We start from the raw sequence: 118,960 nt of genomic DNA, 5'->3' as shown, positions 1-118,960 counted from the left end.
CCAAGGTAATAGCATGAAAAAACCATATTAGCAATAATATTTTACAAAATGAAATTAAGCATAAATGAATGAATAAGATAAAACACAATACAATATAAGGATAACCCTTTGTATATTGTGAGTGCACAGAAACCGAGCAATGGGATCGAAAGTATCGCAAACCCTATTGATTTTTAATGATTTTTATTTTGTATTTTATTTACCACTGGAGACTCTTTATAAACATTTTTATTGTACAAATTTTATACAATTTACAAGCAAGTGCAATTTTGAGACTATACAAAACTTTGTTGAGTTACTTTTTCATTTTGGGTTTCTTTTACAATACGAGTACACTTTAATTTTTGAATCAATTTTGAAATCGTAGTGTTTTTTAAGAATGTCGAAATTTGTGGGACAGTTTAATAAAGTTTAAGGATTAGCTTTTGATAATGAACAAAAACAAACCGAACAACTACAAAATTTGAACTCTTCACAAAATGTTATTAATAAAACTAATGAAAGGTGAAAACATATTCGATTATTTTGCTATAATTTCTTTCCATATTTGATAATCTAATTGTATATATACATATATAATTTTGGTCATTCTATATTTCGATCCTAATACGATAAGGGAAAATTACAATAAACATAATAGAAATGAAAATAGCAAACAAGCTGCCAGCATTGAAAAATAATAACAATAATTAATTTTAATATTTTTTATAAATAAATAATAAATTTTAATTTTTTATACAATTTTTTTGTTCTTTATTTTGCGCTCAGTTATCTGCAAAAAAAAAAAAATAAAAACAAAAACAAAAAACAAAGGATTCAACAACTGATAACAGTTAAATTGAAAATACTTAGTACAGCAACAAAGTAAGGCTTAGCATTCGATAATGGGATTACATTCAGATCTTATCAATTGAAATACCGATTGAACTTATTCATAAGCAATTTTTAAAGAAAAGTCAGCAAGAAACGCAGCAAATAGATTTAAAGTAATAGCAAATAATGTGGATCAGCTCTATGGAAAGATGAAAACCAAATAACTGCACCCGAAGTGATCGATAACTGATCGAAACAGTTAAAGAGATTAATACTACGTATAAGGAGCATAAATAAATACAAAAACCCATTTCTAGAGTATAAAGAAAACAGTTTGGAAAACGTTTCTTTCATTATGCATACAAACACACACACGCAAATGCATACATACAGACACAATCGCATACACACACATATATACATATACATACATATAAATATATATGGTATATATTTCTTTTTACACTGGAAACAAATATATATAATATATATACTATATATATATATATACATATATATTTACTTAGTGTACTGTGTAATAATACAACAAAATATTTAAAAGCAAATGATGAAACTTTTTCCTAAAAACTAGTTGCATTTAAAAGAATTTTAAAAAATATACATAAAAGTATATATTTATTAAATGAAAAACAAAACAAAATTAAAAGAAAAACCATGCTCCTTTCTCTACTAAAAAAAAAAAAAAAAAAAAAAAAAAAAAATGAAAAACATAAAACCAACTTTAATATAATACTTAATTAGACATTAATAATAGTCAAAGAGGGAAACCAAGAAGAGATAAAGAAAAAGAAAACCAAGCAAAAGCGAAATAAGAAATCGTAAACTAGAAAATATTTAAATTAAATTAATTTTTAAAAATGAGAAAACACAAAAAAAAAGAAAGAAAATGCGCTGATTTTTTATGTCGTTATTAGTATTTAAATTAATTGCATAAAAAAAACATAAAAAATTAATGAAAAACCAAACCAAAAATACAACAGAAAAGAAAAAGAAAATATAATAATAATAAATTAGTAAAATTGAAATTGGTCATTTTGACCTAAATAGTAAATTATAGAAAGAAAAAAAAATAACAAACAAAAAACCAATTGAAAGCAAACCCCGAAAAAGAAAACAATTGTAAAATTTTAATTATTATTATTCAATAATAAAAATACAAAAAGAAACGATTTGACAGAAATACCAAACATGACGGCGATCAACCGGTTTTATTGGAGGATTTCATTTATTTGTCTATTAGTGGACTGATATCCGTATAAAGGAATGAAGATCATCGATTCAGCTTTATTCTAAGCCCAAGTTTCAAACCACGATTTGATGTCTCGCATGGAAAGGTAAATCCAGTGTGGTTAGTTCTAGTCCAAATTGATGTAAGACATGTGCAATGTATTATAAACACTTTGCAGGAATTGATAAATGTGTAAATATTATTTAGTTAACTAACATTCATGATCATTGCAAGAACACTGACTCATCGCAATCTCTTATTATGAGGTTCGATAACAAAACAACATTTTTTTATCAACCATGGCAATCACATTACGAAAAAAAAAACAATACTTTGTAAAATAGTATGTAACACACACATAAAACAACGAAATATCACATCTCTAAATCTATTTAAATACTTATATTCAAAGTGGTAAAATTTCAGATCAGGTCGCATTCTGATACTTTCAAAGAAAAAAGTTTTACGTAAAAATTCTGATGTCATGCGCAGTTTGTCAACAAAAACCAGCTGAATGAAAATTAAAAACAAGTCATTTCTTTACAACTCTTTCCTATAACAGCTATCTATAATCATCAAATGTAATATGAACTAATAGCAAACTATAAACAAATACAATATCAAGCAAGCCTGACAACAGAATCGACCTTAGAGTAAAAAATGTATATCGGATGCTGCGTGTATGTATAAAAGTTATTTTTAAAGTATATCTTCAGATAATACTACGTACACTTGTTGACAATCTGTTTAAATCAAAAATTTCCTTTTACATTTTCAATATTTCGGCATGATTTCTCCATTTACTCCTGCTATTTTCTTCTAACTCCACAAAAAATTAGAAATTTCGAGAAATTTTTACCAAACAATAATAATAATAATAAAAAAAAAACATATCCTCTTCATTACTCTGCACTTAGATTTGCATTTGCTTTTGCATGCAGCACTTTTCATTAGCATTTCTATTTAATTATTTTAATAATAAAATACTAATTCAAACAATTTTATTTCTATGCTGTGGTTTGCAATTACACGGATTGGAGAGGTAAGTGTATTAAAATACGAAATTCGCTAAAAATATTAATCAACTTTTCGTTAACAGCGGACTGACTTCAAAGCCCCGAAATTCTAATCTATTTGGAATTTAGCTGATGGAACTCAACTCTATTTTATATTATTATATGACAAGTAAATAAATGTTAAAAAAAACATATCATTAAAATAATATATATTTGTAAAAGCTAACGTAATGAATAAATATTATAACGTGATTTGATGGCGTACTATATTTGTATTTTAAATTCCATTTAACTACTTTTGTGCACATGTCAGTAACTGTCTTCCTCATCTGAAGAAATTAGAGCATTAGCTAAACATTGATCTTTATTAGAAACTTAAACCGAGCAGTCAGACAAAGTTAATGCATAAACCTCATGGATGGCCCGATTTTTAGGAACTGCTTTGCTCTTTTGTCGCTTTTCTGGCGTAGTTTTATTAAAATGAAAATACATTAAAAGTAATAAAGATCTGTAGAATTATGAAAAAGGTTTTCGAACCACCAAAAAAAGGAATACAACCACCAAGTTAATTGCCGTAATTAAAGATCTGTATAATTGTATAGTAAATATTGTGAATTAAAATAAATATTTCTTTCAAATATAAAAATAAAAATTGTAAAAAAAGTATTTAAAAAATTAAACAAATTTATTGTTGCTACTTAGATTAAATTAAAATAATTGCGGACGGTCATATAATGAATTTATTTTATCCCCATGACATGACTGGAATATATTTTTTATACCATTTTTATGAAAAGATTACAAAATGATTCCAAACTACCAAAATATACTGCAAAAATACTAAAAAATATACCGAATGGTATATTTGGTATATCGACATAGTACCGTATAAAATACATCGATAAGTGGCAATTAAGTTCGATAAATTGAATATCGATTTCAATGCAAAAATATCGATTTTAATGCCTTCACAACCAACTTTATTAATTTACTATTCGTATTGATAACATTTCCAGCACAAAACCAGCCAAATATTTTGCGGGGATTTTTCGCGAAGTTCCCAGCACAAACAAATTTTTAAGCGTTTCGATACTCCGATTCTGGAATATGTGTGGATGTCAAAACAGCAGATCCACATGCGAAAAAATAGACAACCTATTAATAGACAACCTATCCGCACTCATATCGGCAATGTGAAAGAAATCATCAATATGGAAAAATTAAAAAGAAAAGGGAATGAATTAATATTGTGGAGTCACAAGAATTTAAAATCAAAAAATATTGCAACCAAGTTGCAATTATTGCAACATATTAATGTGCTTGAGTTATTATCACCATAGAAATAGAAAATGAATGTAATTTTTTGTGTTTTCTTTTTTTTATAATAATTGCATTTATTTAAAAGGCAAATGTTTATATGGTGCCAAAATCTTTGGTTTTATCCATTTCCGTGCCAAATTTAGGGTTATAAAGGTGACCAAAAACGGTCACTCTAAAATTGGCTGCACATTATTTTGCACATAACGTTAATTTGGCCGCCACTTGCGCATTACGTCACGTATAAGAGGGCAGAAGCATGGTTTTGTTATACAATTCGATATTCGAAAATCGAAGTCGAGGCGCACGCTCAAAGGTTCAAATCATTGCTGAGTCATGCCACTAAAGCTGTTGGTGGTGAAATCATTTTAGCTTAGAAACAAACTCTCATCGCATGTATAGTCAGGAAATACACCACTCAGTTTTATAGCAACTGTATGGATAAAATTATAGAACCTTTCTATAAAAACCGTTTTAAAAATTACAAATCAAATTGCTATTCAATTCAGTAAGGAAAGTTCCTATGTTATGAAATATTAATGTGATTGGTGTTGAGAAGATTAAGAAATATTTTAAGAATACTTTGTAAGCTTTATTACTAATAATTATTTTTGATTACCTGTTTCAATAAAAATGTATATGATACATACATCTACATACAAAATTGTTTAAATCTGTATTATTTTAGACAGCCTTAAAAACAAGGAGTTTTTTTTAGCTGTGTGAGGCAAATGTCGCAGGTTTCGCTTGCATATTTTGTATAGCTTATCATAAACACTTCCCCGACTTCTGCAAGGAAATTGTTTACATTTGCACTTTGTTTAAACATGTTGCGATTTTTTCGCACTTGTAATTCAAATAACAAAACAGACATACGTTGCATTCAAATGTGTGAGTACGTAAGCATTCTGCCCACTTGGGGGTCCATAAAGAATGCAATTCAACTGTAATCGACTAACAGCAGTTGCAGCAACAACAACAACGCCTGACCATGCAATGTGATTTTTTTTTTTGCATTTTTATTTTCATTTTGTTTTTTGTATGCTGTGGCATGCTGCGAAAATTTTCAAAGCAAATACTCGAAACAAGGGCTTTCAGCTGAGAAGAGCAAGGAAGGGAAAGGGGTGAGGCGAGGGCGTTAATGATGCCGAAAAGAGGTGTTCGTTGTGGGTATGACGAGCGGTGCCCAATCTATGTATGACCCTATTGCCTATGCATTGAAGAGTTGCCTTTGCTTTTTTCACAGCATACTTTTGTGCGTGTAAAAAAATAATAAATGCACTTTTTTTACAGGCTTACACACAGACAGACTGTGAACAACAAAAGAGGTTTAAGCCTGTTGTATATAAACTATGTGTAGCATATATACTTGTGTTTGTTTGATTGTGTGGGTATATAGTGTTGACCCCCTTCCCCCCGCACGTATTTATTGTAGTTGTTGGTTATGTAAATGGAATTCTATGTACGCAATACCCACGCACAATTGCACCAGCAGCCCACCAACAACAATAATAACAACAATAGCAACAACAACAACAACAACAGCAACAACAACAATAATGGAAAATGTAACGCGCTTTTGTTGTACATTAAAATTGCCGCCTGTCTTACTGTCAGCATGAGTGCGTGTGTGTGTGTGTGTGTCACGTAGGCTAGTGTAAAGTATATAATTAACGGCGGTTCACATATGTGCATTGGAAGCGGGCAACGTATCGCGTATATAAGCCGCATTTCCACCTCCCCCTCTTCCTGCAATGCCACCACTGATTACACGGAATACATAAAGTAAATGTCAAAAGCGACACACACACCACCCACAGTTGTTGTTGTTGTTGTTGTTGTTGTTGGTACTGCTGCTGATTGAGTTTGAGTTGATGATGAGTGCAACTGGCGACCCCAATGAAACCTTGGCCCCGTCCTCCCTCCCTCTATCCTCCTTCACTTAACCCCACTCGAACAAACCCCATCCTCGAAGTTCAGCCCCATACCTTAGCTCTGTTCTCGAGCCTACCTCAATATTAGCACACACACACACACACACACACACACACACACACAACTTCAACTGCCTGTGCGTGTGGGTTGGAGTGAGAGTATGTGTTGTTGTTCTTCTTGTTGTTGTAGTTGTCATTGGCCTGAGAGCACACCCGCTGTCCGCTTCTTTTGTAGCCCGTGTGCATTGCATCTTAGGCACATCCTCTTACCCCACCACCCACCACCCTCCACTATCCCACGACCATCGTCCACAGTCCTCTTTCAACTGCTTGCACCCTCAGCTGCTGGCAAGTCACTGGACTATGGGGTACTTCAATTCATTTAGTTTTAGTACTGAAGTTCTAGGTTTTTGTGAAGCATTTTTCATGAAGCATATTTGTCTTATATAAAGGATATTCTCTTATATTAAATGAATACAAAATACGAACTCAGTCTAATAAAATATAACGTCGACTCCTGCGGAAAATATTATAAAATAGAAATTTTCTATGCATTAATTGTGCTGAATGGAAAGTTTTGTGTTATTTGCAAAATTAGTAAGTGTGGTCAACAGTGGAACTTTAGAATGAACTTGCATCGTTGCAAAAAATTAGAAAATTGACTTTAGGCTTAAATCGAGTTTTGACAATTGTAAATTTAATCTGTTTGACAAATGAACTATTTTAATAAGAATTGTAGTTATTATTCATTTTAATGGAAAGCAAAGTTCTTTAAATAATTAACAAATTAACAATCAACAGTTTGCTTTCAGCAAATAAATCAGAGTATAAAAAGATAACTTAGAATTTGTAATCTTTAGAATACTTATTATTATCTCATAGCTAAGTATGAATGGATTTAAGCTACCAATAAGTCTTATGAATTTATTAATTGTTAATGTAAACTTAATATTAAATTATATATAAAAATAACGAGTTCTTGCTTTAATAAAAGTAAATTTGTTTCGTAGTAATAAGCTATTTTTATTTCATTTTGCACGTTTTAAACAAATATATTAAATACAATAATGTTATCGTTTTTATTACCATTGATTGATGTTAAATATTGAAATTAAAGTGCAGTGTGACAGAATAATTTCGTGACATCTTGCGAAGGCCAGAGAAAAGAACAGAAAATTATGCTTATTCCTTTCATCCCTGCGCTGTTGGAGCAAAATTATATGCTTATGATATTGGAGAATTGATTATAACAATAAATGTAAATTTTCCTAAGTTGAATTTCCCTCTTTGCGCTGAACTATAAATTTGAATAATACATAAAGCTATAAGTTCATCTTTAGATGGAAAATAATCACGATCAACGGGTCTGACGAAAGTTGCAACAATTTTAGCAAATGCGTGACTATTCGTAATACTATTTTAGACCTTTTACTTTTATTTGTAAAAAAAAGTATCTGCACATTCCGAAGATTGAAGATACCTTCACATCCCGACTCCCCGGCTTGTCGCAGTAAAAGCTGTTAGGGTAGAAGATACCGAGTCGACACCGCCCATGAGATCTGTGGCTCAGAAGAAAATATCAAATTTACTTCAAAATTAGTGAAAAAAAATTTGTTGTTTTTCATTGAAAATCAATTGTCTTAAAACTACCAATTGGGAAAAGGATGTGCTGAGAGATTAATCGTGGAATTTAAATTGATCTGCAAAGTAGACAATAAGACCGAATAAATTTGGTGCAATTGAGAAAATTCTGAAAAAGGAAAAATAAATGTTATGTTAGATACAGCAATTAGTGTAATAAAAAAAGAGCTTTCAACGCATTGTGTTTTTCGTAGTTATCAGTAATTATTTATCGAAATATTCCATTTATCCCATGGTTTATAGCGGAGTGCACAATAAGCACAAATTACGAATACGCATTTGACTAGATCTTAGGTTGGGGACTCCACATTCGCACATTCGATTGTCCTCCATGGGGGTCAACGCTGTTGTCCTCTTCCTCGTCTTTGTTCTTATCCCCTTATCCCCATTCTCATGGTCTTCATCGTGATGTGTGTTGTTCCTGGTTGTTGTTGTTGTTTGTCGACGTCTTTGGTTCCACTTCTTATGGCAAAATTTATGTGCACTCTTAATTTATGCATCGGACATCACAACAGCGTAATGTGCTCTGATTTCAAATGCGTTCAGGGCATTTGAATATTACAAATCGCAATGTGGGGCACTTCTTAAAACCTCTCATGGTTAAGATTATTTTTTTTAAGAAATATACAATTCTGTTGGCTCTCTTTTGGATTGGCTATAAACTGCCTTAGCAACTATACAAATATACGATAAATATATTATATGAATATACTCCAATTTTGTTTGATTAGCAACACCAGTTTTGTACTACATAATATTAAATAATCTCTTTTTAAGTTTGTTAAAACATGAAATTATTTTTTATAACAATTTAATTGTTAGTCTGCAGGGAAAAACGCGTGATCGCCTGCCCTAAGTTGTACCCATTAGTTCTTAAGAAAAGTTATAAAAAATAATGTTATTCCCGCTCCCCATAATGATATTATAATCTTTAGTAGTAATGATATTATAAGCTTTTAACTAAACTTATAGAATAGGTCAATGTACTCAGCTCCGAGCCATTTAACTATATCTATGCCAGGGTAGAAGGGCATTATAACTTTATGTCTCCAGGAAATGCATTTAACAGGCAGAAGGATGCATCTCCGACCCCATATATAAAATATTTGCACGCAAATCAAGTTTTTTTTTTCCTCCCCCGCAATTCGAATAGCAAGCATAAATTTAAAACTAGTGTCGCGAAATTTACTATAGTACATACAATAATAACAACAGTATGCGGTCAGATACAAACTGTAGAAGTTATTTAAAAGATACTTTAAAATGACAAAAAAGGCATTAGTTGCTTTAGCGAACAATCTTGTGTGTTTAGTACTAGTTGGTAAATTCTTAATGTTTTTAATGGGTATCTCACAGTCGAGCACTCTCGACTGTAACTTTCTTACTTGTCTTGATTTGCGTGAAGAGTCGAGACAATATAATCGGATTTATTTCTGACCTAGTTAAAGCTAACATTTAAACTTTCAATTAACTATAATAGATGTAATTTATTATATGATTATTGACAGATAAAAACTTGTAATAATATTCTTTAATTGCCAATTCATAATAATGTCAAAATTAGTGCATTGCTATTCAATGGCATTTGTGGCATTTGAAATTAAAAAATTAAAGTTTGAGTATATTAATTAATTAATAAAAATATAATACGTTTATATCTCAAATGCTAATACAACCATTAAATTTAATTAATTCTGAATTGTTTTAAAAACAACGATGATTATTTATACTATAATCGTTTTCTTCTAATGTCTAGATATGACCTGGACAGGAAAAAATGCAATTAGAAAGCAATTGTCATTTGTGCTCGATATTCTAACAATATATTGAAAAAATACAAAAAATATTAAAGTTAACGTTTGGTACATTAATATTGCTCACTACGAGTACATTCAAAATATACCGTAGAGTACAAAATATATCAGATTGTCAGTCAAAGCAACTAAGTATCGTAATAAGTTGGCGTAGAAGGATATCTAGCTATGTCCGTCTGTCTGTCTGTCCGTCTGTCCGTATGAAACACTGGATATCAGAGACTATAAGAGATAGAGCTATAATTTTTTTTCGACAGCATTTGTTATGTTTGCACGCAGATCAAGTTTGTTTCAAATTTTTGCCACGCCCACTTCGGCCCCCGCAAATCAAAAAAATCGAATAACAAGCGTAATTTTAAAGCTAGAGTTAGGAATTTTGGTACATACAATAATTACTATAGTTGTTACGATTCCTGAAAATCTGCGATCAGATAGAAATTGTCGAAGTTATTAAAGAAATACTTTTGTATGGGCAAAAACGCCTACTTACTAGGGGTCTTAGTTGCTTTGGCTGACAATCTGGTATATTGTGCCGTCTATGGTATGTTTTGAATGTGGTACTAAATCGATATACCAAACATACCATTTGTTATATTTTTAGTATTTTTGTAGTATTTTCGGCATATTTTGAAATTAATATCACAATATTTTTATTTTATTCAAAATGGGTAGCGGGTATCTCACAGTCCAGTACACTCGACTGTAGATTTCTTACTTGCTTCGATTTGCAATGTTGACACAAACTTGTCGGAAATTTATAGACGGTCAGACAGACAGACTGGCATCGTCTCAACTGTTCACGCTGATCAAAAATGTATAGACCTTATAGAATTAGTACTCGATGCATAATAGTGTGTCAAGGCTAGCGACATTATAACATTAACATAAGTAGAATTAAGTAAGATATACATATGCAATACGATGCTAAAAGAATTATCGGCCAGCCTATGCTTATGAGTTAAATAAAAAGAACAATACATTTACTGTATTGTTCTCCTATGGGTAGCGGGTAAAAATATTATATTGCAAGTATTTTTAAAAATTTTCTGTTTTTTTAAATTTTGTTAAATTTCTTTTATTATTTTTTTAATTCTGAAAATTAATATTAATTTTGTAGTATTCCAAACTCAAGCTTCATAAAAATACTCTGAAATTATTAGGCAAAACTTATAAGAATTCTAGAAATTGAGTATTACTAATTGTCACTTGAATATCGCCTTCTCATGAGCGAGGATGAAAACATCCTAAACCCGCCTATTCATATAAATTGTTGTGATAAAAGATAAAGTCTTTGATAATAAAATATTCAGGGGACAATTTAAAAATGCATTAAAAATTTGTTTGCAATCCAAAGTGTCATCAAAAAGTATTTTTTCATATTTTATTATTATAAAACGAACTCATTCGCACACTGAATACTAAAAAACTAACCAATTACATAATTTGGCTAATGGCAAATGAACAAATGCCGAGCGCTCGATGCAAATTCGCATAGCAAACAAACAACAACAACAAAATAGACACTTATACACACACACACAGATTGAGACTCACACTCATATTCTTGTTATATACTATTCAAATAGCATATAGTGAGATACATAAGCGGCGCTTGGCCTGCCGGCAGTTTTACAGTACATAGAAAACTGTACTCGGTACTCGGATGCTATGGCATCTAATTATATACACGTTGAGTACAAAGAGACCAGAAGAAACACCCTGAACAGGCAGCTGGTGTACTGAAAAATCACTTGAAAATCGACCCCGTCCCATCCCGTCCCGTTCCATGCGGGGGGGAGAGAGAGAGGGAGATTTCGGCCAGAGTCAAACGATGACCCAAGCAATGCCTAAGCATGTGCAATAGATTTTCCCAAGCTTGGCAAAGACAATGGACCCGAGCTGAGGCGCCTGCGAGTAGGCTTAAGATTTTCTTCGTTGCACAAGTGGCAAGTGGAAGACAAAACCAAATATAATGAAACATTTTTGACAAGATGCAACACGCACAGCTCACACACATCCACATGAATGCAGCTGCAACAATGTGCGTGTGACTTTGAGTGTGTGCGTGTGTGTGTGTGTGAGAGTCTCTATGTGTGTCTTAGTTTACTTTACTCATTTGCAATGTTTTTGGTAAAATGTAAAATTGAATTATTTAAAATTTTAATAGAAAATCTTTGACTTGCACTCAAACGCATACATATTATATCTACAAATGTACACACATTCAAATACCATACATACATACATACATACTTCCAGGTGAAGAAGTTTCTTATACTCTACAAAAGGATACTCTCATGTAACTTCTTAACTGATTTCATTCAGTACTAAAATACTGAAATACTGAAATTTTCAGTCTGACATAAAATGATACTAACTAATTTGTGGTCTTGATTATTTTGCTATTTCCCAAAAGTATTCCAAAAAATAATTCAAGAAATGATTAATTTTATTAAATATTGTTAAATTAATTTTATTTGAACAAAATCTTCAATGCTTAAGTTAATAATAAATTAACCTGAATGTATATTAATTCAGTAATTTGTAAGTTCTGATTTGTATTATTAGTTTATAATTTTATGGGACTTTTTAAATACAATTTACTTTAAGGGTTTTAATGTTTTAATTAGTAGTATCTAATTTTAAAATTACAAATTTAGAATCTACTTTAAATAATGTAAAATAAAACATAAAAAATTACAACTAAATATTGATTAAACGATTTATTTTCTAAACAAAACAAAAAGGTAGTTTATTTCATTTCACTTCATGAGTGAAAAAGTTTATTGAAAACTTGATAGTAATAAATTTATGTATATTGTTAAATTATTAAAATTTAATAAATAATTTATTTTTTTTTTTTTAGAATTATAAGATGAAATTTGATTATAACAGAATTTTTATTGATGCGATTTGCGCAGAACTGGAAAAGAGACTTTAACTTAAAAAAAAGATTATATCGAACTGTCAATACTTATTGACAGTGTTCCCAGATAAAAATTATTAGGGTTGCAAGATGCATATCTAAAAGATTCTTTAAAGTTTTTATTAGTATCCGATTTCAAACCTTAAAAGTATTTATTTTTTCAATGACAACAGCTTAGAGTTGACTTTAAATAAAATAAGATAAAAACATAAAAAAATACAACAAAAGTTAGCTTACGAAATTTATTTTCTAAACGATACTAATTACTAATTACTTTCACGTGCTCTAAGCTAAATTTTATTTATTTTTTTTAAGAGTATTTTTCTTTCGTTGTGCTTTGCGCATTGATATCCATATTGTATATATTAATATATATTTTATGCTTCACTTCAGACACATATCTACACACACACGCAAACACACACATTGATACTCACATGGACACGTACAATCTGCATGACTAGGATATCAACATCTTGAGTTTGGCCAGCAGTTGAAGAAGGAATCGTCTCGAATCCTTTTTGCTTCCATAGGCCATGTTATCATTTCAGTAATTGCATTTTTGTGTTTGTCGTTGTTTTTGTTGTTCTTGCTGTTGTTGTGGCTCTGTTGTTGTTGTTGTTGTTGCACTTTACCGTTTTTGCTTCCTCTGGATTCTCTAAGGGGTTATTTTGATAATTTTCTCAAGAAAACTCAACCCAATACAAATATGGCCCCATAAATACTTGACCTGGCCTCTGTGCATACTTTTGTGCGTCTCTCTATCTAATTTTCAGCAAAATGCAATGCACACCAATACACACACGCACACACACTAGCACACACACACATACATATACATTCGATGCAGCATTGCATTAATAAATATGCACAGCTTGCATTTATATAGCATACATTCAGTTTCTAGCCGGTTGCATGTTGCTATTGTTGGGGGATTTATTTCGATATTCTTTTTTCCAAGCTGCTTCTATTTCTTCTGCAAAGTTTCAGCTCTTTGATGAATCATCTAATGAACAACAGTGCATAAAGGTAGACGAAATTTGTTATTTTCTAATGTGTTTTTGAAACATTCTTATATTTTCTTTAATTTTAGAAAGGCATAAAAAATAAATATTGGCAAAAGAATGTTGAAAATAAATTATTAAAATTTAGATTCTTCTTTCAAGTTGTCAAAAGACCTTATGTAATATTCTTCATATTAAAATCATATCAAATTAAAAATTGATTTCAAATATTACGAATAAACTAAATAATGTAATAATATACAAAATACCCGCTACCCATTTTCAATTCTACAATATAAAAAAAAAAAAAAAAAATATATAAAATATACCGAAAAATACTACAATATACCGAAGACTAAATTTGGTATATTAATATAGTACTATATTTAAATTATACCATAGAGTATTAAGCATACCAGATTATCAGCCGAAGCAACTAAGACTAACTATTGGAGTTGGCTTTCTTTATTATACAAAAGTATTTCCTAAATAAATTCTACAATTTGTATCTATCAAATTCAGGAATCATAAATACAGATTTTGTTATTATATTATATATACCAAACATCGCGACTCTAGCATCAAAATTACGCTTGCTATTCGATTTTGTCGATTTGCGGGGCGGACGTAGGCGTGTTAAAAATTTGAAACAAACTTTTGTGCAAACTTAACAAGTACTCTATTTCTTATTGTCTCTGGGATCTAGCACGGACAGACAGACGGACATGAATATATTAACTCGGCTGTTGGCGCTGATCATGAATATACATACATATATACTTAATTGGATCGTAAATGACTTCTTCTGCCTCTTACACACATTTCCTTCAGGCACAACGAAATAATACCCTTCCACCTTATGGGTAGCGGGTATAAAAACCAAGAAAGTAAAGGAAAACTGAAAAGTTTTCGGTATAAGCATATTGAAAAAAAAAATAGAAATAATTTTGTATTATTAATTTTTATATTACAAAAAATATTTTAAATAAATTATCCGTCATACTATCATCTATATTCATATGATAACGGATTTGTCACATTGAGCGTTGTCTTCTTTAAATAGAAATCAACTTCAGAGTTTATTTAATCATTTTTGATATATTTATACCCGCTACCCATAGGGTAGAAGGATATTATAACTTTGTGCCGACAGGAAATGTATGTAACAGGTGGAAGGAGGCATCTCCGACCCTATAAAGTATATATATTCTTGATCAGCGTCAACAGCCGAGACGATCTAGCCATGTCCGTCTGTGTGTCTGTCCGTCTGTGTGTCTGTCCGTCTGTCCGTCTGTGTGTCTGTCCGTCAGTTCGTCTGTCCGTATGAACACCTAGATCTCAGAGACTATAAGAGATAGAGCTATAATTTTTTTCGACAGCATTTGTTATGTTTGCACGCAGATCAAGTTTGTTTCAAATTTCTGCCACGCCCCCTTCCGCCCCCGCAAATCAAAAAAATTACAAGAGTAATTTTAAAGCTAGAGCTACGATTTTGGGTATATACAATAATAACTATAGTAGTTATGATTCCTGAAAATTTGGTTACGATCAAATAAAAATTGTCGAAATTATTAAAGAAATACTTTTGTATGGGCAAAAACGCCTACTTACTAGGGGTCTGAGTTGCTTTGGCTGACAATCTGGTATATTGTGCCGTCTATGGTATATTTTGAATGCGGTACTATATAAATATACCACATATACCAATTGGTATTTTTAGTATTTTTGTAGTATATAATAATATAATAAAATACCACAAAATATATTGCTTTTATTCAAAATGGGTAGCGGGTATCTCATTTTATATTTGCAAATACAAATTTTGTAAATTGATTTATGAAATATACTAGATGAATATTATCTTAGTCTAATAAATTATTGTTATTATTAAAAATAATTGTGCTTTTTCTCCAACTTCTTGGGCATAATGGAATACTTATTTTTATTATTAGAGTGACACAGATTGGTTCAGTTACTACTTTGAAGTGGAGTTGAAATTTCAAGTAAACTTTTGAAATATGAAACGTAGATGACTTAAAGCAAATAAGCTGCATGTTCCTGATAACTGTAAGTATTCATTAACAGATGTCATTTGCTACAAGACGAAAACATTTAAAATCCCATCAAATTAAAAAAATAAAAAATGTATCAATCATACGATGATATTGTATAGTTTTGAATCTGGATGTATTGTAATTCTTTTGCTTGTCGGTAAAAATTACAGACGAACAAACAAATTGATAGGGCAAGTGCGAGGGGGGGGGGAGTGAGATAGGGAGATGGAGGGAACAAGACAAACAAACAGCCAGGATTGCGGTACCAAAGAGAAGGGAAAGATGTGTGGAGAAGAATGCGAATAGGGAGGCTGATTGAAGAGGGCAAATAATGAGCTTTGGCAGAGGAGTAATTCCAAAAAAGAAGGAGGTGTATGTGTGCGAGTGTGAGTGTGTGTGTGTGTGTGTGTGCAGCTTAACAACGCAACATAAATTAACGCATATTTCAGTTGCAATATAAAAACGCACAAAGCGAGTGGAGAGCTCGCTGCAACGGACAACAACGTCAACTGCAATGAAGCTGGCAGAGGCAGAAGCAGCATCAGAGGCAACGACAGCGACGCCAACGTTTCAATTATTTGCTGTTATTGTTGTAGCTGCGCGTGTTGTTGTTGTTGCTGCTGTTGTTGTTATCATTAACTTTGTTGTTGTTGTCAAAAGTGCCAGAGCAGCGGGTATTTTTTTTTGTGTGTGTCCTTTTTTTTTTTGTTGTTGTTCTTTCAGCCGCTGCTGCTGCTGCTGCACGCACAAAAAATGAATAAAACAGACAACGCCCTATCACACACACACACACACACACAGATGCATTCCCCCCTCCCTTCCGCCGAATAGGCAGTATGTGTTGTAAAAGCTGCCGCCGCGCCTAAAAGTATGCAACGCATTGGCTGCCTATCTGTCAGGTTGCATCCTCAGCTCTCTCTGCATCTCTGCAGTTGTACATTATTTACCTCTTGTTCGTTTTTTGCGAGTGCAGCCGCTGCCGTTTTTTATGGGTTTTATTGTGTGCGTGCGCGAATGAAAAATAAAATATATAAAAATATATAACGGTACCGCTCGAACAGCGCCGGCGTCGGCGTCGCCGCACGTTGCACGCACATTGTCATGCCCCACCATTGGCCTCGGCGTTCCTCTCGTTCCCCTCATTCCTCCCGCCCCAGAGGCCGTGCGTCGTCCGCATCGATGCCATCAAAAAATGAACACAAAAAGCAAAAGAGATGCCCAAATGCGAAAACGCGTGCAAGCAAACGGGCCGAAGCGATATTTTTCTGGCCGGGATCAGGGCGTATATATTGCATATATGTGTGCAGATACATATACACACACACACAGAAATATATATATATATCTATATATATATAGGTGCAGTGATTGCCACAGCATGCGGGGGAGGCGAATGGTAAGTGGCAAGGGCAGAAGTAGAGGTAGCCGTAGTATAAACACAACACAAAAAAAATACACCCCGGACGGACAGCCGGCGGGGCCAATGGTGCGTATGTGTCATGATGGTGGCGACGGCGTCGTCGCTGCATCAACAACAACAGCAACAACAACAATAACATCAACAACAATTAAAGCAAAACATAGATTTAAAAAACCAAAAAAAAGAGGAGTAAAAACGTTTTGCTGCTGCTGTTGTTGTTGCTTTAAGCTCTGCACAAATATATTGCAAATATTTGTTGCATATTTATTTTATTTGTTTGTCGCGTTTTATTTGGGCACCTAAAAGCGCACAACACTTTTTAATTGGGTTAGTAATTGAAATTTATCGAACGCTTCCACGCACAGCACACAGAGCACACAGTGCTCAGTGCTCAGTGCATCGACACAGTCCCCAGGGACGTGTTCGTGAACAAAAAGCGCCAAATGAATTGCACGCATTTGAAAAGTAGACATCAAACAACCATAACAAAAGCAACAACAATAACAACAACAACAACACAGACAAAGAGAACAAGTTAAAGAAATGAAAATAGAGTTTTTAGTCCATTCAATTGTAATTGTTGAAAAGACCCAAGGGAAAACTAATTGCCATTCAGGGCTTCCTCCCTCAAACTTGAAAATGTAACATGAGATACCTGGGGGTAGCTATAGCTATAGGTTCGTATTTCCCAATATCGAAGCATATACATACTATATCTCTTATGCCTTTTTAATTGTTATTAAAATAAAGAACAGTACACCTAATTATTATTATAACATTCATTTTGTCTTTTTAGTCTTATTCAATGAATTTAAATAAAATAATTTTAATTTTCCCTCCTTCCTAATCTTCCCTGAGTTACTAAACGCCTTAAGCTTATTTATTTAATATTTAATTTGTTTGTTTTTCATTTTACAATCTTTGAGGGAACGGTAACCAATTATTTAACTTCAAGAAATAACAAAAGTAACTATCTAATTGTGCTTTTGTGATTAATGGAATTTGTTTTGTTTTCATTTAATATTAATGCAACTACATTATTATTATTATTTGTTTTTTATATAATGTAGACTGCGCATAGTATATGTTAAGTAAATAAATAATCATAATTAAATAAATTATTATTGTTAAATATATAAATAAATCCATTACCCAAATATTCATCACATTACAAAAGGGTGCAATTAACTTGCCAATCAAAAAAATCTTTTTTATAATATCGATCGCGCGATTTATTGTACTAAGTAAGCCAAATTTTAAACTCACTTCCGTAACAACATCTGGAATGATATTTACAAAAATTCACTTCTTGTTGTTAAATAAGAAAACGTTAAAGTAAAATAGTAAATATTCTCAATAATTTTGGAAAACATTTTTTTTCATAAATGATGTCATAGATTTATGAGTTGCATTAGAGAAATCCACAAAACATTTACCCATGATGGTCAGTCCATTTAAAAGAAACTGGTTGTATAACTTCAGATGCGTTTTAAAATGTGTGGACTTTTTATTGGTGTCCTTTGGCACAGCATCATTAAGAGCAACAACAACGATAAGAGTGAAGCAAGATCATCATCTCAGCCACATCTAAGCAGTCGAATTCACACACAATGGGAACGACACAAGAAACTGGACATTAGCTGCCCAAAATATAAGGTAGAATAGTGAAGAGGATATATGCGGGCCAGAAAGATTGCAAATCAAAAGGACAACAACGGGCAGCAGCATCTTGGAATCCACCCCAAAAACAAGGAAGTGACCAAAAGGGGTTGCATCTTGGCCGGGATGCGTGTCAAAGTTCAACGTCTCGCCTCTCTGCACATTGATGCTGTGTCCAGTTTGAAAAACCGGCCTGTTTTTTGCGCTCAAATCTGTTGAAATTTTGATGTGAAAGTTCAGAAGATTTTTATAAAAGTTTCATGTCCTGCCACGGATGCTCGATTCTTGATTCTCGGTACTCGGTTCTCGGTTCTCGATGCTGATGCTGAGCTGAGCGTGAGAAAGTTTGAATCACCATCGAAGAAACTCGTTTATGCCCAATGTCTACTAATGTCCTGCTGCAGATGCTGTTGTGCTCTAGCCTCCATTCCACTCTTTTCCTCTCAGCTCCTCTGGCGTAACCAGTTGACCATCGTCTTGCCACTTAGCCAGTGACCAGCGAGCGAGAGATTTATTCATGTTATTTGGCCAGTTTGCTAATTACTAACCAAATGCCAAGACTTTGCTGCCAAACATTAGCTCAACAAATGGTCAAGAGGCTGCTGATACTGCTGCGACTGTTTCGCATTGTTTGTCTCCAAGTCGTTGCACTAATTGTCCTCGAAGGCGCACTGACTGCGTAGCCTGAAATGTCCCCCATCGAAGTGACTTCGCTAACTTCACTGACTTCTCTCTCCCTCTCACAGTTGACCGATGCTGGCCCTATTAGCTTAGATATTCCATTAGGCGGCATCGATTACTCAGACATGCATTGATTTTTTCACAAGTGACTGCAAATTTCAATGCATAGCCGATGAGACGCAGACCCTAATGAGCTCCTGTTTAGCGAGAGAGTATGCGATTGCAGTCCACATTCGGTAAATATAGTCAATGAATTTTATGCTATCTCTTATTAGGAGTTATATATAGTGGAAAAAATAGAAGACATGCACATTGCACTTATGGGGGATAAGAAGAAGCATTTTAAGTGATCTCATTTTATCACCTACCCATAAGGTAAAAGGGTAAAAATTTGTGCCAGATGAAAATGATATAACTATGTCAGTCTTTCCATATCTCAGAGACTATAAGAGAAAGAAATGAAACTTTTTTCGACATCACTTATTTTTGCACGCAGAACGATTTTGTTTCAAATTTTTTACCCGCCCCATTCGCAACAATTGAATAGAAAGCGTAATTTAAATTTTAATTCATACACTATTAACCACATTATTTATCATTCGTGACGTTCAGATCAAAATTGTGGAATTTACTAAAAAGATTTTTTGATTTTGCAAAAATTTGCTGATGCTGTCGAGTCGATACAATATCTGGTATGTTTTGTAAATTATGGTTTATTTTGAACGTAACTACTACTACTACTACTAAATATATAATTATTACAATACACTGCATAATTTTTATTGATTTTCTAAGCCCTCTAATAATATGAGCTATATTTAGTAAACCATCTAAATCGAAAGTTTGGTAAAGTAATAAATTGTGTTAAAACAACTTTCTAACTTTAATCCTCATATAATGACGTCTGACCTATGCACATTTGCAGACTTATTCCAGAAAACCGTTAAGCAATACGTATGTTTATTTTCATCTCTAATTACTGTCAGCTTCCAGAGATTTCAAGAAAAACGTTACATAAAACCGGTCAGTCTTTAATATTTTCAGTAACTGACAGTTGATGTCTGCGTAATTTTGGCGGTTAAAGCACAAGAAATTTTATGCAAAAAGATCCAGTTTTGTGTCGATGTTATGAGGGTCCAGCAATTAAGTTGATCTTGGCCTGTAGATGCTGAGCCGCAGACAGAAGTCAGATAAACACTGAGACCAAGACACGGAGGGAAGTTCTCAGTTCTGGGACACTTCCAGCGGCCAATCAGGAGTCCCGAAAAGTTGCTTAGCAATTCCTGCACATAAAGAATAATCAAAGCAAATAGATAACCCTTAAGGAGATACAGCTACAACCACCCCAAAATCGAAAACGGAGAATGTAAAATTCCGTTGTATAATTTCGCGCGCAAACTGAAATTCAGAAGAAAGGAATTTACATATAGTTAGTGAAAGATTATTGCTAACTCCGAGTTTTACTGAGAACTCTTATTTTTTCACTATGCCAACATAATTCTTTTATACTCCAATTTGGGTATGAAGGCGCAACATGTGGCGCGGTGACAGGCAAAGAAACAACAAGCGAAACCGAAAGCCAAAACAAAAGCAAAACAATGCGTATTTCAAGGCGAAAAAAGGCGCAACAGGCGGCGGGTGGCAAGTGGGCGTCTAAACGTGCCACAACATGTGGGCGAGCGAGAAAAATGAGCGTAAAACATTTTTTTAAGGAAACAACCAAAGCGTGGAACTCTCACCGCCGAAAAGTATGCTACGAAAAATGCAAAATACTTGGGCCAACTTTAGGGGTTGCTTCAGAGAGAGACAGAGTGAATAGCGGGTTGATTTTCAGGAAGACATTTTTCGGCATTCCTTAAAAGCACAATGCTGAGCGCAGCCCACATTGGGTTGGCCCCGCTCACTCTTATTGTCTCTGACTACAATTGTACAATTATTGAGGTAGGCACATGATTATCTATTTATTTGTGGAAGATTTCCTTATGTAGTCTTGAGCAGCCACCCCTTTGGCAGAGACTACTGGCCTTCATTAACTTGATGTACAAAGTTCAAAGATGACCGGTCAAGCAACCGGTTTGCATCTGGCCCAGCCTGTCTTCGACTGGACCTGGACCTGGACCTGAACCTGATTACCTATTCTTGGACAGCATCTTTGCTCTACGATGGCATCGACTGGACCCAAAGCTGATCAGTTGAGTTTGAACTTTCATTTCGGTCGCGTCGCGTTCGCAACTTTTCTGTTTTGGCTTTGTTCCCTCTATTGAAATTCTCCCATTTGTTTTTCGTTAATGTGGGGATTTCTGTTTAATGTTTTATGTTTTTAATGTTGTTACAAAATTAACATTTGTTTTTATTGTCCCTTTTGTTGACCATTTTCGTTGTGCACGTTTTAACTTATGAAAATAACAAAACAAAATTAAATGTAAGTGTGAATCGATCGAATTGATAAACTATTCATGTGAAAATTTAAAGTGCAGTGAAGTTGTGAAAATCAAGATTAATTGTGAATTCGAAATTTGATTAGTGATTTTTCCCTTTAATTTGCAGTGAACTCCATGAAATCCCACAAAACGAAGAATTGATTTCAATATAACAAAGCCACTCAAAAATTTCAAAACCCATATCAAAATTAATGCGCTGCTACATCGCTTGGACTTTGCCTTGATCACAAATTGAATTTTATTAGATATTTTAACAAAATTTCATACACATATGGAGCAATCCAATGGCAATCGTAAGCAGCTCTCTGAGTCCTCGACACTCGGCATGACGGAGAGTAGCAGCAATAAGCGAAAACTCTACGCCATCGATGAGCGCGAGGAGAGCTCTCCAGTCACAGTGAGTGAACTGGAGCCCGAGGCAGAGGCTGCCTACGATGCGGATGTGGATGAACTGGAGCAGCCCGTGGCAGGTCCGCCGCTTGCCAAATTGGCCGGTGAGCGTGATGTCATCTACGAGTTGTTCCAGCCCTGGGCATTAAAAACCTATGGCGATCAGGCAAAGACCAAGACGATAACGCTGCGCAAGAAGGCGCGCATTCTAAAAGCACTCGAGGGCAAGGAACACAGTCGTCCGGACAGCTCCAAGTTTCGCTTCTGGGTGAAGACAAAGGGTAAGCTGAACTCATTTTAAGCCATAGCCTTGACTAAGACAAGTGGCTTAACTACTTTCATTGCAGGTTTTACCACCAAGCGACCTGAGGGATTCGAGGAGGCGCCGGGCAGTCATCGGCTTCTTCAGCCGCTGCCCAGCACTGCAGTTCTCTCCGATAATCCAGGCGCCGTCGATCTGTTCGCAGCTTCAGCTAGCAAGGACTTTGGTCGTCGCATCTACCGCAAGGTGGCTTGCGTGGAGGAATTCTTTGATATCATCTACAACGTGCACATGGAGCTGGGCGGACGCAGTGGCATGCATGCGGGTCAGAAACGCACGTATCGCATTGTGAGTGTAGCGTATAAACCATTTCCTTACTTAGGGGTCACTATTCACTGTACCTAAGAATATTTATTTGTATCGTATAGTTTTAATACACTTGCAGTCTAGCTAAAATTGAAGCATTTGTGCTGTTTCTACGGTCACATTTTGTGCATTACTCATTATGCTATTATTCTTCAAATTCAACAAAAATTTCATAGAGTATAATGTTTGGCAGGAGTGTTGAATGCATTCGTTTGACAGAAGTGAAGTGCTCACTTAGTTTCAGTTAGCGACAAAAGTGTATTTAAATGAATTTACTTAGCTGCAAAAGTTCACTTCGCCGCATATTTTCACAGTGACAAAAAAAAAAACAAGTAAGAAAGCTACAGTCGAGTGCACTCGACTGTGAGATACCCGCTACCCATTTTGAATAAAAGAAATATATTTTGCGATAATTTTCTCAAAATATACCGAATATACTGCAAAAATACTAAAAATATACCAAATAGTATATTTGGTATATTGATATAGTACCGCATTCAAAATATACCATAGACGGCACAATATACCAGATTGTCATCTAAAGCAACTAAGACCCCTAGTAAGTAGGCGTGTTTGCCCATACAAAAGTATTTCTTTAATAACTTCGACAATTTTCATCTGATCGCAACCAAATTTTCAGGAATCATAACTACTATAGTTATTATTATATATACCAAAATTCGCAACTCTAACTTTAAAATTACGCTTGTTATTCGATTTTTTTGATTTGCGGGGGCGGAAGTGGGCGTGGCAAAAATTTGAAACAAACTTGATCTGCGTGCAAACATAACAAATGCTGTCGAAAAAAAATTATAGCTCTATCTCTTATAGTCTCTGAGATCTAGGTGTTCATACGGCCGGACGGACAGACACTCAGACACACAGACACACAGACGGACAGACGGACAGACGGACATGGCTAGATCGTCTCGGCTGTTAAAGCTGATCAAGAATATATATACTTTATAGGGTCGGAGATGCCTCCTTCTACCTGTTACATACATTTCCTGCCGGCACAAAGTTATAATACCCTTCTACCCTATGGGTAGCGGGTATAAAAACTAAAAATGCATTAAGAGATGCTAAGAGTTCACTTAGATGCAAAATTCTCCTAGCCGCGTTTTTATACCCTAGAGTAGAAGGGTATTATAACTTTGTGCCGACAGGAAATGTATGTAACAGGTAGAACGAGGCATCTCCGACCCTATAAAGTATATATATTCTTGATCAGCGTCAACAGCCGAGACGATCTAGCCATGTCCGTCTGTCCGTCTGTGTGTCTATGTGTCTGTCCGTCTGTCCGTATGAACACCTAGATCTCAGAGACTATAAGAGATAGAGCTATAATTTTTTTTCGACAGCATTTGTTATGTTTGCACGCAGATCAAGTTTGTTTCAAATTTTTGCCACGCCCCCTTCCGCCTTAAAGCTAGAGTTGCGAAATTTGGTATATATAATAATAACTATAGTAGTTATGATTCCTGAAATTTCGGTTGCGATCAGATCAAAATTGTCGAAGTTATTAAAGAAATACTTTTGTATGGGCAAAAACGCCTACTTACTAGGGGTCTTAGTTGCTTTGGCTGACAATCTGGTATATTGTGCCGTCTATGGTATATTTTGATTGCGGTGTTATATCGAAATACCACATATACCATTTGGTATGTTTTTAGTATTTTTGCAGTATAATCGGTATATTTTGATAAAAAAAAACCGCAAAATGTATTGCTTTTATTCAAAATGGGTAGCGGGTATCTCACAGTCGAGTACACTCGACTGTAGCTTTCTTACTTGTTCTTACTTACTGGTCACACGAAAATTGCATTAAAATTCGAGTTGACATAATTATATTTTCTTTTATTACCATATGTAGATATAATACTTCGTACTAAATATATTGTATAGTATTATAAAATGTTATTCAGTTAGATGTAGATATAAATATTAAGTCTACATAAAGACTACTAGCATGACACATGTACATCTAGACTTCTAATATATATTTATAAATGTATATTGTTTATTTCTTCTCTCTTTCATCTAGATCACAGAGACTTATGCTTTTCTGCCCCGTGAAGCCGTCACACGATTTCTAACCATTTGCCCTGAATGCAAAAAGAACCTGAGACCCTCATCGCCCGCAATGGGCGGCAAGGAGTCGGAGCTGGTGGGCAATGAGAGTTCGTCAGAAGTGGAGAACTACTTGAGCTACTCATCGCACACCGAAAGCTCCCTGGAAACGGGTCCTGCGGCCAAACGGCGTCGCCACTCGAGTGCCGATCTCAAGGCACATGCCCCCCTGACCGCAGGATCTGTTGCAAGCAGCGCCAGTGCCAACCAGCTGGATGCCATTACAGCTCCAGCCCCCAGTCCCAACACTAACATAAGCTCGGCCAAAGTCGAGGTGGCTGTCGAAACAGCGTCGGTCAGCGTGCCCAAGATACGAGTGAAGAGTCAATTACAACGTCCGCTTAGTCCGCCAGCGGCGCCAGTTGAGACAGCAACAGCAGCCCCCTTACCCCCTTTGCCCCATCCCCTGACTGACCCCGCACAGCTCCACGGCATCGATATGCAGCTGTTGAAGTCGCGGGATAATCTAGTTCGCTATTACGACTTCATGCGACGCTTCTATGCCGGTGGCTCGTTGCTCAGTCAGCCGGTTTTAGCACCGCCCCTTTACGGCAGCAGTCTGCTGCAGAGTCTTAGCTATCCAACCACCACCACCTCTATCACAGCAGCTACCACAGCAGCTACCACCACCAGCACAGCAGCAACAACAACAACAACATCTAATAACAATAGTCAGACACAAGTCAAGCCGTTGTCCGTGACAGCGCCTCCCAAGACAGTTTCCCCGACGCCAACTGCGTCCGGCTCTCAGCAATTGAAGACATCCCCTGATAGCTCGTCTCGTGCACGCTCACCGATCGTTTCGCTGGCCACGCCCTCCATACCACATACGCCCATCAATTTAACAAAAGCTCCATTTTCCAGTTGCAGTTCCAGCAGCAATGGGCAGCCCACCTCGCATTCCACGCCCGTTGCCATGCCGCCCCTTAAACTGGAGCTACTCAGTCCACCCAAGCCATTGGCAGATCTTCGCATTCCCCAACTGTTGACGCTGCGTGGCGCTGCTGCTTCAACGGATCAGCATCCGTTGCCTGTACCGCTGCCGCCTCTGGACTTGGAGCGGTTGAAGCCCATCACATCCACCTATTTGCAGCTAACACGCAGCATGGGTCTCAGCGATGAGGATGCTTTGCGGTTTGATAATCTGGTGAGTAAAGACTTTAAATACACTCTTTAAAATTATATTCCAATTTATACTCATTTTTCACAATATAAGACAAATTTACCCCTTTTGATGTAAAGATTCATTGATTCTTATGATCTCCTATCAACATTTTTAAACACACATTTTCCTAGACTTAAGTTTATATCAGGGACGTCCCACTTTTAATATCCATCAAAGTATTCCCATATGATCTCTGTCAGCAATGAAAATCATATATTTATTATTTACAAACATTTTACCCCCACTACTTACATAGTACTTATTATTCAATAAGAGTTATTTCACCCAATTGTTTATTATTGAAATTATGATATTAACAACGCAATTACCGCCCAAAAAAAAAATCAACAATTGCAAAGCAGTCTTTATTCTATGCGAAATACAATTTATATTTCCATTTTCTATTACATAATATCTGACACGTTTTTATTAAATTTAAATGCCTTTGGCTCTTTTTAACATGCATTAAATAGTCTATTTATAAAAAGCGAGATTTTTTCCATTGCTGTATTTTTCACAATGGAATTGCCAAATCAAGAAATATAAATATAAGCGATCTAAATTTTCAAATATTTATGCTTTCTATAATATTTTAATATTTTTATTATAACTTTGCACAAAATATGCTACGTGTTTATTATTTGTCAGCGTGTTTTGAACAATTCGTAGGCTATGCTTTTTAATTAGTTGAACGCCTAAAGCGCTTTTGCATTAAAAAAAAAAAAGTACAGTGGAGATATGTCCATATAACATATACCTTTGCTAAGATATTATTTATTAAGCTGTTGGATTGTGCTTTAAATAATACATATTTATTGTTCATATCATTTTGCATCTCAGCAGGGGTATAAATTATTCGGAATTCCGAAGCTCAAATATACTATAAGAAAATTGTATTGAAAAATTCATTTTTGATCAACAAATTTTTTACTAATTTAGTTTCTTTTTTCTCTGACATGCTTGGCTTGTAAATCTAACGCATCTATCGCAATGTAATCGAGCAAATATGTTATATATATCTGAGAGAGTTACCTATGACAACTACAACAACAACATGAACTACAAGTACCACTGTATCTACAACAACAACTACTACAACAACAACAAAGCTTTTCGGCCACATCCAATGTGTTTGCATTGAGCAACGCACAAAATTATGCAATAGTTTATTTTTTTCGTTTCGTGTTTATTTGAAAGTTCAAATTGAATTTTCCACTAACATTTTTTATGTACATGTTTTTTGATCTCTTAATGCTTGAATTATTTCCTGCAATTTATGTTTTACTTTAATAATGCTGTAAACATGCTTAATGCAATGCTTTTGTATTATTCATATTTTTTTTATGTTGTTGTGTTTATGCTTAATTTTATTTTTGTTGAATTTCATATTATTTGATTTTATTCTCATTTCTTGTTATATTTTTTTTCTTTGTTATTTTCCAGCTCAGTTATTAGCGCAAGCCAAAAATTGTTGTAATAAATTAGTTAAACACAAAATTTAATGCTTTTTTCTAAAGTTCTTTTGCATAATTCATAGCAAAAAATTGCAAAAGAACCGTATAATAAATTAGAATGCTTATTTAAAATGTTTTGCGTAGCTTATTATTAGACCGCTTTGTAAAAGTAATTTTTTTATGGCTTTGGTATTACAGCTGCGGTAAGTACTGGAAGTTTATTGAATCCGATTTTCCTTTGCTTTCATATAGGCATATTAATACAGGAACATCAGCAACGATTCATTCAAATTACCAATTTTTATATACTTACTGTCTCACATATATTTTGTATTATAAAATTACTGAGTCAGATTTCTTCTCAGAATTTTATACATAACATATATTTATTATTACTGAACTGAACTTCTGGTTCGGGGTAATCTTTAGAAGAAATAAAACCCGCGCTGATAAGAAGCATTTCCTTCATTTATTTGTAAACAATGTTCAAACACATATTTATTTATTTACATACATATTATTTATATTTAATCTTATCTCAATTTTCGCCTCATTTCGTTGGTGGCCCTTGTCCTTGACCCTGCTCGTCGCCCTTGGCAGTGCTAAGCACAAACCTGGCACTCAGCACCCGACCGTCCTTATCGACAATGGTCTTGACCACTTCACCGTTGTGCTCCAGAATATCGGAGGGCTTCAGATTGACCTGAGACAGAAAGTTGTCAATAGACTTGTCCGATGATTCAGCTGGTGCTGGGGCTGCTGCTGCTGCTTCTGTCTGGGATCGATATAAGACATTTGTTTGAGGTGGTGCTGTAGGAAGCGGAGCAAGAACTGGCGTCGAATTAACTCGCACCGTGGTTGTAATTTTTCTGCCGTCGGGTGTTGTTCGCGTACGCACCAAATCTTCGCCCCTGGCCCGGGCATTGTTTATGTCCTCGTCGGTGATGCCGCCACGATCGAGGAGATTGCGCATTTCTGGCGTCAACTCACTCGTCGTTGGTGGATCTAAGCCATAGGTACTCTGGGTGAAAGTTCTTACTCTAGTGTTGTCCGAGGGTAGCTCGTTAGTTTCCCGATAAGTGGGCAAACTATCCAAGTTGTAGGTGGTTATGGTCCGGGGAGTGACTTCAGCCTGTAGCGTTGGTCGCGTTGGAAGTGGTGGCAGAAAAGTTGGAGTTGACTGCGACACCGGATCACTTGATGATGGATTAGATGCTGGCGAAAAGTCGCCGTAGGAAAACTGAGGTCTTTGCTCGGCAAATGGATCGCGTCGACGCTGCCAGCTTTCGGGCAGTCCTCCGTTGGTTTGCGGGAACCAGTTGATGGGCACCGTTGATTTGTACACCTTGGTGGTGGTAGTCACAGTGTTACCTTGATCGTCCTGCTCCTTCTTGGTGGTCACCTGAGGTGTGACGCCACTAGGAAATGAAAAGCTTGGCCAATTGGCTGACAGCTGTGGCCCTGTTGACCAACTGTGGCTGCTGGTGCTGAACAGTGGTGTTCCATATGTCTTGATTGTTGTCGTCACCCTGTTGCCTTGATCGTCCTGCTCCGTTTTGGTTTGTGTGTGAGGTGTAACTCCAGCGGGAAAGCCAAAGCTTGGGTAGTCACGACTGCCAGGCAAAAGGGGAAAGCTGCCGCCAAGACTAGGCCAATCGCTGCCCAAGTTTGTGGTGGTAAAAGTACGTCGATTGCCAATTGAATTGGGCAGATACTCCCAGTCGGTCTGGGGACTCGGAGTTGTGGTGCTGGTAGTAATGGGAATGGGATCCAGCTTGGGAGCTGGCGGCTCCTCGGGGTCAGTGCGAACGATAATAGATTTTTCGTCGGGCGAGAGACTATAGGTTGTTGTGTGCAGCTGACCCGATGCGTCCGGCTTGCTGATAACCACCGGCTGTTTGTTGCGCCACAATTCACCCAATGTCGGCGCATCTATGCCAAGTTCTATGGCTTGCCTGGTTAGCGCCATGCTGGGTAAAGTTGCAGTCGCACTGCTGCCATTTAGCTGCGATAAGAAACAAACAGAATTGACGTCACTTTGTGCAAAATACACTCCACCAACAACCTGACCTACCTCCAGTCCCAACAGACAGCAGCTGATCAAAATCAGCGCAAAACTCATCCGTTTCATAGTGTGTTCTCTATGCTTGTCTCAACTAAACTGAGCTCAGGCCTGAGTCTGGGTAATACTTAAGCTCCAGTTGCAGCATTATTTAGTCTGTCTGTATATATGGGCAGTCAAAGGTTATCGCTTCTATTTACTACGACTAGAATCAAAGCATCTTTATTCGATTAAGTGGGAATACTCACATATTATAGTATAAACTTTTTTTTTGTGTAGTAAATTACAATTGAAATACTTATAAATATCTGGATTTGTATTAACTCAAAAGTTGAATCTTAAAAATATAAAAATAATATTTTTCATCATTGTTTATTAATTTCTAAATATTTATAATTTTCTAATTCATAATTGAATTTAAAACATTTGCAAATTTTTCGATTAAATAGAACGAATCTTACAATTGTTTCGTTTTTTATCGCTGCATTTCGAACATAGTAAATATATTATAATAATTTAATAATATAAAGATTCAGTCACCTACTTCTATTTGAAAAATATGCATTCAATTGTAAAAAAAAAGAAGCACATTGTAAACTAATAGTCTATATTAATTTGCACTTGTCGAGCTTACTTTGAATACTTTCAAAATTCTTTGGAAACTTTTTGAATACACCCGCAAGAAAAAAAAAACACCCATAATCTTTTGATAGCTTGGTATTGTTCTCTGAGCGTGGTATGTTGTTGACACATTCAAATTGCTTTACAACCAGTGCAAAAAACTATTCAATTGGAACACAGTTTCAGTTGAAAATATTTATACATATATTATACTTATATATTATACTTGTATATATGAAGAACAAATATTTATAAAAATTTTGCGCGTAAATAAAAGGCATTGACTGACCAACCTGACAACACAATAAAGCCAACTGCCAACAAAGCTCTTGAAATTGTTCGAACAAAAAAAACTACGCGCATATTTGTGTAAATAAACAGAGCGCTATATCAATTAATTTGCCGCAAAGGCTTATTAATACACTTTCGAATATGAGCAAAAAATTATTTTGAATTCATAAAGTAATATACGCTTAATATTACATATATGCATTATACCATATGTGAAAATAGAAAATACCTAAAGATTGGAATTATAGGAATATTTTCAATTTGAATATGATTGTTTCGACTAGAAATTTTTAAAACTGTCATTTATTCATTTTAATATTTCTTTAATATTCGAAATTTGTGTCAATTATTTTTGGCCAAAATCCAATATTTTAAAAGTCCCTGAAACGTTAAGTCATTTAAAAATTTTTAAATTAATAAAAATGTATATTAAAGGTATATCAACTTTTTAAAACACCTTATTTGAGGATAGAGTGTACAAATCAAACAAATGAAAATAAAATACGCGATTTCATGAATTCTCAGTAAAACTATAAAAACAGCAACAACAATGAGCAATGAGCGACAAATATAAAATTATATTAAAGTTTCAGTTTGCGAGCTTGTTTGTGTCTATATGAAGGTTAGAAGAACGCCCCCCAAAAAAATAAGGGATATCGAAGATGCTGTGTCTGTGATACCCCGGGAAGGCTGAGGTTCTGGTCCAGCGGCGGTTAGCGACGTTGTCCTGGGCTGGGTGAGAAAAGGGTGCAGGATCTAAAAAAAAAAGCAGAGCTTGCGGAGCAGGGACATCAGCTAGCTGTCCGGGTTACTGTTACCCAGTCAGTCCGGGGACAGGATTTACGCTAAAAAGACGCCATAAACTTTGAATGCCGGTGTAGGGAGTAAAAAAAAAGGGACCGAAATTGGAATTTGATAGACGCCTGGGCCTGGGCATGGGACTGAGTCTGAGTCTGGGCATGGGCCTCACTCAGTCTGCGACTAGTCCAGTGCAAGGGTCCTCGTTGCTTTTGCAAAGTTCAGAGGCCGCTGCATATAAGAAGAGGGGAGCAAGGGGGGCGCAATCCAAGTATTGACGACTTTTTAAAAGGGTCGAGTGACGTCGAAGCTGTTAAGGACGTCGCAAGCAAAGAGAGAGGAAGAGAAAGAGAGAGTCAGGGAAAGGAGAGCGAGCTGGCTTGGCGCGTGTAATAAACCAAGCGATTTTAACGCTTGCGAGAGGAGTAAGGGATAGAGGGTGGTGTAGGTGTCGCTCTTGGCGTGTGTTTGGTGGTGTGAGTTGCTAGGTAGCTGAGCTGGCCAAAGTTATAAAACTTTACAGTTAACTAGGCTTGGCAATCAAGCTAAAAGCAAAGGCGTCGTCGTCATCGTCATCGCCCTTTCACCCCCTATTTCTCCACCCCTCCACCCCTCAAGCACTGCAAGTGCCTGTCGCGTCACGTCTGGCGCCATCTAGCGACCGTTGCACGAGACATGTAGCCAAAAACAAAACTGAAAAAAATATGTATGCGAAAAAGAAAGCAACACAAAACGGAAGGCAAGCACCTCTAAACGTGGACAGTTGAAAACACACACACTCGCACACATTCACACACACGCTTCCACAAAAACAAATACCCCAACGCCCACTTGTGGCACACCATGTGTGTCCAGTGTGCCCAGCGTGTAAGTGTGTGTGTGTCCAAACTGTCCCTTTGAGCAGTCAGTGAGTGGGTTTTGACTCCCCGCCGGGGTTTGGCTTATCCAATGTGCCGTTTGTTTGCTCAAATCGCTTCTCGTTTTAAGCATTGCCTTTTGTTGCCGCCTTTTGCCTTTCCACGTTTTGCCATTTCGTCTGTCTCTGTCTCCTTTATAGACATTGTCTATGGGTCCCTCCCAAATGGCCAGCACCTTTTTCCGAGAGTACCTTGTGAGTACGAATTAAATCCTATTCACTACGCATTCACATTAAGTATTTACTTAAATAGATTTAAAAATTAGAAATGGTTTCAATAATTGAACTAGACTTAAACAAAAGTTGATGCGTCAATTTGAAAAGTGAGAAGCCCGAAATATTAATATTTTTCCAATATTTCAAACAATTCCCAATAATTAAAGCAATACGCAATTTTTTAGAAATTAAATACTTCCTTATGAAATGAGTATGAGGTTTGGCTTGCATTAGTTATTATGGCATTTTGTTCCTATACTAATCTAAATCTATGAAAAAATGTATAAGAAATTACAAAATTTAAAGCATACTTTTAGGTGCCTAAAAATTTTCATTACAAATTTGAAACGACTTAATATACATAAGTAAAAGTTTTTGACTTTTCATATTCACAATTTCAAATTTTCAAGAACTCTACTTAATATTTTTTTTCTTTAATGCAACTTGCATCACATTTTTAATTCCTCAAATTGATTTGTTGCTCAGTTGATTGTTCGAAAGAATAAATTCCAAAATTTACCAATAATTTCCTATGGTCATTAAATTTTAAGCAGTCATCTGAACTTAATGGAAATCTAGGATTACTATATGTTTGTGAAAAATGTTACAAAAATGGACATACTCCAAAACGTTATTAATAAAAGCTCAATCAATTGAATGACCATAACCAATAATAAGTTCCCAATTAAAGATCTCGTTTGTACATCGTAGAATACATAGAAAATAGATTCAAGAGTCACTTCTATGGAAGTCTACATTAATGTAGACTACGGATACAAAAAAAAAATGTTTCGTAGCCAGACAAAACGTTGTGCAAAGGTGCTGGAGTTGGAATATTTAGCGAGGGGTTGGGGAATAGGAGATTGGGCAAGGCAACGGCACGCACCCTTGGAAGGTAAGGAAGGCGCAAAAGCAACATCAAATAGAGCTTTGGGTGCTACCTCGCTTACGCTCCAGCAGACCCATTGCTCCCTCTCACTTCACATTTAGCCAAGAGAAGGAAGGGGAACTGGGCACGTCAGTCGTTGATGGGGCGCATGGGGTTGACGGAGTTTTAGGTCCGTTGGAACAAGGGTCGGGCACTTCTTCATTAATTTTCATGGCGGCACAAGAACAATGAACGGAACGAAACATAGTCCCAGTGCCGTCTCCACCCTCCCTCCCTTTTCGCTCAATATGAAAACGTAGAAAACAGAAATGATGAAAAAAAAAAAAAATGAAAAAGTAAAAGAAAAGCAGGAAAAGTTACTCCTGCTGCCAAGTTGTGGGTGTGTTTTTGTGGAAATGAGTAGAGAGTGAAGGCAGGCACTGAAGTGCCAGTGGAGTTGCAATGGGTCTAGAGGGCTGTCTGTGTCTCTATGTCTCTGTATGTGTGTGTGTGTGTGTGGGTTGATTACTTTCTGTTTTAGGTGCCTGTCCGTCCACGCCCAACGCCCACAGCCGCCTTTCAGGGCACAAAACTTCTGAAGGCAAGTACGCATTTTTATGTTTGCTCGCCTGGCTAGCGGTCCTTATTTTTTATCGCAGCACTGGAAGCCCTTTTTGCCGTTTTCCCTCCTCCCGCACATCGCCTCCACAATGGAGGACAGCCAGAGACAATTGTCGACGCAAGCGAAGAGACAGAGTCTGTGCTGTGCTGAGGATGGAATGGGAAAGAATTGCAATTTTTGCGAAGAAAAAGCCAAGAAAACGTCTTGGAAACTGTTTGACATGCTCAGCCTCCCTTTGGCTAGAGCTGAACGCTCTAATGAATTTCCGTCCAAGTCCTTAGAAAGAAAACGCAAAAAACTCACAAAAAAAGAAACAATTAAAGTGGACTTAGCATGGGGTTTGTGGGAGTGAATGGAGAAGGAGATGGAGTAGGGGAAGTCTGACGCACCCATAATCATAATTGCGCGTCCAGAAAGTTACCCCTTGGACTTGTCGATTCTGTTCTCGAGTTTCAACTGGCTTCGCCTCTCTAGTCTCTTTTTTTTTGCACTCTAATTGTTCAGCCAGTATTCCTTTTTTTTTTTTGTTGCTTTTCGTGTTCTTATTGCGTGGCTCTTCCAATCCCTTTGCTTAATTGTGTTCCCGGACCGTCTCCCTTCTGATATCTGTCCTTCAATTTCTCCTTTTTTTTTGGTTTAAGTAAAATTTTCACTTGCTTTTAATTTGTCAATTTTGTGCTGAACGAAGCTTCCATCTTTTTACCCTCTACTTCTACTTCTACATCTTTTTCTTTTACATTTTATTTTCTTTTTTTTTTGGTACTTCTTTGCTGGACATTTTTTATGTTTGCTGATGAGCTCTAAAAGTTGCAAAACAAGGTGGCAATTACTTATTTTGGCTTTTCAGCGACTTGCGTGATAATTACTAGGCAGATTCTATTTCCAAGAAGACCGCTTCAGGGATTCTCATTTGGTTCAACACAATTTTATGTTTTCAATTCAAAACCTGTTCTTTATGTATTAAGAATCTTCTAGTCTATATAAATAGAACAAAAATATATGAAAATACCATTTTATGCTGCTGAAAGCAAGCCCCAACTAAATATAAAGTACTCCCATTGAAATTAACTAAATATTGCCCTTGGCCTATTCATATATACATATATATATATTATTCACTTTCTATGTTCTCTAATCTCACATTAAATATATTATTATAATATACTTAAAAATTGAATGTGTGAAAAAGACAATAGCATATTAAAAAGGAAGGTCTTTCTAGTGCTATATGTTCGAATTTTCATTTAGTTCATTCGGAATATCATATTTGTGGTAATATACATAAATGACCAGATTATTCATAACTTAAAAACTGGTTTAAATTATAAACATTTTTTGAAAATAATGCGGTTAAACAAATTATGTATATTTTTAATTCAATAAAAACCCTTGTTTACTTCCTGTTTAACATGTCCCTTAACTATGACACATTTTCAACCCTCAAAGAATCTAACTTCAATTAGAAAGAGGGAAGAAGTAAAAGAAAAAAATAAATTGCCACCGATTGAACTTCCGCTAAGTACGATGACAAAGCAACAAACATAAGCATAGCAATAAAAATAACATCGTCGATGTGATGACAAATAAACAAGCGATTAAAGTCAATGTAAAACATAGAAAAAAATATGTAGCGAGAGAAGGAAGGAGGAAGCAACGGAACTGGCAATAATGAATTCCTTTGGCAAACACAAATTGATAAATTAAACGCCACTTATGACAAAGTGAAGAGTGTAGCAAATACTCGTAAACAAAAAACAAAAAACGAAAGATGGAGAAAAGAGAGCAAGCGTAAGAGAAATAAAGAAATCAAAATAAACGGCAAGGACACGCACGAATACAACAACCAAACAAAAACAAAAAAACGAACAACAACCGCAAAGTGCACGCAAATTGAAGCGGCAATAAAAAACAGAGCATAAACAAGGCACAAAATAAAAGTCAAAAGACACACACATTCTTTCTCCCATATTTCCGGTCACCATCTCTCTTTCTCTCTTTTTGTCTCTGCACACACAGCAAACGAGTTGAATAAAAAATAGAAGCAAAACAATTAACGTCCTTGGCGAAAATATTTTTATTTTTTTTTTGCACGAAACTCAAAGTGGAGGAGAGAGAGAGAAACTTGAGTTTGGCCATATAAAAGTGCAAAAAGCAAACGAAGAAATTATACACAGCAGAAGGGCAAGAAGAAAGGCGCCGCAAAAAAAAGCAAGTGAAGCAAAACAAACAAATAAACAAATAAAGGCGAACAAACAAAACAAAACGACGGCAACGCCAAAGTCGACGTCGACGCAGACGCCAACGTTGACGCTGACTCTGACGTTAACGTTCTGAGAGCGTTGCGTCGTGAGAGTCCAAAGAGAAGAAGACAATGTTGTTGTACGAATGCCGAGATGACGATGATGACGACGACGATGATAATAATGATTGTGCACACGCACACACGCAAAGAATTGCGCAGGCAAAAGTATTTGGAAGCAACAAAAACCAAAAAAAAAGACAAACTAGAAAACGAGCAAAAAATACTCAATGACAATGCCAGCAACAACACAAGAGCAACAAGAACAAGAAGAACAAGCGAGCCAGAGACAACAACCTGTTGAGTCTGACACACACACACACACACATATACACGCACACAATGAGAGACCTGCAACTCAAGCGGAAATGCAAATAAACAAACACGAGGAGCAAACGAGACAAGGCGAGACGAGACGCGACGCGATGCGGAGCGAGAGAGAGAGAGAGAGCGAGCAAAAGCAAAGCAGAAGAGAGCGAGATGGAGAGTTAGCAACAGAAACTCGCGTCGTTCTCAACTACAGCTGCCTTTCATTGTATTGCCAAACACACTCACACACACACATACATATACATATATATATTTACACGCTTTGAATAACATTATGAGAGTTTCGCCTTTTACTTTTAACACTTTTTACAAAACATGCAACAAAAACAAGCGCGTTAAAAGCAAAACAAAACACTGCAAACAACTGAAACAAACAACGAGACAAGCGAAAGTTGCCAGCCCGTTACTAAAGGAATTTACGACTTTTGCGAAATCAATTGAAAACTGGAACAGAAAACAGACGCAAAAACTTCCCCCTCCCCATATTCTCCATCATTTCCACCTCTTTTCGCTCATCTCCCTCTGTTTACGAGCACAGCATTCGCCCTTGTCATGTAACTGGAGTGATTTTTGATTTTGCTGACCAAAACTGTTTTTTTTTGTGTGTTTTATTATTTCTTTTCTCTTTTTTTGTTGAGCGACAAAAGAATTTTGATTTATCATTTGTGGTGGCGGAGCAAAAGGGGTTGCAACGGTACTTTGCACTGTACTCGACTCGCATCACTCGATGCATTCAATAACTGTTCTGTGGTTGGGACTTTTGTTGTAATAGATACGCCGTTTGATTGCTTTGTAATTGGTTTTTATTGGTGCCGACTTGTGAAAGGCATTTCGACCGAGTGTTAAAATATTCCTTGTCGATTATGCCAGATGCTAAATGCACTTGCAGCTCAGACACATGATGGAGTGCTCAATGAAAAATGAATGGGAAAATATGTGTAAAGTTGATTATTATGAGTGAGCAGTAAAATTATTATTGTGTTACCAAAAATAAAGCGAAAGATAGAGACAGATTGTTGCCTTTTATGGCAACTGTATTATTGAAATATTCATAGTGTCTAAGCTTTAGCAAATCCTGAATAAACTAAACTCTTAAAATTAAATGTTTATTTTGCCTTCTTACTCGATTTAAATGGTTTCGATACGATACGTTACAAGGAATGCCATTAAAATCAAAAATATGTGAATTTTTAACCTCTGAAGGATACTAAAAATTGTAAAATTTTAATTTATTAATTTACACCATTATAAATAACAAGTATGAGAAATATTATATTCAAAAAAGTGTAATATAGTAAAATCTTTAAAAGCGAATCATATTTATTATTCTTTTGCAATATTTCTTAGAGAGTTTTGAGATCTGTTGATCTGGACAATTCTTTTAAGTAAACACTTATTGCCTAATTATGGATTTCAACCCACGAAAGTTTTCCTTTTCATCCTTCAATTTAATCACAACCAAAATTCAATCTAAAATACTTTTACGGTATTAATTTTATTAAAATTAAAGCGCCTAAAATATGAATATATTATTTCAATTGATATATAAAAATTATAATTTAAAACACAATCCAAACTAATTGATAGATGATATAATGCAATTTTTTTATTTCTATTAAAAACCCCATACATTTTTATTATTTTTAAGTTATGAGATTTATTAAATTATAATAATTAGAATAATTACTTATATTAAAATCAATTAAATAAAATTTTGTAAAGACTGTAAATAGGAATATTTATTCACGAATATGAATTACAAACTTTATAAAATTGTTTGTAAAAATTCAATAATTTAGGACTTTTATTTTTCTACAATATTGTAAATAATACAGATAGCTTATTCAAGTTATTTACGTCATTATCTGAGATTTTTTCGAAAGCGGTTAAAAGTGGCCAAAGCAATTAGCCAAAAGGCTCAAAGACTCTGTTGAAGTTAGCTCAGCTTTCAATCGATTCAGTGTTGAGTTTGAGGCACAATATTTCTTCTCTAGCAATAAGCATGCAAACATATTTTGCTAAAGTCTTGAATTATATTTTGCAACTAATTTAGAGCAAGGCAATGCTGCCATCTCCCTCCCACACACACACGTACATGCTCTCTTGTTTACTCTAACTCTGTGTCCTTATCGTACTGTCTTTTTCTCTCTATCTCAGTCTCTCAAAATAGTGTGTGTGTTGCTGTGTGGCTGTGGAAGAAATGCATTGATTATGCATGCGTAAAGCTGAAACTCAGCTCACAGTTCTCAGTTCTCAGTGGATGCCACTGTACCAGCCTTTGATCTTAGGCATTCCTTTCCGAAGCTCCTCCACCTGGTCGACTTGCATGTAGAGGCTTTCAAGTAAAAAGATAAGATAGAAGGACAATTTGCAGGCACATGCGTCCAGTCCAAAAAGGCGCACAACTTGTCCCAAGATTTACCCAGACTCCTTCAATGCTCTCTCTCTCTCTCTCATAGCATGTTGAATTTTCTTCAAAATGCTGCACGTAGTCGTAAGTTGCCTTTTGTTTGCATGTGTGCGTGTGTGTGCTGTGCAAATTAAAAGCATTCATATATGTATGTATGTATGTATGTATGTATGGATGGGACGCCCTCTTGGGAGAAATTACCTCATGCTCCTTTGTCACGAATTATGCACAAAACTTCATTCGTTCAACGTTGCGTATACGTAACATTTGCTTGCTCCCAGCCAGCTGCTGCTTCTGCTGTGTGTGTTGATTAGATTTTCTTGCAAGAAAACTGACCAAAGAGTCCTCATACGTCAGCACAACCTGCATGTGTGTGTGCGTGTGTATGTGTGTAACCACAAGCACTCACACTCTCACACACACACACGTACATATAAATGTGTATATATAGAATGAATGCTTGCATTACTTTTACTCCAAGAATTTTTGGCCTCTCTATATGTTTGTGTGCGAATGCATGCATTTTAAGAAGCTGACCACACACACACAGCTGTACATCTCTCTCCTCACACACACACACTAATACACACATGCATCATGTAGCCACATGCAGCTGCAGCACAGCAACTTTTTGGGGGCTTTTCTTGGGCTTTTCTAATGCACATTTTTGCATTTTCTCTAGAAAGAGTCGACTGCGAATGCGAGAGAGAGAGAGAGAGAGCTTTAATTTGAACATTTCTTATTAGTGCACACGCACAGACGCAAGTGCGAGCGAGTCCGATATATGTTTGCGAAGAAAGTGCAGCAAGTTTGTGGTTGAGGTTTCAAGTTTTGGGTTGTAGGTTTTTTGGGTGTCAACTGCTTGGGTCAGCCTTAATGCAACTCTATGTATGTGTGTGTGTTAGTGTGTTGCATTTGTGGAGGGTTGCACTTTTTTTTTTTTTTTGATAATTGCATCGAACTCTCTTGAACTTAAACTCTATTTTTCTGCAATTCATTACAACATCTAAGAAAACAATTTTTGAAACAAATTTTGAGTTATTTTAGTTAATGAAGCGATTTGTTTGCTAATTAAAACAAATTATACTCAATTACCAATCACAAAATTGACGATTAAATTTCATAGAAAAGTAGTTTCAGTCGAATATATATTTACATTAATATGTATTTGATAGAACACAACAAATCAAATTTAATACGAACATTTTTGTCTTGAATTATTCATGTGAAATATTTCCAAGACAATAAATGAGCTGCCTTAATGGCATAGCCATATAATCACCTCACGAATATTAGAAAATGCTCAAGAATTATATAAATTTAAATTCACAAGCCGAGAGAAAGAGAAGGAGACAGACAGCAAGTAAAAAATAATAAATTTGTATATAAATACAAGTACATGCAGCTATCTGAAATATAAATTAATCTTAAAATGTTAGAAGGCAGCCATCAAATGCCAAAGTAAATTGCTCATTTATGTATAAAACTGGCTGCGTATACGACAAACAGGACGTTGAGTTGAGTTGCAACAAGAAAATGCAATTTCTTAAGACATTTTCTTCCCTCACAAAGTGGAAACCCCTGTCTAACCTCAAAGTCTAAGCCTTCAACACACGAAAAATCAACAAAGATCTAAGTGAGAAAGAGCATACATGTGTATGTATAAGTGTGTGTGTGTGTGTGTGTTTGGGTGTGTGGTTTAGTGTTGGTCAAAATTTTAATCAAAATGCGTCTTAAGAAAAATGAAAATGCTGCAAAGCGGCAAAGGCGTGCGCTAGAGCGGGACAAATAGAGAACAACAATTGCTGCAAATCGATGGCGTTGCATACTTTTAGGCCTCCAAGACGTGGGCGTCACACAAGACACAAGGCAACTAACTACTCGACTCTGGTCGGCTATAATAATAATTATAACAAGACAAAGTGAGGCAAAGTGAGGGGACAACATTTTTAAGAGCATTTCACACTGGGCAACAGCAGCAGCAGTTGCTGTCTCTGTCGTTTTGGCTTTGGGCTTTGTTGAAATAATTATAAGGACATGCCAAGTATAATAAAGGTGCAACTTAACTCCTTATCTTGCTCTCTGCCCATGTGTGTGTCTGTGTGTGTGTGCAACGTTGTGTAGGTGTCACACTTGCCACAGGGCCAGCAACAACAACAAGAGCAGCGTCACAAACCCAAAACTAAATCCTAGGCTCAATCGTATCCAACACACAAACGCATTGAGCATCGATTGTCTGGTCAAGTCATTGATGAGAACAGCCCTAAGCTGACCCTGTTCCCCTCGCCCTCGCCCCTCCCCCGCCCACGCCTTGTATCCTGGTTATCCGCCGCCCTATGCTGGCCATCCTGGATATATTGTGTGCGTGTCGCTGCCACAGTTCGCTTTGTTCTATGATGATGCATCGCCATCATTATGATTTTCTATACATACGACTACAACAACGTTCTCTGCCGGAAATGGTTGCTCTCCTCGTTTGGACGTTGGGACAGATATGAATGTGTATGTGGGTGTATTTTGTTTGTGTTTGTATATAATTTTCCACATATAAATATGCATATGGAGCCACCTTGATCCCTCCTTCATCGGACTGCGCCTGCTGACTGCCTGCTGTGTGTGAGTAATTATGTGTGAGCGCGTGTGTTGTTTGTGTATTGGTATTATTATTATTTTCGTTTTTTTTTTATGTTTTCATTGCATTCCTCTGTATGTTTTTAGCCCCGCAACTCGACATATGCGTTCGGCGCTCATTCAATTAAACGCATTAACTTGATTTTCAATTAACTTTAAATATACGATAGAGATTTTTACGATCAATCTACAAGTATATAAATGCGTTTCTGATTGCCAGCCGTAACCAAGATATTATGATGCGTTATGATCGTTATGCTTATCACATTATCAATTGCAATATAATCTGATTAACAATCAACTAAATGCGCTTGGAATGAGCTGCGAAACTTGACAGTGCAATAGTTCAAATGCTTTACAATCGTTGCGTTGAAATAATTTTAAAACTATTAGCAATTGCTTTAGCTCACATTTTTAAGAATATAAAAAATTTCTTTATAATAGATTTTACACAGTCTTGAAACTTCTGAAATATTATATAAACTCAATAAAATTTTATATTTGTAGCCTTTTTTTATGATTCTCTAAACTTCACATAAATTCAATAATAACACATCTTGAATTGAATTTAAATATTCGTAATTTTTTTCTCAAATTTCAAAGTGTTTATCTTTTTATTGGCAAACTCTAACCTCCCCCAACAACTGAATTTCTTTCTTCAAGACCAAGGGCAAAAATTGTTTTAAGATATTTATTTAAAATTAATCTATTTAACAAAGAAATAAATGCGTTTGGAATGAGCTGCGAAAAAGAACAGTTTCATTTTGGAATATATTTGTAACATATTATTTTAATAAAAGAACTTATGAAATATTGTTCAAATATATTTTTCTCAAACATAGTTATGGGACTCTCTATATTTCACATCAATTAAGTAAACTTTTACTCGTATCTTACTTTCGCTTGAATGCAATCAAAATATTCCTCATTCTTCTCTGTATCTCATCATTGTGTTTAATATCTCTTTGATGGCAAATTCTACCCTCCCTCCAAAAACAGAATATACTTTCATGACCAAGCACAAACTACTCAAAAGTAACTTTAGAAACATCCGCCGTTTCTTCTGCAACCCTTTCACTACTATATAAGCCAGCCCCAGAGCCAATTTGCCACCCTCCTTATTAGATGTAGCTCACACTCAACCCCTTTGCATATATTTTTTGGGAAATTTTCACCGCTTTTCTGCCATTATTTCCATCAAATACTCGAATGTTTTGCTTAAATGGAAAACACAATTAACTGAAATTAAAATAAGCGCGCAGCGAGCGACAGTAAGACAAGCGAATGAGTTGAGTGAGAACAACCCTTATAGAGTCGTTAGCCCCGACTATTTCACCTGCACAAAATACTCGGCAAATCTTGAGCAAACCCCTTTGCCTTACCCTTTCTCCGCATTGTTGTTGCACCCCACCACGAAGGTTGCTTTTGTGCCACGTCTTGCTGTCTTGCCTCAATTTTTAATCACTTTGTCACCCCTTTGGCTAGCGTCGTCGTCCTCATCGCTCTCATCGTTGTCGACGTCTAATCCTAATTCCAAGCGCGCAATGCCAAACCCTTTTCACAAACTGTGAACGCTACCCGTGCTCAACCCCTCCCCCATATGCCAGATGCCGTACCCATCTCCCCCGTCTCCCACTGTCTCGCTGTCTTCTTGTCTCCCTGACTCCATCCCTGTCCCATTCGAAAATGCAAATCAGACACATTTTCAGACCCAAAATGAAAATTCCTTACGAAAAATGCGACATTAGGTGCCTTTTTTTATACCCTAGCATCAAAGGCAACTGAGGGTATTGCAATTAATATATAATACATGAATATGGATCTACTTATTATTATTTAGGTTTTAGCAAAATTCAATCTATAATATATGTACATTCCCAATATTGTATTCCCAATACAAAGAACAATTATAGATTAAATTGTGTTTTATTTTTTTCCTTTTATTAATTGTACTTATGTTACCTTGAAGTCCAGAGCATTCTTTAGTCTTGTTATTTCGAGTAGTGTCTACTTTTTACACTTTTTTTTTGAAGTCCCACTTTGGAAAGCGAAATTTATTTTTGATTAGGAACACCCCGAAAAAAAACCGAGAAAGAAAAGGAAGAAGAGCGAGCAGAGAGTGAACGATATGTATGTATATATCTTGCGCTGTTTCTGCTCATCATCGTCATCATCATCATGAGACTTCATCTCGCAACGCAGCAACCCCACGAGGCCAAGAAAGTGGGCCGGGATTAGGGGGGAGCGCCTGGGCAACTTGGTGGTCTTGAAGTCTTTTGCGCCTGGTTGCCTTGACGGCGACACTGGTGCCCAGGCCAGACCACGACCACGACCAGAACGAGGACGAGGACGATTCCAGGGGGCAGCTCCTCTACCACTCTAATGCTCTAACAGAACTTGATGTTCTACCATAATCCTGCACGTAAAGCGTAAACTGAGCTTGCCTTCTTCTTCGCTACCCCCTCACGTCGCCGGTGTCGTTAGCGCCGCCTGGAAGGACATCTTTGTATTATTTTCAACATTTAATTTGTTGCCTGCGACGACGGCAAGGACAACGATGGGCAGGGGCAGAAGGACCTGGCACAAGGATGAGGACGGATTGGACGACTTCAGCAATCTCTCCCAAACCTCCGCCCTCAACATTGTTACTTTGTTTCACATTTTTCGTGCCCAAATATAAAATAAAAATGCTCACGGACTGAGGCACCCCCCTCACACACACACACACACACACATACAGAGTAAAAGTAAGCTTGTCCCCCCACACACACAACCAGCCCAATTTTGGTCGCTCGTTTGCGCTTATGTAATAACCTCGAATCTAATTACTTTCTGACAACATCGAGTGGGGTGAAGCTGAAGTTTATTTTTTTTTTTTGGTCGTTCTGTTCTTGATTTCGATTTCATTTGGGGTGCTTATGATTTTTGGGGTCACATGACTGCACGACTATAATTGCCAACTAAAATCACATTGCTCTCGAAATAGAAATGTCGTGGGATCGAATGACGAACACAAGTAACGACCTGAGGTCGTGGATTTATTTCCATTACGGCATTTGAACTATCTCACCTCACAAGTGAGAGTTACTTCTTAACCCATGCAGCGTTTTTATCTCCATATTTTTGAAGCCATAACTTTGGCATCTTACGAGGCAATCCAAGCCAACCCCAAACCACTGACAAAAAGGAGTGCTTTTTGTCTGTACTTGAGATCCAAACCTTTCATTTTATGCAAAACAGGCAGAGCTCACAGCACACTTGATGAGCTCAAAGAACCCTTGCAATGCGGCTCAAAATCGAAATGAAAAGAAACGAAACGGATGGGAAGGGTGAAGCCAAGGGTCGTTCTACCTACCCAATTTCCAGCATTTTTTCGTTCTCGCTTTTTTGTGTGGACCCAAAAGTAAACTTTTTGTTAGCCCATTTTGCAGCAGCGCGAATAAAAAAGTTATGAAATATAAAAAAAAGTGAATGAAAGAAAGTTAAGGGATCGGTGAAACTGGGGTTCCATGCGGCATATCCTTCATTAAATCGAAGGACAAACGAGCAGACAAGCAGCATGGCGTCGTCGTCCAGAAACAGAACGAGCAAGAGAACCAGGACCAGACCCAGAACTCGAGCCAAGCCAAGCCGAAGGGGCTAAGCCCAGGGCAAAACGTAACTCGCTAGCTAGGAGACGTTGATGGCGATGGCGATGGCGATGACGATGGAGATGGTGATGGCGATGGAGACGGTGTAGCACACATGCACCATGTGCCGCCCAACACCACCCAAAACCCTAACCCCGCACTCAACCCCTCAAGTCAAAGACTCGAACCCCGCCCAACGTAGCGGATTTCTTTCATTTTAGTTTCCCTTTAGCTCGCTTTTGCTCCCTTTTAGCTGCTCCCTTTCCCCCTGTTATCCACTCCAGCTGCGGCAATGTGTGCCAATGTGAGCGACCCTCTTCAAATGTGTTTGTTGCCTTTGCCGCTGCCTTTGGCTGGCATGTGGCGCGACGACCGGACCCCACAGTCTCTCCCACTCCTTGACGCAACAACGTTTCAAATTCAACAACGACGAGAACGAGGACGACAATGATGATGGGAACCGAAGAACATGCCAGAGTGGCAGGAGTTTTTGGGAGCAAAGTAGAGAATGAAGGTATGGAGGAGGGGCAGCGACGTCGAGCACAAAAAAAAAAAGAGAAAAAACTTTTTCTTGGCATTTGTTGAACAGGAAATAAAGTTGGAGTGTGAGTTTGTTTCAGGGGGCAGAATTGCTGTGAAAAAAAAGCGGCATGCCAAGCTAGACGAATGAGCCAGGGCAGCGTCTGATGTGTCCTGGGTTTGGCCCAGGCTCTTGGCTCGCCCTTGTATAATGGGTATATAGAACTTGGGCTAGGGATTGGGACTGGGATTGGGATTGGGATTGGAGCTGACTGACGAGCTCGCGCGTTTCTCGTTTTTGGGTTTTTTCGCTGTGGGATAGATGGAGGTTTTATTTGGGCAAGGCCAATGGATATGCCCAGGGACGTGGACAAGCAGGAGAGAAGTCATGGCAAGGAGGTAGAGGAGGGAAACGAAGCGTTGTGGCATGTGTTAGTTTGAGTTAGACCCTTGGCTGGAGCATTCGCCTGGGGGGTTCGCTGCGGTAACCATGTCGCCTGATAAGACACAATGGACATATCAAATTGTGGCTTAACTCATGTGTGCTCTGTGCTGCCCAAGCAAGTCTCCCCTCGCCCCTTGCCCCTCTATTTATCCCTCACCCTCTCTCCCACCCAAGGGGCGTTTTTTTTTTGCCTCTGGGGCGCGGCTGTTGGTCGTGCAAAAGTTTTGGGAGTTCGTTTTCGTTCCGGCATGCCAGAAGTAAAAATATATAAATGGAATTTATGTGCCAACAACCCCTAGCTGCCTATCCCCCTCCCCGCTACCCCCGCTTAGCCAAGGGTAGGCAACCCAAGCATTTGGTTTATGTGGGAACCTGCGACCAGTTCAAGCGGACAGTTCTAATAACTAACTAGCGCACGGCGAACGCTTCACAAAACCTTCTCGTTCTTCAACATTTGACTCGTCGTCTACTCGAAATACGACTCTGACCAAGCCCCAAACACGCAGGTTTCCCTCTTTTCCTCGTTCTCCTTTCATTTGAACCCATTCCAAATGCTTAGACTGTCAGTTGATGGACGCCAAGTGCCGTGGAAAACATAATGCGCGTAACGTAAAATGAGTTTTGATGTATGAGTGTGTGTAGAGTGTATAACTGGCAGCTAGCTAGTGTTAGCCGACATATAGCCTCAACTAGGCAGCCTGTTACATTCTAGGGTTATTAGGGGAATAACTTGTAAGTTCATCATTTAATGTAAATTGGTTAGAAAATTTGTAAAAATTGCAAAACTGAAAAAAATCGAATTGAGTCTACATCAAATTATACTTGGGCTTCACTTTGGGAAATTGTTTAATAGTAGAATAGCAAAATATTAACATTGAGCTTCAATAAGACGAATCTTACTTAATTTTGAATATAACGCGTAAATAATGATTATCGTTACGTTGCAAAATATAAATAAGAAATTACGATCAAGTATTTTATTTTTCTTTATCAAAATAAAAATAGTTTTTTTTGTATTATTATTTGTCGGTGACACTCATCTTGACAAACTAAACAGTCTCTTGCTATACCCGCTACCCATAGGGTAAAAGGGTATTATAACTTTGTGCCGACAAGAAATATGTGTAACAGGCAGAAGGAGACAACCCAGAACTTATAAAGTATATATATTCTTGTTCAGCGTCAACAGCCGAGACGACATTGCCATGTTCGTCTGTCCGTCTGTCCATTTGAACACCTAAATCTCAGAGACTATAAGAGATAGTGATATAATTGTTTTTCGACATCACTTGTTATGTTTGTAGGCGGATCAAGTTCGTTTAAAAATTTTGCCACGCCCACTTCCGCCTCCGCAAATTGTCACAAATTGAAAATCAAGTGTAATTTTATAGCTAGAAGTTTGGTACATACAATAATATCTAAAGTCTTTTTGATTTATGATCAATTCACGAATTTTGAACTTATCGTTTCAATATGCTAAACTTAGCTTCAAAAACATTTTGATTCCTAATTTTATATTGAAAAAGTTTCTCTATTTATTTACTTGATCATTCTGAACATGCAAATTTATATATAAAATATAAGATATTATAACAGTTTCATGAAAATCCTTTCTATCTTCCCAGGAATTCTTAAGCTCAGCCCGATCAAAATCAAGAATTCATTTTGCCCATTATAAAACCAACTTTGCAATAAGTATTTATCGATAACCATTCCTGGGGACTCATCAATATATATCTAATCGTTTTATCTTCCTGTTTATCAGTCTGCAAGGCTATAACCTTATTTCTCTGCGCTGAACCAGCAGCGACCTCTCCCACAGCAGCCATTGAATGGGGCTCGTAACTCCCTAACAACCAGAGACCCCAACTCAACCTTTTCCATCTTCCCCATTTCTTTTATGACGATTATTTTTATGCTCTCATCCTTCCCCTCAAACTCAACTCAACTCGACGCGTCGTCTTGGCAGGCAGCTTTGACTCTGGCGATTGTCTCACGCCCTGGCAAAACTTTGCTGGCTGTTACCAAAAATTTTTGCGATTGCTTTGGTCCCATTCTCTGCCTTCCCTCATCATACCCCTCAGCACCCCTTCGCTTAGTCAGCTACCCTTGCTCTGCTTTTGGCTCATACTTTGCTCCCCCCGCAACATTTTCCAAGCTTAGCGCAATGGAAAAGGATTTTTGGTCTTTTATTGCACGTCAGACGTTAGTCCGCTCACAGGACTTCAGCCTGACGTGACTCCTGCCACGACTCCTCGTCGACTCTTTGGACTCCTTCGACTGGAGCTGCTGTTCCTGTCCCGTTGCCTTGGCCATTATGCTGCAGCAGCAAGAAAAAATTTAACGTTTATTGCTTGCGCCAATGAGCTAGTCCTTCCCCTGCCTTACTGTTCCTCCTCTGAGTCTCCTGCGCAGTCCTTTCAACATTTGTCGGGCGCCAAGTTGTGTCCACCCCCTCTTCGTGCTTTTGCTTTTGGGGTTTTCTTTGGCTGCCCTTTCGTCCTGAGCAGCGCCATCTTGTTGTTTTGCTGAAATGCGAAGGACATTTGATGTAATGATGCCTGGAGGCAGCCAGCGCTGTCTAAGTATGTGTTTGTATGTGTGTATGTGTGTGTGTGGCCAACGGGGGTCCTTCGTCCTGAAGCCTGTGTGCTCGCCTTCGTTCTTCTTTTGCGAAAAAGGCACTGTGGGGGCAGCATCCTTCGCCTTCGCCTTCGTCTTTGCCGCCTGCGCCTTTTGTTTGAGTTCACTTAAGTTCAACGCTTGGGTCTTGGGTCCTGAGTCCTTCTAGTTTGTGCTCTACGCCTTGCCTTTTTGCAAACTTTTGCTCCTGCTTCTACTGCTACTGCTACTGCTGCTGCTGCTGCTTTCATTATCCTTTTTGGCGTATCCTTGGCAGCAACTGACTCATGTGGGCGTCTTGAGCAGTCAACGAAAAAAAAAAGGAGAAAGCCAAAAAGAAACGTGCAAAAAAAAGAAAGAAATAAGATGAATTACTTCTTTTGGCTGCCGCGCCAATGACCAACACCCCTCCCCTGTGTCCTTCTCCTCTCCTCAGCATACCCCTGCTCAATGCTTGTCATGACTATGGCTTGACTAGTCCTAGTCCAGCAGGACAACCCTCGATGCCAGCTGCCCTGGTCGGTCATCAATTTTCGTTCTGCGCGAGGGCAAAAGATGTCCGTTTCATTTGTGGCGCTAAGAGGTAAAAGGAGCTGACCAAATGGAGGCAACAGGAAGGAAGGATGGGAGATGGAGGATGGAGGATGGTGGGGGAGTCATTGCTTGGCTGGGTTCCTAGCAACCGATGTGCGGTCCAGGGCATCAGCAGTCGCTAGGAGATTAGATTTGATGGGCTTTAGGTGCCGCCATTGCTGCAAACATGGCGCATGTGTCCTTCCCTCTTCTCTCCACCCGTCTCCCTCTGCATACGCTTTCTACTCCTTCTCCTCTCCTTTTGCTGAGAGAACTATGTCTTACAATATTATGTCCGAATGCTTTTTGCGCCACTGTAACTCCAGCTCCCACTAAAACTTTTCGCCAAACAAGCTGCATCCTGTTTTAGCTTCAGCTTATGTGTTGCCAGTCTGACTGTCTGTCTGTCTGTCTGACTTTTTGTCCGTCGGTCTGTATCTGCTTGTATCATGGTCTGTCTTTTCCGCAGTTCGTAGTTTGAACCGTCCGTCCGTCTGCTTGTATCCTCGCCTGCCTTGTTCTTCGTTCTCCCGTTCTTTTGCTGTCGCTCTGTATCTCTGTCTGCCTTGACCAACTTGTGACATTATCACAGAGCATGATAAGCTGCAACTTCAACACTCACACTCGCTCACACACTCGAGTGATCAGTAATTAGAAAGCTCTCAACGAAAAATGTGCGCTTGATTTCATTCACAATAGTTTTAGTCGCTTTCAAATGATTATAAAAATCCAATTTCATTTATTAGCTTCAATCAATTTTAATCAAGCCAAAACACAAGCTGTGGCCCCCCAAAATACCAAGGCAAAAGACGATGTCATGCATTCACACATACAAACACAAACACACACACACTCGACTGTCGCAACTCACACTCTTGGGTGGAGGGGGGCGGTTTTATCTTCGGGTTATTACCGCTGAGTGTTGCCACACAAAATAATGCATTAAAGACGACAACGAAGAGGACAGAGCATCAACAGCTGTGACGACAGAGCAGAGACAGGAACGTGGGTGAGGGCAAGTGCTAGACTGTCAAGGGTTGGGGGAGGGGAGGGTAGCAACCCCCAGTGCACGCATTTGAAAGGCGAGACAAACTCAGCACACTTCACTTCCCAGTCGCCTGTCGCTTGTCTTTGGTTGCAGTCAACCTGCTGTGCTTACAAAGTGCATTTCAAATCCCTCAACCGCCCAAAATGTCGAGCTGCCCTCAGCCCGCTTTACCACATTGAATGCATTTTACTTGGGCTTGCCCCATCGAAATTTATGATGCTTGCAATGGCAAAATCGAAATGCAAAAGTGTGAGTTTTCTTGGGCCTTTGACCAATACCAGGCTGGCTATATATATTTAGAAATATATGCACACACACACAGCAATAAATAGGTATATGCCATATAAGGCACCCTCTAGTGCAAGCACAACAAAAATGCATTGCATACTTACAGGCGTCGCCTGCTGAAGCATCTTAAAATTTAATGAAAATCTGCAGCTTTCGCACACACACACACAGTCACACTCACACAGCATAGATTGCTCATTGTCTGAGTGTGGCCAAAAATCTATATACATACAAGTATATGCACTACAGTTGCTGCTGCTGCTGTTGTTGTTTTTTGTGCTTGTCAGAGCCTGCAATAATAAGTTTTCTATGCACTTAATGTCAAGTAAACAGAGACCAACTGCCCGCTCTCCAGGCACTTGAGGTGCAAGTCAAGCTGCTCGGCAGCTCAGTTCGGCATTGCAAGATGCTTGGCCCGAGCATTTTCCACAGACTTTTGCATAGTTTTGCACTCGCCTACTGAACAAAGCACACGCACACACATCGCTCATACGCACAGTTGGCTGGGCTTTGTGTCTTCCTTTCCCTTCATGCCGCTGCAACTGCAACTGCAACGGCAACTGCATCGACTTCTTGTGCAATTTCTTAAGATTTGAGGTAGCCACTTGCTGCACTGCTCTAACGTTGTGTTCACTTCTCGCTCGCACCTGTTGCCAGTGCTCATTGCAATGTCTTTTGACTCTAAAATTTGTTGCTGCTGCATTTTCTTAAAATTTTGTGCAAATATCTGAGTAATTGCCGAGCCTATGTGCACTGCATTTAATTTTCTCTCTCTCTCAACTTCTTTATATGTGTGTGTGTGTGTATATAACCCACTCCAAGTGTATGTGTGTATATATGTATATATTATATTTTCTGCTCGAAGATATTTTGCAATCTTCATGCTGGGCCTTTTGTCAACCCGCCAGAGACTTACATGAATAACTAAAATTTTAATATATGTTTATTAAAGTACACTTTGCTTCTACTAAGTAGTCGTCCCCACTCATCCCCTGACATCTTTTCGGACTAATTGTGCAACTTTTGATTGGTCATTGATTGTATACTTTTGCCAGGCACTGTTCGCAGCATTAAAATTGCAGCACTAAAAAGGAGACGACCCTCGCACTCAACTCTTAGTTAAGTATGCACATTCGACGTCTACATATCAGCAAATAAGCAGCTACTAATATGATAAATGTACATAGAGTGTTGAGGGCAACACTCTCGGCTGTAGTCGTATCAACACACAATTATTAAATAAGAAAATTGTGCAGAAGAATGATTGGGAATGTCTTGGCAGTTGGGGTGGAAAAATAAAAGGCATTATCAGCTTAGGCTCGCATCGAGTTCAATGTACTTTGCAGTCGGCTTAACTGCTTGATTAGTAGCAAACTAGGAAGGGAAAAATGGTTGCAATTTATATATTAATTTTATTAATAAATCAACAGTGCATTAGAGCTGCAGCTAATATCATTTATAAATGTATACTTTTCAAATTTATAGTTTCTTTCCTTCAAATTTCTTAATAAAGCGCTTTTGAAAATCATAGAATCATTAATTCTTTTTATTATTGCATTGCATTGATCACTTTATACATAAATTATTATCCGCAATCTTTAATCCAGTTTAATGAGTAATAGCTCTTAATTTCATTCTAATAATTTTCAAACATTTCCTAGGAAGAATGTTTGAGGGCGTTAGTTTTTTTTTCATATTTGTAATTTCTTTTACGAATTTAATTGTTTTTTGGTATTTCAAATTATAATTTTTAATGGAACACTTTTTTGTATTCATATAATATCAGAATTGTGATGGATTATTCTTTATTTAATAAATAACATCTATAGAATACAAAATGATTGGCTTCAAATCAATCGGGTCACTTATGATTTATTGGACACTCCTAATACTTGATGATAAACCACACCCATGGCTGTCGGCTATAGCTGATTAACCCAATATGCATATCTATATATACCCAATAGGCATGGGCTTATATATGAGGGGGCTGATTTAATATATAGTACCTATGCTGGTCGCATTTTCTGGTTGCTTCTTGCTTAACCTACCTCAACAAACTCGCAGCGTCGCTGAAGCGCAAAACAAACAAATGCAACCAATAGGAATAGAGGCGAGCTATGAGCAATCATGCCATAGCTATAACCATAACCGACTTCCCTCCCACTCCCGCCATCCCATTGCGATGCTAAACCCCTTTTGAAAGCCCCTTCTATAGTTTAGGGCAATGCTCAAACCGTAAAGCGTTGCCAATTTTTGGTGCACGCGTCAAAGCAGAAAAAACATTGGGCACAATAAAAGTTGTGTAGGCGCATTGTTGGTCAAAGAGGATTGTGGATGGGGGGATGGTGGATGGTTTGGGGGTAATAGGTGCTGAGGGACCTTAGGGTTGTCTGTGCGGGGGGGTCTTTTGACTTTTTTCTATGGGCTTTTTGGTGGGTGCAAAATATTTCGATCAGGCGTAAAATGTGCGCAAAATTCAACAGCAATTTTTTGTGCCAACGACAACAATACAGTGTAAATGTGTGTGTCATGTACATGCGTGTGTGTTATACTTTATTATTTATTATAAACACAAACCCACACACACACACACTCTCACACATCGACTTGTTGTAGTTGTCGCTGCATTTGGTCAAGCGCAAAAAATAGACAAAATGCAAGCGGAAAAAAAAGAAGCGAACGAAAAATAAATTCAAATAAAATGTTCTATATACAAAAGTGCACTCTATGGTTATAGAAGTGCATGTATGCGACTATATATGTGTGTGTGAGAGAGAGCATATATGCCGTTGCAGTTGTGTGTGTGTTTTTGTGCTATTTAGTTTGCTGTTAAGCTGCATTGCCTGCCCGGCCAGCTATAGACCAGGGCTGAAAGTATTGAATTCAAAATTTCGTTTCAAACGGAATTTCAATTATTTTCCAATGAAGTGCAAAGTTGCTTCAAGCTTTTGCAACTAAATTAACTGCAATGCGCAGTCTATTTAATGCTCGACTTTCAATTTGATTTATTTGCACAATTAAACAATCAAAATGTAAATGAATTCGCAATACTTAGCTGCAACTGCGTTGACTATAAAATTATTTTTTTCGCCATGCCTGGTTTGCCATTTGGCACCAAACATGCACTCCTCCACCTCCTTGGCCACCCCCTCTCTACCTCTCTACCACCTTTTCTCCCTTCGCTCTTTATGCTCATACCATTTAAGCTTAAGTGGCAGATTTTTAATTGAATTGGCTGCAGTTGGAGTTGCAGTTTGAGTTTCTGTTGCTGCTGCTGCTGTTGCTGTTGCTGCACTTCCTGCTGCATTTTGAGGGCAGCCTGCCGGCGTTGACCCTTGATTCCCTCAACCCCCTTTGGTTTGGATTTGTCGCATTTTGTAACTACTTTTTTCATTTGTTGCCCATATTACAAACCATTTGTTTTTGCATTAGTTTTGCCAGCTTGCAAGATGAAAAAAAACGTGCACGTAAAACACAAAAACAAATCGTCTGACATTTTGTACATGTTCCGTGTTTTATATACCCCTATATATAGGCATATTTTGAGGAGTTGGGGCTACACTCCTCCCACACTCTATGCAAGCTAGTTGAGGTATAGGAGGTGTGCGTGTGTGAGTGTGTGTGTGTGTGCCATGCTGACATTTTCAAAATAGAGGCGACTGCGCATTTTACGCTTTTTTTCGTATTGTTTTTTCCTTTTTTTCGTGCATGTTTCGTATGGACTGCGCATTTTTGCAATTTATATAAATATTTTATACATTATTTATTTTACATATAATATTTTTTGCCATGCTACGGCAGTTTTTTGCTTAATTTTCATGCGCTTTATAAATATTGCATTAATTTCATTTTTACTCCACGTTTTGCGTATTCCTATTTTTATGCATTTTTGATTAAATAGTTTTTGGATTTCCTACAACTAATTTCGTTGCCATTATTTTATTTTATTTTTTTGTTTTTGCCTTTGATTATTTGAAATCTCTTCAATTTATGTTCATAAACAATTTTTCAAAAGATTTATAGAGTTTATGTTGCGACTGCTGACCGCGTGTCTATTATTGTACAACTGGTTTTCAATATTCAATCCAAGTCTTACTAATGGGTTAATGTACACTCAAGAATACATTATTGAAAATTTAATTCTACTTTTATTATCATTAATTTTGTGACTCTTAATTCGTCCAGCGTTTTAGTTGTAAGAGAAGAAGAGCATATAGCCATCTCTTTTAAATTAGCAATCAATTTGAGTCTAACAAGAAGATCAGATAATCAGCATAGAATAAGTAAGTTAACTACAGCCGAGTGTGTTCGATAGTGAGGTAGCCGTTAAATATTTTGAATAAAACCAAAACAGTTTGGTATTAATCGCAAAATACACCAACTAATATACAAAAATACTAAAATATACGGAATGCCATATTTGGCATATCGATGAGTTATACCATTGAGGTCAAAATATACCTCAGATTCTCAGCCACATAATTTAATACTCTATTTAGACAAAGTGCATCAGTTTCAGTTATGGAGTTCAATGTTATAATGCAAGTGTTTACACCAAAATAGCATCACGAGAGCTAATGTTTAGGGGTGAAACATTAACAAACTCAGGCAAAAAAAGAAAAATATCAAATGTAATGGAAACAAACCAATCAAAAAGTAGCACAAAAATTTAATATAATATCAATTTTATATATTATTCATCAATTGATTCTACTTCATTCCGTTTTACATCATAATGAGCAACGCGCTCTGCAACGTTCGTATTTCTCTGCAAAGTGTCCAAATTGATCGTTTTGGCGGTTTTGTTTAAACATTTTTATACCCGCTACCCATAGGGTAGAAGGTCTATGGTATATGTTGAATGGTGTACTATATCCTTATACCAAACATACCATTTGGTATATTTTTAGTATCTTTTTTAGTATTTTCGGTATATTTTGAGAATAATACCGCAATATTTTGCATTTATTAAAAATGGGAAGCATGGTATCTCACAGTCGAGCACACTCGACTGTAACTTTCTTACTTTTTTTCCTTTCATTTTTTTGAATTTGGTATTTATATTTCTTTTAGGAATTGCAAATCAATTTCATATAATTTCAAGACGCCAAAATTGGGAAGAGAAATAATCAGCTAATTTATATCGATACTTTTTTCGATAAATATACCAATATACCACGTTTCAGAATTATTGCCGCATGATCAATGATGCAGCTCCATTAGCCGATACTCTATTAAAGACATCGGCTTATAGAGTGATGTGGCTGAAAATTGTAGTTTACGAAAATTTCTATAATGCAGCTCAGTCTAAACAGCATACAAAACCCAATTGCAGTTGGCATTATTTGCATTACAAAAGTATTTCTACAATTTTTATTCGATCGCAACCAAATCAAAATAAAAATTCGACTTTTGCCGATTTACGAGAGGAAGTGGGCGTGGGCAAAAATTTAAAACAAACATTAGAAGTGCTGTCGAAAAAAATTAGAGCTCCACCTCTTATTGTCTCTAAGATCTGAGTCCTTATAAACATAGGGACAGACGGACGTGGCAATATCGCTTCAGCTGTTTGCGCTAATCAAAAATATATATAATTTATAGGGTCGGAGAAGTCTCCTTCTGCTTGTTATATTCATTTCAAGTTATAATATTCTTCTACACTATGGGTAGCGGGTATAATAACTTTGTTTGTAAAGCAAAATTGACATTCAATCTATTAAGAATCCCAAAACAACTACAAACATAGCTGGCAACACAATTGGCTATAAATAAGCAACCTATCGTGAAAACTTAAAACAAAAAACAACAGAAAAGCTAAGACGTTGTGCAATGAACGCTGCTGAAGGACAGTATCGTATTTATATGAGACAAACATGCATATATACATAATTAGCTGATAATTGTTGACTGAATTTGAGCTTAGAACACGTGCGAATCGAAGCAATTGGTGAGCCAAGTGATAAATCCATCATATTATCTTAACAAATCAATTGACAATCGACCATTAACCACTGAGCATATTCATTAACCTAATTATCGCAGAACGGCATTTGGACTGAACTTTGACAGGATGCGAATATATTAATGCAATCAACAGATTTCTAACCTGAACAATGTGCGTTTCACTCACTCATTCATTTCACTCCCAGAGCGAAAGCCAAAGTCAAGACCAAGATACGAAAAGCAGCGAGCTTTAATTATATATTAGCCAATTGGCCTCGTTAGTTCAAACACTTTGGCTTCCAAGCAGGCCAACAGACAGCAAATATATGTATATATTTATGCTTGTATGTGGACATATCTAATGTATGTATATTATTATTTGAAACTCGGCTAACTAAGTTGAAAATGCAGCGACCGCGTCAATTTGGCTGCCAAGTTGAAGTTGAGGTCGAGACACATCGTCATCGTCATCGTCATCGTTAGCGCCATCGTCATAATCGTCATTGTGCTTGGGCACGTGTTGAATGCCTCGTCGAGATGCTGACGGCATGACAAACACCCTGATAGCCATAATAACTATAATAATCAACATCTACGCTATGTGGCCTAAAGGCAAGACATAGAGAGAAAGACAGAGAGAGATATATAGAGAAAGAGAAGGTGGGTCACCATGCTGGCCACAAATGCTAAACAATGGCGCGTTATCCCCTGCCTGATTTTGGGGGCTTAAATTGAAGGCGACAGTTGGCGCTGAGCTCGTGATGAGCTGGCAATTTGAGGCCAACACTGTGTTGACATATTGAACCAAAAAGACGATTCTGGCCGCAAAGCTGCCAAAGCTCTTTGGACTAACTTCAAGTCAATTGATTTGCGCTTTTTTAACTGTTCCTTGCTCTTCCTTCTCTCCGTTTCCCACAAAACACAACAAAGCACTTCCCTTCTAATTTTGGTAGCTGAACTATGAAACAGTTCTCCATATGTATTCTTATCCTTTTTTGCTATGCCGTAGCTATTTTGGCGGGTTTGGCCTGACGAAGAAAACAACCAAGGGAAATCACAAAACCAAGGGCAGCCAAAAAAAAAAAACGCTACAGACAATCATCGAATAACTGACAGTCCAATCGACGCTTTTAATGTATCTATCCGTTTCTCAGTTCTATTTTAAATTGCGTCTCCTGCACAGTTCTTTTCTCCTTTCGTTTGCTTCTCTGCATTTTATTGCTTCTAGGGTATTTTGGGGACTAAGGAACCTTTTTGAAAAAATCTTATACGGGAAAGTAATTTTGCAGACTTTTTATACCCGCTACCCATAGTATAGAAGGGTATTATAACTTTGTGCCGACAGGAAATGTATGTAACAGGTAGAAAGAGGCATCTCCGACCCGATAAAGTATATATATTCTTGATCAGCATCAACAGCCGACACGATCTAGCCATGTCCGTATGTCCGTCTGTGTGACTGTCCGTCCGTCCGTATTAACACCAAGATCTTAGAGACTATAAGAGATAGAGCTATAATTTTTTTTCGACAGCATTTGTTATGTTTGCACGCAGATAAAGTTCCTTTCAAATGTTTGACACGCCCACTTCCGGCCCCGCAAATCAATAAAATAAAATAACAACAGTAATTTTCAAGCTACAAAACAAGCTAAAAATTTTGGTGTATATAATAATAGCTATAGTATTTATGATTTCTGAAAATTTGGTTGCGATCAGATAAAAATTGTGGAAGTTATTAAAGAACTACTTTTGTAAGCGCAAAAACGCCTACTTACTAGGGGTTTTAGTTGCTTTGGCCGACAATCTGGTTTATTGTGCCGTCTATGGTATATTTTGAATGTGGTACTACATCGATATAACAAATATACCGATTGGTATATTTTTAGTATATTTGTATTTTGGTATATTTTGAAAAAATACCGCAATATTTTGCTTTTATTCAAATTGGTATCGGGTATCTCACAGTCGAGCACACTCGACTGTAATTTTCTTACTTGTTTAATTACATATTTGAAACAAATTGTAATAAAATTTTGACTAATAATACATCTATTGCTATTATTTAAAATGGTTTGTATCTGATATATTATTTCTTGATAGGTTCATAGTAATAAACAAAAATGAAAATAGTAAGAAATCTCTCAAAATATAAAAATAATATCTAAATTATAAATCACTTCAAAATATCTTATAAAATGTAATCGGGACTCTTCAAAAATATTTATAAAACAAGGGGACAAAAATTTTAATTTTAAAATGATAAACGATTAGTTTAAAGTTCGTATCGAAATCATTTTAAAATCACCCTCAACCCATACACTATTTTAAAGAAAATATATAAAACTTGTTGAATGAGTTTATATCAAATTCAAAAGATATAAAATTATATAAAACGGTCCCGTTTTGACATCTTAGTGGTGTAGATATCGCATTCTGTGCTTGCATAAATCTAAATTCTAAAGACAATAACCTGAGCGCAAATCAACTTCTAACAGAATGAAGACGACGTTTTGACCGTCGTCGACAGCCGCCACCCCAGACAATCTCAACCCAAGAGCAACAATGATGACATACAAGGCCCATTCCTCACCCCCGTGGAGAGCTCTACCTCACGGTGATGCGTTCTCACTATTGTTTGTCGGACAGGAAAAAAGAGAAAGAAATGAAAGGAAAATCGAGTCGAGTTTTATGATCAGGAATGGACGTTGCGCTGAACACAAACCTCAAAAATGTTGAAACAGCGACGGCTATGACGATGGGCAAGGGAACAGCTCCCTGCTCAATAAACACGCACCGTCAGGCAGAGCTCTTGCCAGCACCCCCTTCTGCCTCCTCTACTCCCCTCCCAGCCTTGCTAGCTAAACATTTCTTTTGGAAAAGGTAGTCATAGCCTAACGCTCTTGACCCTTTTTGCACTCAAACCAAGCAACGAAAAATGACTGAACCTTAGCCCACACTGAACACCCAACCTCTAATCCCATCCTAGCACCCGTCGACTTTTTTCTCTTTTATTCTTTTCAAAAACTTCACGCTGCCCAACCCACAAATTTGCCCACTTGCAACCCCCCGCACACAACCCGCACAGTTACGCAGCGCACACGGCAGACAAGCGACAACAACGTTGTCCACTTTCGCACCATCCCACCCCTAACCACCCGCGCTTACACACACATACATACATACACAGTCATAGCACACGTATCCCCTCACCCGGCCTCGGCTGTTGCCCCTGCCAACAGGAACAACAGCAACAACGTTGCGTTGCCGGCTCGTATATTTTTCTCATTTATTTTTCCAGCTCCCAACTCCGGTCTGGCAACTTCACCTCCAGCCACCCGCCATAACGAAACCCAACCCAACCCAAAGCGCCGCAAAGCATGCTTTATTTTTTGTGCGTTTTTCATATCCGAAACGCCGACGAGCTCCGAACTCATACTCCATCCCACCCGACCGACAAATGTCCCCGGCCGAACTCGCTGACGAACCAACCAACCGGCCTTTTTTTTCACCATGCCGGCGAAAGACAAAAGCAACAACAACAGCAGCTCGTCCCCCTCCCACCGCATGACCCAAACTGCGCTCGGCCTCTGGTGCCGCGCTCAGTCACATTGTTGTTGTTGCATTTTTGTTGGCGACGCGCAAAAAAAGCAACAAAAATAATTGCCATTCCCCTCCCGCATACGCCATACCACACTCAACAAACTCACAGCTCACACCTCAACTCTCCCTCCACCCATTGCCACCAAAAAAACTCATGCTCTCTCGCACTCATCCCGCATTCCACATCCCGCACTCTCTGCCCAGTGTCTCCCTAACCATTCACAAAACTCGGCACTCAGCTGTTTGTCAACTCATCTGCCGTCGCCATCCGCTTTGGCTACGGCTGATTCAACTCTCCTTCCACGCACACTCCCCACTCGCTCTCCCCCTCGCTGTGCTCTACAAAGCATGCTTGCGGCGTTGGTTCGTTGACGCCGCCGTCGCTGTCGCCGTTATCGGCGTTTCTCTGTTTTTGTACTCATATCCCTCGACTCGACCATGGATGGTCGGTCGCCCATTGCCCATTGCCCGTCGTTCGCCAAAGTTCCTTGTCCCTCGACCCTCTTGTCCATCGTCCAAGCACATTGTGTTGCATACTTTTTGCCATTTGCCTTCCACACGCACGTTCCGCGTTCTCCATGTGCTTTTTGGCGGCGTCCCACATTCACATTGCCTTGCACACACACGCGCATGTCACGCTCTCGCACTCACTCGTTTCTCTGTCCTTCTCACTCTCGCCAATGCAGTGACATGCTAACACGCGCTCTCTCTGCACTGTGTGCTCTCAGAGCATTGCTCTCTCTCGCTGCCGCAGTCGACGTCGCTGGCTCTGTGGCGGTAGAAAACGCATTTGCCTGTCTCTGTTTTGGTCAGTCAGCAGTTGGCTTTCGTCGTGTTTGGTTCGCCTCTGGTGGAGCGCTCTAAACTCAGCATTAGAATCAAAATCAGAACAGAAAAACAAAAACAAATCAAATCTCAAAGAATTCCACATAACAACAACAACAACAACAACAACCGATTAGCCGATTTTGTGTGCCAAAAACTTGTTAGCTTGTTGCATTCGCCGCGAACAAAAAACAGCTGCAAGAGAAACAAACAACCCAAATATCACAAAAACAAAACAAAGCAAAACAATTTCAAGTGTTGCACATCGAAGCGAAACGCAAAGAAAAGCGTAGCAAAAGAAAACGCGCCAAAATTCATTTTGCATATTATTACACTCTCTCACTCTGTGTGCTTGTGTGTTGAATCAAATCAAGTTCTTAAGCCAACCAAAGTGAACAGTGTTTAGTGTCAAAGATCAACATAAGAAAAGTTGCCTAGATAGCAACTTTGATATCATCGAGTTTTGGCAACGACTGCGTCAATTTAATACTTTGGTTTTTGGCCAATTTCATTACCCGGAGCAGGCATTCAAAAAATTTGCCAAAATTCCGAAAAATCCGAGAAAAACACCAAAAACTTCGACACGTACCGCATCGGCAACCGGTGGCGGTGGCGGAGGTGCTGGCGGAGGTGCCACCACCAGCACAAAAATGGCATCTAAAAGAAAAGCCTCGGTGTTGCTGCACAAGGTGAGTGTCCTCTCAATCTTTTGAATTCGAAGCAACTCAACTTGCAACATCTGTCAAGTGCTCAATGTCCTATAAAAATTCCGCTCCGAATTCGAGTTCAAAACTTTTTTTTTGTTCTTATAAACATGTTCTTAAGATATTAGATCTCAGATAGTGAAACTGAAATTTTTCAAAATAACAAATGGAATATGTACTTTTTAAATATGTATAGCGTTCCGACAATTGTTCTGTAACCTATTAACAGTTTTATATTTGTCGTTAGAAAAAAAGAAGACAAGAATGATCAAATTGTAGTTAAGTTTCAGAAAGAACTATATTATTTATCTCGTATTCCAATTTATTTTACTGGATAACCTCAACAAAATTATTAGGGTAGTATCGTAAATTATCATACCTTTTTTTAAATAGTCGCTTACATTATTTCTAAGATAATCAAAGTTTATTTAATTCCACATCAAAAAGAAGAAATATCATTTATTGTGAAGTTCTTTGATTGTTGAATATGTTGCAGAAACATTTTTTAGAAACCTAATTTTAAAAATAAATTATTCGTGTTGCAATTTCATAGAAAATTCCTTGGAATAGTGTGCTTAGGGTTTATCTGCAAAATGTGATCAACACTAAACACAAGAGCATCCCCTACCATTCGCTAGTCGAGCGTTCACCCCTCTGAGTTTGCTGCCTTCGGTCTTTGCCCAGCCATCTAAACCAATATGAAATCAATTTGCCCCCTTTGCCCAACCACACATCCGTTATTTTTTTTTTTTGGCAACCTTGGACGAGACACATATTCCGCCCAGCCGCAAAGCAAACAAGACCTCCTTCCCTTAAGGCGTTCAAAAGAAATCGAAAAAAGAATAAGAAAAAAACGTAGACAGTCGTAGAAAATATTACTAATACGGCGCGTAGGCAGCAGCCGCATAAGAAAACCTGCTCATAATGCCATTTAGGATGAGATGGTGCCTAGACGTGGGGTTCTCTAATGATATACGACAACAACATGCAGTGTATGCGTGTGTGTGTGTGTGTGTGTGTGTGATGTATAGGTGTGCGAAGCCGTAGGTGTGAGTGTGAGTGTGTATTTGAAGTATATAGAAGCGCGAATGGAGCTGACATGTGTGTGTCAGTTTGTTAGCTATGGTGAATGGGTGTCTTCTGCTCGCAGCCCACCCCCTTTCACCCCCACATAAACACAAACACACACACACACACATGCACCCACATACTCACACACATTCACATGCACTCACACCAATTCTGACTTTACTCAGATAAACCACCCAAAAAGGGCGCACATTTTGCCCCTGCACGGTAATTCATCAAATGACGAAGACGCAGGCAAAGACGAAGATGAAGGTGAAGGCAACAGCAACAACAACGGCAACGTCAAATGGCCGACGGGGGTGAGAGACTTGCGAACGGACTCAGGGTAACTTGGGCGCCACCGCTGTCGCCACAAAAGAAGTAAAGCTTCTTGAGCCAAATGCCACCCGAAACCCACAGTTGATACACAAACACCCCATCGCGTCCACAGGGAGAGAGTTTCCAGCACCCACCCAATTTATGTGTGCTGCTTTATACCCTAAGCTAGCTAAAGCATAACAGCTTCGATGTTGCTGAGAATTAAGGCATCATTTTAATCATAATCAAAACAAAATCATCGGGAAAATAAAGCTTATCAACTGCAGCTGAGATCATACGAAATAATTCGAATTTGAAAAGAAGACCAAACTGAATAATTAGTGTTTAATCTACACCGAATAATAACAAGCAACTTGATTCTTTGAAATAGTCGCTACCCATTTTTAATGAAAAGAAAACAGTGCGGTACTATTCATAAAATATACCAAATTAATATACCAACAAATTCTTAAATATACCGGTGGATATACTTGGTGCATAATGTACCAGATTGTCAACTAAAGCAATTTAAATGAATTCTTCAATAAATTTAAAAATTTTTGTTGGTGTGATTTATTTTAAATAATTGATTGATGATAACTTGAAATGAAGTAAGGCTTAGACGTGCATTAAAATTGTGATTACTTTGATTGTGTTGACTTCGATTTATATTAAAGGTGGCTTTACACGCAAATCACGCCTACCGAACACTTATTAACACATAACGATCACATAGTATGAGGCACCAAACATAGCGGTATTTTGCGCATACGCTCACAAAATCATAATTACCAACATAACAGATCGCTTGGCGTTAACTGTAGCGATATGAATCAAATTCTCTTTTTTTTTTGTCAATTTTTTTAGTAGAGTATTTAATGTTCGCTTTTGCTTGGACTCTTCTCAAGTTGTTTGTTTATTGCAAATATGGGTGGGTCAGTGTAAGAAAAGGGAAGGGAAGGACAAGGAGGAGGAAAAGGAAAAGGGGGTATCGTGTCGAGCCCCCAAACCCGAAGAGCTACAAAAGCATTGACTTTTGTATATAGTCAGCGGCATTTGTATATAAATAGTGCGGGTGTGTTTGCCTGCAAGTGTGTGTGTGTGTGCGTGGGTTTGTGTGTGTCACTTGGTGGGAGGGTGTCAAAGGCAACTTCAAATCCATGAGGGCACTACACACATACAACTTTACTACAAATGGGGAAGGGGAATGTGTGCGATTGTGTTTGAGTATGTGTATGGTCAAGCTTTGTGCTTAAGCGCACATAAGCCGCCGCAGGACATCGTGTGTCCTGCCAAAACGTCTTTAGGTTTAATTTGTACCTCAAAACTGTTCATGGGTTTGGAAACTTAAAGATGTGCCTGCGAGCGCGAGTGCGAGTACTCGCAAACTTTCAAGTACTTGCAAGTCAAATACCAGGCATAACTTGTTATGCTGCTCAGCTGTAATCAAACATGATTTTATGGTGATGGTTCCCCTCTATCTCTCTCTCGCTCTCTCTTTCTCCATCTATCTATGATTCAACAAACTCATTCCCATCCCAGTTATCAATTTGGGGGGGCGACACAAACTTTCGACTTGGCTGGAGAGTGCTACGGTTACACATCTCAGCATTAGTGTCGCAGGCAGACAACGTGCCAGGCGAATCGAAGAAGACATAGCTGACGGCAGAGCCAGTCAATGCCAGGACCAAGGACCAGGACCAAGACCAGGACTACGAATAGGATCAGGCTTGGCATGAGGCAAGCTTTGTAGGTAGGAGTTTGGCGACGATGTCTTTGCCTGACGCTTGTCTTGTCTTGGCTCTCTACCTCGGTTAGATGTTACGGAAAATTGCTTACGGTTTTTTGCACACACCAACACACATGTGTGCACGTTCTTCCACACATGAATAGAGAGGGAAAGAGGGAGAGAGAGAGAGAGAGTGAGAGAGTCAGAGATGAAGGCAGCTGGAAGGGTGGGAAGGACCGCGGGTAGCGTCACATCATACAAACAGACAAGTTAGACAGCCCAGGACCCTCATCTGCTCATCCATTGCTCGAAAATAGAAATAGATGACAAGAAAACCGACGACGAAGACATTGCTGTAGAAAATCCTTTTGGAATGGGTAGCGCCTGCCACGATGCCAGGACGATGACGACAGCAACAGCAAAAGCAACAGCAACAGCAACATTGAGGAACGAGAACGAGGACGACTTTGGCTAAGGGCAAGCGACAAGCTCGACGGGTTACATTAGGCTGATGCGCGCAAGCACTGCAAGAAATAGTTGACCACAAAAGTGATGAATTTTTAAACCGTTAAATCAAGAGTTAAAATTAGGCAGCGTATTACCAAACTGACATTTAAAATAGAAATAAAATAATGTCATTTTAATACAAAAGTGCACTCAGTGACAAGCTTTCAATACAAACGAAAATAGAAAGAAATTAATAGAAGTTGCTTCACTGACTATATCTTTGCCTAAGATAAAATTGAAACCGTTAAGCAAGATCAACTTGCATGCATATTTCATAGACGTTTCCATCTCCCTGACAAGGAACATTATTAGCATTTCACTTGCCTAAAATGTTGTCGATAACTATTCCTTAAATATTCGCCTGATAGCCGCATCATTTTTGCTAGTGTAGACCATCACTTGCTCCTGGGCTTGCCATCCAAGTCCCTCCATACACACACACAGACAGCCCAAGCACACCCATATAAATAACAGCCATCAGCTCAAAGCTCTCCCGCTCCATTCCACACACTATATACACACCCACACACACACACACACACACACCCAGTTTCGTAGATAAGAGGTGGAGGAGGCGCTTGCGTCTCTGGTTTTAGGAAAAACCTTCCATAGAACGTCTTTACGTACTGTCAAGCGCAAAACAGACAAACCAAGGTGGCTAGGCCATCACCCACACTCATCGAACTACACAGCACACATACACACACACACACACGCACACAAGCTAACACCGACAACTGAACTGAACTCCATCTTGGCCAAAATGAAGGCGCTGCAGCAAAAGCAGCAGCAACAGCAGCAATGCCACAATCAAAGTTGCTGCGAAAACTGAGTTAGAGGCGGGTACAGACTTAGCTCATCCCAATCTTAACACATACATGGAAACTTACACACACACATCCACAGAAGTCCCACATCACAAAAAGGACGCCCGACATGCGACGCCGCCCCCAAATCCACACACAAAAACAATGCCAAAAGTTTCTACACACACATACGACAAATAAGAGCAAGAAAGGGCGGCAAGCAGGGACAAAGGAAGGGAAGGGCAAGGGGAGACGGCGCCTCACCTTCGTGCCAAGTTGGATGCTGTCTTGCCATGTTGCCAAGTCAAAGCAAAGGCTCCATGCCATGCACTCTCTGCCCCAAATTGTATGCTACACTTTTCATAGGCACAGCTTCGTATGTGTGTGTGTGTGTGTGAGTCTCTGCCTGCATGTGTGTGTTTGTGTCTGTGCGAGTGTCTTCGACTTTGGCTTAGTATTTTTGGTTAATTTTCTTGCAGTTTTAGGTTACATTTTTGGCTTTTCCCCACTGATGCCTGTCGGCTGTCGACTGGGATCTTTCTCTCCTTCCAATTTCTCACTCCCAATTTTTCCCTGCGCCGCCCCCAAATAACCGCCTTACTCAATCCTCTGTTTGGCCCCAGGCCTTTCACTTGTAAAAGACGTTTGCTTAAAAGCCACCACACTAGCAACACACTCACACTCACACACTCACAGGCACATGCACAATCCTTGCTCACACACACATATGCACACTCACATTTAGTTAGTTTGTGATGCTTTTTAGTGCCAGAGACCGAGACATCTTAAAGGGGTGCCGCCACACATGAGCAGGGAACAGTGACTATAGCAGGGGAGCATTGACTAGAAAGGGCGAGCAGTGAGCAGGAAGATTCAAGCTCAAGTCCTGCAGCCGCCTCCTCCCTCGCCTCTCTTGCCACTGTCGCCAGCAGGCAGCATACAAATGAAACCCATGTCAGTTTGTAGCAAGTCCTCCAGCTCCACCCCCGGTTTTAGTCCCTGACTCAGCCTCATTCTCATTCTCATTCAACGGTTTTCTTCGTCTGCTGGCAGCAACGCTACTCTTACCCTTCATTATACGGCCTGTGCCGGAGAGGTAAGGCAAGGCGACTGTTAGTTTGAGGCTGCTGATGAGCTACAAAGGCAGAGCCAACAAATTTTTATGCTTTCTGCCTTTGTGCGCTGTTCATCAGCCGCATTTTACTTTTATTACTTGGGACAATGTCGCAGACCAAAGCAACCCAAGGCAGCTACAACAACTGCCCGCCTTCTTCTCTCCCTCTCTGAGTTTTGGGCTTAATGAAAATGAAGGCAACGACAACAACATCAACATCAACAACAACAACTTATGCGCTGCTTATCCGTTATCCCCTGAGCAACGCCCAGCTCAAAGCAGAGTCCACAGCAGTCCAAATGTCCACACGATTGATGTGTAGATGGAGCACACTTGAAGGCGTCGCTAACCAAACGTTCTCGTCTCGTTTCGTCTCGACTAAAGATTATTACTTGCGACAGTCTTCGAAAGTCCGACACTGACACCGACATCGACTCTACGTCCGACTTCGAGTCCGAGTCTGAAACAGAGTTTCAGCTCTCGTTCAACGTCTTCGTCCCATAGTCGCCGCCATCGTTTTCGTCATCGGCAGCAGCAGCAGCAGCGGTTTTTCTTTGGCCTGGTACAACGCACGTCCAATCGTTACCCGTCTTCAACCCCCCCCCTTAACTGTCCTTGTCTAATGGTCGCCCACTCAGTCTGCGAGTCGCTCACTCGAATGCTCAAAACGCCAACACAAAACGATTCATCTTCCCGTGCTTTCAATCCCACCCAAGCCGCCGTTTCCAACCCAACCCCAACCCCAACCCCCCAATCCCCTTTTGCATTACCATCTAGAATCCACCAACAACCGTTGGAGCCAACTTTCCGCTTAGCTAAAACGTTGGCCTTCATTCTTGAGCTACGTTTTTTCCCTTGTCGTTTTTTCCTCTTTTTTTTTGTTGCTCCGCACTCTTCGTTTTCCTTTTGCGAGATTTGAGGCTGGCGGCCTTATCTTTGGGGCCTGAGCAACGTCTTCTTGTGTTGTCCTGCCTTCCTGCCTGATGCTGATTCACAGCGATGTCTTCTCCTTCCACTTCTGCTTCCACATCCACATCGTCTTCACTTACAGTCCCTGGATAGCAGTGCCAGCAGCTAAAGCAAAAAAAAAAGGTTTCCGGTTGCGACTTCCTTTTTGGCTACAACGTTCTCGTTGCCTGGGTATTGCGTTTGACTCAACTCGCCTTCTCCTTCTCCTCCCACTCCCTTCCTTGCCTCCCTCTTGACTACTCTCGGACACCAGAAGCTCAAACACAAATTAGAGAACTTTGCAGGCAAGCCAACTCTCCTCGAGAACTCTGGCAAACTTTGAGGCACAAAATATTGAGAAAAAAACAACAAATATAAGCCGCAGTTGAGTAATGAATAAAGAGGGGGGTAAGAAAATGTTACAAATGTGCAAATGTTCAAAGGGTTGGAATAGCAGAGAATCCGTAGATCTCTCAGGTCTTTTGCCGTAGTTTAACAAAAGTTTAAACTAACATCTCGCAAGCAGCATTTTGTGAATCGCAACTTGTCCCGTCACATCAAATAGACAATTTAGTTTTTGCTCTGCAACCTGGAGCTTCTTCCTCAAGCCTACATCAAAATTAACTATTGAGTGCACACACATACACACTATAGATATCAAGAAGCATTCGTAGTTCTCAGTCTCAGTCCTAGTCTCCGATGGACGGTGACTCCAACCCCTCATCGAGTGCCGTTCCATGACGACCCACTCCAATTTACTCACTGACTATCAGAACTGCTAATGAAATACGCCACGTAGCGTGCGCTAGCAACTTTTCCTTTGGCTCTGGGGGTTGTTGAATTCCTTCGTCCTGCTATTGAATTACTCAAGCATCGTAGTTGTCCTCCCCCATTTCCCCGATCTCCAACTCTAACACTCATCGTTTCACTTGGACTGCAGACCTCACTTCCCAGAGCTGGCAACTAGCTCAAGTCAGCAACATTTCAGCGCGAACGTTGTGTCTTGTACCCTTTCAACGCTCTGCTCCTTTGCCACACTTTGCCCTCTTTCACTCTCAAGCCAACCCCTACCACCATAGGTGGTACACCCCAAAAAAAAGAGAAAAATAAAAAAAAAACAAGAAAAAAGGAAAAATCTATTCTGCAGGGGCTTTAACAAGAATTTGCGCTTTATTTTCTACTATGAAGTCGGGTAACTGGCCAAAGGTGGCTGAGACCTGAGAAAAAACTGTGGAATGGATTGGCAAATATTTGTAGTTTAAATATTGATCACGTTTACATGTGCAAAAGACTAATATCGACACCTTTCGAGCTCCGTCGAAACCAAATTTATAGGAAACTAATTACGCAGAGTGTTGATAATATCTGCTGATCAAATATATGGAAAGAACTTCTCAATTAAAACGAGATATTTTTAAATTTTAAATTTCCTAATATTTGTTCCCATTCTTTATTTATATAAAAATTCAAATCTAGATCTTTATTTATTATCCTTTAAAGACTATAATATATGCACTAATCTACAATTTATACTTTTTTGAAATGATAAATTATTTTTTTTTATTTTATATAAAAAATACAATTTTATTATTTTAGTTTTTTTATTGGAAGCAGAACTTATTAAACATTATTTCAGATCCACTGTTTATTATCGCCAGAACCTTTCGTTGTCTTTGATGCTGCCCTTAACAAACACTCTCACCCCTATTCCACCCGCTGCTAGCTTTACCTATATTTTCTCCCTCATTTTATCATCTTCTTCCTAAGCCATTTGCTTCTCCTGTCCCATTGTCGCCACCCACAGCCAACAGTGAATTGGGAGTTGCAAACTAGGCGGCAGCAGAAACAGAAGCAGCAGCAGCAGCGTCGACGTCGTCGTCGTAGGCTAACCTAACCCTTCATCAGCTAACCAACACCCCAGGATCCTGCCACACCCCAGACCACCCCCCAAGCCCGAACCATTTGGATGGTTACCCTTGGCATGGTCGTTGTCTGCTTTTTGCTTGCTTTGCCAAGCGCAATTTTTATACAAAAATTTTCTTTTTCCGCCACCCAACGATAGACGTTTTCCCTTGCCATGCCAAGCATAATTTGGGGTGTAGCAAGGAAAGAAACGGAACAGAATAAATTGGAATGGTTAGTCGGTTGGAGAGGGGAATGTAGGAAAGTGAAGTGAAGGTAACCCTCGCATAAGAGTCACTTGGCAGCAGGAGAAGGACAGAGCAGGGCAGCGGCAGTGGCTGGAGGAAGACGACTAGAGAACTGGGGGAGACTAAAGGACTAGTTCACGCGGACGTTCTCCGCAACGCTTTTTATTAGTGTATTTCAGATGCTTTGCGCTGCTGTCTCCGCTTCCCCCCTAACCACTCGCACTCGTGGCGCCCTGCTATGTCCTGTGCCCTGTGCGATGTACTCAACCAACAGTCGCAGTCCTTGCTCATCAGCGAGTCGTTGGTCGGTTGGTAGCTGACTCCAACCACCGTTGATGTTTCTGCTGCTGTTGCTGCTGCTGCTACTGCCACTGCTCTGGCTGCCTTTGCACGTTTGTCCATTTTAAGTTCGAGCTCTGCCCGTGGCACTCATCCAGCAGCGCTGAGTCCTTCATCTGGGTGCTATCCCTTGGACCTCCTCCTAGCAGCATCGCCCTCATTTATTTTGCACCCACGCCTCGCAGCAAAGTTTGTCTTGCGTTTCGTTTCGTTTCGTTTGGGTTTTTCATTTTTTAGATTATTTCTTGCCCCAGTCACCCCGCTCACGTTGTTTCGTGCTCTTCTCTTTTCTTCGCTTCCCCCCTGCATTCGCCATTTTCCATTTTTATTTTAGCATCCTCTGCTATCCTGGCGAGGACTAACGAGCATGTTACTCCTTTCCTTGCCTTGCCTTTCGCTTTTATTATTATGCTTTGGCGCACATTCCAACCAAAAAAAAAAAAAAAGAGTACAAAAAAATATATAAAGTTGTGTACCGCTTTGCCATCTTCCCACTCCCCGACTCTAACCCCGCGTAACCAGGCTACGAGTTTCTCGCTCTGGACGCTGCAAAAGTTGCATGTCCGACTCGGACTTCGACTCAGACTGGGACTCGCTCCCTCCATCGGTCTCGGTCTGGGGCCATATAAAATAATAACAACTAACTAAAAATCCGTACGCTTTAGCTGAAAAATCCTTTTGTTTTGCTTGCGTTGCCCCTCTACACGATATATAAAAAAAAACACAGAAACTACTTGCAAAAAAAAAAGACAAAAATAAAAAACCGGTAGAAGGCGGACTAAAAAATAAAAAAATAGAAATTGTTTGGCCCGCTCAAATTCAATGCAAAACTTTTGCCTCCGTCGGCGTCTGGCAGCCCACATAAATTTTGAGCCCAGAACACTTCTCACCCCCTTCGAAACCTCTAAGCGCTCACTTTTTCTGGTCCGGGTGGAAAGTTTATCAGCGCGTTTGTCTGCCAGTACCCAAAAACCCCAACCCATCTCATCTCATCACACCCCCCCTTGCCTCTTGCCCATTGCCCGTCACCCTTCACCCCAGCGACCGCCTACGCTGAGTCCTTTTTTTCGACCCCGTCCGGCTTGTTTGTCTTACTTTTGACCTCTATAAGCGCGGCGCCGCCGGAGCCGCTAAAGCAGCCCCGATAATAATGAATTCGAAAATAAGCGAATGCAGTTCCTGCAAACTGAAATTATATGGAGGGAGCAGAGCTTACAGTGCAAAGAGATCACAAGGATTAACTATGAACAGTTCCTTTGTGGCCGTAATAAACTTGACTGATGCATTGCACTTCGGGCATAGTCCTTAGAATGCAAATCAGAAAGAACACTTTATGCACCAAAATATACAAGTCTGCAGGACTTAAATAAATATAGAGTATTAGTACATTTAAATTCATTTTGTAGTTGTTTAGGGTAGAAGTCTTATAATCAATTGAACTAAACAAACTCTTAATTTATTAAAATGATTAAAAAAAACTCATAATTTTTTTCAAATATTCTTCGCCCTGAAGACTGTGAATAGCACAAATCATAAAATTAAAAAAAATGTTTAAATATCGTATGATAATTTTTTAAGTATTTTGTAACCCTTTTTAAGTAATGACTTTTCAATAACCAAATACATTACATTTTATTTACTACTTACCTATTCACATATTTGGAGTCATAGAAGTAGAATACAACACTTAGCAAGTTTGAGTATGTTCTATTTATTAGCTTTTGTCCACGTTGTTTAGTATATTCTAAATGATTATATATGTAAATATTGCTAACATTAAAATCACATTTATTTCTCTTAGTTTTTATTTGCTATCAAACAATTAACCAAAGCATTTGTTTTCTTTCTTTACAGGTAAGCATTGAACAAAAATTTCCTTCCATAAAAATAAACAATAAGTAAGTACAAGTACAAAAATATTTATTTGGCCTATTTCTCTAAATTTGCCATCAGTAAAATGGATAAATTCTGAAATTAGATGAATTTAGTTTACAAAGATACTGCAAAAACGTAAAAAAGAAGTAAAAAATGCACTCTCTCTTGGCTTAAGCAGCTTAAAATTAATTTACATGGAACTTTCATAGTACCAGGACGTAATCAAGGATCTGGGTGCTACTCCTAGGCTTGCAATCTAAAAAAAAAAAATAATATTCAGTTGCAGTGGCATAGGAATTATACATTTGCCGCCGGAAGTTGAAAGTGGCAGTCGCGTTGCTTACACAGAAAGCAGTAGAAAGAGAGAGAGAGAGGGGGACAGACAGAGTGCAATAGAAATTGAGTGGAGAAAGAGGGTCAACATGTAAAGCCTCCTAAAACCTAACTCCATCTTCAACCCCTCCCCACAACGCCAACCCCATTCCGACCACGCACTTAATAATACGGTTTATTAGCGACATAAGCACATCCGACGCTGGGTGCAGACATTTTAATTGGTAGGCGAGTGCATGGTAACATAAAAATTATAGTAGAGTGCAATGTTGAGGGCTGCTGTGGCATAAAGCACAGGGGCGGGGGAAGAGGCAAGGGTGCGGCCTGTAAACAGAGTCTGTCTGTCAGCGAGGCAAACAGCCTGGCTCCCATGCAACATCGAGGGGTGCAAGGCTGAGGCAATTGAAATGTAGGATATACTCGTACTTCAATCATTGGCTGCTTTTGTCTTTTCCAACAGTTAAAAGTGGTTCATGGTGTGGTCTAGGTGGTCTGGCTTCGAGGGTGTTAGAAGAGGGCAGGGGAGACAGAATGGGAGGGAAATAGTGCCTGCTGCATTGCCACAAATTAAAAAGTGCTGCGTTTTTTTTAATCAAAGCAGCATTAAGAACTCATAGATGCATGTAAAAAAGGCGCAGAACACTCTGCTACATCGTTTGGGCACTATAATTCAAATGATGGGTAGCTTTTATATAGTCAAGAAATATAATTATCTATAATATAATTAAATTAAAAATGAGATTTATTTTTCAATAACAATCAAAGCCGCAACAATTATTTTGATTTCATAGCACATTTAATTTGAGTAAATACAATAATTGTGGTTTCAATATTGCTTGTTTTAGGCTTATTTGAGTTTTCAAATAATTTGTTTTTGCGCGCATATTTTGTGTTAATTTATGTTATGTCCAAATTTGTATCTTTTGAGCAATCTACAATTGTTCAACTTTAGCTTATATTTCTATAGTCATGTTCATTGCCAAATGCTCAAGCTGTTGCAGAGTGTAATTGAGTACTGCCTTTTGTGTGTGGGTTGGCAAAGGGTTTCGGGCTTTGGGTCTAGGTAGTTAGTGTCTTTGTGAGTCGCCGAGTTGCCCATTTAAATGCGGCAGAATGTTGCGTTGAAGTGCAGCTTAACAATTTTCGTGCCTCGCTGCAAGTCTCGAAAACAATTCTAGCGCTGGGCTCCGAGACCCAGAGAACCCTTTTCATGTCGCTGGTCCGTGGACCGTGGATCGTGTGTGGGTCGTGGCTCCATCGTTGGCAGACGTACGAATTTTCCACATCCCTAAATCGCTAATCTGCTACGCATTTTTGCCATGCCAGAGCTCCCAACCCAAAGTCCCAGCTCTCTCCACCTTCACTGCTTTTTGTAATAATTTCCCAATGTGTGTGAGGCAGATGGAGTTTTTCCTTTTTTGTTTTTTTTTTTTTTTTTTTTTGTTTTTTTGCTGTTGTTGCACCCAAGCGCGAATCGGCAACTTTGAGCTGTAAACTTTGGCGGGTCCTGGCTGGGGCCCAACCGGGCTTAGCTTGGTTGGGTTCGTGCTGTTCTAGCTCTGGGTCTCGTTCTGACTCTCATTTCGACTCCCACTGCCACATATGTGCGAGGGCGCGATAAGGCGTCAGAGAAATTGAAATTGTTACCATTTGTGAAGGTTGCCGCCGCAACGCTAGACGACGACGACGACGACGACAACGAAAACGGCGACGATGACGACGTCGACGTCGACCCTGCCAGGCATACATACTCTTACATAGGTGTGTTCGCCCAACCAGGGTGGGCACGCTAGAAAAACAAAAAAAAAAAAAAAAAAAAAATGAAACAGAGCAGAGAAGAGCTGAAAAAAGCGTGCAGAAGCGAACGCAAGTTTCGCCTCAGCGAAGGTTGTAAAACCGCCAGTGACGACATGGGAAATGGCAAATGGCAATGGGAGCCTTTGGAACATTTTGTGTTGCCAACTTTCAGGCGCGCTCACAAAACTCAAGTGCGCTTCGGGGACGCGACGCGTGTTGTTCTTGTTATTGCTACTGCCGCTTCTGCTGCTGCTGCTGCGTTTGGGTCGCGGCCGTAAGGTGAGTGGGACAAAAGGTTGTGGGTGTGTAGTTGGTCTGAGGCGATGTTGATTATGATGGCATCGGCCATCAAATTGCGGAATGGGCTTGGCTTTATTTCGCTGTGGATCTGCACTCTTTGGACTTGAGTTGAAACGAAACTCGACTCAGCATAACTGAAATTGCCCAGCGAGTAAAATGTCTGGAATAAATTAGATTAAAACTCTGCAAATTATGACATACAAACAAGTAGCCATAAAACATTTACTTGCTATGGACTAAGAGTTTTCTATTTAATAGCAGATCTTTAGCTAACATTCTATTTTTCTCAGTTCATAATTTAATCAGTTCTTTTTGCAAATTCAAAATGTATATTCATAGCAGCTAGCACAATATCATTTATATCAGTTTCTTTGGCCAACTCACTTCAAATTAAGTTCAACTCGCTGATAATCCAGCACAAACTCATACTCAACCCCTTTGTTGGCAATGTGGCCGCCAAGTAAAAAGTTATATATACATTTTTTGTCGGAATATATTTGTTGTATTATCTAGCTGACTTTCTTTTGTGAAAAGTTGGAGGAATGGGGAATCGTCCATAAAGGCAAAATTCGATGGCAAAAAGGGGCTCCCATTTTTACCAAAAATATCACCTAAAAAAAAAACGAAATGAAGAAGTAGAAGCACAAAATAAAAAATAAAAGAATGAGCAGAGCAAAGAGAAAACCCACGTGAACTCATGCCAACAAAACGTTTGCCGCATCTTTTGGGATTTCTTGCCTCGTTTAAAAATCATTCAAGCAGCAGACACAGCCCAACTCACAACTCACAGCCAACTGAACCACCAAATCAACCCATCCACCCACCCATCCTCCCACCACCCACAGACAGTGCCACAAATTGTGTCAAAAACGTTTGGCGTTGTCGCTGGAGGCAGCAGCAGAAGCAGAAGCAGCAGAATCAGCAGCGAAGTTGGCTGTAAAAAGTGATGGTTGGGTCCATGTGCCCACCTCTAAAACGTTTGTTTGGTATCCCCTTCATTTTTTTTTATGTTTTTGCGCAGTCCCAGACCCAGTTGAAGTCTCCCTTCCGATCTCCGTCCTCAGTGTATGAAACTTTGACGCCTAACGAAAGAGGCAGCAAATAATTCATCATTTTGCCTTCAGACTTCAGAGCATTTCCTCTGCCAATGTCGCTGGCAAATCCTCTGGCTCTGGCTTGCCTGCCATGCAGCTAAACTTTCCCATCTCCTTCTCCAGCTTCATCCCCATTCCCATCCCTATTTCCATCTCCATCCATCTCCACCTTCTTTCAAGCTCTGGCTGAATACTGCCCCTTCGGCGGTAAAGCAAAAAAAATATTATTTGGAACGGTTTATCATCAATTTTATGTGCGATTTTTCTTTTATTTCCTTTCTTATTTTCGCTTTTTTTATTCTTGTTTGTTTGCGCTTTGCTTTTAGTCTGCTGGCTCCCTTTACCCTCCCGCACCCGACCAGAACTTGGCTTCATCAGTTCCTTCCTCTTTCCCAGTCTCGCTGCCCCTTTTCTCGTTTCTTTATGCTTATCTTAGTCCGCTCTGGAAATGAGTCCCGCTTGCAACTTGGGGCTGTCAGAGAGAGAGAGAGAGAGAGAGAGAGAGTCGGAGCGAGGCAGTCAGGAATAAGCCACTCGCTGTGACTGTCTTTTCGAGTGAAAATCAAGTGAAATTCGATTTGATTATGATTTGTTTCGATTGCCGACGAACAGAGTGGGAATAACGCGGAGAGGGGAAGCAAGATGGTTACCTACCTCAGCCTAGCAGTCGAGCAGTAGTCCCCAACAATTGCACTGAGTGGAGTCTGAGTCTTGCTCTGCAAGTTGAATTTGATTTTTCGAATTGCTTGCCTTTTGCCACGGAGACTTTCACTTAACAAGATTTTCTAACGAAGTTTTACGAGGCCAGTTAAGAACTGCTGCTTAGAAACAGACTCTATCTTAAGATCATCGTGACGCAGCCGAAAAGATAGTTTTGAAATGCTTCCTATATCTATGCTCATAATCGTTATAAAAACAAAGCTTTATGCTAAACACACATAGGTTTCATTATGATATAAATATTTCAGTTTGCAAATATTATTGTATTGAAATTGTATTATTATTTCATTTCATTTTACTACATAAATATTTCGGCATTTCCATGATTTAATACCAGTATTATTTGTTCAATCTGCATACATGTTTTATGTGCATCCTTATATGTTATATACACAATATATATTGTTTAGTTTTCATAAAAAACATTTATTGGTACACGTCGGGCAAAAACTGTCAAACGCAGCAACGCATCAATCAGCGGTCAACAGCAACAATAGAGAACACCAAAAATTATATTTATACATACACAATGCAGGTACAACTATACACACACAAACACATGTGTTTGAACGTATTTATGTATAAAATAAATATTATTTTTTAGACTTTGTTTAATTAAGCTGCGTATTTTGTTATGATTCTTTTTGTTGTTGGTAAAAAATTTAGTTTGCTTAATATTTCATGCGTTAAATATTTGATAGCTCGCATTGGGCATACAGTTCCACAGCTCATACGGTCAGCTACATACGCAAAGCAGTGTACATTACTTTTTTTTCTCACAATCCACTCAAATTTACATTCAAACAAAAAACAATACATACAACAACTAAAAGCAAAAAAAATTTGGATCAATAGAAATGAAAAAAAAAATTAAAAATGATGAAAATAAAATTGGAAGTGCAGCTCTCGCTGCATTTGCATATTCAAATAATTTTTTATAAAATAAGTATACATACAAAAAACATGCGAACGTCGCGTATACGCCGTGGGTGCACATAAGGATTGCATAAAATATGAGCGACACATAGAAAAATCAGCGCTGCATTAATAAAGACTCACACCCCTTGATCAACCGCAACGCATGAAGCACATATTCTATTTCAATTATCCCATCTTGCCATACTTTAAAAAATATTTAATTTCTGCATATTTAATAGGAATTTAATTTTTATATAAATATTAAAATGAATATATGTGTATTTTTTTTAGCATTTTTCAATTTTAAATTGCCAATTAAATATTTTTGTTGAAATATGTGGCTTTCCTTTTCAAAACTCGTATTAATTTTAGCGATTGATTTTCACTTAACACACCTTTGAGTCACTTTCCCTACTTGTCCGTTTGGCTGTTACACGCCTCATCTATCAGCACTTCACTTGCTTGTGGCCAAAATGCTGCTCTGGTCTGGTGTCGCTGATTTGCGTTTGGAATTTTCATATGAATTCTCATCATGTTGCTGATGAAGATGGCATCAATGATGATGACGTTGCAGCTGTTGCTGCTGCTGCTGCTGTTGCTGCTGCTGCCTGTTGCCGACAACTGCACAACAACCTAACTCTAATGCACTGCCGTTAACCGAAATCTATTGAGTCCCCTACACACTTGACCAACACTTCCCCTTCAGCTCTTCCTGCTGTGTCATTCATTGCACATGGCGCCCGTTTAGAAGTCCAAAATATCTCACTTCAGGTGCAATAGGGCAGACTTTCGCTCTCGACTAGAATGAAATTCCATTGGACTTTTTTGCTTAATAATTTCTTGTTACAATTTTGCGCGATTTTTATTCTCAGTTTGTTGCATGTAACTTAACTTTCCGGTAATTAATTACATTCAAAGCCTACTCAAATTTTTGAGTTTTATATTCCTGGAAACAAATTTATTAATTAATGAAATTAACTATTTTGGCCAATATAAATAAAAAATATTTGTAAAAAGGTCCAATTTATTTTTAACTTTCTATTCAAAATACTAGAAACAAAAACTAAAAAATATAATTAACGTAACTTCTGCATTCCACCTTTTCCCTGCTCATAAGTTAATTCTAGATTTTAAATTTCTCCTTTGAACTACAATTAAAAAAAGCTTCCATGTAAATTATTGCGTATAGCTTTGTCCCATGCTTACCATTGCAACAAATCGTTTGTGTTTTGCAACTAAAAATACAAAACATTTCGCCAATTTACATGCAAACCATTTGCCCACTTCTAGGACTGTTCTCTGCATTGCTAAGCTGCCTTCCCTCTACTCTACTACATAGAAAGCTAGCATTGTGATAGCGCGTAAAGCTGGGTGTGCTCTCAGCTAATGCATTGACTAACGGCCCATTATGCATACGTGGCGTATGAGTGATTTGTTGTTGCCAACAGGCCGAGTCACAAAACAAAACAAAAAACAAAAAAAAAAAAAAAGAATAGCTGAAGAGAATTTGCGAAAACGTGCAAAAGCGCGCTTGCAACGCGTTGCACGCACCAAGAACCAAAAATAAAATGCAATTTTTGTTGCTGTCGGATGTTAAAATTATTGCATTTGCTGCCCGAGTCCAACGAGGCAACAATCGTGGCCCTTGTGGGTGGCATTAACTGGTCCGCCCGTTTGTCCCAATGCCACCACCTCATTTGTGTATACACGCATCTCTGTATGCGTGTGTGTGTGTGTGTGTGCGTGTGTGTGTGTGTGTGGGTTGGCATTAATTGTGATGTCTGGCGTGGTCAGGAGCCGGCTGATGAGTAAGTAGATTTCCTTGTATGCAGCAGCCTCCGCCTGCCGTTCTTTTTTTTTCGTATACATACGAGTGTTTGTTGTTGGAAGTACGCCTACTTTTTTGCATTGCACGCTGCACGCTGCTGCTGGGGTGTAAGGGTAAGAGGTGGAAGACTCGGTTTGGTTTTTTCTGCACATTGCCTCATTGATAATAATGCCCCCCGCTGCCGCCAAGCCACCTATCCGCCTAGCCGTGCAGCATCGGCTGCAGTCGCGTTGTCGGTTGTCCGCTGTCCGCTCGGTTTTTTGCCTTGCATGCGGCGTATGCGTAATATTTTTAAACACACACGCACGCACATACACGCACTGCGATTACGCGGGACTGAGGACTGTCCTGAGGTAGCAGCAGCAGTGGGTAGTCAGGCATCATCAGGCATCGGGCATCGGCCAGGCATTGCTGCCCAGTGAGAGAGTCGTCGTTGTAGTGCGTTGTGCGTGTGGCCAGCGCGAAAAAGGACCAAAAAAGCTCCGCCTTAAAAATATGCGCGCACCAATTGCCATTTGTGTCTGTTTTTCTCTTTTTTACACGCACGGCGCGAAATGTGGGCCTATGTTGCACAGTGAAACGTCTGATAAGCGCGCATAGTTGTTGCTTCTCTCGTTGCTGTTGCTGCCGCTGCTGTTGTTGTAAATAAAAAACGTTGCACAGCAACAACAACAATAAAAACAACAGCAGCGAAAAAAGAGTGGAAAACGCACGCGATGCCAACGGCTGACAAATGAAAAGTGCAAAAAGCGTAAAAATCGCTGCGACCGCTGGAGAAGCCTTCTCTTTTCTTTTTTCGCACTTTTCGGACGCCAAGCTTCGTTACTGGTCCATGGGGCATCCCCGGAACATATGGCAACAAAACTTTACATACTTGTAGGCGTTATTTTTTTTGTATTATTTACGCACCTCTCCATCGCAGGTCGAGGGTTGCGGTTAAGTGGCCTCGCTGAGTTGCAACAGAGCGGGGACGGGAAAGAGAAGGGAAGAGGGTGGCAAAGTTGTTGCGGTTACTGAGGAAATGGGCATCAATGTCTGACAATATTATGTTTCAATTTCTGCCTTGGACTGAGTGAGTCGGAATTGGAGATGAGGACTGAGTCTGAGGCTTTTGTCTGCGCGAAATTTGACTTGATGATGGAAATATTAATAGAGTCTCGGGGGAGAGAAACATAATAAGATATGCAGTTACGACATGTCAAAGGCAAAAGGGAGAATATTGTTTGATTTTATAAACGAGTTGATTGGCTTTGAGTGCGAAAAGCCACAGATCAACTTTAAGGTTTGTTCAAGTAGTGAAATGTTTCTAGGTTAAATAATACTTAACCACATACGAAATTTCTATGCATAAAACTATTTTTATATATAATTGTTCTCTTCAGATTTGTAACTTCAAAAAGTGGTAAAAATAATATTCGCAGCCTGACCTTAACGGAGTCCATTGTTTGGCAGCATTATCATCTGTTCCGCTTCAACTGCGCATTTTGCACCTAAATGTCAGTTGCTCCTCAGTCGCATTTGCTGCTGGCAATGGCAATACTCATACGCCTCGTATGCGCTTTTGTGAAATTTTTGGCGTTTCCGTTTCATTTATATTTTTTTGTGCTTTTTTCGGAGCAGATCCCACGCATAGCTTAAAATGCAATCACGAAGTAGGAAGCACAAACAGTTGAAACTTTTTTGTTTCTCTTTTGTCCCATTGGCCAAGGCAGCTAAAAAGCAATGGTGTTCCTACACACACCCTTTCAAGCATGTGTGGGTATGTGTGTGTGCATGTGAGTTTCTGCGTAGTTTCTGTACATTTTTATGCTTTCGCATTTGCCGCCAGGCGAAAAATGGACAAAGCGCGAACGACAATTGCTGCAACAGCAAATATTACAAAACTTGAAACTCTATAGAAAAAAAAGATATTTAATAATTGTATATAACATATGTAACTGCATATTTATATATATCGTGTATTAAAAATGAATTCAAAAATTCATAAAATACCCTATACAGCAAACACAATACCCTGGCATCATAGAATAACTTCGAAAGCTTATTGTGAGCACCTCTTACACAGCTTTGATGCACACCTGCCTCCACTGTGGTGCAGGCAATCCTTTTTGCATTTGATAGCATTGATGATGTTTTGGTTTACCATTTGTGACCCAGGCTATACTATATTATATACACCAAAAACTAAATAGCAACACAAAAAAATGCATGTGTATTTATATAAAAGAGCTCTTCCCTCTCGCCTCTCTCCTCTGCCTATGGAGCTTTTGATTTGCTTTCAGTTTTTGGGGTTTTTCCCCTTTTTGATTTGATTTTATTTTTCTATTTTTCCAGCGACTGCCCACAAAGCGGGTCAAAGTTACTCACATCACACGCGGCCAGAGCCAGAGAGCAAGGTGGTTGAATGGTCGCTGGGCGTGTAATTGTTTCGGCGTAGCATGCATGTAGCATACTTTCGGCTAGCACTGTAACTAACGCTACATGCCACTCAATCGCACAACAACAATAACAAACATCAAGTGTGGGTGCCAGAGAGAGGCGGAGGGCCGTGTGTATTACGCTTTTTATGCGGCACGCGAATATTATTTGTAGTGCGCCATAAAGTATGCAACATTTTGTTGACCAGTCCGCAGTTGAACGGCGATGTTTCTTTTTTTTATTTCGGTGGGTTACAGACGACTCGCCGGCAACGCCTGGAGCACGCTTAACTTCCAGTTGCCAATGTACCGCACCTTGTCTGGCTGATTAGTTTATGATGTGGTTGGGCTAGACAGCAAGGGGATCGGCAGGTTTGGCTTCCAGCTCCGACCTCGAGTTGGGGTTTAGGTTACAGTTTTGTGGTTCGTCTGGAATTGCATTTTTATGTTCGAGACTCGAAGGTTCCTTCTTGCACCCACATGGAAAGTTTATCCGCTAATTTGAGTGGGCAAGTGTGGTAAAGTGTCTGTCTGTCAAGGAAGTTGTTAAATATTTAGCATAATATCAAGGTAAAAATTATGGTGTGGCTATTCCAAGTGAAGTTCAATTAAAAGCGATAATGTTTTCTGAAATGATAACGAGAGACCGCCACCAAAAATATAATGTTAATTTGGAAAGTTTTGAAAACAGAATGTGTTGATTAATTTCAAGTATTACATTATTGTATGTTCTTCTAATTTTCTTACAATAATTTTGGTTATTGTTTTAAAATTTCATAGTACTAAAATAGAATAAAAAGGATCAATACATCAGATGTTGAGAATCTATTTATGGGCAACGTTTCATTTTATAGGCGATACACATACACTCCTGCCCAAAATTATACGACACCTCTAAATTTTTTGTTTCGACGCTTGTGGCAGAATGGGAAAACGAAAATGATCAAAACAAAGTATGAGGAATGATAGCACAAAGAGTAATGCACAAAATGAGATATTGTTGACTCTGTTTGGATCTCCCGTTTTCAAGTAACGGTAAAAAAAGCACACATGCTTCAATTTTAGCTAGGGTGCACATGTATCAACACTATACGACACATTTCGATTTTTGCTGCTGGAGAGAAAAATTTGGTGGGAATTAAATTTTTTTATAGTTTTATGAAACATTTAATAAGTTTCAAATAAAATGCCGCATGGTTGCATATTAAATAAAGAAGAAAATGGAAGAAATAAAGCTAATAACGATGTCGGCTTCAATATAAGCCATATATCGAAGATGTTGGGTCAAAAATGATGTGTGATCACCAAATTTGTATGTGATATGGATGCATACGGTTTTAAAAGTAGCTCCGGCAGAAAACCCAAACAGTTTGATAGTGATAAGCGATGCACATTAAAAAAATCAACCAATTCATTTGCATCATACTCCTCCCTTGCTGCTTGTTTAAGCAATCCTATGTCTCAGTTGACTATCTGGCGAACTTCCAAACCTCGGATAATATTGTAAGAGGAGTTTTAAGAAAGATTTAGTACTTAAAACACCAAAAAAAAATTACGCCTTCAAAAAAAAATTTAAGATTAATTGGGTACTGGGTATGGAAATTCACCTTCATTTTGTTTATGAAGATTTTATCAATATTTCTCACTAAGATAATTTTTTCTGATGAGAAAATATGTAATCTGAATGGCCCAGATGGGTTTCGACATTATTGGCGAGATTTGCGTAGAGATCCCCTTATGTTTTCAAGGCGCAATTTTTGAGGTGGATCCGCAATGGCTTGGAGAGCCTTCCACGCGTCTGAAACGCATTATCTGTGCTTCAAAAGCTCACGAATGAATATAAAAAAGAATTGGAGAATCGTCTTCTAACATTTTTGGAACATAACGAGGAAAAAAAAGTTGTTTTTATGTGGGATCAGGCATTTACTCATAAATGCAAAGAAACGCAACGGGTGTTTAAGGAGCATTACGTAAATGTTTTGAATTGGCCAGCTTGCTTTCCTGACCTTAATCCAATAGAAAACATATGGAGTACCTTAGCCAGGCGAATTTATGCCGACAACAGTAAATTTGAGACCTTCGATAGTCTCAAACGTAAAATTTTGATGCAATGGTCTTTCCCAGGCCAAATAATTATAAAAAATTAATTAATTCAATGTCTAAAAGAATTTTTGAACTAAAAAAAGATCAAAATGCTGTTATTAACTAATAATCTTTAATAATTAATCAAAAAATAAATAAAATATTGACTGTGCACAGAAATATTGAAATGTGTCGTATAGTTTTGATACACGTGCAGCCTAGCTAAAATTGAAGCATGTGTGCTTTTTTTACCGTTACTTGAAAACGGGAGATCCAAACAGAGTCAACAATATCTCATTTTGTGCATTACTCTTTGTGCTATCATTCCTCATACTTTGTTTTGATCATTTTCGTTTTCCCATTCTGCCACAAGCGCCGAAAAAAAAAATTTAGAGGTGTCGTATAATTTTGGGCAGGAGTGTAGAGTGGAAGGGATCATTCATTATTCCTCTAGGAAATGCTGAAAGAGTCATCTCCGACCCTATAAAGTATATACATTCATAATCAACGTCAACATCTTCATCTGAGAGACTCTCTGCAGCACTCGATATGTTTCCCTGCAGTTCGAGTTTGTTTTAAATTTCCACTTCAGCTTTCGCACCGGGAAATTAAAATAAATCGAATAGCAAGCGTAATTTTTCAGATATAATTTTTAATTTTTAGATCCGAATTTTGGTATATATGTTAAAATAGGGACTATAATTTTTCATTCCTGATAATTTGGTAGCGATTATGTAGGAATATTTTGAATTAGGTTATATGCTCAAAAAAAAATAAGGAAAAATTTAAATCCGAATAATATGAGATGTTATGAACCTTTTATTATGATCTTAATCTTGCCTTTAAAGTGCACAAATTTGTATTGACTTTATCAATATATTTTTGTTCAAAAATCCAAGTGTACTTACGTATTATATATTAAAACACATACCGATCGAATATATGATTTGTTTCATTAATAAATTAAAAATTTAGTTAGTTATGCTTAATGATAACTGGACAATAATTTTTCAAACTTTCTTGGACTCAAATTTTAAATTTCAATATAATTTGAATTAAATTGTTTTATTATTGCTCTATCTTTTGGCTTAATCATATGTTTTATGCATTTATCATTCATTCCCCTCCCTTTACATTTCTGTCTCCCTTTCTCTCACTCTCGCGCTAATGACTGTGAACCAGGTTGGTTACTAATTTAATGCTGGCCTGTGACTGCTTTCAACCCATATTTGCATCTACCGATTTTTTTATATATGTATATATTCCGTCATAGATATGTATGTATACATGTATTTTAAAATCTATTTTTTTGACATCGTCAACAAAAATGGCCGTCTATCCAAAAGTATACAGCATTGAAAATAAAAAAAAAACAGTTTTTGTAATTGCTTTGACCAACGCTAGTGTTTCAGGGAAAGGGAACGCTGCGATATAGAGGAGTATGCAGGTTTTACCCTATATATTTTATAGCTATCCGTGCATTTAATGCATTTAGACTGCAGTTGCGTCAAAATGACGCAATGCATCAGAACTGCGAATCTGAAGCGGAGAACATGCATATGGAAATTGTTGGCCAAATATTGATATGCATATTCATGACCGCCCCGAAAGAAGGCTTCAAGCGCTCAACATATTAAACGAAAGATTGCAAATTTTCGACTTATATCTAACCACATAAATATTTGTAACTTTAAAGATTCCATAAAGTATCAGAATGTTCGACTTTTAAGTCTGCCAATAAAAAGGTAGAAAAGCGAAATCAAATATTTATTTTATTGCACTTTTTGGACCAGCTGAAACTGTACCAAGCTGTCACTCCCACTCTATCAATCGCCTTCAGTGTCTATCTTCGTTTATTTGTGCACACAACTATCTAAGGTTCGATATGCGCTCACATCTCATGTGAAATTTCTTTTAATTTCTTCAGCACGATTGCGTAGTTAAGTTTCGAATTCTCATTAGACTAAGTTGCCAGCCCACAGCTCAAGAGCTAGACCGACTCTGACAGACATCAGGGGTTTCCCCCCTGGGCACCCCCTCCGCGCCCTAGCGTGGAAGCTGCAGCCTCCCCCGAAAACCAATGTCGTAACCACAAAAACTTTGGAGCTTGCCTCCCGTTTTTACCGCCCTTAGAGTGAGATGGCAACATGTGTGTGTGTGTGTGAGGGAGTGAGAGAAAGTCTGAGACAAAAACTAATGCATATGTTTAGGCATTTTAATTTATATACGACAACCCACTCACACAAACACACACACACACACACTCAGACAAGCATACATAAAGGCGGGTAACTTCTAAGAAAGGCACACACACATGCAGAAACTAACCCCCGCTCTGTTTTTAGGGTAAGCATAACCCCTGCCACACTTGCCCCGGCGCCGTTGATAAAAGCAACTTCCATTTCATTTAAACTACAATTTCCTTGACAGCGCACAGAGGCAACCATCTTCCTTCCCCCGCCCCCGCCCCCGTCACCGTTCCCTTTACTTCTCCGAGTTAGGTCTTGGTGTAGCAAGGGAATAGGAGGTTGAGGTTGTTGTTGAGAGCTGGGGATGGGGTTGGGGTTGGGGGTTGGCAACCCTTTCACGCACTTATGAGTTAAACGCAAATTTTCTTAGCTGCCTTTTAGGCGCTGCTCGGAGAAGAGGCCGTGTGTGTTTGTGTGCGCACGCTTCTCGTCTGGAGAAATATGTCATCGGCAGTTGGCAGTCATGAGACGCACACTCACACTCACACACACACACACCCCCGCTCACACTCACACATGTGTACTCACGTGTAGACACACACACACTTGTATGCGTACTCTCGAGCCGTTTGGTAATTCATTATGCGTGTGCTTAGAGGCTTTCTGCCATTGTAGTGGTGTGGAGAGGTAGTCATAGTCTGCTTTTAGGCGCACTAGACAACAATAATAACAACAACTACAACAACAACCCCCCTTCTGTTAGTGTTTCATTTGTGCCTTTTGCATTGAACTTCTCGTTTCGTTTAGTTTCGTTCCCCATTTTGGCTTTTGCTTTTCTTGCAAGATGCCACAGCCCGCATATTTCTCAACATTAGACTTGGCAACCAATCTCTTCTCTCTCTAGCATACTTTTAGGCGCAACCGTAAAAGGGTTACAATTTGTCTGCCTCTGCTTCCCCTCACTTCAGCACTATCCCATTCCCATTCCCTTTTCCATTCCCACTTCCATTTCCACTTCCTTTGCCTTCAAAAACTTCAAAAGCAACTTCGTTTCGACTCTCGCACAGAAATGTTGTAGCAATGGAAATAAATGCTTAGATTTATGTCCTACTGTGTGAGTGTGTGTGTGCTTATGAGTGGGTTGGTTTGCCTTGCAGGTGTTACTCATACGCCATGTGGGCTGCTGCTGCTGCTGCAGAGCACACAACACACAACAAATTGCTTGGCACATCGACAGCAATGGGCCACAACGAAACCCGTTCTATGGCTATGCCAAAGTCAAGGTTGCCTTGGATGAGCTCACCAGCTTAAGTCGAATTGTCCCAGCCAAATGAAGTTTGCTTCCATTCCAAGCCAGAAATCTTACATACACTTATATTTATATATATATGTATGTATATATGGGCAATTCTCTGATGTCGAATGCGACATTTGTACGCATTCAAACTGAAAAAAAACATGTGCCACGACAATATTTTAATTTTGTAAAAATTGAAACTTATAGCTCTCGGTTAGCACTATAATTGGTGCTAAGATGGATTTTGGGCAATTGTTCGTTTTCAAGAAAATTGCAAAAATGTTGCGCATTCGCACGCGACAAAAACAGAAGTTACTTTTTCAAAAACCAGTTCAAGCACTTATTTCAGCGAAACGTGATGAAAGATTTTAATGCAATTAATTTTAATGTATTATGCATATATTTATCTAAATAGTGTATTTGGTTTGACTTAAAAATATTAAGTTGTCTTTTTTAAATTAAATTTTAATCACTGTCGCACGCGACATGTCGCACGCGACATTTTTTCCATCATACTTTTTATGCTGTTTTTTTTTACTTTTTAAGTTCATTTGAAGAGCATTTGAAGCATTTTCATAGTTTTTTAATATATTCAATATATATTTTTATTTTCAACTGAAATTTCATACTTTAAAAAATAACTTTAATAAAGGTAAACAAAACGAAATATATTCATAACATGTACATAAGAAACATAATTACCTATCTTAAATTACATCATTAATGTCAAAAAAATTTTTTTTATGAATATACTGTTCTAGTAGATTTCGTTTGTTGGCCATTTCAGCAAAACAAATTCATTTGGTTTATAACCGGTATACTGTGCACATTAATTCTATCATTGTTTTTAATGACAAAGTCTCAATTGGCGCTTATGACATGAAATTTATATTATTTTTTGCACATAAAAAGAGTATGCATCATCTACACTAAAAAAAAAAAATAATTTAACGAAAAAAAAAAAAAAATTTTTTTTTGCCATGTCGCACGCGACAAACTTTCAAAAATTCTTAAAAATGAAGTTGTGCTTATATTCATTCAAATTTTATTTTATTATATTTGGTAGCAAAAGATGTGTTTGGACACAATTTTGCATGCTCAATGGACAACAACTTTAGATGCACTCATAACAAATGCTGTTTTTCACTGTCGCACGCGACAAAAATAGAAGCTGATTAGCTGAAAAGAAATTTACCGTTATTAGCTATTGCATCATTTCTTTTATATATTTTGTATATTCCTTGGATATTAAACAAGATATTAAACTAAGGGTATCAATGCATACTGACTCCCTTTAAGGAAATGAATCAAAACAAAACTTGCAGTAGAAATCTTCAAAACAGAACTTTTGCTCATCTTCGACTTTGCATTGAAATTTTTCAAAATGTGTTATGAGTAAATGGAAAAATCGTTTATATTAGTTAAATGTAATATTTTCCCTATAAACAAATGTGAAGAAAACATGCTTTTATAGAGTTTGAATTTTTTGGCGCCGGTTGCACTTTCTAGAGAATTGCCCATATATATAGCAAGTGTGTCGGGCACAAAGACTCCCGGCGGAGTTGCTCAACTTCACAAAAATGTCAGTCGTTTGGTTCCTTCGCTAGATTTAACCTGCCTTCCCTCAACTCTTTTCTTTTCCTCCCCCAACAATCCAACTGTCCGGCTTTCTATTCCTGCCTGGCCATTGACTTTGTCCAGTCAAACTCTCTTACTACACTCTCTGAGTTCCCCAGTTGCTTTTCTTATACCGTTTTAATTAATGGAAAATTTGTACGTTTTCTTCTTATTCATGTGGTCTTTTCTTCAATCGACAGCGGTGCCTTAAGCAAAAGGGTAACTCGAACTAAAAGAAATTACCAGCTCTAGCCAAGGCAAGCTTAACCTGAACCCCAAAAACTCAAACCCCAATATTAAAGCCACACCCACACATGCAGTCGCATTCGCATTCACACTCGCAATCCCAAACCTAGAGTGGAGAACCCAATTCCATTCCCTCTCTTTGCCCACCACAATCTAAAAGGAAAAACAACTCCCACAAGTTGTCCATCTACGGCTCTGTTGGCTACTTTCGTTTGACAGTGGACAAAATCCAAATTGTCATTTGTTTTCCACAGCTTGATTAGAAAATTGTCTTGGGAGTTGTTTGCTTTAAGCTGAATGAATGATTTTTCCTAAACTAAACTAATTTCAAGGTGTCCCATTTCGCTCTTAAGTAAAAGTCGTTGGTTACTTGATAGATATTTGTGGCGGCAGCAGAAGTTTCTTGAATAAATCTTCGATTGTTTAAGATTACACACTTGTTACCTTTATTTTTAACTAATAAATATACAATATATTTATTAATAAAGTAAATAAATGTAATGCATTAAACTAACTGAATATGTCTTGTGGAATATATACATATATAGATTTTTTTTTTTGATTGATTCAAATCAACTGAACTTTAAACTCAAATACTTAATATAAAAAATGCATTTGACCATTCAAAGGAGTTTTTCTTTTCATTGCACATATAATAATGGTAATATAAAAGTGCATCATTGGGATGCTTCTCAGTTGATTGCAAATAACTAAACTCAATATCGAAAAGACTTTCGATCAAACTCTGCTAGCTGCGCAAAAAGATCCTTCAACTCAATGTTAATTAGGAACAGTGTTCAAACTTCATTTTCATTCGCTTCCTTTTTGCTTTTGCTCCATCTGCGTGTTATTCACACAGAATACAACTTCATTTGTGCTGGCAACAGAGTTGGCAATGATGGCAAGCTGGCAGGATGGCGAGTCCAACCATTGTCCTTTAAACCACAAGCAAAGACAGAAAGTAGCAGGAAAAAAGAAGCTGTGCTGAACGATGCCCAACGTCTTGGAAAGAAGGCAAACGAAATGTTTCATTAGATCAATGTTTGCCACAAATGGCAGAGACCCAAAAGCGCCACCCAGTTGGCCCCCATCTCATCGCAGTCACTCTTCGGGGCGGAATATCCTGGGCAACTAATTTGCAGCGCAGCATAAAAAGGAAGCATTCAGAGAAAAAAGCAATCCAAAGCAGAGAGGAAGAGAGAAAGAAAAAAAGGGAACCCGGTTCCCTCGGACTTTCATCTTGGGCTAAGATAAACTTTCCTGCTGGTTGGGCTAAACTTGCCCATACACAAGAAGGGAATGTTGAAGTAGTCGCCGAAGCCGAAGACCAAGTAGAGATGTAGCTGGTAGATTCTTTGACGTTTTTTGCGCATACTTTTCAATGGTCTAACGAGTTTGGGCCCCTTCTAATCATTGGGATTTTGGTATATCGAACGCTGTCCCAAAACTTTGTGCGGTCATCGAAAGTTCCGTAAACTGAACTTGCACTCATCTCACATTCACTCCGTCTTCTCTCTCACAGGAAACCATTCCAGCAACACCGGCCACAAGCACCGACACCAGCAGTGTGGTTGGTGTAGGCGGTGGCGGAGGCGGTGGCGCTGGCGGCGGCGGCGGAGGAATCGCCAGTGTTGCCAGTGGACTGGGTGACATTGCGAGCAGCCTCGGCGGCGGCAGTGGCAGCGAGTCGGAAGCCTACGCGGGTCTCATGAAGGATGCGGACAAGCTGAAGCTGATGCTCCTGGCCTGGAACTATCAGAACTCGACGGCTGTGCGCAATGGCACCGAGGGACCAGATCTGAGTGTTGTCGGCGGCCTTTGGGCGCAGTATCAGAATGCTTTGGCCCAGAATGCAGCTGCAGTGGCAGCAGCCAGCAGTAAAATGGATAGCTCATTGTCGCCGGTTCCCAGACAGGATGCACACTCGCCGATGGAGGCACAGGACGAGACGAACTCGTCGGGCCAGAAGGAGGAGGACGAGGTTTCCGAAGATGATTCCGATGACAAGATGGACGAGAAATTGGCCACCACACATGATCCCGAGCGCCTCAAGGCCTTCAATGTGAGTAAACTGCGTGAGAGAAAGAGATTGAGATGAGTTTTTTGCCAGTTGAGCAGCGAATGTAAAGCAAGCGTTGCCAATGAAACACCACCAGAAATGGGAAAACACTTTTCCCGCCCCAAAGTAACCGCAATTAATCGCTGGTATTTTGCCTTGCAGATGTTCGTGCGTTTGTTCGTGGACGAGAATCTCGACCGGATCATTCCCATCTCCAAGCAGCCAAAAGAGAAGATTCAAGCCATTATCGATTCATGTGCCCGACAATTTCCCGAGTTCAGTGATCGTTCCCGCAAACGCATTCGCACCTATCTGAAGTCCTGTCGCCGCAACAAAAAGACACGAGACGGTTGGGAGAATACGGTGAGTGATTAGACATTATCTTGATGTTCTTACCTGAATGTGGTGCATATCAAAACCAATCGTTCAATTGAAAATTGGCACATCAAGACTTGAGAAGCAAAATGTAATGCTTGCTAGTAGTTGAGTAAATATTATTTTAACATTAATATGAGGTTTTGCATTTCACTTCTATTCATTAACAGAACCTTTACAAAAAGGGTGGAAATTAAATAAAATAAAGAAAAATAATTATAAGAAAAAAATAGAGAAGATTATAAAAATATTCAAAGTGACAAAAATTATTCGAAATGCATGTTAAGTAAAAATTATGTAAGGTGCTTTAACATTATTTTTTTCGTAAAATAAGTTACTTTCTTTTTCTATTTTTTAATATTCAATGTCATTTCAATTATTTTTGAAGCTTTCTATTTTTATTTTTATCTCTTTATATAATAAAACTACTATATTTTATAGCGTCTTCTCATATTGTATTAAAATGACATTCTAAATGAAATTTCATAAGTATTTTGGAATTGACGAAATATGAAGAAATTTTGAACTTAGTTTCCATACATATTTTGAAATAAGTAAACAATTTTTGGATAAAATAAACAAGCAAATGAAATGCTCTTAAAGTAATACAACATATAAATATGTTGCTATAAATGTTAGTATAGGAATATTCTGATACAGTTTAAAGTGACTAGAGTATGGAATGTATTACCTTAGACCTCACTTTCATTCTGGTATTCACCATCTTTTGTCAATTGCCATTTTGCAGACTCGACCGACGCCCGCGCATCTGACCTCCGTGCAGGCGGAACAAATCCTGGCGATTGCCTGCGAGAACGAGTCGATGAACGCGAAGCGAATGCGAATTGGCCTCGAGCCAATTACACATGCGGTGCCAGCGCCGGGCAGCGTTGTGGCAGCTGCAGCTGCAGCGGCAGCTGTTGCCGGCACCAGCACCACATCCGCGAGCAATGCGGCCACCGTAACCTGCACGGCAGCCGATGCGGCTGGCCTCACCAGCGTGGCAGCGGCAGCGTTGCCATTCGTTAGCGCCGTCGGCTTCGCACGCTCCACACCGAACTCGGAGCACGCGGATACCGCGTTCGGTGGCGCCTCCAATTTAGGCGCCGGCGCTGGCAGTGCAGGCGGCAACAGCACTAGCGGCGCAGCTGGCGGTGGCACCGGTGGCATGAGCTCGGCGCGCAGCTCGCCGCTGGCACTCAGCTCAAATGCCAGCGTTGGCGGAGCGAGTGTCACGGGCTTGGCGTTGGCCAATGGGGCTGGGGCATCGAATGGCGCCGGTCTGCCCTCAAGCAGTCCCTATACCACGGACTTTAGCTCGCCCTCGGCGGCCTCGCCTTTTGTGGCAGCTGCAGCGGCAGCGGCTGTGGCAGCTGGACGTGCGCCCAGCTATCCTGGCTACTTCCCAGGCGTTGCCGGGCTGGGTAATGGTAAGTAAATAGTTGGAGTGACACTGACATAAAGCACTACTGGATTAATCCATAAACTATACGCTTTAAGTGAGTGTCATTCAAATCGTTAGCACACGCTTTATTAACTTATCTCCCCTTCTTATTGCAGTTACGCCCACCGATCTCTCCATGAAGCCCACGGCGCTTGGCGTTGGCGGCGGCCTCGCTGGCAGCGTCAGCAGCAACAGCAACAACAATACAGTTAGCGCGCAGCTGAGTGCCGCCAATCTGGCCACACTGAGCAATGCCAGCAACAACAATGTGCTGGCCACAGCCACACAGCAACTGCAGCAGCTGCAACAACAGCAGCAGCAACAGCAGCAGCAACAACAGCAGCAGCAACAACAACAACAGCAGCAGCAACAGCAACTGCTCTCCACGTCCGGTGATGCCAACTGCTCCCGAGTGCCGCCCATTCTGCCCCACAAGCTGAGTCCCAACGAGGTGACCGCTGCCCGCCAGGTCATATCGGCGTACAGGGAGAGCGCTGCGTTCCTGCTGCGCACCGCTGACCAGGTGGAGCAGCTGCTGGTGCAACAGCAGTAGGCTGGCGATGCAGATGCTGATGCTGATGATGATGATGATGATGATGGTGGTGGCTAGCATTGGGCACTTTCCAGACCCGAGGCGACGCGAGGCGCGCGCGCGGGTTGTTCCTATTTAAATTTAAATTTAAATTGAATTACACAGAGCAACAACAAAATAAAAAAGAAATAATAAAACACACTCACAGCAACTAAGCGAATTAGAAAGCGAAAGCTACAAAAATAGTCAAAGCATAGCAGCAAAAAAAAAAACAAAAAACAAAACCAAAAATCCAACCCCAAACAAAATAAATAAAACAGAAACAAAATAGATACAGAGAAACAAAAACAAAAATAGTCAAACAATGTTCGTTTTAACACAAACATTTTAAGTGTTTTTTCCTCCAAACTACGTACAGCATATTACAAATAGCATTAACGGATAAACAAAATGATTAATACGAAATACCACAAAATACCAACAAATTCCAAACAAAAATACCAAAAAACCAATCACTTAATATTGCAATTGTCGCAGCCGCAAAACAGAATTTTGCTTTGCAGTTCAATAGCTCGCAGCTTCGCTATAAATAATAAAAAAACAAATCAAATTTAAACATAATTAATTTTTTTAGCACTATATTATTTGCATGTTCCATTCATAGTAACGACTGCGAGATATTGAATTAAAAAGCTTAACTCTGATTAAAATATCAAATAATTAAATGAAAACAAAACAAAATCGTAAGCAGCAAGTCACATTACTACAGTGTCTACTAAAAGTAAAACTACAATAGCCACCCACACAAAAAGACAGTCACTCAAATATGTTCACACTCGCATTACGTTGAAGTTTTTGTTTAAATTTTACAAGTTTTTATTACATTTTAAATGCTCGTATAGAGCCACAGTTTCCGGCCCAGTTTGATGTGCGCGATTTGTTAAAAAAAAATAAATAAATAAAAAAAATATACAAAAAAGCGAAAAACAATATATTGTATTGTATGTAATTAAGTTGAAGTATTGTTGTAAATTTTAAGTGTATCAAAAGAGATGAAATGATCGAGTTAGAAAAAAAAAAACATTTTAAGATAACAAGCATAACAAAAATGATAAAAACAAAAAAAAAAAACATTATTTCAAATATATGGGAAACTATGAGAAAACACAGGGTGATACTTTCTGAAATTATTACAAAAGCCTAAGCTAAAATTTAAAACAAAAAAATGTGTAAAAAAATATATAAAAATGGTATGGCATAGAAGTTGGTATATGTGTATTTAAAAGTGAACAAAAAAATTCGAAAAAACAATTTTTTATTTTATTAAAATTATGAAATTATAAATTTTATTTTCATTATACTGTCTCAATTTTTGATTTTGTATTTTGACTTTTTTACTGAAATAAATATTATTATTCTTATTATTCATTGTATAGATCATTATTGTGTTGGTTCGTTTACTGCATACGAAATATAAAATAAAATACATAAATACCAAATAGCCATTAATGTTTTTTGCATCTATAAATGTGCATGTAAAAATACAATACAATCCGAAATTAAATCGAGTCAAGAGAAAACCAAATCGAAAAACCGCTATGCAAAGCAAATTATAGAATTTAATAACATAAATAACAAAATACACCAAAAGTATTTAATTATTTAATCAAATAAATAAATATTAATTACACGAAGCGTGGCGCAAAGAGATTCGATAAATTTGCTGGCCACGCAAAACGAAAACTATTATAATACGAAAACACAAATTTATTAATTATAATATAATGGATTGGTATTTGCATAGAAAAGTAAACTGATTATAAAAGTCCGAAAACAAAAAAGACAAAACACAAAAAAAAAAAAAACATTTTAAAAGTCGACTTAATAAAGAATTTATGAGAATTATATGTATATTAATCACTTGTTGTAATTTATTGTTTATTTTTTAATTGGACAGGAATCATATTAATTAAACATTTTTAAAAAGCCCAAAAAGCTATTAGAGGAATACTATCATAAAACTGTACAGTTTTGTATATTACCTTTAATGCTGAGCTGTGCACTATGCTTCGAAGTATACATCATTCGTTTTGCACCAAGACGAACACTCCTATTAATTTTGGTATCCCTATTTGGATTTACAAAGAAAGACTATATGGCATCGGATTTTAGGGCTGATCAAAAATTATGTTTCTTTAAACGAGTTACTTTAATTTCCAACCGCAAACAGATAAAATGCTCTTCAACTCCATCAGCTACTTAAAATTGAATAATTTTGTTGCATCATATTTATTTGAGATCTAGTTATTGTATATTGTACGCGATATAACCTAGCAGCTAACTTTAAAATATTTGCTATATATTGAACGATCAATCCGGATCTAATAAATATAATAATAATCTCATAAAATTGAGTTAACCTTTTTAAAACGAATTTCACTCGAAATTCCAATATTCTTCAAACTGTAGCCAAGCAGACAACTTTTAGTACAGTTTGACCCAAGCCGTTCAATAGCAATTACTCAAACCAGCTTTGGACAGTTAATTTAAAACTGCATAAACTTAGCGTATGCGCAAACCGATGAAACCAATTGTTGAGGGTTCTAAACTCTTGTTAGCAACTGCTTTAAAGGTTTGAAAATATGCATGTAACAAACAATTTCAATATTTGTCTATATATTATAATAAAACGGGTTGGTTATACTGTACAGTTTATTTAATTCTACATTTATTTAAAACAAATCAACTTAACTAAAATTCTTAATTAACAGAATTTCGAATTGGATTTTATGCCCAAATAATAAATTAGATATAAAAATCTTAAAGTTATTCCATTTGCAATGCTGTCTTCGTTCTCAGAACATTGTTTTTCTTTTTTTTTACACTCTTCTGTTTAGTCTTTCACTTAAATTAAACTAATTCTATTTGTAATGACTTGTTTATGTAAGCGAAAGAAAAAATACAGAACTCATTGTGGAAGCACCCAAATATTCTGATTATTGTCGTTGCTGTTGCTGTGTTTGCTGATGTTTGCACCAATTCTCTACTATAAGATTGCGATTTATACACGTAGTGGCAAGATTTCACTAACAATTTTTGATTGATTTTGTGATAATTATAAAGATACCCCCATCTTGGTCAATGCAAACCAAAAAACTTATGGACTAAACAAAATTTGCAATAACAAGGCCCACAAATTGGCCAATCTCCAAGCTAATTGCTTCACGCCAGGACACCATCCAAAGCGTGAATCACACCGTTGGTGGCCGGTATATTCGAGGTGACCATTTGTGCATCATTCACTTTGATTTTGCCAGCAGAAGTCTTTTGCAACACAACCGTTTTGCCCGTGAACAACGAATCCTTGACCTGGTAGAAACGCATGCCGGCCGAGAAGAGAGCTCCAGGCACAATGTGCTTCATGGCAAACTGTTCAGCAGCCTCCTTGTCCGTGTAGAGTTTCTCGAGCGTGTCCGAGTCCAGTTCGCTGAAGCTCTTGTCAACGGGAGCGAACACTGTGTAAGTCTTGACACCTAAGGTAGCGAACAATATAAACAATTTAGATAGGATTTATTTATTTACAGCTGTTACTCAAAAGTACCTTTGCTTTGCAGTTTCTCAGACAAGCCAGAGGTGTAGAGAATCTTCAAGAAGTTAGAGAAGCGACCTTCGCGATCCGATTGCAGCGTCTGCAGCAGATCTCCAACGGGTAGCGGGAACATGACACGATCGACAGCATGGGCCACACCTTGTGGTATCTTAATGTCCTTCTTGTTCAGCACAACCATCGCGCCATTAATGGTGGTGAGCTAGAAAAGTTTGAGGGTTAGTAAGAAAATTACATTGTCAGTTTGTAAGGTTAAACTTACAGTGACATCGTTCCACTCCTGATCATGCATATTGTACTGATTGACGCGCAGCTGAGTGCCAGCCAAGGAGACGCCAGTCATCTCGTCCTGCAGCGTAGCAATCTCAAACGATCCGGGAATAACATGATGCAAAAGCAGCTGTAAAGAGCAGTAAAGACAGTGAGTTAAGCATTAAGATTGATGATATATTTGAACTTACGCCACTCAGCAGTCGTGGATTGGAACGGAACTTCTCCTCGGCACGTTCGGGACCTCCAAGTTGAACAAGAAGATTCTTGAACGCCTTGTCCGTAGGTACAAAGATGGTGTAGGGACCCGTCTCGTTGAGTATGCTGTCCAGTCCGCTCTGGCGCAGATACTTGGCCATGGCAAACAATCCATTGCTCTTGAGTATCTGCAACAGATCCTCGCTGGGATTTGACAGCACTGAGGCACCAACAGTCGAGGCTGCCTTCTCAGTGTTCTCCGTTTCCTGAACCAAAGCATCAGCATATTGAGCGGGTGTCTGAGCCAAGACCTCAGGGGTTTGCGTAATGTCAGCCAGACGCTCGGTCACCACTGGCAGATGCGTGGATGCGCCCGCAATGTACTGCGGGGATTGCGTGATTGGCGACGAGCTGTAGATAGGCGCTGGCGTGGTACGCACCAAACTGGCGCTGATGCTTGGGATGCTGCTGCTTTCGTACAAGCTGGGGAAGCGAGGAGTATACGGAGTGCTAGTGGTGCTCGTGGTGGTTGTGGTGGTTGAGGTGGTGCTTGAGAGACGCGACGGATGATACTGGCGATGATTGCTGGGTGTGCCACGGGAAATAAATGGCGCTGGCGTTGTGGTTGTTGTGGTGGTGGATCTAGCTGTGGTTGTGGTACTGGGAGTGGTGCTGGGAATGATGACTGGGGCACGTGTGGTGGTGGTCTGTATGATCTTTCCGCTCTTGATCTCGACAACCTCATCGTTGGGCAAGGTCAGACGGTACACAGAGGGCGGCAGCTTAATCTCTCCGCTGCGAATGCGCTCCAAGATGCTCTCCACCTCGGCACCGGTTTGCTTTGTTTCCTTCTCGCCATTGGCCTTAACACCCTGGATCTTGAAGCTGCCATCAGCTTGCTCCTCCAGATACACATATGTGGCCTTCTTCTTTGGCGGCAGTGTGGGTGGTGCGGGTGTGGTCTTAGAGCTGAGTCCCTCGATCTCGTAGCCATCGGGAATAAGGCCACGCTTAGCCAGTTCCTCGAGCGTTGGTGGATCATCCGAGTCAGAGGTAATCACCGCCGAGCTGGCAATGCTGTTGGCTCCATTGCTGACACCCTGAATGTCACCTGCGCCGCCTCCATACAAAGCCGCCAAGCTGGAGAGATCAACACCGCCGGGTAGTCCGCCAGCTGGCAAAGTATCCGACTCCTGTGGATCGGGGGAACGCAGTATTTGCACCTTGCCACCACCTGGCAGCACCAGATCCTTGCTCTTCGTGGGCGCAACATCACTGAGACTCAACTTTCCCTCCGCGCCTAAAGCCTGTTGGGCCAGCAACGTCTGTAACTGTTCCTGAGAGTAGGCCTGTTGTCCCTGCACTAGGTTGGGATCCGTGGTGCGAATGACCTGCACACGCTGTCCATTGGGCAACACCAGATCCATTTCGTCGTAGGTCTTGTTGCCCGTCAGTGGCTGCTGTGGTGTCTCGGACAGAGCTGCTTTCAGCTGCTTCAGCAAATCCTCGCGAGCAATAGTCTTAACCGGTTTCTTGCCCACCAACTTGGGACTGTTGTATTTGCCCAGCTCGGACTTCACCTGTGAGTAGATGTTCTTCTTGGGCGTGGTACTGGCTTCTGTCGTAGTGGTAGTGGTGGTTGTTGTAGTTGTCGTTGTTGTGGGATGCTCCTTGTAGTATTGCTGCAGTGCGCTGTTGAACTGATTGTATTCCGTGGGATGGGCAACGGGACGACCGCGTGGTGGTTGCACATACTGTTGCTGGGGTGGATAATTGTTGTGCTGAGTGATGATGGTGGGCAGCACGTGCTGCTTGATGGCATGTTGCTTAGCCAGGAATTCCTCATGTTGCTGGCGCACCTTGTGCTGGGATTTCTCGTATTGCTTGGCCACAAATTGCTCGTGTTTCTGTATAATCTTTTGCTTGTACTCTTGATCAGCTTGCTGTGCTTGTGGTGCATTATTGATGAACTGATGCTGCTGTTGCTGTTGCTGGGTGAACAGAGGTTGTTGCTGCTGCTGCAACTGCTGCTGCTGCTGCTGCTGGAAGGTTTCACGCGATGGCTGCACGGGGAACGGCGTCGACTGCAGGTTGTTGAAGAGTTGTGGCAATGGCAAACCCAACTGGGGTGTCAGTTGATACTGCTGCTGTTGTGGCACACTCAGTGGCTGTTGTTGCTGCTGTTGTGGCTGTTGCTGGTAGCTGAACTGTTGTTGCTGCTGCTGTTGTTGTTGTGGCTGCGAGAGAGTCTGGAATGTGGGCACGGGCAACTGACTTGGCAGCTTCTGCGTAGTCTGCTGGCCAAACTGCTGTGGCTGCTGGAAAGCAAACTGTTGTTGTTGCTGCTGCAGTGTCTGCTGTTGCTGTTGTTGCTGGTAAGCTGGTGCTGGAAATGCGGTAGATTGCAGACGTGCATCCGGAAATTGTTTGTGGCGTGGCGGCAGCTGCTGGGAGCCAGCAAAGTTGCGCAAGTCCAAGAAGTTCTGATGATGCAGGTCGAGATTGCTGGCAGTCGAAGGCAACTGTTGCTGCTGCTGCTGCTGCTGCGGCTGCTGCTGTTGCTGGGGCTGTGGATATTGTGGTGCTGTTTGCAGTTGACTTTGAGTCGAACGCTGGAATTGTTGATTACTGTGCGGTTGCTGCTGCGGCTGCTGCTGCTGTTGTTGCTGCTTCTGTTGTTGTGGGTATTGGGCAAAGCGATGCTGCTGCTGTGGCTGCTGCTGCTGATGATGATGCTGCGGCTGATGGGATTGCTGATGTCCATGATGCTGGCGCTGTTGATGTTGCTGATGCTGTTGCGGTGGTATGGGCAACTCAACGCCAGCCTGGATAAAGTTTTGCTGATTATACTGCGGTAAATTCAGTTGACGACGATGCGCATTATGAAAAGACGGCTGCAAGAAATAGAGTTAAAAGAAACAATCAATCAACAATGCTCGCATCATTTCATAAACACTACTTTCTATTACATCACTCGCTTGACATTAATCCCCTTTCAGTTGGACAGCAAAGCAAACCAGATTTATCGGCGAAATTGAAAACTGGCACACAAATTTGCCGTTGCCATTGAATGCTCGAAAAGTGGACTAACCCACAACGCCCCAACTTGGATTAATAGAGTTGAACCAGTTTTGTAGCCAGTTCGTTTGCTCCATTTCAGCTGGCCACAACAAGATATTGTTTGGGGTCCTTTGGGGCCAAGTTGAAGTCTATTAATTTACAACAACAAAAAGTGGGTTGAAAACCAGTCAAAGTCATAAAACTTGCTCTGAATAATGCCACTTGTAACAGGTTAACGAATCGAGAGTAAGTTAACCACGTCACAGCAAGTTAATGATCTGATTTATTACCCGCATCCTTATATCATATACATATATACTGCTGTTATATTTCCGCAATCTGCGAATTATAATTGCCCGAACAATTAAACAACAAAATGCCTAATTGCGGAATGAAAGGTGTAAGAAGTACAAGAAGAAGATGCGCTCAATTTTATCGACAATACAAAACTTACAAACGACAATTGTCATTTTCTTTTGATTTAAACTTATTTTATTTATGTAGTTGCGTAAATTACACTATTTTTTTAAATGTGAAACTTTGTTTTACTTCCTTAATTAGACCATTTTGCATATAAAGTCAATGTTAATACTTTTTTAGTTATGTCTAATAATTTTTCACCTCAAACTGACTAAAATTTCAGTTGGTTTCAAAGATCAGTAATACAACATTGTAATCTTTTGATGAACATAGATGATTAGATTATTTATATATCAGAGTTGAAACTTCGAAATAGTTTTGCACTGAGATTTGTGGACTCTGAATTATGCAATAAACAATCAAAATCGAACTACTATATTATTCCAAGAGTTTAAATTTGAAGAACCGAATGAATGAGGTGCACAAGTGTGCAAATTTATAATATTTTGAAGGTAACAGATTGAGAATTGATCAAAATGTTAAGATACATAACAGAAATGTTAACTTAACAGTTGAGACTTAATATATCACTATTATACTCAGCTATTGCAAGTGAAGAGCATGTGCAATCATTAAAACAATATAAAATTATTGAAGTTAAAGTGGTAATAACTTCATTCAGGCAAATTAATTTACGCTATTGTGTTGGAATCAAACTGCATTTATTTCATAAATTGTAATGAATTGTTTTACTCGTAATAAATTTGTTATAATTTCTCTATTAAGGTTGATTTTGGTTTAAATTGTAAGCTAACAACTTGAATTGTATTATAATTCATCTATAGCAAGTTTCTTTTCAGCGATGACAACCAACGTAAATAAACAATTACAATTTATATTTACTTGTATTCATTTGTGATAACTCATCACTTATTGTAATAAATTCAAATAAAAGCCAAACAATCCTAGCGTGGTTTTAGTGAAGTCATAGAGTTGAGTAAATGTTTGTATGTGAGATCTTCAAAGAGCTGTCAAATGCTGCGCAAAGATGATGGATTGAGACATTGGTTGGCCAACTGACAGAGCCAGGGACTGGCGCTATTTACTCGCACTTCCTTTCAATTTGCTGTTGCAATGCAACAAATTTTCTTTGTTTTCATGTTAGTTAACATCTCCAGCTGCAATTGCTGCGATTCGTCTGGGATCTGTTCCCTGTTCGCAGTGCCACAAGAGCTTATACAATCTCTGGCTCAAACTGCTTGTCATACGCATCGTATACGCATCGCATCAAGTCTGAAATGATTCGGCGAAAACAATACATGTCTCGACGACACAAAAAAAAAAGGTAAACGAAAATCATTTTACAGCCATTATTCAACGCAATTTTCATAGGCAAGAAGTGCGGACTTATAAAATGCTTAGCAGCATGCATAATTTAATTGCCAGGGTCATAAATCTTATGGCTTTTGCACTTACTTGCGACATTTCCATGCGTCTGCAAGATTTTCAACGATTCATACCCCAGCCTCCTCCTCCCTCCCTTTCCTTGGCATCTCTTTTCTTTGCGCATGTTAATTATGTTGTTGGCACTAATGATGCAGCTCATCATCGGCAAGCCGTCGAAGCTGCCACTGTGACTGCTGCTTATGCAACCAGAGTCAACAACCAGCGGCAGCATAATGATTGAGCTCCTGTCTCAGCTACCTGTGAAGCCAAACAGGTGTTGCATGAGATTCTTGATTGTTGGGCTTTCATTTAATCTGCTTGAGCTTAAGTTGTTGGCGGGGTTTCCAATTGTTCGAACTGCATCTTCTGGTACTTGGAATCTGGAATCTAACCTATCCCAATAGGTCAGCTTCTTTCAACACAAGAGATTTCTTTTTTGTGTATTGAGGTTTTCTTTTAAGCACAAAACAAAACAACAAAGTTTCCCTGCCATTTGTTTTTGTCTTTTCTGACAAATTACTCAGCTGGTGAAAACATCAATCAATCATCAATCAAAGTACCCAAAAAACATGGGCACTGCCAAGCCGGACACCGAGTCTGGACTGTCTGTAAGTCATGTCAGTCAGTCAGTCAGTCAGTGAACTCCATCAAAAGGGTTCCATAATTTGCGTCATATTTCATGGCTGGAATCTTACGGACATGTTAATTTCACGCTTTAGCGTCTTGCTCTCAGTATTTTCTCGCATGCAAAACACTTTCATTTCTTTTTAAATTTTTTCTCCATTTCTTCTCATGCCAATCCCCGGCATTCAACGCTACGCATGCGCCCAGCTAACGACTCCCATAACCATAAATATATATATGTACACATATAGTCAGGTGTGGCTTCTGTGTTGTTGTCACATGCCAACACGACACCCATTAGTCGATTGTTGTTGCTATTGTCATTGTCGTCGTGGGCTGCTCTTGTGTTTGAAGGTGTCAATGCTTCGACAATTAAAGAGTTGGCGTTCTCCATGAATTGAACACCAGATCATCAGAAAATATCCAAACGGTGGCCATGTTTAAGCAGCAATCAATTAATCATTGGCTTTTGATTGAGTTTGGATTGGTGAAAATGGTTTTGATGATTGGCAGTTCGACACAAATTAATCGCTTAACTGTCTGCTGCTAAGATGAGTTATAAAGCGTTGAAAAAGAAGTTAACTTTTTTTATGAAATAATTAAACGACTTTTTACTTTATTCTTACACAACTTTCGATCCCTCTAGCTAGAGCTGCTTAGAAATTAAAACAACTGACAAAACAATATTCAAAATAATAATATTTTCGTTCGTGTTTAATCGCATGATAAATTGTTTGGAAAATAGAAAATATTTTGTTTTCTCTATTCTTACACAATTTTCTATTATTTATAGTTTAACTGCGATAAATAGTTTATAAAATTAAAGAAATTATTTCTTCTTTATTCCCACACGACCTTCAATCAATGTAGCGCCTAATATATATTGTTTACTATTGTATAAAAAAAATTAAATAATTTTCTCTCTTTTTCGATCTCTTCAAAGATTAAATATTGATTCTTACACAACACTGTAAACAAGGTGTTTAATGCCTATATTAGGTAAGGTCATTTTGGGAAATGCGGATGAATAGAGCCAGTTCATTTATCAGTTGACTCAATAATGTCTACTTAATAAGCCACAAATAACTGTGCAGCATAAATTATGGCATGTTTTGGGCAACAAAGAAAGTTTCACGAGACCCAAAAGTGTTGCAGTCCATAAAAAGAGGCAAAATAAAGGGGAAGACCACATTCCCGCCTTCAAATTTATCCAATGTTCCTCAAATTGTAGTTTATTACGAAAGCGTTGCATATTTGAGCTGTCATATCAAACGAGCATTATGCTAATGAGTCTATATCGGACATGAGATTGGAACATGAACATGAAGCACCACCCAAAGAAGAAGAAGAAGAAGTTGATGTCGAGGAAGCAGTAAAAGCCGGTTACGGCATTTATCAAACATATACACACACAAAAAAACATTTTTCTGTTTCTAATAATTTTTTTCTATAGTTTTTTGACGGGGCGTTGAGCCATGATGTTAAATCTGTCAGTTACACGACTCGCTGGCAATCTGACTAATTTGTTAATACGTCATAATTGATTTCACATCACATCACATCGCATCGCATCACACATCAGCAAAAGAGCAACAAATTTGAGTCGAGTTTCGGTTTCAGTTTCGGTTTCGGTTTCGCGGTTACGCTTGCCCGATTGCCCAGCAGCCAATGAAAGCGAAATCTTCAATCTTCAAATCTTAAAATTTCTTTTCGTTGTTCGTTGTTTCTTTCGTGTTTTGTGTTTCGTGGCGTTCGCAGTGAAAGTGATTTGTAGACACTAAGTGAGCATTTATGTTGTGTATGTTAATCAGAATATAATGGATCAAAATCAGAAGCAAACAACCTGGCCAGACAAACGCCACTGGCGCTTACCTTGTTTTACTCGTTTTTGTTAATTAAAGAGTTACCCAAGTGCTCCGTGGCCGTAAATTCTTCAAATCCCCAAAGCTAACCGGGTTGCGTAATGGCCATGACTATTCGAGTATCTGTGAGATACGTCTGCATCTTAGAGTGTTTCTGTTTTTGGTAACGTCAATGGCCAATGGCAACCAATCTGTGAAACTACTCGACTACTCGACTACTCGACTGGCCCCGTTTCCCGCTGCCTTTCGTATTTCCTGTCCAATCCCCCCCGTCTCAATCTCCTGTTGATTGCATTTTTGTTTATGCATGTTTCTCTTTTTTTATCTGCAATTTTTGCTACCGGCTGTTGACGTTTGCTCGTTTGTTCGTTTGTTTTTCAAACTTCTTTTCTAGGGCGCCTACATTTTTGGTCATTCGTGGAGTTTCAAGGTTGTATCTTCGGGGGAATCTTGTAGTTTGTAGTTTGCAACGGCTCAACGTATGTTGCAATCATCTATGCTGCAGATGCATGAGTCAAAGTTAGAACAGCTTGTTTTTTTGGGCATAATTAATGAGCACTGTGATTGTATCTTTCGGTGATTTGATGGACAGTTCTGAATGCGACTTGTAAATTGAATTTAATTGGCCCAGAAAACACTGAAAAAACAGCTCACATTAAATATCTAGATTAAGCAATTAATCTTCTGCCTGTTTTGTGTAACTTTTGATTATTTCTTCAATAAATTCAATCAAGGTGCTTACGAAATTTACAGACTTAGAGCTGCTTTAAAAATCATTGTTCACGTTGCGACTATTGTTTGGCAATTGCATTGACTAACAAGTCGAAATAATCGCATCTTATCGATGATCATAAAACTCGATCGCAGAAATCGTGCCCACATCATTTAAATGGCACTTTGATTGCAGCCAGTAATAAATTGTGATCCATTCAGAATGGCCACAAACAGCTTCAGTTTCTGTCAACACACTCAACATAGAGAGACAGACGCTGCCTGCTCTTAAAGTGTGCATAATAAACATTTGACGACTGCTTTGGTTTTTTTTTTTTTTTGTAGAGGTGTTTTGTGGTGTTGTTGGTCAATCTAAAGATTTGGCAATTGCCTTTCACTTTTTCAGTTTTTTAGTTTTGGTTTTGGCTGAGCTATCGACAAATGACTGCAGTTAGCAAAGCGAACCCAGGAGATCCCCAGACTAAAGGCATTTTAATTGCCTACAAAATAGTTTTGCTTGCTACGCAAATAAGTAATTAATTCGTGGCCGCACAAAAGAATGCACAACAACCACAACAACAACCAAAGTAGAGGCAGCGGCCGCGGCAAGCAAAAGAGAAATTTACATAAAATTGTGTAATTAACTGAAATTTTGTCTGGCCAAAAGCAAAAAGCAAATGCCTGCTAGCAAACACCTACACCTACACCTATCTACGAAAAAGCAACTGGAGTCCAGTTGCCGCGAGGTGAGGCACGAGGCGAATCGCATGCCTCAACCGGTCACATGAAAGCGAAAGAAGCCACCCAAAAACAACAACAAAAACAACAACAACATGGAATTGCCGCCAGCAAGTGAAACAATTGCAGGCACAACAAATAACAATAAGTCCAGTTAAAAGCAACAACAACAATCACAAATGTTACTTAACAATTGCTTTGGAATAAAAAAGAAACTTGGTCAAACTTTTGCTGATATTATCGCTTCGTTCCCCTCTCTCTCTCTCTCTCTCTCTGTCCCGCTTTTAGCAACGAGACGAAGTGTAGCAAAATGCTCGTAAAACTGTTTATAAATTAGCACGATTTGTCTTCTTTTATTTGTAAATTGTAAGCAACAACAAGTGAAAAATGTTGCTTCATTTTCGAGCCTAACATTTTGCAGCCAATTTACGGACTAAAGGCATAAAATGGAATGCAAAATGAATGTGAAAAATCTCTTTTTGGCTTATGTTCTTAACTGGGAATTCAAAGTGAAAAGAATTTAGTAAATGCACAAGTTGAAATGAAAATATAAAAGTTTAACAAATAAATTGAGTACAAAGATGCAATGGAATTTGCAAATGACGGAATTTGATAACAGCAACACATTTTAGAATTTACATTACATTAAAATGATTACCAATATAATCTTCTCTGGGATGCGATGGATAATAAATAATAAAAAATAAATAATACATCTGTACGTCAAATTATGGCTACTGCAATCGGGTTTAGCTAACAATCTCGTGTATAATATTTTGACCTATTTTGACCAAATGGGGTCTTCAGTATATTTTTCTATTTGTACATTGTATTATTTAGTATAATATAGTAATAATTTCGCACTGTTTTCATTTATTTAAACTGAATAGTTGACCATACACTTTCTGACTTGTATTTTAAATATATAGTATATGCAATTACATTTATAAATTGCTCAACAAATAATAAAATGCTGTGCAAATATAAATCACATAAATCGATTTATGCTACATACACATTGAAGTAAAGTTAAAAACGAATTTGCAATCACAGCTTTATAATTAGAATAAATCATGCTACAAAATATCTCTCAATAACATTTATAACACTTTTAATATTAAATTAATAAACCTTTACCAAAAACATTTAAGAATTTACAATCACAATTCTATATTTAAATATTCTTTCGATATTTTCAGTTGATTTTATTTGGTAACTGCAACAAACCCAAAACATAGTATGAAATGATGATTAACCTGGATTGGCGGCTGTCAAGGCAGCTTTGTATATCTGTGTGTAACTTAGATAGTTAGTTGTGGCAGCAACTGCAGCCGTTGGTTAATTGCGAATGCTTTGCATCTTCGAGATGCGAAGCCGATTCGTGGCGCATGTGCAACAACTGCTGGCTGGCTTATGCAAGAACGCCTGTGGCACAAAACAAGTTGCAGATACAATTAACGCAATCGTCAGCGTTAGCACTTCAAACCGATGCGGCATGCAAATTTCGTTGCGTTGCCTTCGCCTAAACTAATTGAATGTAATGCATGCAAATTACTTTGAAATTGGGACAAAATGCCGATGGCCATGTTGGGAGCAAATACAACGCAATCGCCCACGCTCACGCCTCCTCCTCTTCCCCCTCCTCCTTCACCTCAGAAAGGGGGGAAAATTATGCGGGTTGCAGCAGCAGCGGGTATTTGGTGGCAGCTACTACACACATAGTGCTACCTACTCTCATATGCCATGCCTAATTTGACAGAGTCTGACACTCTTAACGAGTTACGAAGATTTATTACCTCTACCTGCCCCTCCTCCTACTCCTCCACCGACCGTAATTGTAATTTAAATAAACCCAGTTTTTGGTCAGTCTTTGAGCTGCATGTGAGTATCGAGGTTTATGTGCCAGTTAATTTAAATGTTCATATGGCTAATTGCATTGAAGTTTTTCCTCTTGAACTTTTGTTTTCTTCTCTAAGATGTGTTTTGCTTTATTTTTGTTGAGTTTTTTGCTTTGACCACAGCGAGATCTGACGCAAAGTTGAAGAAATTAATTAGCGAAAAAGCCATGAAGTAAAGACCATGCAAAGAGCAGCAAACAAAAAAAAAAAGAGAGCAGAGTTCAAAAGGGTAATAGCAGAAAGTTAATAGAAAGTTCGTGAGGGTGGTCTCAAGAAATATGCCAAATATTCGTAGTTAATCATTAAGAAGAAATCGCAAGTTTTTCGATATTCCGAAACCAGTTGTGAATAAATTCCTTTCGCCAGTTTCCGCATCTTCTAAAATTTATTGTTATTGCCATATGATCAAATCAAACGCTTCATCAGACTGTCAAGGCAACAACTTAATTCGCCAAACACACTTTCAATTTACAACTCAGCATAACTCAAATAATAAATAATTATAATGTTTTGTTGTATTTTCAGCAAAATACACATAATTATTAAAGGCAAATTTGCGTGTTGGCTGCACATTTGCAGAAATAAATTTAAATAGTTATAACAAAATTAACTGCAATTTTACTTTCCAATTCAATAAATTTGACTTTGCGTGTCTTCTATCTTATATCTTCGTTTCTTTGCATCTTCTGTAGCGAATTGTTGCTGGACAGTAGCGTCGAGCATCACGAGTTCGAAGTGAGCCAAGAGAATCGTTCAATAATTGCTCAGCCTTGCCCAACTCCAACTCCAACTTCAGCTCCACTCTCTATGGATTTGCATGATCTGGCAACCTGCTGGGCAACTGGGATTTCATAACTTTTAACTAGTTTCGCAGTTGTAGTCGCACTATTTCATTGACAGTTCCACGCCCAACACGACTCAACAGCGTCTGACAACCTTTCCACGCTCATCAAAAATAAGCAACAAAAATTTTGGAATCTTTTGTTTCGTTTCTTACGCCTCTTTCGACATTTTTTGTGCAATTTTTCTGCGACCACAAAAGCACAAAATAAATACAATTTTCGAACCGAAAGCTATTCAATTTTTGATTGTTTGTCTACTCGTTTTCATGGGCTGTCACTTCAATTGAGGCGTTCAATTGCAATTGACGCCACAGCCACAGTCACAGCCATTGAAAATGGGTCAGAAATAAGCCAACGTACTTGTGTCTAAACTAACGCTATTTGTACAGATGAGTTGCAAGTCTTGACCTTCGGCAACGCTTTTGCTTTTCGGTATTAAAATTAAGTAGTCTATTATACGACTAAGATTTGTCGTGGGATTGACTTGAGTACACCTTGAAGTCGCTGCAAGGCTCGTCAAGATCGCCAAAGATCTGCATTAATTAGGAGTTATTAGGGTTTTCCCTCATCATCATCATTTTGTGTAGAACTCGAGAGCTGTTCACCTTCTTCAAATGTGCTAAAGGCGCTTAAAATCAACTAAAGTAAGCAAAACAAGTAAGAAAACTACAGTTGAGTATGCTCAACAGTGAGATACTCGCAAAACAAAGAGGGATTCTTTTTTTATTAATATACCAAATAATATAGTATTTGGTATATCGATATAGTACTACATTTGAAATATTTGGTCAGCGGGTATAAAAATATAAATACCCGCAGCGAATGCATTTTTTTTAACTCTTTCTCCAACATTCCAAAGACGCAGTGAATCCGAAGCCGCAAATTGCAGCTTTACGCTTAAGATCTTTCTAGTAATTTTCATTTTAATGCATTAATTACACATTAGCATTAGCCCGAAGTCGCTTCAACATGCGATTGCATTTCCAAACCAGCTGGAAAACTGAAAAACTGAAAAACTCCACTCAACACTTTTCAGTCTGCGGCTCTGTGTCAATTGGACTGCCATTGTTCGCAATGAAATGGAAACTCTTGTTGTGTGTTACATTTTTATATACAATAATATTCAGTTGGAATGCATAATTTATAGGTTAACAGTGTGCAACTGAAAGCTGAGAGTCGTTCTTTTGCATTTAATTATTTTAACCAGTGATGAGACAAGCTTAATGCGGCTGCTGATTTTCCAAATACTTAAGCTGAACTCGTGCCCAGTTTTTGGTCACGCAAACATTGCACTTGCTTCGCTTGCTGGCTCGCTTTTCCGAGAAACGATATTAAGCGCTGTCCCGACATGCAAATTACTCTGAAGAGCTCTCTCGGGTCTGAGGTCCGTGGTCCGTGGTGTCTGGAGACCGAGGTCCACACTCGTTGCTATGCACAAGCCTAAGCAGAGTCAGTAAACTTTCGCATGTTTAGTTCGTGACAATTTTTAGCAATTACCTGAACAAGACGATGTCATCGTCTAGCTAAACTAACGGGAGACTGTCTGACCATTGTTTAGCGGTTAATAACCTGGCTTACTTTGTTGTCCACTGATATGACAGACCGCAGTGCAGTTGGCAAATTGACAGAATGTTTATCACGTGAATGCAGCATATGTTTGATGAGAAAGTTGCCGAGCGTGAGAACTTTCTGAGTGCCACAAGCAGCAAGTTGCACGCTAAATGTTTGTCTTTCATTTCAGCTGCTCTTTTGGCTAATAATGCTTCATTACAACTTTAATAAAGTAGAAAATATTTATGTTGCCAGACTCACTTGGCCTAGTAACTTACTGAGAGAAAAGTTTATACAGCAAAGCATTCTTTCGCGTGCCTCAAACACTAATTAAATTTAATTCGCTAGCAACGGAATTAGAAATCCTTTCTTTAGTCCAACATTTTGCATTGCATCATTTAAAAGAAAACCCGCTTAGTTGGCAAGTTACAATTATGCAGTCGGAGCTGTCTACTTTACGAGTAACTCAACTGCCATCATCGCATTATCATATTTGCTCAGCTCTGATGCAATTCTGTTTAAATTGTGACTCTTGAAAGCATTTCTTGGACGCACAATTCACGGCTAAGCCGAGTTTAACGCCCACCAATGGAAAAGTCAAAGCACTCGCAAATGTTGCTGGTACTTAGCGCCTGTCGAGATCCGAGACACCTCCCCCAAAGCAAACTGACAAAGCAACTGGCAACGACTGTCGACTGTAACCCACTTCACACTAGAGTGCGGTTGGGCGAGTGTGGCATCCATAGCGCATAATGGCCAGCTCCAGATACGAATAGCAGCAGTGGCAGCAGCAGCAGCTCTGTGGCAGACTCAATGCCTGGCTGCCACTTTCAATTTTTCTGTTTCTGCTGAAGCTGCCACGAAAAGCCAGAAAACAAAAACACTTTTCGCAAGCTTCGCTGAGCAAAGAGCAACAACTATTCCATATTCCATTCCCAACCCCTCCCTTCGCCTGCAGTCTACAGTTCTTCTTCAGTTGCATTTGCCAGTTTGCAAATACACGTTTTAATTTGTTTTGTTTTGCGGCATCTGCTGCGCATTTGAGTGCATCAGTTAAGCATGCAACACACTCGCATCGCATCGCATCGTATCATATGAGCAAATTGCGTTTTGCTTTCGATTTCATGGTGAAAATCGTTCACGTAAACTTTTAATAAAATTTCATTTGCTTTTGCCTCGTCGATAGTTCTTTGATCGCTCCACAATTGCTTAACCTTATCCCCCTGTTCAATTGCCTCAATTGTGTTTTGCATAATTCTCCAGCTCAAAAACATTTTTATTGTTATGTTGTTTTCATTTTCGCCAATTTTCTTTTGCACCTTTTCGACCACAAAAATGTCATTAAATAATTGCAAAGTGCATTTTTTCGTTCGAAAACAATATTAAAGTGCAAATCAATGGCCACAAAAAAAACAAAACAAAACTTTGACTCCCACCACGACTTGTTGGCAACAACAACAGTAACAGCAACAACAGCATTTGAAGAAAAACAAATTATGCAACTCGTGTTTGGCTTGCAACATCTTCCAGTCAGACAAACAGGCAGGCAGGCGGCCAACCAACCCAGCCAGATCTTTGAGGCGGCATAGCTGAAATCTTGTTTTGGAACTCTCTCGCAGCAGCAGCAGCAACAACAAACGCTTCTTCATTTTCGCGCTGTAAACTTTTCACCCAGCCAACAAGAAACAACAAAAACGAAAGTGCAACAGCCGCAACTAACCAGTTGCCCAGTTGCCAGTTGCTGCTTGCAACTTGCCAGTTGCAATGTTGCAAGTTGGAAGTTGCAGCGCAGGAGGCGCTTCGTCTGGGTCTCTGGGCTTGGTCGGACTTGGTCGCTTACGTGACCGGCGACGAGGATCGTTTGACTTTTGGCCATATTTGTGTTGAGTTATGGCGAGAAGATGCTGCAGCAACAGCAACAGCAACAACAACAGCGACTGCAGTTGCAATTGCAAAACCAGTTTTACGTGGCGTATGAGTAATGCGGAAGTTGACACTTGCTGCGCTTGGCAAATCTCCACGGCGGTGGGTGAAAATTGTTCCCTGATATATTTACAGCGCATTGCAGCACTAATTGCGGCATTCATCAGTCCCCTCGTTGCAAAAAAAAATCAAAAGACATGAGCTAAAAACGCAAACAAAACTCATTTTGTTGCAAGTCCCCAACTAGCTATTAATGACCCAACCCAGCGTAACAACAACAATTTGTTCAAAACTGGAAATATCAAAAAAAAAAAAAACAAAAAAAAACAGAAAAATGAGTCGCCTGTCAATAAGCAGCGATGAGTTATGTCGCAGGCCCTTTTACTTTCTTTTCCCAGCATCGCTTAACTACATACAACTATCTGAAAGATGCCTCAAGTAGAAGCATTAACGATCCACCTCTCTCGGAGCGGTTCATGTGAATTTTTATCGCTCGTTTTTCGACTGCAAAATTTAGGCGTAACTCCATCGTAAAAGCGCACAAGTTAATGGCTTAATAATTGAGCATATTCGGGAAAAAGACACAGGAAATCATTTTTATTTGTTTGTGCATAAAATGAGAACTTGAGAATATTTATCAAACAACTTCACATCATTAGCAATTTTAGAGAATGAACATGAAGAACCAATAAGTGACTGAATTGATGTCAGTTGACTTTTGAAGTTATCTTAAATTAATTCCAGCTCATGTTGAAGTGGTTTTCTCTCTGGTCTATTATTACAACTGGTGCAATTAACAAATATTTAATTTCTTTTATTATTTTCGAAATTGCATCCATTGTACGCAGCACATTGCCATGACCATTGTCCTTAACCTTTTGTGCAGCTGTTGAGTTTCCTTTTTTGGCTTTTTTTTGCAAATTTCTTCATGAGTTTTCAGAGAGTTTAAACGAAAAACGTGTCAGACCAGATTGCTGCCGTCTGTCTGCTGCCTATTGACATAAGTTGGCTGCGGCAATAGCAGCAACAACAGCAACAGCAACATGAACTGAGCAACGGCAACGGCCTGCGATTACAACAACTACGGCCCATTGCGAACTTTTTTTTGTTTTATTTTTTTTTCTTTTTGGTTTTTTGGTAAACAAGAAAAAGACAAGCAAGCATTTTCAGCCACATCATCATCTTCCTTTTGTCTGCGAACAGGAACTGGTCACAGTTAAAGTCCAAAACGAAGACAAAAACAAAGACGAAGCTGAATCCGAAGTTGAAGCTGTCTCAAGTTTCTTTTATGTGATTTGGTTGTATTTCTTAATTTTAAGTCTTATATTGTTTTGTATGTATAAGAGAGTATAGACTATAGTAATTTCATATAGATGCATACAGCATGTACATACTTATCTATGTATATATTGCCTCACGTAGCGTTTTGCAGTTGCCTTTTTGTGTCGTGTAAACAACTGTTCAACATTGCAACAAATTGACCAACATCTGTTGCCCATCATCCAATTGGTTAGTTGGTAAGCCATGTTTCTGTTTCTGGGTTGGCCATTGTCACCCGCCCCCTCTTCCACGGCCCTTCTGCCAAATTGTTTGCCATAGCATAGCTTTGGTTTTTAATTTTCAATTTCATTCGCTCTGTTTCTGCTTTGATTTCAAATTTAAAATCTTAATGCATATCTCCTCCATCGGCAATAAAAATATTCCAAGTTTGTGTGCTTGCTTTCACTTTCGATTCAAATGAAATGCATGAAATGGTTATGAAATTGGTTTGCCAAGTATAGAAAAATGTAAGGAATTTGCTTTAAACTAGTTCACGAATTTTTTGGCGAGATTTTGAATAATTTATTTTAATTAAAAATAACATGGAAATAAACTGTAAGTACTCTATTCGATATGGATTGAAACATGGAACACATCTTAAGTGTGATAAGTGTTAAGTGTACTATATGTGCTATATACTATTTATAGTATATATATTATAAAAACATTTATGTAGTTTTTATTTTACTACATCTCGAATTGTTGCTGTTTTTGCCATTTCCCTTAAGAGCTTGAAAAGTAAATATTTGTGTTTTCACTAGAACCAAGTATCGTAATGGGCTTAGTAATTTACTTAAATTGAACTCGATCAATTATAAGCGGGCACTTTATTATAAATTACCCACCGACAACTGGCAACTGAGAGAAGATACTTTTTGTATAGTTTTTCTGAATGGTACGAATGCGAGTACGACAGCCCTTGAACCTGTTCATTGTCCGCTCCAACTCGCATTTCTTTTGTATAAATTTCAAGTTGTAATTTCTTTTCATTTTTGCTGCTTATTTTTTTGCGCGACTTTGGAACGGGGCTCGACGTTCTGGCAGGTTATTGCTTTTATTTTCTGTTGAGTTTCGTTTCGTTTTCATAGCATGGAAAGTGGGTCAATCGAGAGATCTTTATAAATTTTTTGGGTTGCATATTTATCTGAAAGATATTTTCGAGTTCCACTCAAGTGACAACAAACAGTTAATGGATTTGTGTTGAAAAATGAAAGTTGTTTGGCAACAGGAGTAAATAAATGATCGACTGGCAGCTTCTCACTGTAATTCAGTGTAATCAGGATGACACTTGCCCAGCCCAGCAGTTAATTGAGCGTAGTTCAGATCCAAATTATTTATTAATAACTCACGAATTTTCCACTTCAAGCTTGTTAACTGGCGCCTGACAAATCGCATCGAATCGATTTGTGTTGAGTTGAATCACATCGAATTGGATCTCATTGCTGGGCCAGAAAAAACAAATAAAGTAATTGAGCGCTAATCACACTCAAAGTCCATTAGGGTCTCCCTTCTCTTCAACACTCAATCTTTAAAGTGTTGGTAATGTGATTTATTTTTCACTTTGAATCGACTTCGTAGATGTTGACTGGGCTGCTGTTGTTGTGTTAGTTGTTGCATCGAATGAGAATTAAATCGAGTTTCAATTTAATCCCATCTCATTGGGAAAGTGCGCTTGTGCCTCTGATGACTCGCCTGATTGGCCACTGGCCACCGACACAGAGCCAAGTTAATGGAAATCTTGCCAATAGTGTTGATGTTAGTGTTGGCCCAGGAAGTGCTGCTTAGCACAGCAAATTGAAAATGCAATTGGGCATTGCATTTGCCATGATATAAGCGAGATTATGAAAGCATAAAGTACTGCATAAATGTATTAAAACATTCTTCAACTGATTGAAATTGTAACAATATTTGTATTGTTTTGACTATTGTACTTTCATTGAGATGTTTTAATCTCTCAACGGATTCATCTCGTGCTCGAGGAAGTCTATTGATATTTGGCTTAATATCTTAAGTGACTTAAAAAAAGAGCGTGTTTATTTTGTTACTAACGATAACAAAATACGGCCTGGAGCTGAAATCAAAATGCGTTTACGTAATACCCCTATTGCCTTAACAAAAGCACAAAAAATCCCAATTATAAACATTAGTTCATCCGCAAATCAAAGGCAACAAAGCCAACAACAAATAATATTTGAAATCATAAATGATTGGGAGCTATTGCCAAGTTTGGTGGTTTGGTGGCCATGAAAGTGAAAACTAAGTATAACAGCGGATGCCACATTGACCAACAATCAAAACACAACAATACCAACAACAACAGCAAACTGAGCTATAATCCAACCACATATCACACTCGCTCTGGCACTCTCATAAGTAGCAAATAGCTAATGGCAATAAATTATGCTGGACCAGCAATTTGTTGATGAGGCATTACAAATTATCTGCCCAAAATCTTAGATAAGCAGATAAAGATCGAGCTGAGAATGCAGCTGAGTTGCATAAAAGTTTTTCGTATCTTTTTCTGTTTCTTTTTTTTTTTTTTGACCAGTCCAAGCGAACAGGTTTATTATCTGCCTCAGTTGTTATTTTGGTTGCTGTTGTTGCTGTTGCGGCTTTAAACGTTGTCATGACTTTATGGCTTTTACTCTCCGCTCGCTTCGTGGCGCTTCCTTTGCATCTTCATTAAACACCAAAAAATAAAATACAACAAAATAAATAAAAGGGAAAGTTCATTGAGGCGTGTGAGGCGCCCATCTCTCTGCTCAGTTGCATATTTGTACAATTAATATGAAAATGTATATGAAAATATTTTGAATAATTGAATGCTTAAGCAGACCCCCACCAGAGACCAAAGGCGAGGCTTATGCAAGTGTTCAATCCATAGGAATTCATTTAATATTAATTTCCGTTTCGAGCCTATTGCATAATAATATTTAGACCCGTCTCAATGGACGCACTTTTGACTCGATTTTGGCATCGATTTTCCCTAAATAACAGCAACTTTCTTTATCTTAAGTAAGTCTCCAAAAAAATCTGTGTCAATTTGATTTTGTTGGCCTAACTTCCAAAAAGGTGAAAAAATGAATTCACAAAATAAAAACAACGGCTACAATAAATATTTGCATAACAAACGTTCAATGGAAATGCAAATTGAGTAATAAATATTTTTTTCTATGAAACTTTGGCACATATTTGGCCTGAGAGCTTTATCTATGACTAACTGGGACACCTGATTTGGTATGTATCAAAGTGGGTCTATTTTTGAATTCAATAGGATGTTGGTTGAATATAAAAAATATAACGAGTTTGTAAAGTCTTTGCAATAATGAATAAAAGCCTAAGCTGGCTCAAGAAATGTAAAAGAAAACAGTATAAACAATGTGAATTTACGGAATCGTTAAGAACTTGTAGATATTTAACAACAACTTATTTTATCAATTTCGAAATGATTTCCATCATTAAATTTAGTGTCTTCATTTATAACTTATTTCGTTGCACAATTTCCACATAAATCTTTGTCAAATCACAATCATTAATTCAGACTTACCGCATTATGTATTGCCCCATTGGGTGGTATAAATCCCTGAGCATCGCTGGAGACCGCCCACAGGCACAAGGTGCCCCAAAGTGCCAACAAAAGTCGCATGATTCGCACAAATGCCAGACAATTTATTTGGCTGGGTTTCTTCAGAGGCGGCAACAAATTGCAATTGTTATGTCAATTGTATGATTCAATATCGTTGCACTATTTTGGTATATTATTCAATTTAAAACAAGACACGATAAGGATGCAGAGTATGGAAATTTGGAAAATTTCCAATTGGCGCGCGAGAAATGTCAAAAATGCGAAGACGATAAAACAACAAAAAAAGCGAACTCAAAATTGAAATCGAAATTCAAATCAGCTTTTGCTCAGCGCGTTTTGAACTTAACGTTTTCTATTTGCTTTATGCAAATGATGCAGTTTTTTTTTTCTCTTCTTTTTTTTTTGTGTTGTATGCTTTCGTTGTGTGTTATTTGTTTTTAGTATTCCGTTAGTGTAGCTATTGGTGTTGCTGCCTCGCGGAATCGACTCGAGTTGAAGTGGCAAGTGGAAGCCGCAGACACGACTTGTCTGGTAAAAGTTCGATGCTTAACTGAAGATCATTAAGCGTTTGGTAACAATTTAAGCCAAGCCATGCGGCGGTGATGCCAAAAAGCAAAGAAACAAATACGCGAAGCGACATCGCTTACAATGAGCCAGCAACATGTTGCTAGCAACATCTGCAACCATCGCTGAAGCATCAGCAGCGACCTAGCAACAACTGAGCTGAGCGCTGAGCTCTGAGAGCGTTCGCTGACAGCGAAGAGAAAGCAAAGAGCGCATAATTTGGTTGGAAAGAGAAAGTATTGGACTAGCAACATGAGGAAATACCATGCTCTAACTTTAGTTTTTCAAATGCATTTCTT

General features: G+C 38.7%; 3 protein-coding genes across 5 annotated transcripts; 1 reads left to right on the top strand and 2 right to left on the bottom strand.

The window, feature by feature from the left end:
• Positions 1-21,851: 21,851 nt before the first annotated feature.
• On the top strand, positions 21,852-94,392 carry LOC117564619 (uncharacterized). 3 transcript variants are annotated; one of them, XM_052002328.1, is made up of 8 exons: positions 21,852-21,950; positions 22,076-22,640; positions 22,707-22,969; positions 25,032-26,264; positions 91,214-91,753; positions 91,913-92,113; positions 92,874-93,555; positions 93,686-94,392. In XM_052002328.1, exons 2-8 carry the CDS (start codon positions 22,241-22,243, stop codon positions 94,120-94,122), a joined length of 3,756 nt encoding a protein of 1,251 aa, XP_051858288.1. In that variant the 5' UTR covers positions 21,852-21,950; positions 22,076-22,240; the 3' UTR covers positions 94,123-94,392. The 3 variants fall into 3 exon arrangements, with proteins under 3 accessions (XP_051858288.1, XP_034099364.2, XP_034099365.1); XM_034243473.2 differs by lacking the exons at positions 21,852-21,950; positions 22,076-22,640 and having other exon boundaries at positions 22,880-22,969; positions 25,982-26,264; XM_034243474.2 differs by lacking the exons at positions 21,852-21,950; positions 22,076-22,640; positions 22,707-22,969; positions 25,032-26,264 and adding an exon at positions 61,296-61,984.
• On the bottom strand, positions 28,187-29,920 carry LOC117564620 (myb-like protein U). The gene is made up of 2 exons (XM_034243476.2): positions 29,811-29,920; positions 28,187-29,741 (listed from the first exon to the last, which is right to left on the bottom strand). Exons 1-2 carry the CDS (start codon positions 29,865-29,867, stop codon positions 28,287-28,289), a joined length of 1,512 nt encoding a protein of 503 aa, XP_034099367.1. The 5' UTR covers positions 29,868-29,920; the 3' UTR covers positions 28,187-28,286.
• A 2,405-nt stretch (positions 94,393-96,797) lies between the features above and the next one.
• Positions 96,798-118,647, bottom strand: LOC117565560 (uncharacterized). The gene is made up of 5 exons (XM_034244728.2): positions 118,059-118,647; positions 98,170-101,070; positions 97,971-98,108; positions 97,703-97,910; positions 96,798-97,634 (listed from the first exon to the last, which is right to left on the bottom strand). Exons 1-5 carry the CDS (start codon positions 118,155-118,157, stop codon positions 97,324-97,326), a joined length of 3,657 nt encoding a protein of 1,218 aa, XP_034100619.2. The 5' UTR covers positions 118,158-118,647; the 3' UTR covers positions 96,798-97,323.
• Between the last annotated feature and the right edge of the window lie 313 nt (positions 118,648-118,960).

This window comes from Drosophila albomicans, chromosome 2L, assembly GCF_009650485.2.
Source record: "Drosophila albomicans strain 15112-1751.03 chromosome 2L, ASM965048v2, whole genome shotgun sequence".
Lineage (NCBI taxonomy): Eukaryota > Metazoa > Arthropoda > Insecta > Diptera > Drosophilidae > Drosophila > Drosophila albomicans.
Note: the sequence above shows the minus strand (reverse complement) of the source record. Positions and strands in the feature narration are given on the sequence as shown.

Excerpts from the sequence above, each read along its gene's own strand:
- LOC117564619 (XM_052002328.1), top strand. The coding sequence starts at position 22,241 with ATGGAGCAATCCAATGGCAATCGTAAGCAGCTCTCTGAGTCCTCGACA. Across the intron at positions 26,265-91,213 it reads CTTTGCGGTTTGATAATCTG|GAAACCATTCCAGCAACACC; the intron begins GTGAGTAAAGAC and ends TCTCTCTCACAG. Across the intron at positions 91,754-91,912 it reads AGCGCCTCAAGGCCTTCAAT|ATGTTCGTGCGTTTGTTCGT; the intron begins GTGAGTAAACTG and ends TTTGCCTTGCAG.
- LOC117564620 (XM_034243476.2), bottom strand. The coding sequence starts at position 29,867 with ATGAAACGGATGAGTTTTGCGCTGATTTTGATCAGCTGCTGTCTGTTG. Across the intron at positions 29,742-29,810 it reads GCTGTCTGTTGGGACTGGAG|CTAAATGGCAGCAGTGCGAC; the intron begins GTAGGTCAGGTT and ends TTCTTATCGCAG.
- LOC117565560 (XM_034244728.2), bottom strand. The coding sequence starts at position 118,157 with ATGCGACTTTTGTTGGCACTTTGGGGCACCTTGTGCCTGTGGGCGGTC. Across the intron at positions 97,911-97,970 it reads AGGAGTGGAACGATGTCACT|CTCACCACCATTAATGGCGC; the intron begins GTAAGTTTAACC and ends AAACTTTTCTAG. Across the intron at positions 97,635-97,702 it reads TGAGAAACTGCAAAGCAAAG|GTGTCAAGACTTACACAGTG; the intron begins GTACTTTTGAGT and ends TCGCTACCTTAG.